The sequence below is a fragment of the Tachysurus vachellii genome, chromosome 11 (genome assembly GCF_030014155.1).
Source record: "Tachysurus vachellii isolate PV-2020 chromosome 11, HZAU_Pvac_v1, whole genome shotgun sequence".
NCBI classification, from domain to species: Eukaryota; Metazoa; Chordata; class Actinopteri; order Siluriformes; family Bagridae; genus Tachysurus; species Tachysurus vachellii.
The window spans coordinates 9770694-9914872 of record NC_083470.1 but is presented as its reverse complement, the minus strand read 5'-3'; the positions used below and the strand labels follow the sequence as shown (position 1 = coordinate 9914872).

The 144179-nt window shown below is 38.6% G+C and overlaps 6 protein-coding genes across 11 annotated transcripts in view; 2 read left to right on the top strand and 4 right to left on the bottom strand.

Moving 5' to 3' along the window:
• Nucleotides 1-21522, bottom strand: part of abl2 (c-abl oncogene 2, non-receptor tyrosine kinase) — a 29419-nt gene extending 7897 nt beyond the window's left edge. For 2 of the 3 annotated variants that reach the window (XM_060881128.1, XM_060881125.1), the window contains exons 1-6: nucleotides 20831-21522; nucleotides 1949-2113; nucleotides 969-1264; nucleotides 538-810; nucleotides 345-429; nucleotides 1-177 (exon numbers count right to left, since the gene is read on the bottom strand). The exon at nucleotides 1-177 is cut by the window's left edge and continues 1 nt beyond it. In XM_060881128.1, the coding sequence (XP_060737111.1) occupies nucleotides 1-177; nucleotides 345-429; nucleotides 538-810; nucleotides 969-1264; nucleotides 1949-2113; nucleotides 20831-21056 (1222 nt within the window). In that variant the 5' untranslated portion in view covers nucleotides 21057-21522. Of the gene's footprint in view, nucleotides 178-344; nucleotides 430-537; nucleotides 811-968; nucleotides 1265-1948; nucleotides 2114-2553; nucleotides 2738-20830 lie in introns of those variants that run through there. The other variant, XM_060881127.1, reaches the window with a different exon arrangement.
• A 13499-nt stretch (nucleotides 21523-35021) lies between these two features.
• Nucleotides 35022-49331, bottom strand: tmem51a (transmembrane protein 51a). The gene is made up of 3 exons (XM_060882025.1): nucleotides 49112-49331; nucleotides 38976-39496; nucleotides 35022-37661 (listed from the first exon to the last, which is right to left on the bottom strand). The coding sequence occupies exons 2-3, from the start codon at nucleotides 39308-39310 to the stop codon at nucleotides 37298-37300; spliced, it is 699 nt and encodes a 232-aa protein (XP_060738008.1). The 5' UTR covers nucleotides 39311-39496; nucleotides 49112-49331; the 3' UTR covers nucleotides 35022-37297.
• A 1127-nt stretch (nucleotides 49332-50458) lies between these two features.
• LOC132853337 (kazrin-A-like) lies at nucleotides 50459-57479 on the bottom strand. Of its 2 annotated transcripts, none has more exons than XM_060880993.1 (7): nucleotides 56392-57479; nucleotides 53440-53558; nucleotides 52974-53205; nucleotides 52791-52892; nucleotides 52337-52503; nucleotides 51502-51628; nucleotides 50459-51290 (listed from the first exon to the last, which is right to left on the bottom strand). In XM_060880993.1, the coding sequence occupies exons 1-7, from the start codon at nucleotides 56584-56586 to the stop codon at nucleotides 51168-51170; spliced, it is 1065 nt and encodes a 354-aa protein (XP_060736976.1). In that variant the 5' UTR covers nucleotides 56587-57479; the 3' UTR covers nucleotides 50459-51167. The 2 variants fall into 2 exon arrangements, with proteins under 2 accessions (XP_060736976.1, XP_060736977.1); XM_060880994.1 differs by having other exon boundaries at nucleotides 51190-51286.
• Nucleotides 57480-58230: 751 nt separating this feature from the next.
• Nucleotides 58231-98635, bottom strand: LOC132853336 (kazrin-A-like). Of its 3 annotated transcripts, XM_060880990.1 has the most exons (9): nucleotides 98287-98635; nucleotides 87608-87682; nucleotides 71236-71427; nucleotides 67260-67396; nucleotides 64580-64750; nucleotides 64096-64179; nucleotides 62545-62719; nucleotides 62012-62208; nucleotides 58231-59635 (listed from the first exon to the last, which is right to left on the bottom strand). In XM_060880990.1, the coding sequence occupies exons 1-9, from the start codon at nucleotides 98450-98452 to the stop codon at nucleotides 59465-59467; spliced, it is 1368 nt and encodes a 455-aa protein (XP_060736973.1). In that variant the 5' UTR covers nucleotides 98453-98635; the 3' UTR covers nucleotides 58231-59464. The 3 variants fall into 3 exon arrangements, with proteins under 3 accessions (XP_060736973.1, XP_060736974.1, XP_060736975.1); XM_060880991.1 differs by lacking the exon at nucleotides 64096-64179 and having other exon boundaries at nucleotides 98287-98616; XM_060880992.1 differs by lacking the exons at nucleotides 87608-87682; nucleotides 98287-98635 and adding an exon at nucleotides 81493-81738.
• Nucleotides 98636-116886: 18251 nt separating this feature from the next.
• si:ch211-156j16.1 (uncharacterized protein LOC564557 homolog) lies at nucleotides 116887-126438 on the top strand. The gene is made up of 5 exons (XM_060881909.1): nucleotides 116887-117003; nucleotides 117104-117220; nucleotides 123286-123840; nucleotides 123997-124102; nucleotides 125121-126438. Exons 2-5 carry the CDS (start codon nucleotides 117157-117159, stop codon nucleotides 125125-125127), a joined length of 732 nt encoding a protein of 243 aa, XP_060737892.1. The 5' UTR covers nucleotides 116887-117003; nucleotides 117104-117156; the 3' UTR covers nucleotides 125128-126438.
• Nucleotides 126439-134611: 8173 nt separating this feature from the next.
• Nucleotides 134612-143052, top strand: prdm2a (PR domain containing 2, with ZNF domain a). The gene is made up of 3 exons (XM_060881253.1): nucleotides 134612-134724; nucleotides 136067-136166; nucleotides 136366-143052. Exons 2-3 carry the CDS (start codon nucleotides 136148-136150, stop codon nucleotides 140952-140954), a joined length of 4608 nt encoding a protein of 1535 aa, XP_060737236.1. The 5' UTR covers nucleotides 134612-134724; nucleotides 136067-136147; the 3' UTR covers nucleotides 140955-143052.
• The last annotated feature ends 1127 nt before the right edge of the window (nucleotides 143053-144179 follow it).

Sequence of the window (144179 nt, the reverse complement as noted above, 5' to 3'; positions counted from 1 at the left end):
TATGAATAAAGTTCTTTTTTTCCAGGTATTCCATGGCAGAGGAAATCTGAGTGGCCATGTAGAGCAGCACGACAGCATTCACCTCCTCACGGTCACACTCACGGAGGTAGTCCAGGAGGTTGCCGTGAGGCATGTACTCCGTCACTATGTAGAAAGGAGGCTCCAGTGTGCATACACCTGAACAAATAGAATAATATCCACTCAGTATGTAGTCCCTTTGAATCTACTATATTACAGAAACATTGTTGGGCAAGATTCTAGTGTATTATTAAATGAGATCAATTTTGAAGTACAAAAATTGGACACTGAATTAGAATTGACATTTATGGCTGATAAATACTAACCAAGCAGCTGCACTAGATTGGGGTGTTTCACCTCTTTCATGACTGCAGCCTCTTTCAGAAACTCTTCCACTTCCATAGTGTCTTCCTGTAATGACCAATTGCTTAAAATTTAAAAGCTATATGTATATATAATCAGAAGTTATAGATTTTGAAGTTTCTGGATGCATGAGACCAAAACAAATGCAAGACAAACCTTGAGTGTTTTGACAGCAACCGTGAGGTTGTATTTCTTCCAGACACCCACATAGACCTCTCCATACTGGCCTCCTCCTAGCTTGTGCTTCATGGTGATATCAGTGCGCTCCATCTCCCACTTGTCGTGGATGGGCGAGACCCCGTAGACAGTGGGCTTGTTGCATTTCGGGGCTGGGTAGTGCAGCGTCGTCACCAGACCATCCGCTACAGTGGAATGATGATGGACCAGCTCGGCTAATGTGCTGAACCTGCTCTCTGAGGTTACATAGACCTGCAAGAAAGACCGATATTCCCGTCATCCTTTAAGAAACATTCCGTAGATGAGTCAGGATTATTGTAGGCAGTGTCCTATATGCTGCTTGTTTACAATTTGTTAGGTGACAAACGACAGAGTGGATAATTAAAGGACTGGAGCTTTGATGCTCTCACCTTGCCATCAGAGGCAGTGTTAATGCGGTAGTGGTAGACTCGGCCCTCGTAGCGCAGTGAAATAGAGAGCTGGCCCGGGCTGCTCTCACTCTCCCTCACAAGAAAGCTGCCGTTGATGAGGCTGCTGAGTAGATACTCGGCTGCGCTGCGAGACACGGGACCGTGATACCAGCTGTGCTTCTCCAGACTGTTCACAGGTGTGATGTAGTTACTGGGGACCCAGCCTTGACCGTTCTTAGAGCGAACTTCACTCCATTCGCCATTCTGGTTGTAGCCCAGCACCCTGAGCTTTTCTCCTGAGGCAGACAGTGAGATTTAGGAAAGTGGTTAAAACCTTACCCCAATGAAAACTGACTATTTGGAATTAATGCACATTCTCACAAGGCATTACCATCTCTTCGCTCCTTCTCTAGCTCTTCTATAGGACCAGAGAGCATCTCGCTTTGCTATTACACTAACATTGTCTTCTTCATGCACCATAATGGTAAATTACACCAAATGGATCCACTGAGCCATTTAAAACCCCAACCCCAGCAGACTAGCTCCTGTTTCTCCTTGTCAGGACCAGCCAGACAATATTGGCGCTCTGGCAGACTGTGCAATAGCACAGCAAATATACAGAGAGATTAAAATGCAGCCACTAAGCACTAACTCCCTCACTCTGATTACGCCAGTCTGTGTTTACCCACCTGCTATGGGGCCAACTGGGAGGATTACAAAATGCTCGGGCATTAGTGTCCACGAAGAGAGTCCACAGTGGCCGCTGTCTCACACTACAATTATTAATCCTATTTACAGCAGCTTGGTATGAGGAGGTGGTGTTAATGTGTAATTAAGAGGACAGGAATTTGTCTGGGTATTGCACTTGGTACAGTGGAAAAACAACAAGACACAATTGGAGAATATAATAAAGCACACCCACCCAAAGACAAGTGCAGAATTAAAATCATCTGTTTACAAGGCAATTGCTTTCATCATACCTTTTGTGATGCTCAGTGTGTTGTCACCACTGGCCACGAAGTCGTAAAGTGCGACAAACAGGTTTGGGTCACTCTCAGCAGCACCCAGCAGGTTCTCCTTTGAGCTCCAACGCACCGCCTCAGTCAGAGTGGACGAGTCCAATCCAAACGGCCTATGCAGGGCCTCTGTTCGAGAGAGAGAGCGGGAGAGAGAGAGAGGGAGGGAGAGAGAGAGGGAAGGACGTCAAACACCAAACCTTCAGGGAAGGGCTTAAAGATGACTGAGTCATAAAAGAGGCAAGAGGGAGTGAGGAGGAGGAAAACAGGATGATGAATGACTGACTGTGAAGATATGCTGTATAAAAATGAGAATTAGTATTAGAATTTTGTGAAAGATAAAGTAACAGGAAATATTTCATTTTGAATACTAACAGAATTCAATTCAAAACACTTGGACTAATCCAGATAACCTCACACATGGCGCAAACCAACAGACAATAGAGATCAACGACAATAAATACAGCTGAAATGAAACTCCAGTGTTGGCACGTATTTCTCTAGAGACTTCCAATATTCCCTTATTCTAGGCATAATCAGACCTGGACCAAACAGGAAAAAGAACGTACCTGGAAGATTGTAAAAATCCACGTCCTGCTGTCTGACAGCGATCAGTCTATTTCTCTCTTCCTCAAAGCTGCTGTGTGATATTAAAGTACGCAGTGGCATCGTCTTTTAAATACTTATTGTACAAAAATATATATTTATAAATCTATATATACACACACAAATCCAGTATGGAGCTGCCAAGTAAGAGACTATCTAGAGGAGGTTTTGCTCAGCCTGTCATTTATATATGTACACGCAGCTAAGAGTAGGTGGAGTCAGAGAGGCATTGTTGGAAAAACGGTGTAGTGGAGCTTTTTTTTTTCTTTCTAACGTTTGCCCTACCTCCACAGCTGTTTGCGAGCCAAACACGCATATGCAGACACACGCAGAAAGCATGCCTGGGCAGCTGCCCTGTAACCATCATCCCAGTGTATGTAAGAGGGAAAGTGCAGGGAGGGTAACAGGACAGCATGGAGGGGTAGAAGAGAATTAGCGGTGATCTGAATGGGTGTAAAAACAAGCTCTAGAGAAAACAGCTCAAGTTTGTTTTCAGAATTATATCAATCCTCCAATAAAAACTCAAAAATAAAAGCGCATTTTAAAACACCATGTTTAAAACACCATTCTTAAACACTTGAACGTTCGAACCCTAACAAAGCCATATAGCCATGTTATATTTACGAGAGTAACCATTTTTATATCATACTCAGAAACCGTCAGGATGTTCATATTACAGTCTCAGTATCACAGGTCATATCGCCCAAAGCAAATCTAACAGGTTATAATGGGGAAGCCACTTTATTCCTTAACACACACAGTTTAACAGACCCAAGGACCCTCCAGCCAGACATTAATTAAGATAATAATCCCAAAGTTCGCCTCAGCTGCAGCGAAAACTTTTTCCATGAGCTTTTTCAGAAAACTAGTAAATATGAGAAAGCGCATGCTAGTGCCACAAAGATCCGAGAGGAACATGCTCACACCAGAGCTCACCAAACCTTTGTTCCGAAGAAGCACACAATGAATTCCTTTCCCCTTCATCTGACTTAGCCACAGCTCCCAGTACATGGTCCCATTAAAGTCCAAAGCCACACGCACCAGGCTGTAATCCAGGAGGCTCGTAGCAGGCACAGACCCCTCTCAGACCCAGACTTCACTGAGCATTTTGAGCATCAACGCTGGTCTTTGATGTGGCCCAGACCTCAGAATTTCCAAGACAGCTTAAACCACTACGGACACAAGGTCTACATGGTGGCTGCTGCTGAGCAAACACGTGTGAGCGAGTCTGTTAGAAAAACGCTCATGAAAGTTCTTGCTGGAGAAAGTGTCTAAGGGGGGCAGTCAGTTTCACAACTGGTGGGGGCAAACACTTACCCGTGGCAGATGTCTACATTTCTCCAACCACACATCCACTTGTCAGGGGGAGGGAGGGAGGGAGAGAGAGAGAGAGAGAGAGAGAGCAAAAGAGTGCAAGAAAAGGAGAAATAAAGTGAGTGTGATGTGTGGAGCAAGAGAGAACTAGATGATCGTGATTAACCAAGAAGTTGATGGGTCTCCTTTTATTAAAGCCTGCATTTTCCTGTAATCTCCAGCTCTTAGAATATTAGCTGACGTTTACTAGAGCAGGATTCTCAATTATTAACACCGTCTGCACTTGGGCAACCTATAAGGACCTACCATATGGCAAAGAAAACCTCTGGAGGGATTCAAATGGAAAATAATTGAAGTGCTAACAGGGAAAAGATAAACATGCTCACAGCACAAAATACTAATGGACTATTTTATGATCAAAGTCAGGTGAATGACATCAGCATCACATACCAAAGGCCAAAGAGCTTAAAACACATTCCTTTACAGGCATTAGCCATTTCCAAAAGACTCATCCTTTCAGTTATTTGTCCTGCTAAGAGGACATGTCTTGAAGGGCTGATCTAAAACACTTGCCCTGCATGGGGACGAGGCACGACGTGTGCCAAGCGAGTGTGCTGGCCAGCACATGTCTTGTGTGTGCATAGCGTAGGAGATGCCACATGGGACAGCTGGGGCAGGAGCATGAGGGGAACGGGGGGATGTTGATCTGAATGAGGACATTGATCCCCTTCCTGATCTGAGCCCCAGGCACAGCTGCTGGGGTCAGGACAGCTGAAGCAGCACCTCTGTAAATCCTTCAGACACTGGCATGCCATCATCCATATGCCTAAACAAAGTATTAGGAGTGCAACAGTTTGAAAAATGCATGCTTACAGATAGTATAGCAACCCTTAACCCTCAATTGCTCAGATGTACAAATGTAAATCTAATTTCAAGGCAGTTTAGAGGTGTGGTAGCCTAGTGGTTAAGGTGTTGCACCACTTATCAGAAGGTTGAGTGTTTGAATCCAATTTCAACCAAGCTGTCACTGCAGGGCCCCTGAGCAAGACTCTTAACCCTCAATTGCTCATTTGTATACAATGAGCTAAAATGTAAGCCTCTGTGGATAAGGGCATCTGCCAAATGCAATAAGCAGGATTAATGGGACAACAATGGACTGTGATTTGAATTCATAGCCTTCCAAACATAAGCGTCAAACTGCCTTTTCCTGGGCCCTTGAGAAAGGTCCTTAATCCTCAACCGCTCAGTTGTATAAATGAGAAAAATATCTGTTCAAATGATTGCAGAGATTGTAGGTGGGTGGCATTTACAGATGACTGAACTGGGGTGAAAATGAAGAATTTACAAAACTTTCATTAACAGAATTTTCTCCAAATTCACATGCATATGTTGCTGAATGTCAATCACCTGTAAATTACTGGGTGTGTGCATCACACTGCAAAGCTTACACAGCTGAAATAATGAGCAAAAGGCAAAAATACATACATACATTCAGAGATGGAAAGAACAATCCTGACTTGTATCTATGACACCCTATTACCACTGCACCTTATTAATCTGTAGCTAAATAATAAAAAGGTGAATCAGATGTTGAATAAAGTGAAGTGAAAAAAAAAAAAATGCCCCCAGTCAAGAACATCATGCAGGCAAATGGCTATGTCTTTTTGTATCTTTCAATCCTTTTTTTTGCTTTCTGAGATCAGAAAGCCCTGACACCCTCCCTGTTGTCATATTAGAAAAGCAGACAATGTGTGACTACAGAAGCTTACTAGGGAGTATATGGTACATTTCAGCTTGAGACCCTTAGTACCCTTAGCTCATAAAAGAGCTACACACAATTAAAAAAAGATGCTTTGGCAAAACAAAACTGGTCCCCTATATAGACTTAAGGTACTGATTTATGTTGGCTTGTTTTCTTAATTTTGTTTATTTTTTAAATTTATATTTCATCAATGCCATTAATATGAAACGCTTGGGATTCACAAAACGTTAATCTATACATAAAGTGCAAAAACTCCTTAGAGGTTACATGATTTGAAGCTGATCAATTAAAATTAAATTGTTTCATCATTGTGTGTAAATTTAAAGACCCACATAGATAAGTAGGACACAAACATTTTTCAAAATTTACATTTACCGCATTTGTCAGACGCCAGAGTCCAGAACAACATTTTTCATCTCATTTTATACAGCTGAGCAATTGATCCAACTCCTTAGCCACTGTGCTTGATAAAGCTTAATAAACTTGCTAAGGATTTATAAACGAGGTCCTTTGTAGGATATCTAGGCACATTTATTTGAGCCTAGGCTAACAAATTAGCATCCTGAGGAATGCAATGCACTTCCTGTGTGATGGAATCATGCTTGATTGACTGTGTCATATACAACTTCCCAAACAGCTCACATACAAATACTTCTCTTATGATGATGATGATACTGAAACACAATCCGCTGGCTCTCATCTGTGCTAGAAACGTTAACTAGGGCAAGTATAGTGTGTCCCACACTAGTAAGTTTTGGGTTGTCACAAAGATGTTTCACAACACATCCGGGGGGCTTCATAACCGTGGGATAATCCTCAGTATTTCAACACTATGATTCACATCTGTAGCATAAGTGTCATGTAACGCCACAGTCTGGAAATGTGAACTGGCTTCAAAACACCAGGATAAACACGTCAACACTGTAGGTGATGGGTGTTTTTTCCTTATATAGCGATGGCTCTTTTGACGTTCAGATTTAACTAGACAACCCGAGGCTAAGGACTCTGACTCTCTGTTGGGACATGCATTCCATAAAACAGGTCTTTTTCACTCTCTTCCCAGTCTGATGCCCCATTGGGAGAACCACTAGCTTTTCTCAAACGTTTGGAAATTTGTTGTCCATGATCAAGGAATAGTCTGGTGGTACAGCTTTCTAATCATTTGTCCAAACTTTAGTTAAATGTTACTAGTATAAACCACAATTTTACTGTAATATTTCTACACATTTGACATACTGTAGATGTCTACAGAGTTGACGCTTTCTGCCTAGTGGCTGTTTCAAATTTCCAGTGGACCTGTATTGCCCTGGGAAGGTATTTAAAGCTCTCTTTTACAGACAACCCCAAGGCCCTCAGATTAGAGAAGTACATATGATTATTAAGATATTAAGAGTAAGCATCATGAGTTTAGTTGACCAAGGTACCATTCTGTTTGAAACTTTTCTTTACAGTTATAATTACAGTAGCACGTTTTAGTTTTGCTAGGTTCTGGACAATTGAGTGTGAAGCTCGAAGCATGATCATGAGAAAGAACGAGATGTTCAGGGGCGGAGTCATGGCTTGGGAGTTAATACCAAGTAAACAAGAAGTCCTAATATTAAGCTTTTAGAATATTAGCTGATGTTTACTAGAACTTCTATCCAGTGCATGCTACTTTTAATACATCACTTAATACAACAAGAATGTAAAGAACACACTGGTACACTGCGAGACACAAGATGTCCTCTTGTCTTCAACACATTGGCAGCTTCCCTGAAATAGAGCCACTTTTTTCAGGTTCTAGTGAAAAGCCTACGAAGTAGGGACCAGATCAGCAGATCAAGGTATTTTTTTGCATAGTCTATGCACCTCACTATGGCTTGGACTTAAGCCTTCTTATTTAATTTTGGTTAAACTCTGCACCCCTAGATGTATCCTAGAATGTGATAAATCTCCAGTAAGCGATTCTAACGATGCAGGAATTTGATTTTTCCTAAAAGGTGGATATGATGAAATGGTGTACACCCCAGCTTAAGCACTTTGAGCACATGTTGAGTCGTGCATTCTCTACCACTGAGTAGGCTCTCACATCTGCAGCTGAAAACGTTGTAACCGCAGTCATGATGATGACTTTATCCCAGACCAATCATCCTGTAAAGGCTGCCTGAAGTCTGTTGGGAAACTATGCTGCATGTGTGTTGTTTCATGTTCCACTAACTGATGTAGTGCTGATGTCTTTCACCATGTCTGAAGTTAGAACAGCCCCAGAATCCACTTCAGAGAGGGTCCCAGCTTGAATGAGTAAAAAAACTTTCAAATCAAATATGGAAAGACCACATAGGACAATGTAACTCACTCTCTCTCGCTCAGACACACTCGTGCACACACACGGTGAGGCATGGCAGCAACACGCATGAGAGAAAAAAAATCCTGCTTCTATAAGTTTTCCATATGGACCTTGCAGGATCCCAGCACTCTACAGTTCCTAAAACATCTCTCCAAGTGCATACACAACACAGCACTCAGTTCAGTCGCTCATCTGTTCAAATTCACAGAATCATTTATTTTCATTATCTTAAAATACATGGTCGACTTTCTGAGCAGGAACACCTAAAACAGAAATGGGAAATCAGCAAAATTCTGCTAGAGGTTACTTAAACATTTCTCACCATCACATCACAAAGCGTGTTTCTGCAGGCTAAACAGAAATGCTGAGTAAGACAGGAAAACAGAGGATTTGAGTATCAAGGGAAATACTTGGTGTTATCAGTAAATAAGTACAAGTTGAACCAACAATGTAGATTTTATGCGCTTCAACTCAACCGCAAAAAGTCTTTCAGTGACAACTTCCTACAAATTTAGCACAGCAACTCTCATACTCTGAGGTGAGAAAGGAGGATGTTATGCTATCAGAGCACTGAATGGATGCTGAAGTACGGCATGATGACAAGCAAACATCCTGTCCACATGTCTTTTTATCTAAACCTGTGCTTAGGGAACGAGCCAAACACGCAGCTTATGACCATCACAATGCAACAAAGTATTTTTAGCTTCAGGGTAATACAAAACAATCAGGCCTTAAATATCTTCTGAATGACCAGACTGCAGACACACAGAGGAAGCAGCAAACAATGATTCCCTCAGAGAATAGCAGTGGATGAAAAAGTGAACTGCGAAAGTACTTGAAGGGCCTTACGCATTTCTTATTAACAAAATAAATAAGTGAAAAGCCTGGTCCAAATTATGGGAAACTGCTAAGCCAGGCCATTGCAATTTGTAGCTGAGCTGGCTGATGACACGGCCTCAGGTATGTCTCTGTATCCACTGACAGGAGAACTGGCAAAATCGTGCGTAAAAATGTACATTAAACTTATACATATCTTATACAGTTCCTGGTTGAGCAAGTAACTGTATAAGATATGTATAAGTTTAATGTACATATGATACAAAAGGATATATGGAACTTTCCAAAAATGGCAACCCAAGCAAAGTGCAAACTAAAACGAGGAACAGCCGCATCTTCTTCTGTGCCCGGAAATACAACCAAATACAAACAAAATTCCAGATCAATTTCAAACTTTTCAGCTCCATAATATGCATGTTTTTAAGACAACGGCTTAAGCTATTTTTCTTCATCATCTCTTCATCGTTCGTATCAGTAAGGGATGAAACATTTTACATAGCACCTTATAGAAATCTCAGTAAAAGAGAGTTCACTGCTGCAGAACTCTAGCACCTTATTGTTCAATACTTAATTTGTGTAACAGGATTAACCAATACTCAAAAGCTGAACAAAACTGGATCGACACACCCCTAAGGCTGCCTACAGATTTTCAGTGGAAAAAACTGCTGTGTGCAGATGAAGCCATCGCCTCCCCACAGAGAGGCAGCACAGCCACTTTGCCTGCAGGCTACACAATCTTGGATTTCCATCCTTGGCAGCACTTAAATGCACACTCGAATTCACTTCTAACCCGGATTCCACCAACATATTCAAAGAGCAACCAAAAAGAGCCCTCGTACGTGATACAGCAAAGTAAAGTGACATTTTTCACATGACAAGTGAAAAAGACCTGTTATACTGTAGGAGCAAATAATTATTGGCGTGTCTCAATATTCAAAGATATCTTCTATAATCTATATTATCTTCCATACTTTGTGAATCTCAGCAAAGAAACAGGATTATAAGTCATGATTTAGATAAAACAAACTATGCTCCTTGAATAAAGTCTTGCAAAAAGCTTATCATCACGAAGACCCATAATACAATCACAAGAACGTGCTCTGAAAGACAACATTCTGGTGACAAAACCCTGAGGCACTAAAGTGCACTGCCTAAAGTGATGAGCATCTTTTGGTTTGCTAAGTGGATATACAGTCATAATGCTATTCAGTGCCCATCAATCTGACTAAGGAGACCAACTAGTTATGCACTGGGGTATAACGGGGAAAAGCACACAGCCATTTACCCAAGCCCTTCTCTCATAACAGCTGAATATTCCACATCATCAGGGGCACTAATGAGGTGTCCCACATGTTCACATTCTCAGCTTAATGGAACCCCGGATGAGCCACTCCTCTTTCCTGGCTTGCAATTACCATAAGCATCTTCCAATAGTTCCGTTATTGATCATTCACTTACAAATATAAACCCATTCAGTTCAGACAGTACTACGAGAACCTGATGTATCTTTCTACCAATAGACATTTCTTTTTTTGAGAACAGGCTATTCTTACTAAAACTCCTAATGGATCACCATATTCAATGACAAGTCAATCATCTTCTGCATAATAAGAGGTACATGGGACCAGATTGGGGTCACCAGTTGAGACACAGGGATGGCCTGTTTGGCCATGTGCTTTCCTCTTCAGAGCTTCTTTAAGCAGAAGGCCAAACAAAAGAGCCACTGTGATACAAAAGACAGATTGATTTGATGAGATTGATTTGCGCACACCCACTAGATTTTAGATTTTATTAGATTTTAGATGGTTCAGAGCCTGTCAGCAGGCAGAGCCTAAGACTGACTCTATTCCTATAACATAGGAGAAGATGCCATCAGTTCAACGTTAATCCTGGATGGCACTTCCTCACACATCTCGGGTGATGAACAGGAAAGGTGATCAGTCATTGGGCTACAGGGGATGTCCAAGCCAGGACTGTGTCCTCAGGATAGTCAGTGTTGAGACAGTTAACACAAAGCTTGTCCATCTTTGTCTACCAGGTGATGCCGGTACTGTTTGCACGGGTGTGGTTCTTGTAGCATGCAGATCACTTACTGCGACTATTGTGAGAGAATGGGGGACTATTACATTTAGGGAAAACTAATATATTCTATAACACAAAATTTATAATAGTGCACAGTATGGCAAGTGAAAAGGTTATTCAGACAGCAGGAGATACTGTGAAATGATAAAGCATAGGGAGATCCTGACCAGTCTGGAGCAACTGGAAACCTGTCTTAGTGTTAGTGTGAATCCAAAGTGTAGTGTGCAGCAGACTCTGCAGGTAAGGAAGAGCAAAATTATGAAAAAAACCTTATGAACCTGGATCCTAGCATCTAAAAAATAAAGAGGACAAAAATGATGTTAGTATGTCTTAATGTTTGGGGCTGGTTTGGTTTTCAGCTTTATGTATGTGGTAGCCTAGTGGTGAAGGTGTTAGAACTACTGATTGGATGGTTGTGAGTTCGAATACTAGGGCCACCAAGCTGCCACTGCTGGGCCCCTTTAGCAAGGCCCTTAACCCTCAATTTCTCACCTGTATAAATGAGATAAAATGTAAAAAGTCATTGTGGATAAGAGCGTCTGACAAAATGTAGTAAATATAAATGTAAATATCTATAATAAACGCGTTATTTATATGGAGTTCTAAGCCAGAGTGTGACATCACAATGCAGTCAAACAGGCGCAAACTATTTTTGGATAGCACAAAATGCACAAGCAACAGATAATTTAAATATGGCTAGATTTAAATAGGATTCGAGGGGAATTCTGGTTTAAAGCTTAAGTGTGACTTCACATAGACTTCTATTGAAACAGTGATTACCATAATAAATGACATTCATTTGGCTTAAAAACAATTGTATTAAACTTTACAGATAGGGTGCTTGCTGGCAACCCTTAAATAGGATGCTCTCGAAATACACAGATTTCCATCCAAGTCATTTCAGCCAATAAACTAACATTTTGCCCAATTGGCAAAACATTTCATATGCCGCTGTTTTAATGCCAAGCAAGGAGTAGTAGTGAAAAAAAGCGATCTATATTCTTGCTGTTCAAAATGTTCTACACCATCTATTTCAAGAACAAAGGACAGAATGATACATGGTTCCTAAGGGGAAGCATTGTAGTTGGATAGATCAGCATTATACTGTTGTTCCTCTTACTGCAATGACTCAACTCAAAGATGCTGGTCATGTGAGAAAAAGGAAACAAGGAGAAACAAGTGCGGGTCAGCAACTTTCAGGTGAAATTGCACTGCCCGATTTCTGGCACAATGGACAGAAATAGATCATCCATGGATTTCTGAGAAGCTGGTTCTTTGTAACTTTCATAGATATGCTGTTAATGTAAAAAGAAAGACCTATTGACTTGAATTGAATGAATTTCCCAGAACAATATAATTAGTGGCTGGATAAAAAAAACTACACTTCTGCATGCGAGTAACAAACATTTTAACTCAGAACAAGACAATCTTCAGTTAATGGAATTGAATTACCTGTCCAGAGAAAGAAAATCAGTGTTTTTTCTAAAGGTGTTGAAATTTCTCAGTCTCTCGACGTCTGTGCATTATGGGCAGGAGAACTGGCACAAACAACAGGCAATGTCGAAGCATATGATATCATAGCCACAAAGATTTTAACTATCGTGAGCATTTATGATCCTTGATGTTCGGGACAGCAGGATATTAAACGTCTGCTTACTTTTACTCACTCACTCCTTCCATCTATAGAACCAGCCAACATGAAAATAGAAAGCTTTTAGACTCAAACCTATCTGGCTCTCTCATACCTGCACAGTTGGTTGTCTTAAGTTTCCACATCTTCCAGAACCAATAATCACCACTCGCTCACATTGAACATGCAGTTGTCACCATGGGTGTGTTTAAAAGAGTAATCTATCCTGAACGATTTGCATATTAACCTTTATATTTAACGTGTGATCTCTGGCAATGACCAAAATCCGGTCAACTTTTCTACACCAAAATGTTCACTAAATCTCACTTCAGTCAATCATTTTCTACACATCCGCCTATGCTGATGATTTAGCCATTGTGTTACATCTCCTAAAGAGAGCAATGCTGTAGCAGCACGTCAGTCCTTTAGTCTGTCTAGCACTACCACCTCCTCATCTGTGAATTCTCCTCGAAAGGTTCCAAAGCATCTACATTCTTGTGAATCCTTATCGCAGCTCACTAGCCAGCCGAGGAGAACATCCCCCCCAATCTATGACATTTTCAGCAGGTTGTGAGATCACAAATTGAGAACTGGTACAAAGTCAGCTTTAATGATGAGGGCAAATATAATTTAATAGGGTCTTGTGGGAATCAACATATTCATCATGATAAAACCGGGGAAAGAAGTCATTGAAAGGTTAAGAAGAAAGTGTTGTGGATTGGGGATGTTTTCTGCAGCGAGAGTTGGGCCAATTCCTATACAACTACATGACAGGGTGAATGCAAATACGTCTCCGAACATCCTTCAGCAACGTGCAGTTCCTTCCCAGCGAGCGTCTCCAAATCAGTCTCCAATATGCATGCAAGATAACGCTCCCTGTCACACAGCAACATGGTAGAGTAGTTTCTTAATGCGAAGAACACTGAATTAATGAAATGGTTAATGCTGAATAATCTGCTATAATCCTGATCTAACCCTGCCCGAATATCTCTGGCAACAAAGACACTGCTAAAAAACACACACTACAGTTATCGCACCTTAGAAGACACTGTGTATGTGCATGTGTGTGCATATACATTCATACATAAATACGTACATACATACATGCTACATACTGTGTCTGTGTGCGTGTGTGTGTGTGTATAATATATGTATATATATAAAAAATTGTACTATACAGACACAGTATAGTATATACACAATACAGTACACACACACCCTCTAACATATTTACTTAGAAATCAATTTGGACCTTGGGTGTACATAAGTATTTAAAATGAGCCTAACAGTTTGGTTATGTTTATAAACTAATCTGTACTGATGGGGTCTCTGGAATTTTGTTTATAGCTAAAAGTAGTTCTGGGTTGCAAAAAGAAACCAATTTGACCACAAAGTCGATCACTCTTGCATCCGTTTCTGGAATTGGAGGGGAAAAAAAAAAAAAAAAAAACATTAATACTTTACTGCATCAATTACTGCGCTTTTAACAAGCAGAGGCTCGGTTCTTGGAAAGCCAACAAGTCAAGGAGACACTCAGGTCATGGTGATCTCAGGGAAGGGTAGGTTTTTATTGCATGCCGGCGTATTCATTATCTTACATAACACAACATGTTCAGGCTCAACCTAGTACACTACACAACAGTGATAATTACATTATATAAACATAGCCTGAAGGAGTGACATTTCACACCAACAACCAACTAACAACTTAGAAGTCTAGCTTAAATCCAAAACTCTACACCTGATGTTTATGGAATAAAAAAAAAACAAACACAGACAGACAGAGAGACAGAGAGATTTCCTGACAGAATCTCCTGTGCTTTGTATCTGCATTTTATGTAAACTAAAAGTGGCGTGAGACGCGTGAAACACATATGTATGGGATCTGGACAGTATGCTTGCAATTATACTAATGATTAGTATAGAAGCAGTGCAAACAATGAAGATTACTCAAGATAAAGTGTTGCACGTTCCCCCAAAGATCCGTTACAGTTATGTTCATCCAGCAGTCTGACAGTCATGGACTACTAACAAGTTGCTGCAAGAACATGGCTGATGAAATCTGAGAAGGTATGACTTTGTTTGTGCACGGTGTTTTGTCCGTTGTTAGGCGAGACGCAGAAAGAGAACAAACAATTATGAGGGTGCACTGAATAAGCAGTAAAACACATGCAAACAACGTCAACTGGTAGAAATGGACTAGTGGGGTTTAAGCCACCCTGTCTGTCAAAAATATATAACGATATCAATATGAGCTTTGGTTTTTTCTTCCATCCAAATCAGTGTATACGCTGTTAACAAATGTCTTACTTGTAAAGATAATTTATTTTGGATTGATGCCCACCCAAAAACATCACAAACTGTAATAAATAATTAGTTAAATAATTTCATAAATAAACTGACGGAATGATATGAGAAAGTAAGGCTTCAGATCATCAGTGACAGTCATGTCAGGTAATAACACAGTCAAAAGCCTCCTACATTTTAGCTCCATTCATGTTATGGTGGGGGGAAAAACGGTTATTGAGGAGACTCATTTTACATTTAAATCATATTTACATTTCCAGCATTTGGCAGAAGCCCTCATCCAGAGCGACATACAATAGTGCTTTAAGTCTCAAAGCTTTGAACTATATCAATAAATACATCAACACTGGTTCACTAGGTCATGGACTAAAGATACAATCAATCTAAACTCTGCTGGAATTATAGCACAGTTTTTTTAATAAATGAATAAAACAAACAAGAAAAATAAGTGCTAGTTTAAGTGTTTCAGGAAGAGGTAGGTCCTTGACAAGTCGTTTGTGTTTTAAAATTCAGTCGCATATGTTCAGAGGAAACACGGCATTAAGCCATTCAGGGTCAAGATGGAATACAAACATGAGAGACCAAAAAAAATCAAAAATTCAAAATACAGCCTTGTATGCCTTTAAGTGTTTCAGTTTCACTCACCCCTAATATTTCAGTCCATATTAGATTGTTACCCTGCCATCTAATCACAAGCAGCCATCACTGCATCAAATCCAATTTGACATGACCGACACATGGCCAGAAATCAGATTCTAATCCGATTTACAACAACATACACACGTAGCTTGTGTTCAACTGAAAAATGATTCGATTTTACTTTACGTTTGGTCGAGACTACAGTAAATTTTTTGTACTCTTATTGGATGTGACAAAAAATGTAAATAAATTAAAAATAAATAAATAAACAAACAGTATCTGAACATAGTCTAAATGTGCCGCCTCGTGACTGGAGGATGAGAGAAAGAAAAGGGAATTAGGCAGTTTTCTGATAATGGATCAAAGCACAAATTATTTATGCAAGGAAAATGATTCAATAAACAAATTGCCCGTCAGTTCCAGCAGTAGTGTAAATAATTACTGCCAGATGGAAAAGTGAGCTGTGCTTTAGTTACAGATAAAACAGATCCACCCACACAGAAGAGCTTGTTCACCATTTACACTTCAATACCATTTAACTTCAGTCCACAGACACTCTCTCAGACAAACCCTGATCATGTCTTCATTACTGTCTCTTACACAGAAACAGTCTCTCTTTAAAGCAGCTTTATAGGAAAAGGATTGATGGTTCCTACTACTAAACAGAGATGCAATTATTCTCTGGACCCCTGCTATTGTTTACAGGCAGAAGCAGGCTTACACAAAAACAGTGGTGTTCCCTCTATCTCCCCCACCCCCACCTGAGACAAAACTGTGTCGAGGGCAGATTGAGCGGAGCTGCCCCGGGGAGGACCAGAGGGGCACAATGAAGTAAGATTAAGGCAGACAACAGACAACAGCTATGCGTATTATTATTTATAATCACTCACTGATTAACTGTCCTGAATAATGTATGATGAAAAACAGTGAATAAAGCGTTAGGATTGTTTCGTAAACGTTCATTTAACCGGTGATGTGGCTCTCTCATGCCCCCTGCTGTCTTGTAGATCAGAGTTAACTCACAACTGCCCTTCAATCTTGGATATTCCATTGAAATTTTTATATTGTTCATCAAATCTTTTTTTTTTTTTTTTTATAGCTGCAGTTCATCTGCTCTGCTTATGCTTTGGACATCCTAAGGCACCCAAACTACCTGTGCTGCTAACTGGCTTCATAAGAATACATTACAGAGACATAAGGCTGGTTTATTATTATTACTATAAATAATGAAGCACATACCCAAAGCACACAAATCACAAACAATAAGAAACAGACAAAAAACCCACATACAAAAACAAACCATACATACTAATAGAGTTCATATTAAAATGCTAAACAAAAGTGCAATGGGGTAAAGAGCATTACTGAACTGAGATGAGATGAGACAGAGTTGATGAATAAGTAATGCTAGAGACAGCCCTGCTCGAGAAGTGACCAGGTGACCGGACAGGATGCTGTATGACTCCCAGTCTTCATGTCTGTAGCAGCCATGAAGATAAAGACTCTGCATTAAGAGCTCACTTCCTAACTCGCCGTGTGATGGAACACTGCAATATAAAATATCCATGTTGTTTCAGTATGCATTTATTAAAAGTCATCTTGTTGGTTTGTAAGCAGACTGCATCTTGTGGGGTGTTTATCCAGTAAATCAGGAAACACTGCAAAAAATAAACATTTCTTTTTTGTTTTGTTTTTTAATTTTACAGATTACTCAATTACTGTTTTGTAGTTCCTACACAATGCAATAGAAGAAAAAAAAACCCAGTGAATTAAACATTGTTTATTTAAACAGACTTTGAAAAAAAAAAAAAACAATAGATGTAAAAACAAAAAATCTAAATAAAAAAAAATAAATAAATAAATTAAAAAAAAATTTCTGACGAGATTGCACTATTTGCTACAGATGGTACTGTTACTATTTTGGCTGAATTTAAGGAGCGCTTCATTATTGACAAAGTAAATGATATGATCTTGTCATATGGAATGTCACTATGATACTGTATGTTACAGCTACAGCTGCATTCATCTCGAGGTCATGGCATGTAATTCCAAACCTCCAATCCGAAAAAGCCAAAAAAATCTCCCTGTCTAACTGAATTCTTACTCATCTTCTTGGGCTAATCCTCTCAACAGCTCGATCAACAGGCTGCTATGCGTTTTAAATCTTAAACACTGACTACACAGCTCGCTGTACATCACTCATCATAGTTCGCTGGTCAACTTTATGCTTAAAAAAAAAAAAAAAAAAAAAAAAAAAAAAAAATAGGAAAATGGAGACATCTTTTTTATATTCCCCACTACATCAGTCAAAAGTGGAAAACAACATCAATCCAGACAGCAAATTGATGAGAGCAAATTTCATGCCTTTCAATCTCATACCACTTCCATAATTCTGAAGTACCATTTATATTCCTTTCTTTTCTAAAAGATCCTTCCGCCGCAAAGTGTCTTTGTCTTTCTTTATAGTTTATTTCTCTCTTTTTAATTGCAGGTTTTTTTAAAATCTTTTTATTGGTTGAAAAAATAAACTGTAATGTAAACTGTATGTAAACATGTCCAATCACAATGGGAACGTTCTCATCCTCACGTTCAAACATTCATTCAAATGAATCGAGTTAATTGTGAGAATCATCCAGCACTTTTACCAACACACAGAACTCTGCTGTGCCTTTAAAGCACATACTGTTGCCCTGGGGGTAAAGAATGAACTGCACACACGTAAAGCACACACACTGGTTTTTTTTTTAATTACATATGTAGTTGTGTCTCTAATGACTTTATACCGTGTTCAGTAAATCCAGCTCAATATACAAATGTACAAATGTATATATTTGTGTTTTCTTCTACTTTTTTAACTTCATTTAAATTCCTTTCAGATGATTAAATGACCTGATTGCTGTCTAAAACATTTTATTGTATTGTTTACAACAACAAAGAATATTACACACAGTAATATTAGAACAAAAGGTTTTCTGAAACAGTTGCCGATTCGCCAGGAATTGGACCAATGAGCGCCAACACATGCGATGACTAAACGTGACCGAGCATCGATAGTTTTAGCCTTTCACCCTTGGTATGTTTACAGATAAAACGAGGCTGCTCCTACAAGGAAATGAAGCTGCACCAGACAGCTGCTGTAAAATATGAGAACTGTTCAAGGACTCGTGACAAATAATTTTTCCCCCTATTAATTCTGCTTACCACAGCTTCTTTTTCCTGAACAAAGCCTGCTTGCCTCAGCCAGGAGGTTAAAATGTCAACTTTCACCAAGATGGCGAGGCAAACATCCTCAGATATAATGACAGATTTTACAGAAATTCTGCATGACAATTCGGTCACAAATCTCCATACACACTTTTAATCCTGCTCACATATCGGAGCTTCGACCAAGCGGGCTGTAGAACTGCTCATGAAAAAATGCCACTTGAGATCAAAACTAACGAGCTGGACAACACTTTTGTTCGTCCTCCTTGTTATCAGTCATGACATCAAGCTTGGCTTTACACACAACACAGGTTGATTTCTCTCAACAGTAATGGATGTTGAGTCATAACTATTCAAAATGATTTTTAATGCAGCCATTACAGGACTGTGAGTAGTTCAAAAGGGGTCAAGATTGGACTTGTATTGAAGCTCTAGTGTGACCCAAGATTTAATCTGGAGGGGAAAAAAAACACTTAACAGGATCTAGGCTGACAAGATGCTGATATCAAGCCGTCTAATGTATCTAATATATACAGCAGACCAGCTGTCATTAGGAAAGTCCACCTTGGAAGCACAAATGCTACCGATCCCAGAAAGTTCCTTCCAAACGGAACGTTTGTGGGCAATATTTGTAGTGTTCCATAATAAGTTACTTGTATATTATTTATATAACCAATTGGCACATCTTCACATGTTTTTCCACTGCTTTCACTGACTGAAAGTGGATGGAGAAGGAAATAAACCTGCCTTTGTTATTAACTGTAACACAACATTTCATAATATTATACCAATAGATGATTTTAAGGATGTTCATTCACAGTCACAAAAGCCCTGCAGAATCACAAGGCCGTTATCCTGAAACACACTACAGAGAGGACACTTGACATTTCCGGGAATGAGAGTGTAAAAATAACAGATGTGATGCCCTTTGCAGGTCAGCTTTTCCAGCTCAAGGAGTTTATGGTTGAGATGCAAAATACCCTTCTATAATTCAGATGCAAGGGTGATAGATGCAAACACTCATCCAAGTGCCTATTCTCTTCCATCACAGTCACTTCTGATATCAGCCTGGACATTGATAGAAGCAGCCTCGGAGAGCTCCAGGGAAGCTGTGTGAGCTGCCATCACTGCCTTTAGGACACACATGACTTGACTATTGCGTAATCAGTAGGCACCCATGAATCCTTTCAGTTGGTGGTTATGGTTTTTTATCGTTGGTCTTTTTAGCACAACTGGAGCTAAACAACATGCACAACAAGCTGCAGCTTTGCTGCTGACAAGATTGTTTCCTTCCCTTTCAAAGAAACAGGATTTAAATACTGTCTTTTTCTATCATCAGACCCTGTAACATTAGTTGACTAATTGAGGGTGTTAAGTGAGAATAAAAGATGCTTTAGACATGAAACCAAGCAATCCATGTACATTGAAAGGAAAAAAGTCATGCTTTAGGGGAAATAAACACTGTGATCAATATTGTACAATATTTCGACAGCACCTCGAGTAGTTATGATGATCATAAGAATGAAAGAAGTAGTTCAGCATCTTAAATTTGAGGAAGCAGAGTAGATTCTGACACAATAAGGCTTACTGCTGTCAGTGCAGAAAGAATGAGATCTTGTCTCTGTTATAAGGAAGTATAAATGATGAGCATGTAGTATGGAGTCCGGCTCTGGATAAATGAAACCTTAAAATGGCATCAATCCTCCATCAAGTCATTAATACATTTTACATTCTAATATTGCCTTAAACAATCTCCAGAGCTCCATGGCAGGAAAACCATGCTTCCTCTGGCTATATCCAAATGGAGGAAGTCCCAGTCTGACTCCCACCGTCCGGCTAACAGCTAAGACCCACATGCATTATATATTATTAACACAAGTGCACCAGGAAGCGTTGGGTTTGCTGATATTCAACTTCAGACTTTTCTAGAAGGATTTGAGTACAGTGTGTGTTTTTTTACGATTTTAGTTTTCCCATTTTTCAGGCCACTACCAAACCGCTGTAACTCTGAGCAGCATTTCCGCTGTAGCTTTACTCATCTTTTGGAGAGCCTCATATTCATGGAATGACCTTGCACTGATTTGACAGCACAAAAACAAGCAGCTGCGGGCTGCCCGGTGGTGTTATGGGTTTATTTACCTGAATGCTGAGTGAATATGTTAATTCCAGGGTCGGAAGCGTTAGCGGTAACGGCGAGTCTACACGCTGGTGTCCCGGCGCTCGTCGCTTCCCGCGGTCTCCTCCCGGAGCTGCTCCCCCGGCTCCCTCTGCTTTGGTGCGGCTGCGGTTGCTGTGAGTGTCCGTGTGGTGGGCTTTGGAGTGCCGCCGAGGCCCCATCACCCACTCGCCCTACCTGCTGTCCCATTTCACCAGCGCGTTTACGTGTAAAGATCCGCCGGGGACCGGAGCAAGTAAACACTACCGTCCGCCTGGATCACATCCCCCCTTAAGAGAACAGCGGAGCGGCCTATTGACTGTGCTCTTCACCCCCACTTAGCGCTATAGCCTAGCCCGAGAGCTAGCGGTGTGTGTGTGTGTGTGTGTGTGTGTGTGTGTGTGTGTGTGTGTGTGTGTGTGTGTGTGTGTGTGTGTGTGTGTGTGAGATCCCACCCACCGCGCCTCTACTGTGTCACCAATCAGTTCAATTCACCTTAACGGCACCATTTAATATTTCATCGAGCCGGTAAATCTCATTCTGGTAATACCGAGGTTGTTCCTGCTAAAACAGACCCATAGAGGGTCGAGCTGCTTTGCTCAAACCACTACGCGCCCCCTCCGACGCCGCCATCTTTACCGCAGAATCAGTGGTGTGCAGTTTACGGGCCAATGGATCGGTGTGGACCGGGAAGGGGGAGGAGCCTATTTACGGGGCGGGGGGATTTAGCAGGGGAGGAGCCTATTTACCCAGATGTTTGAAGATAAGATGTACCGTTTCTTAAACATTTTATTTATTTATTTATTTATTTATTTTAGTAGTTCAGTATTAATTAACATTTTTTTAATAAATCAAATTGAAAATCTCAACTTACAGCCAATTAAATAAATAAATAATTAAATAATATGTGTTAAGTCAATTGTCCTTTTTACTGTTTGCCTTTTCCTGTTATTATTTTATCGTCTTGATGGATCCCAGGAACACTGGGTACAAGGTGGAGCATTATAGATGGGACACCAGTTCCACATGTTCATACACACATTCACACCTGGGGCAATTTAGAACAGATAAGCCACTTACCACTTAGTCCCAGTTGGGGCGACTAGGCATTGGCTTGGCTAATGTTGGTTGGTAATGTGTGTACACAGTTAATACATTTGCTGTAATGCATGTTAAACACACTATGCTGTGGTGGCCCTTAGTCCCACTCTTTGGCATTCAATCACTTTAAGGACGAACTGGTGGCAGTAATGGTGGTGTGTGTGTGTGCATAAATAAGGGAGCAGGATTTGGCAGGGTGTTTATAGTGGATAGGGAGTAGGATTTGGCATGGTGTGTACAGCAGATGAATAGGGGAGCAGGATTTGGCAGGGTGTGGATAGGGATCAGGATTTGGCAGCGTGTGGAGAGGGATCAGGATTTGGCAGGGTTAAGAGCAGGATTTGGCAGGGTGTGGATAGTGGATAGGAAGGAGTATTTGGCAGGGTGTGTAGAACAGATAAAAAGGGGAGCAGGATTTGGCAGGGTGTGGATAGGGATAGGGATCACACCCTGCCAAATACTGATCCCCTATTTATCCACACCCTGCCAAATACTGATCCCTATCCACACCCTGCCAAATACTGATCTCTATCCACACCCTGCCAAATACTGATCCCCTATTTATCCACACCCTGCCAAATACTGATCCCTATCCACACCCTGCCAAATACTGATCGCTATCCACACCCTGCCAAATACTGATCCCTATCCACACCCTGCCAAATATTGATCTCTATCCACACCCTGCCAAATATTGATCCCTATCCACACCCTGCCAAATACTGATCCCTATTTATCAGATAAAATACTGATTCCTATCCCTATCCACACCCTGCCAAATACTGATCCCTATCCACACCCTGCCAAATACTGATCCTTTATTTATCCACACCCTGCCAAATACTGATCCCTATTCCCTATCCACACCCTGCCAAATACTGATGCCTATTTATCCACACCCTGCCAAATACTTATCCGTATTTATTTACACCCTATTTATCCACACCCTGCCAAATACTGATCCCTATCCCTATCCACACCCTGCCAAATACTAATCCCTTTTTCCCCCACACCCTGCCAAATACTGATCCATATTTATCCACACACTGCCAAATACTGATCCTATCCACACCCTGCCAAATACTGATCCCTTTTTCCCACACCCTGCCAAATACTGATCCCCCCATCCACACCTTGCCAAATACTGATCCCCTATTTATTCACACCCTGCCAAATAGTGATCCTATCCCTATCCACACCCTGCCAAATACTGATCCCTATTTATCTACACCCTGCCAAACACTGATCCCTTTTTTCCCCACACCCTGCCTAATACTGATCCCTTATTTCCCACACCTTGCCAAATACTGACCCCCTATTTTTCCACACCCTGCCTAATACTGAGCCCTGTCCCTATCTACACCCTGCCAATTACTGATCCCTATTCATCCACACCCTGCCAAATACTGATCCATATTTATCCACACCCTGCCAAATACTGATCCCTATTTATCTACACCCTGCCAAATACTGATCCCTATTTATCTACACCCTGCCAAATACTGATCCCCTATTTTTCCACACCCTGCCAAATACTGTTCCCTTTTTCCCCACACCCTGCCTAATACTGATACCTTATTTCCCACACCCTGCCAAATACTGATCCTTTATTTATCTACATCCTATATATCCATAGCCTGCCAAATACTGATCCTTTATTTCTTCACACCCTGCCAAATACTGATCCCTATCCCTATCCACACCCTGCCAGATACTGATCCCTATTTATCTACACCCTGCAAAGTACTGATCCCTGTCCCTATCTACACCCTGCCAAATACTGATCCTTTATTTATCCACACCCTGCCAAATACTGATCCCTATTCCCTATCCATACCCTGCCAAATACTGATCCCTATTTATCCACACTCTGCCAAATACTTATCCGTATTTATTTACACCCTATTTATCCACACCCTGCCAAATACTGATCCCTATCTCTATCCACACCCTGCCAAATACTAATCCCTTTTCCCCCCACACCCTGCCAAATACTGATCCATATTTATCCACACACTGCCAAATACTGATCCCTATCCACACCCTGCCAAATACTGATCCCTTTTTTCCCACACCCTGCCAAATACTGATCCCCCCATCCACACCCTGCCAAATACTAATCCCTATCCACACCCTGCCAAATAGTGATCCCTTTTTCCCACACCCTGCCAAATACTGATCCCTATTTATCCACACGCTGCCAAATACTGATCGATATTTTTCCACACCCTGCCTAATACTGATCCCTTATTTTCCTCACCCTGCCAAATACTGATCCCTTATTTCCCTCACCCTGCCAAATACTGATCCTTTATTTATTCACACCCTGCCAAATACTGATCCCTATCCCTATCCACACCCTGCCAAATACTGATCCCTATTTATCTTTAAACAAAACGTCACTAGAGCAACTCACCATCGTAATCATACACTAGATTTAATAATATCACACAGAATAGATGTCACTGATATAGATATCATTCCTCAAAGTGATGACATCACAGACCATTACCTCATACTGTACACACTACCTGTAGAACAGACTAACTGTGTCTCACCACGTTATCGACTCGGTAGAACTATCATTTCAACCACTAAAGACAGATTCACAAATAACCTACCTGATCTGTCTGGACTTCTTACTGTACCCTTAAACACAGACAACCTAGATGAAATTACTAACAGCATAGGCGCTATATTCACTAGCACATTAGACACTGTTGCCCCAATCAGATTGAAGAAGGTTAAAGATAAAACGCTTGCACCATGGTATAATAGTCATACTCACACCCTCAAGAGAGAGACCCGTAACCTCGAGCGAAAGTGGAGAAAAACTAAATTAGAGGTTTTTAGAATTGCGTATAAGGAAAGTATGTCCAACTATAGACAGGCTCTAAAGGCTGCCAGGGTTGAGCACCTGAGCAAACTCATAGAAAATAAATAGAACAATCCCAGGTTTTTATTTAGCACAGTGGCTAGATTAACAAAACACCAGAAATCTGAACACACTATTCCATCACAGTTTAGTAGTGAGGATTTTTTGAGATTCTTCACTGATAAAATCGAAAGTATCAGGAATAAAATAGGCGACGCTCAACACATAAGAGCAACTAGCATCCCGGCCTCACCTAAGGTTCTAAACACACAACTACATTGCTTTACAAGTACAGGTCAGGAAGAGTTAGTTAAACCTATTACTACAGCTAAATCAACAACTTGTTCACTAGACCCCATTCCAACTAAACTACTGAAAGAAGTGTTACATAAAGCCGGTGAGCCTCTTCTTAATATTATTAACTCCTCGTTATCTTTAGGTCACGTCCCTAAATCCTTCAAGTTGGCAGTTATTAGGCCACTCATTAAGAAACCTAATTTAGACCTAAAAACCTAAAAAGATCCTAATGGACTTTCAAATTACAGACCGATTTCACACCTTCCGTTTATGTCTAAAATACTAGAAAAGGTTGTGTCTGTTCAACTGAGCTCCTTCTTACAGGAGAACAATATCCTCGAGGAGTTTCAGTCAGGTTTCAGGCCCCATCATAGCACAGAAACTGCACTTGTTAAAGTTACAAACGACTTGTTCTTAGCTTCGGACCAAGACTGTATGTCACTATTAGTTCTACTTGACCTTAGTGCTGCATTCGACACTATAGATCACAACATTCTCCTAGATCGCTTACAAAATTACACAGGTATTCATGGACAGGCTTTAAGTTGGTTTAGATCCTACCTTTCTGATCGATACCATTTTGTAGAATTAAATGGTGAATCCTCCAGCTTATTACCAGTTAATTATGGGGTCCCTCAAGGATCAGTTCTAGGACCTCTGCTTTTCTCGATATACATGCTTCCATTAGGGAACATTATTAGAAGACATGGGATTAGCTTCCATTGCTATGCCGACGACACACAGTTATACATCTCCTCAAAACCAGATGAAATAACTAAATTGTCGAAATTAACTCAATGCCTTAGAGAGATAAAAGACTGGATGAGCTGTAACTTTCTGTTGTTAAACTCTGATAAGACAGAAACACTACTTATAGGCCCAAAAACTAGTACACAGAAACTCTCACAACTTAATTTCCATTTAGAGGGATGTACTGTTACTAGTAGCTCGACAGTGAAAGACCTGGGTGTTATATTAGACAGTAACTTGTCTTTTGAAAATCACGTCGCGCAAACCACAAAAACAGCTTTCTTCCACCTCAGAAATATTGCCAAGCTGAGAAACATCCTGTCTGTATCTGATGCTGAGAAGCTAGTTCATGCTTTCATGACCTCTAGACTGGACTATTGTAATGCATTACTAGGTGGTTGTCCTGCATCTTTAATAAATAGGCTACAGTTAGTCCAAAATGCAGCAGCCAGAGTTCTCACTAGGACAAGAAAGTATGACCATATAACCCCAATTTTATCATCTCTACACTGGCTACCTGTTAAGTTTAGAATTGATTACAAACTGCTGCTACTTACGTACAAGGCTCTTAATGGTTTAGCTCCCATGTATCTAACTAGTCTTCTAACACGTTACAATCCTTCACGCTCTCTGAGATCACAAAACTCAGGACTTCTGGTAGTCCCCAGAATATCTAAGTCTACTAAAGGCGGAAGAGCGTTCTCTTATTTAGCTCCCAAACTTTGGAATAGTCTTCCTGATAGTGTTCGGGGCTCAGACACACTTTCACAGTTTAAATGTAGATTGAAAACTTATCTCTTTAGTCAGGCGTACACATAATACATCCCATAAATAAGTATTGTGCACCATCACACTAGACTTGCACATTCTTATGAACAGCAGATATGTTAATCCCTCTGCACTGCTCTTCTCTTCTCTTTTTCTACCCATGCCGAGACACCCATGCTAAGATCATCTTCCGTGCGTTGAAATTTCTGGACCTCCACTGAGACAAGGCTGACTCTGTGAGAACCCTGAGACATCTACAGATCTACCGGCCCCAGTTGGACTCTGTGATACTTGTATATTTGTAACCACACCATCTAGTGTCACCCATATGAGGATGGGTTCCCCTTGAGTCTGGTTCCTCTCAAGGTTTCTTCCTTTACCAATCTAAGGGAGTTTTTCCTTGCCACTGTTGCCTGAGCCCTCAGACTTGCTCATTGGGGACAAATACACATACACACATACATACATACATACACACTGTGAACTGTATATATCTTGAATTTTTATTATATTAATTCTTTATACTTCTCCTTATGTTTATCTTTTGTTTTATGTTTATGTTCTGTAAAGCTGCTTTGTGACAATGTCCATTGTAAAAAGCGCTATACAAATAAACTTGAATTGAATAAGGCTCTAGATACAAAACTACATTGTTTTACAAGCACAGGACAGGAAGAGTTAGTTAAGCTTATTACCACAGCTAAATCAACAACTTGTTCACTAGACCCCATTCCAACTAAACTACTGAAAGAAGTGTTAAATAAAGCTGGTGAGCCTCTTCTTAATATTATTAACTCCTCACTATCTTTAGGTCACGTCCCTAAGTCTTTCAAGTTTGCAGTTATTAGGCCACTCATCAAAAAACCCAATTTAGATCCAAATGAACTATCAAATTACAGACCTATTTCACACCTCCCATTTATGTCTAAAATACTTGAAAAGGTTGTGTCTGTTCAAATGAGCTCCTTCTTACAGGAGAACAATATCCTCGAAGAGTTTCAGTCATACTACTAGTAATACTACCATTTTGTAGAATTAGATGGTGAACCCTCCAGTTTACTACCAGTTAATTATGGGGTCCCTCAAGGATCAGTTCTAGGACCTCTGCTCTTCTCGATATACATGCTTCCATTAGGGAACATCATTAGAAGACATGGGATTAGTTTCCATTGTTATGCTGATGACACACAGTTAAATATCTCATCAAAACCAGATGAAATAGCTAAGCTATCCAAATTAACTCAGTGCCTTAGAGAGATAAAAGACTGGATGAGCTGTAACTTTCTGTTATTAAACTCTGATAAGACAGAAATACTAATTATAGGTCCAAAAACCAGTACACAGAAACTCTCACAATTTAACTTCCAATTAGAGGGATGTACTGTTGCTAGTAGCTCGACAGTGAAAGACCTGGGTGTTATATTAGACAGCAACTTGTCCTTTGAAAATCATGTCGCCCAAACCACAAAAACAGCCTTCTTTCACCTTAGAAATATTGCCAAGCTGAGAAACATTCTGTCTCTACCTGATGCTGAGAAACTAGTTCACGCTTTCATGACCTCTAGACTGGACTATTGTAATGCATTACTAGGTGGTTGTCCTGCATCTTTAATAAATAGGCTGCAGTTAGTCCAAAATGCAGCTGCCAGAGTTCTCACTAGGACAAGAAAGTATGACCATATAACCCCAATTTTATCATCTCTACACTGGCTACCTGTTAAGTTTAGAATTGATTACAAACTGCTGCTACTTACGTACAAGGCTCTTAATGGTTTAGCTCCCATGTATCTAACTAGTCTTCTAACACGTTACAATCCTTCACGCTCTCTGAGATCACAAAACTCAGGACTTCTGGTAGTTCCCAGAATATCTAAGTCTACTAAAGGTGGTAGAGCGTTTTCTTATTTAGCTCCCAAACTCTGGAATAGTCTTCCTGATAGTGTTCGGGGCTCAGACACACTTTCCCAGTTTAAATGTAGATTAAAAACTCATCTCTTTAGTCAGGCGTACACATAACACATCCCGTTATATTATATTGTGCACTATTACACTAGACCTGCACATTTTTATGAACAGCAGATATGTTAATCCCTCTGCACTGCTCTTCTCTTTTTCAACCCATGCCGAGACACCCAGACATTGTACCAGCTCCGATCGTCTTCCGTGCGATGAAGTTTTTGGTTTCCGCTTAGATGAGGCAGACTCTGTGAGAATCCTGAAGGAAACATCTACAGATCTACCAGCTACAGTTGGACTCCGTAATACTAAGAGGAGATCTGAACTCCATGTGATCCCTACACCAATACAACATTTGTCTGATTGTATATTGGAATCACACCATCTAGTGTCACCCATATGAGGATGGGTTCCCCTTTGAGTCTGGTTCCTCTCAAGGTTTCTTCCTTTACTAATCTAAGGGAGTTTTTCCTTGCCACTGCTGCCTGAGTCACCTCAGACTTGCTCATTGGGGATAAGCACATATACAAACACACGTACACACACACTGTGAACTAATATATATTTTGAATTTTGAACTTTTATTATATTAATTCTCTATATTACTCCTTATGCTTATCTTCTGTTCTATGTTTACGTTCTGTAAAGCTGCTTTGAGACAATGTCCATTGTAAAAAGCACTATACAAATAAACTTGAATTGAATTGAATTGAACACACCCTGCCAAATACTGATCCCTATTTATCCACACCCTGCCAAATACTGATCCCTATTTATCTACACCCTGCCAAATACTGATCCCTATTTATCCCCACCTTATTTATCCACACCCTGCCAAATACTGATCCCTATTTATTCACACCCTGCCAAATACTCATCCATATTTATCCACACCCTGCCAAATACTGACCCCTATTATCCACACCCTACCAAATCCTGCTCCCTATCCGCACCCTGCCAAATACTGATCCCTATCCACACCCTGCCAAATACTGATCCTATGCACACCCTGGAAAAAATACTGATCCCCTATTTATCCACACCCTGCCAAATACTGATCCCCTATTTATCCACACCCTGCCAAATACTGATCCCTATTTATCTACACCCTGCCAAATTCTGATCCTATTTATCTACACCATGCCAAATACTGATCCCTATTTATCCACACTCTGCCAAATACTGATCCCTATTTATCTACACCCTATATATCTATAGCCTGCCAAATACTGATCCTTTATTTATCCACACCCTGCCAAATACTGATCCCTATTTATATACACCCTGCCAAATACTGATCCCTATTTATATACACCCTGCCAAATACTGATCCCTATTGATCCACACCCTGCCAAATACTGATCCCTATCCACAGCCTATCAAATACCGATTCTTTATTTATCCACACCCTGCCAAATACTGATCCCTATCCACACCATGCCAATTTAGCAGTGTGTATACAGCAGATAATAGATAGGGGATCAGGATTTGGCAGGGTGTGGATAGCAGATAAATAGGGGAGCAGGATTTGGCAGGGTGTGTACAGCAGATAAATAGTGGAGCAGGATTTGGATAGCAGATAAATAGGGGAGCAGGATTTGGCAGGGTGTGTACAGCAGATAATGGCTAGAGGAGCAGGATTTGGCAGGGTGTGGATAATGAATAGGGAGCATTATGCATAATGGGTTATTGTGCATAATGCCTCAGCATAATGGGGTATCGTATGTATGCCACTCTTGCTTGGAAGGTGGTACTTGCACCATCAACAGTAGTTGTGTGTAACAGTGACTTGGGGAAGGGGGGGGTGCATGGCCGCCTTTCTTCCTCTTTAGGGATTTCCCTTGGGAATTTCCTTTTGAAGCAGATGTGTGATGCGGCTGTTAGACTTTTATTTATCCAAATGAAAGCCACTTATGGTCAAGTAATACACAAATCACACTAACTTTACTTAATTTCCAGATATCAAGGTTAAGTTATAGTGAGTAACTATAAGTAACTTATAGTAACTATAACTATAACTTAACCTTGATATCTGGACATTAAGTAAAGTTAGTGTGATTTGTGTATTTACTTAAAGGAGCAATTTTAATTAACGTGTTAAAACTTCTGTAAGTAGCTCTGTATATGGAATGAATATGTAAATGTAAATATAAAGATATCTTATATACCTTTTTGGGGTGCTTGGAAATTAGTTGACTCTTAGGCTTTTTATTAGACTAAAACTATCTCTAGGGAAGGGATTGTTTTCACAGTATGTGTGTGTTTTCTCAGAAGTAAGAGTAATTGCTTGGACCCCAGTGATTGCCACTAATGCCTATACACAGACTTTCTTCAACAATACCTCTCTATTCATTGTATAAACTACACTGTAACCAGTGGAGCATTGCCTTAAGAAGTGTCACATGGAAAAGTTCTGAGGAGAAGCATGACTAGTAAAAAGACAGAAGTACTTTATTTTTTTGCCTCACAAAACAATTCTTTTATCTAAAATTTGAAATAATTTTTATTTTTAATAGTAAAAAAAAAAAAAAGAAATGGAGAAATACAAACAAATAATTAAAACTTTCGGTAGTTTTGTGTGGATGGATGATTTAAGGATTTAATTATTTTTTTCTTAGTTTAGTTTTTATAAGTTTATATAATCTGTTGAAATGAAACAGTCAGTGTTCTGTAGATGTTTGGTTCTGTTTTTCCATTTAAATAACACACATTTCTATGCAAAAGTTTGTGTACCCCTTGCCAACATATTTTGTTTTGTTTTGATGTAAAAAGAAGTAAACACAACCTTCGCAGCAAACATAGCAAATGTTAGGAAAATGATGGGATGTGAAATTTTTGGACACCCTTCCATGTGACTGAGAGAGGATCTGGAAATGAATTTAATTGATGCCTACAAACCAACTGGAGGCTATAACAAAACATCAAGACATTTCCAGTTCAGCAAGGCAAGCTCAGACCAAGAAATCTTTCTGATGGAACTGCTAACATGCTAGTCCTGTCTGATTATGTAAGGCTGTCCAAATACTTTTCATCCATTAACATGATGGGACCACAAATTCCCTACACCATTCACCCAATATGAGTGTAAATACCAACCTTCACGTCAACACGTCAGTAGGATTTCATTTCATTCATAGAGTTTTGTTTCAATCTGGAGATATGCGAATACCAAGGAAGCCAGACACCTTGCTATCACTGCTAATCATATTATAGACTAAAAGAAGAGATGATAAGGGTGTAATATATAATTCCTGAGATGCTGTTACATTGTCTGATGGTAACAGCTAGCAGTTCAATGAAAAGTGCAAACTAATGGAGATGAGGATCCTTGTACTTCTAATTTTATAGTACTTACATCATGTATTATTAATATTAATGTATTCTTTAAAGGTTTAATGCACATTTGAATAATTTTATTTGGATGAAGAAAACCCCATCTTCTGTATCACGGTTGACCCTGTTTTCTGACCCAAACTTTCAAAGCTGGGATATATGAAGAAAGAATTTCACTGTGCTATAATGTAAATGTGACAAAAATAAAGGCAGAGGTTTCACTAAAGTGCAGTTCCTGAGCTGGTGTTTATAGGTTATTCAGGAATACAGGCTGTGTCGGCATCATTTGACAAGATTGTAAGAGAAGATCAATCCATCCATCCATATATCCATCCATATATCCATCCATCTATCTATCCATCCATCCATCCATCCATCCATCCATCCATCCATCCATCCATCCTTCCATTGTCTGTAGCAGTTATCCACCACAGGGTCACAGGGAACCTGGAGCTTATCTCATGGGAATAAAGGCACAGGGGGGGATGGCTCTGAATGTCTGTCCATCACAGCACATAATTGCATACACACTTGCACACTCATTCACACACTACAGACAATCTAGTCATGCCAATCAGCTTACAACACAATGGAAACTGGAGTACCAACATGCAAGAAGAGAATCAAATCCCCAAACCTAGAGATGTGATTTAAACAACTAAAACACTATTTTTGTTTTAGTAGTAACAGTAATTCGTATGAATAGAGTTATTTGTACAAAAAACTGAACAAGACAGCATATTAACGACAGTAAACAGATCTTTATTCCAAAAGCCTCCTTATCAGAAAAGATCTCTTCTGTCTATACATATATGTATACATATATATGTATATATATATGTATAGACAGAAGAGATATTTTCTGATAAGGAGGCTTTTGGAATAAAGATCTGTTTACTGTCGTTATATATATATATATATATATATATATATATATATATATATATATATATATATATATATATATATATATATATATATACATAACATACTTACACAATAACATAACAAAATACTTACACAATATTTACACAATATACAAAATCCTTATATGTAATAAAAATAAGTTAGACAGCTTCCCCTTAAATAAAGCATTGCATAAACATAAACAATATATAGACCAAACATACAAATGGTCATAAAAGAACTTTTATATTTGTTATACATCATACCTCCGTCAGAAATTTGGTGTGTCCTTGTTGTTTCAGTAAAGTGATGTTTCCATGACAGAATGTTCTGCTGGAGTCTGTAATGTTGATGTATTAATGATATTGAAGTTGTGTTTGATCAAACCTGAATTACTTATTAATCTAAAAGTGTGTGTGTGTGTGTGTGTGTGTGTGTGAGTGAGTGTGACAAAAATAAAAGCTGCAGATTTTTGTATGAAAAAAAGGACCATCAGAATATCCCCACAAGTTCAAAACTGTCAGTTGTTCCTATCCTTCTGGGGACATCTGGCTCCCACATTTAAGACATCCCCATGCACACAGGCCCACAGAGCATTTTCCTATTATTAGTCACATTTTCACAGATCCAAACTATTCCCTTATTTTCTGGCATTTCTACAGTGTGTCTGTGTGTGGGAAAACCACCCTGTAGGAATGGTTCTCGCAAGGAAAAAGCTTTTTAATACAAAAAATCTGTGGCTTTTATATAATAAATAGCCAATATGTTTATTTTTCTTACATCATAATCATACTATCCCATGTCACTCAGATGAAGATGGGTTCCCTGTTGAGTTTGGTTCCTCTCTTAGTTTCTTCCTCTTATCATAATAGGGAGTTTTTTCCTTAACACCTTTGCCTCTGGCTTGATCATTAGAAATAAGCATTCAAATTTATATAATGAATTTCTCTATTAATGTAAAGCTGCTTTGTGACATTGTCCATTGTTAAAATTGCTATACAAAAGAACACTGAATTTTCTTGTTTACTGAATATCAAATAAAACAATAGGGTGGATGCTTTTTGTAAAATACAAATTATACTAATGTTTTTGTAAAATATAAATACTTGCTGTCTTATTAAGGTATAATAGCTTGTTTGTTAAAGTCGTGGTGAATCCAGAGCTTATCTTTTGGTAACACTGAGTACAAGGTGTAACAATTCACCCAAGATGGCATCCCAATCCATCACAATATGCCTGGATGCATTTTTGTGCTCTGGATTGAACATGTAAAACTAAGACAGACAGTAACCCAAGATCAGGATCAGACCTGGGACCCTGGAGCTGTAAGAGTCCAATAGGACCTGCTGTTCCTCCATGACAGTCCACTGAATATCATGTAAGCTCTACACTGTTTAAAGCATATCTACAGTTCATTAGAATCATCATTTCAGCCCATGGTATTTTGTGCATTGACAACAATAAATACAGGGTAAACAAGTGAATATTAAAGGTGTTTATTTGGCATTGGCACTAATCATGAAGCATATGATGAATATAGAATGATGCTGTAAAGAATATGAACATGTTAAAGGGTTAATCCCTAATGTTGTGAAAGGTCAGAAGAACAGAGAAGCGAAAATAAGGAACTGTATATTAATTTGTGGCCACAGCTTATAATATTAACCAGCGCGTCACACAGATGGTTCCATAACAAGAAACAGAAAACTGGGTTGAAAGGTACGTATGAAGTCTAATATCCACTCAAAGCAACCACACACACACACACACACACACACATACACACACACACAGCACCCAAAACTAATTCTTCAAAATACAACTAACAAAATAAACTTGCATTATTGCATCAATACCTTTTAATAATTAAAATACAGCTACTGTAGAACAGGTCTTTCATCTTGCTCCTATTTTTATTCCTGACCTTTCCATGGACAGAACATTAAACATTACACCCATGCTGAACAAGGTCTTTATGTTTTTCAGTTACTGAGCTTTGGATTAAAGTGCCCTGTCTAACATGCTCAGTCCTGCAGTGTAACAAAATATAAAATAATCACAGAACCTTGCTTCCCGAATCCCACTTTCAGACCCACTGCTCTAGAACACACAGGGAAATCTAAATGATGTGTAAGAATGTAATTGTTCTGTGTAACTTATTTGGGGGGAAAAAGCAAAGTGAGGGGACGTTGTTTTATAAAAGTACTTTATTAACTAAAATGTAGGTTTATTTTGTTGTCATATATACTGTAGATATTAGTTAACTTTTAAGCCAAATGCTCTGATTGGTTGTTATTATTATTACATTTTACACACACTTCTGAAAACATTATACTGTTTAGTAGTGTCAAAATTCAACCTCAAAGTGTCTTCAGCATTCAGTACAAAATGATCAACACAACTCCGTCCACCAATTTTGTTTACAGTGAATGAGGTGCGAACAAGAACGGCCGAGAGTTTTTCCTCTGTACAGAAATAATGACACTGTCACCAAATATTACAGAAATCAAATTGCTTAATTTTAATTGCTTAATTGCTTTAATTTAATTTAGTTGCAAAAATGCTAGACCTAAAGTTTGTAAACTAAGGTGTGTGTGAGCAAAATGGAAAGTAAATCAGCCATAATCAATAAATAAGAATTACAAAATGTATTTTCAAATAATATGACAGCAAATTACATAATTACATGTGCATGAAAGAAAGTGCATTGCATGAGCTGTGGCTTGTCGGTTGTTCAGAAATACTTGCTGCACTGACACCACTAGATGGTAACAGTGTACATTTATATTGCTGGATGTTTTGTCTCAATAATATTACATCTCAAAGCCTGTTGGCAAAACTGCACGGGAATAAAACAGCATATCAACAAATCCTCACGCCACACTCCACATTTATTTTCTGAAAAGATTCAATTGTAAACAAAAAAGAAAAGCTAGTCACTTCTCAGAAACTGGCTGTAATATAATCACTTAGGAACATGTTACACTTGTAATAACGGGAGTGATCATGAACAAAATACTTAGTACAGAAATATGAGTGAGACTCCTCTTAAATACAGTATTACAAAAGTATGTAATGCAGACAAAATAAAAAAAATATAGGGAGCAAAAAAATGAAATGATCTTAAAATCCTTTAAAAACCATATATACAATATATTAGAAAAGAGTTAAACTGAGATGTTTGCTTGTTTGCATCAGGAATGCATTGTTTAGATGCTGGAATGTTCTGTGTATAAAGTCATTTCTACTTTTCCTCTGATATGGTAATGGTATTGCAGACTGCAAATGGGCTTGAGCAAGCTTTAATTACCCTTACAGTGTTTGTGTGTGTGTGTTGGGGAAGGTCGGAATAAAAGAATGCAAGATAAAGATCTATAAATAATGACTAGGAATAGAAAAATTTTCTTTCTCTAATGTGTATGTGTGTGTGTGTGTGGGGGGGGGGGGATGTTGTGTATATGGGGATATCTGAAATGTTTTACATTGTGATAACTTTTGGTTGGTCGAATAAACTGATTTTTTTAAATAAATAAATAAATAAATAAAAAATAAAAGAAATAAAATTATCCAGAGACAAAATATTTCCTTTTTGTTTAGTTTAGGTGTATGCACATTATTAATTAGATGCATTAATACTTATGTTAGTAGAGGGTCCTTACAAAGGTTTTAAGACAAACGTGTGTACACATTAGTAACTGTCAAAAAGCAAAGGCGAGTGTGTATGATATTACATGCAGCTGCAGAGTGAAAGAGTTTCCCCTGTCTCTTCTCCTAAGGAGACGCACAAATACACTTACCCATTCATGACTTCACTGCTTGTCACTATGGTAACAAGGGCTAGTCTCACACTCAATAAAGGGTACAAACACAGAGCCCAGATGAACATCAACGCTAACACAAACTGGAAAGTGCTAGCTAAACTCACTATTTAACTCTTTCATGTTAGTGTCTGGCTGTTATGTTATGCTCCATCTGTGTGTGGTATTGAACTTTAACAAGACGGTGCTCTGTGGCAGCAAATTCGTCTGAACATTACCAAACATGTGACATAATTCATGATGCTAGATTCATTATTTTTGAAGTGAAATACCGTTTCATCATTAATTTAACACGTCCAGTTGAAATGTTCTTTCTAGATGGATATGAAAGACGGAATACAAAATCAAGCTGAAAACTGACACTGATAAGTTTCTTGAGGCAAAGACCAAAAAGCTGGTTAGAGAAAAAACGCCTTTTATATTAACACAAATATTAAAAAGACTGATTCAGAGCACGTTGGCTCATGTCACCTGAGTGTGGTAATTACACTTCCAAACTATCCCCATGTTTCTGTTTCAAATCTGTCTCTCTGCTGTAAGCTCCAGCTCAGAACCACCCCTAACAATTACATCATAGTGTGATTCTTCCTTGTGCATTTTTAATGACCAGCACACACTTCCTGTTACAAGAGTTAGAGCTTCCGTGTTCATTGTGCTGCTGGTAAACGTTCTAGGGGATTTACTTCATACCCTGGTGGAGGAGTGAGGGGTTCGTTGCTGGAAACAATAACCTGTGGCAAGCTGCTCAAGCTGTTTCTCCCGGTTATTACTGAAAGCACTTTATGGTCAGAGCGATCGGTACTATGAGGGAGAATGTGCGTCGAGTTCAAATTGTCTTCTCCGTTCTTGTACGCAGGTAGAGCATAGCCCTCTACCTCCATCAGTTCATCGTAGGCTGGTAGCTGGGTGGTGCTGTTATGCCGTGGAGAGAACTGACTGATGGGGTACTGAGCATTCCCAACCACTTCCTCATAACTGGGTACCGTGTACTGCTCGGCTTCGTCTGATTGCCTACAAGCACAAATACAAACATCAACAATAATTTAAATGTCATCATCATCATTATCAGCATCATCTTTAACCGCTTTATCCTAGTTTGAATGACTACAAATGCAATTTCTTACTGTCTAACCTTTGATATTTGTAGTATTGTTTATTCATGACTTTTATGACAGCATTAAATAAAAACATGAGACAGAAGATTTTTTGATGACAAAGGTGGGGTGCACGATGTTTGAGAAATGCTTCAGGAAACTGAGTCGGCCCGACAAACAAAACAAACGTGTAGCCAATGAGCAGAAAGGGATGTGTCTTGTCAATATGCGGCAGAGAGAGTGTTCAGTGCGCATGTGTGACATTAGCCAAAAGCGATTGAAACATTCACATGGCAGATAAAAAAAGGACCCGTGTTAATATAGGATCAGCTTTCCAAAGCTGGAGAGAACTGAACGTCTTCAGTATGAAACGGAGCTAAACCTTTCATGGTACAACACACAGTACTACAAAAACACATTTGTATTACAATAGTATAACTCATTGAGTTCATTTATTGATAAGAATATCCCCTTGGTCAGCTGCCCCAGCAGGTTCTGTCATAATAGTTGCCTGGCTTACGTTTGTGTGGGCGGAGCTAAACCGGGGTGACGCCCATTTGGGTTGGGGCGTGTTTGTTTTGGTGATTTCTAATGTCAACAATTTCAAATGTCAACACTGGCTTTCAGAGATGGTGAAACTCGACTCGGTTTTCTGAAGCATTTTTCAAACACCCCACCTTTAAGAGGCATCACTGATGCATCTGCTAACAAAAAAAAAAAACAGTAAAAAAGACTAAAAATATGTTATGTTATTCCTAGAGGGATAAGTGCAAATAAGCATCCATGCCAAATACCATCTGTATTTCCCCTACATCCTACATTCATACTAGCAGTATAAGCTGATGTCTAAACCTGCACCAACAAATCGCAAGAAAAGCTAACAGGCAAATGATACACGTTACTTTGTAATTTACACCTATCAACATGTTCATTTTGTTACGATGTCTTTCAATATTGTAATAAAAACCAGAAATGCTAAATGAAAAGTAAACTAAGAAGGTCCCTGGAGTCATTCAGCTTAGTTAATGAAAGCTTATTTAATATTATTTCACCGCTAGTTTCCTAATTTGAAGTCAAAGTCAAACACTAAGTCACTGTTCACCCCAGGATGCTAAATAGTCTCAGGAAGACTATGTCACATCCCACCAATGTGGTCTTGAAGGTTTAAAGTTGTAAGAAAAATGTTTATCTGTCTACACTGCACTTTTCTTCCGTGTGTGTACATCCTCACCGCTCCACTTGCTGGCCTTGCTCTGTGTTAGCACTGCTGTTTGCCTGTCTCATTGCTCGGTATTTGTTCTGTATGCTGAGGAACAGTGAAAGCAGCAGCATGGACACTCCTATTCCCAGCAGCACAAAGCCCACTGACGACGTGTCTCTAACTTCCTCCACTACACCTTGTGAGTGGTTTACTCCTATGCCTACAGGCGCCAAGCTCCACAGGATCATCACGATGCCCAGCCCAAGCAGCCCCACGCCTAGCGATCCAGTAGCATACTGAGACGCCGAGCTGGAGATGATGTTGCTGCTTCTGGAGTCGGGGAAAGTCTGGCTGCTGAGCGACATGTCAAGTGCTGAACTGTGTTCCTCTACAATGGCCGCAGGCTCCGTCTGAAGCTTGCTCTGACGCTATATCCAACGTTCGCTCGAATTCTTCCACTGGCGCTTCAGATCTCACTTGAACGGGTTTCCACGTTGGCTCCTACTGTAGATACGTGTTTTTCACTTCCCCACACTGGCATGAAGTGAGGACTGGAAACAAGGAGAAAGAGAACAAAAACCGCTCTAAATCACCTGTGCACGAGGAAGCAGCAACAGTAACCAGTAACAATGCTCTTATTTAAACATAAACACACACGGTTTAATTCGTTGACTCTGAAACAAAAAACGCATAATTCACTTATTTTTACTGTAAACGCGATATTTACTGTCAGCGCCAGACTCATTTGGAAAAACGCTAGTTGTTCATAATTAACTTCAAGACACATTCAAAACACTGAAACAAGCTCTTTTCATGTCCCCTCGTGCACCTGGCATTACACCACGAGCACATAGACCTAGTGTTATTACACCAGGGGACAACATAGTGCAATAAAAATATGCTGATGATGCATAATAATTCATTAGCATGCTAAGCATTTAATGGTGTAACCAGGCTCTTTTTATCTACACATGACATAAGTGGCTGTTTAGGGCCTTGTGACCCACAAGAGAACAGTGATTTTTAAAAAAAAAAAAAAATACACATTTTTAAATGCAATTGCATGTGCATAAAAAAAAAGCTAACTACTATCATTTGGTTTATGTGGCACTTGTGTTGTAGAAGGAATATACACATGGATATATGTTACTAAATTTGGTAACGAATGGAAAACACCCACAAAGAAGAGTTGATCATTAAATCTTCCTTTCTAAAACATAAAAAGCAAAAAGCAGAAGAAAAGATGAAACGAACCCAAAAGACTGATAAGAAATGAATGCTAATTGGATTGTTAAGTTAGTGAGTAAATGAGTAAGTTGTTGCTTAGAGCCTTCAAATATTCAGAAATGGCCCTTGCTATAAATGTCTCATCCCATTCATTCATTCCTTCATTCATTTTCTACCGCTTATCCGAACTACCTTGGGTCACGGGGAGCCTGTGCCTATCTCAGACGTCATTGCGCATCAAGGCAGGATACACCCTGGACGGAGTGCCAACCCATCGCAGGGCACACACACACACAGAAAAATGTGGAGGAAACCGGAGCACCCGGAGGAAACGCCGAGGCACAGTGAGAACATGCAAACTCCACACACACAAGGTGGAGGCAGGAATCGAACCCCGACCCTGGAGGTGTGAGGTGAACGTGCTAACCACTAAGCCACCATGCCCCCTGTCTCATCCCAAAGAACCTAAATTTGTTTTGTAGATAATATACAGTACATCAGCATTAAGTTACAAAAAACTTTATAAATGAACACTAATTACTTTGTGGTTATTTATGCTAAAAGGTTTAAAGCTATGTATATAGTTGAGCTGATAAAAAAAAGGAAGAAGGAACTTTTTCTATATTATATAGCTTTTAGTTATAAGTTTTAATTTTTTAGGTTTAATATTTTAACCTTGCTGCCTTTAGCTGGAAACCTGAAAAAAGAAAAGAGAACATTGTAGGCAAAAAATCCTTCTCCACAGATTGACTATACGTTATTGGGAGCATACTGGAACAGAAGAGAAGTGGAGATGTCACCAATCTGATATCAAGGATCTGGAAAGTATTTACACATACAGTGACTTGACTGTTCTTGTCTATTGATTTAGCTATCATTGTGACGGCAAAGATAACAGATATTTTGCATATTGTATGCCCAGTATAGAGCTATGTATTTTACTGTGTTTTGACACACTAATTAGAAATTATTTTAAAGCTTAGAAGTTTTTAAAGAAATCAAACAACAATTAATATTATTAATATATTAGTACAATGCCATCTCTAATTGAGACGTACGTTCAATGAGCAAATCAGGATCTTTTATGATTCTTACTTTCCTTTCCCCAAAGTTAACATTTCTAATCTCTTTCCTTCTAACTTGTTTCCACTGCTTCCCAGTCCAAGTCCTTAGTTCCTAGCTATTCTGGTTTTTAGTGTGCATACTAGTATTTTTTGTTGCTTTCCCTAACAACTACATTTGGCTCCAAATTTACTGTGTAATAATTACAACGGTGGGAAAACAGTAAATCTAAATGGACCATCTTTTATTCTCACTCTTAACAGCTCTGAAAGTAAGTACACCATTGTTAAATTACTTTCGAACAAGTGTTTCACTTACTCTTACCCATGTGCAAGAATTCAGTTTGTATTCTGTCTTTCATGAATAGAGGCTCTTTTTCTCTTATTCCAGAAGGTAATGAAAAACTCAAAGCATCAGTAACTCATAGCCTCTTAGTGCCTGGAACTCTTTCTGCCAAGATCACAGATGAGTCACAGTCAGTCTGCATTAGGGCAAGGCACATAAAAAAAGGGTGTTAAGTGCCATTTATTTGAATGTGGATATATCTACTGTGTAACTGCACATAGTACATCATACTTACAGCAATACTGTCTACCAGCTTGGGAAAGTTGATGCTGAGATTCTGAACTAAGAAGAATAAAATCCTATATTTTTATGTGCATTTTCTGTGATCTATGTGAAAAGAACGTTAATTATGATGTAGGAATAAATCTGGCATCTGATATAGATTGCGAATAATCTGTCTTGCAGCTTGCATACACCAACCTCTGAGGTGATGTGTGGGCATGTTTCTGAGATAAGATCTTATCTTTTTAATCAGATATGAAATCTTTATTGGCAGAACAAGAGAAAGGATGCTTTTCCTTGTTCATATGGATGCCGTTTAGCCAAGAAAATGAAACTGTAGAAAAACTGCACAGCTCCAGGAAGGAAAAGTCGACAGTGAGACTATGTTTTCTCATAGTGCAGTCATGTTCTTAATCCCCTCTCGTTCAAGTAACAACTGTTTCCAGCAATAAATGCACATTCTTCCAGCTTTAACTTGTTCTGGGTTTAGTGTGACATTGCCACTGCCAGAAAAACATGGCCTATCCTAGGTATTTATAAATAGCAAAAGGAAAGTAAGAAGCCAGATATTGTTTAAGATTTCCCTGGCATGATGTTAAAACTTTCCATAAGTTTAACTACACGTCATTTAAACAGGTGGTAGGAACTGACATAAGTACTAAATTCCTTAAAATGAAATTTATTTTAATGATACAGATGTAACATAACTGAATGCACACAGAAAATTAAATAAAATTTATTGAGTCATTTATTGAGTCATTGAGCGCAGACAGCCATGAATTGTGCTTTATTCATATACACTCTTGGACTCCAGATATAAATATCGACTTTCATCCGCGGTTCATAGTACTCTGTACGTCTGTGTAAAATACAACTACAATGAATTTGTCAATAAGAGAAGAGAACATTCTGGATGGTTTGTACAGTCCGTTTAGTGCTTTGTGAACTCCACAGCCTTGGCAAAGAACAATCCAGAAACATAAACAAACAACCAGAGAATGCCAGGAATTTGCTCCACAGATTTCAGCAATATCACATGAGCAAAAATGCTTTTATACTGAATATCAGAATGGCTATGATTCAGGCACCTGTGAAATATCACAGTACCTGTTATTCTGATTTTATACAACAGTTCTTTAAACAAAAAATGAACATGGTGGTACTGACTTTTCACACCATATGCACACAACATGTCCAAATATTTTGATTATTTTTCCTCAGTCAACAAAATAGATCCGAAAGAAACCACAGACGGACTGAAGTAATAGCTTTAGTGTAATGAACTACTGCTGGAATTGAGTGTTTGTTTGGAGAACACACAGACAAGTGGAGTGATATGAAAAGTGAAATGAAGCAGCGTATGAAATGTCAGCACTCATGGAGCACTGCTTGTCCAATCAAATTAGAGGATTAAAACAAACTGTTGTATAATTAAAATTTTTCACACAAATAATATACACTAAATCCGCCAAGCGTATGAGGCTGCTTGTTTTATCCGACATCAGTCTTGGTGAATAATGTCTTTATGGATATTTTCTATGCAGTAAAAAAATGACTAAACAAAAGTAAACAAATATTTCATTTGAATTAGTGATTCAATCTTACAAGGCACTGAAAATAAAAATGACACTTTCTCCCACTTGTGTTGTTAATGATCTTGACATTAATGACACACTTTCTGTAAAAATGCCAAAAAAAGTTGTTGTTTTTTTGTAGTGCTGTTCATTTCTCAAAAATGAGAGATGATATAGACTCACTGTCCAATTTATTAGGAACACATGTTTTTTAATGCAGTTATCAAATTGGCCAATCATGCATCATGGGGTTCTACTTCTGACATCCAATAAAGTGGGCAGTTGATGAAAAAAGATCAGGGGACATCTTTTCAAGTGTCTGTAAGCTAGCGCTCACTGTAGCCTCGGATTCTTGTTTGTGGCTGACATAAGTGGGATCAAATCTGTTGATCTGATGTTAATGCTTTTCTGCTCAGCAAGGCTGTCAACAGTCGTTATTTGAGTAACCATAGGTGTCGTGTCAGCTCAAACCAGTCTGGTCATTCTTCTCTGACCTCTGTCATCAACAAGACGTTTCTGTTATTCTCACCGGATGTTTTTTGTACCATTTTATACAAACTCTAGAGAGTGTTTTGTGTAAAAATCCCAAGAGATCAGCAGTTTCTGAAATACTCAAACCAGTTTTTCTGGCACCAACATCCATGCCACAGTCAAAGTCACTGAGTACACATTTTTTCCAGTTCAAATGTTTGATGTGAACATTAACTAAAACCCTGCATTATTTTATGCATCGTGCTTCTGCCGCTTGATTGGCTGATTACATAATTACAGGAATGAACAGGTGTAGAGGTATTTCTGTGAATGTATTACAGAATGAATATCGCCAGCAGAATGGCTGCCGAGTTCCTCATTCATTGTATTCATTTTATAACTGTATGCAATGCTTTCAAATCATTTAATACTTGTACAGATTGTTAAACATTAACCTTTATTTTTTTACAGTTGGACATTCCTAGTATTATTTAAACCTTAACCTGTTAGGCTCAATGGGGTGTGTAGATTTTACTGCTCCTATGTTAATTATTCAGCTATGATGGCTTCCTCTGCTGGCACTGTCACATCAGCAACCACCAGATACTAATGTTTGAAATGAACTTGAGACAGTTTACCAGTTGAACTATTAGCACAATAATATTTAACAGAAAGACAGAGCATATGACTTTCCCCTTTTTATCTATCCTTGTTTACTTTTTATAGAACACGAAGTATAATTATGTGTTATTATATTTCAGTTATTATTCTCTTTGGTGGAACTCCTAGGGTAACAAAGCATTTACTATCACAATCCAAGCACAGTTAAATAAATTATTCACTTCCAAACAACACTGTTAAGATCTTGTTGTTTAGATGTTTGCCATATTTCCAGTGGGAATGTTCAAATCTTCACTGAGGATTTTTCGTGTCATGCTTTTCACATCCTGTCCGACAGAAACGACACCATTTACAGTACACATACTGTAAACAGAACACACCTACCTCTTACATCAGCACTGATGTGAAATCTGGACTATTGTCCTTGGGAAAAACGTTCTCTCGCTATATCTTTTTATATGGGGTTGAAATTACAGTTCATTTGCTTTTCTCTCTCAAACATACAGCCACTCATTCTGGCTTGTTCTGGCTAGAGGAACCCTTTTAGCATTAAACTTACTCTGTGTTCTTTAAGCTCCCTTAATACCACAGTACCACAGACTGCAGACTGATACACCACTATCACAGGTAGTTTCGAGAAGAAACCTGACAATCAGTATTATTACAAAAATGTGCAATCTGTTGCTTCCTTCTCAGATGCCTAGCAACATCTATCTCTTTATTTTTCATCTCATTAGAAACAGGTACAAATTATACTGTAGGTACTCTATATTGCCAAAGGTTTGTAGACAATTGTCTAATCACACCCATATGTAACTTTGGGGATTTGTGCTCATTGCAGGACGAGAAAGAATGGGGAAAGTCTTAGTTTAGTTCAACCCAAAGCTGTTTAGTGGGTGGTGGAGAAGGCGCTGTGCAGTACATTTGAATTCTATCATGCTGGAACAAGTTTAGGCCTCTTAGTTCCAGTGAAAGGTAATTCTTAATGCTACAGCGTACAAAGACATTGGAGACAACTCTTGAATAGGTTTTGGTAAACACTTATGGTTGTGATATTCCGGTGTCCACATATCTTTGTCCAGGCAGTGTAGGTAACGATAACAGCGTAACGATAAAATGTCATTCAGAATAATGTTGATACATCTGCATATTGAACAATACATTCAACAGACTGAATAATAAAGTATGCTAGTCAACAAAATACTGCTCTTCCTCTGACACAGCAGCTTCCTTTCTTCTTAATTTAGGTAAGTCTACGGATTTAAATATAAAAATAAATGTTTCCTCTAAACTGGATTCATCAGCCAACACTCGTAGGAACAGCGGGCAAGGGAGAAAACTGGAAGATTCCACACTGATGGCCAATGAGTTCTGGACCAAAATATGACAGTGTGTCGAATCTGCCAAGTATAAGAACAATACACAGGCGATTAGACCACAGACAGGTCTGACACTGTTTCTGAGACAACACAAAAGCATTAACACACTCACACACAATAAACTTTCTGCTACATTCAGGCAATTTGAATCCTAAAGCAGTTTGACTCCAAAAAAACACAGGATTCAAAAACACATCTAGGGAAACAGCGCACTGCTTGATTCTAACTAACAGCGGACTGCTAAAAGCCCAATGCTTCAGACATGCCTGCCTGTGAGACACACCAGTGTTTAGGCAGGTTTAATTCAGTTACATACAGACTTTTCTGACAAGTCTGACAATCAAAACTGTATCATTATTCAACTGTAGTTATTGCTCTTTTATTCAAATATTTAAGAAATGCTTCCTTTTGCTGTATTGTGACACAACTCTACTGTATCCTATCAATTTAGAATTTTGTTTAATGGCACACCTCTAATTGATGACCATAATGTGGATTAAATGTGCTGTGATGATATGGGTTTTAAACATGGTGTAAAAATGACACTGGTGCTGTGTAATTTATGAGCATTTGTTCATATCACAAAGTGATCAAAATAACATGTCGTCGCTGTCGGGCGGAAACCTCGTATGTCCAAATTTGGTCAATTTCATATTTTTTCACATATCGATACTATTGGTCAGTCCCCACGTGGGTCTGTTATTTTTACAAGTTATTAACCAATCTAAAGTCTTGAAAATAGCTTGAGCGCAAATCTCTTAACTCCATTGGACACTTCAACTGTCTGAGAAACCTCGTAACTCCACCTCTTCTTCACTCCACGGGAGAGCTGCGCGTCTTAAAGTGATATCTAAAATGATTTTCGTGGGGCTCAAAGAAAAAAAAATCTTGACCCCCACTAGTTCTGGTGCTCGTCTGAGGACAGGAATTTAGCGCAAGACAATCCACTGCAACGCGGACTAAACCCTGTGCACTGCAGATAAGATAGGATTGTATCTTACAATGTCAAGGCAAACCGTTATGTTCAACCGTCATGCTCATCACTTTAAGCAAGCTGGCTGGCTTTTTGCCTGGTTATTATACGCTTCCGGGTTGTCTGAATCTGCGCACGAAACACATTAACAAATCAGAAAACACATTAACAAATCAGAAAACACATTAACAAATCAGAAAACACAACGACATTTCAGACAACCCGGAAGCGGTTGTTATAGTTTGTGATTGGACAAGACACCTGTCACTCAAGGTATACATGAAGTTCAACAGTCTGCCGCAGGGAAAAGTTGGAATGGATGGATTACTGTGGATTAATTCTGTTATTTTCTTGAACTGAAAACTTTATTTAAATGGAGAACTTTACACATTACACATAGATTCCATACCTGTATATCTTGAGTGACAGGTGTCTTGTCCAATGATCGGTAAGTTTCCATTCAAAAACGATACACTACCGTTTCTGGGTTGTCTGACTTGTCGTTGTGTTTTCGGATTTGTTAATGTGTATTCTGATTTGTTAATTTGTTTTGGGATTTGTTAATTTGTTTTGGGATTTGTTAATTTGTTTTCTAATTTGTTAATGTGTTTTGGGATTTGTTAATTTGTTTTGGGATTTGTTAGTGTTTTCGGATTTGTTAATGTGTTTTGCACTTCCCGGCCACCGTAAAAAACCCCAAGGACAGAATAAAAACACAGGCATTCTGGACAGAGAAATCCAGGAAAGTAAACAGCATAAGCGACGCTACATCCAAAATGAAAGGATTATGATGACAAGATCAATGTTTTTTTTTTTTGTTTGTTTTTTTTTTTTTTTAAATCGCCATTGTGTATTTATAGTTTCATTTAATTTACTGCATAACATCCATTCATCTATTTTCTGTAGTGCTTGTCATAAGCGTGGTCACAGGAAGCCCTGAAGCCTCACCCTGGAAGAGGTGCAAACCCATCACAATCTTACATACACTTACACATCCATTCACACACTCTGGACAATTTAGAGATCCCAGTCAGCCTACAACACATGTCTTTGGACTGGGAGAGGAAACTGGAGTACCTGGAGAAAACAACTGAAGCATGGGGAAAACATACAAACTCTGTGCACACAGGGCAGAAGAGGGAATTAACCTCTCAACCATTAATTAGGATACGTGTAAAGAATTTTGCAATAGTGCTAAATATAAATGTGCCTTAATATGATTCAAGAGCTTTCTCTGTTCTCTAACAATTTAGACCAGAGCTTTGGTTTGCCATTCATGTGCCAGTTGTTACCTTCTCTTTGCAGAGTTGGCTGGAAGTGTCTCTTTCTGTAACTGACCTAAAGTGTAGGTGGCTACAGGTACATTGTTTTGCACCTGGGACAGACTGATGGTTTGTCACTGGGAGTCCACTAAAGCCAGATATGTCTGTGACTTGCCTATGCATGCAGGGACCGCATCAGGGGCCTTTAGCCAAGCCTACCCATGCCAAAGATCTTATTATATAGTATATTAATAAATGTATCAATCAGTCTGCACAAACTAATGTTATAACTGTGTGAGTGGGATGTAAAACAAACAAACACACACACACACACACACACACACACACACACACACACACACACTTCTACTTCAAGACGTATTACGAAGTGCTGGCATTTCTACTTTTCCCCAGTGTTTCCAAGTGAATTGTAGTAGGCTTCATGTTTAATTTATAAACAAACAAATTAACATACAACAGCCCCAGGTTGTAGTTTAAGCCACGCCCACTTTAGGTTTCACTTTAAATACAATTACAGATATGGATATTTAGGGCACTATATAGTTTCATTATTAAAAAATAATATACCGTCATATTTCACTTAAACGCATATTAACACGTAAACAACCTAATAATCTCTCAAGTCCATAATCACTTATATTTCTAAGTGGTTCTGAAAAAACAGTGGGAGGAGCCTAACGCAGAGAAACACACACACACACACACACACCACGGAAGCGTTACAACATTTCAGTACAACAGATATAAAGTTTAAAATGTATATATAGAACTATTACGGCTCATTCTTTACAGTAAAACAGCTTAATGTTCATAAAGTTCCTGTTTTACGCGATTCAGGTGACCGCCCTGACTCATTTCTCATCTAACGTGTAAAACGTTCACTACTGAATAACAAGTTCTGTTCAGTAGCTACACAAGAACACCAACACGAATATAAAGCTCTAAAAAGGACTTTGTAGGTTGTAAAAGCGTTGAAAAATGAAAAGCGTAACTTTGACGCGTCACTTACCCTGTAACTGTAAAGTATCTCAGTCATAGAGTTTAGTGAAGAAAAGTACTAATATTTCCACACACAATACTTTGTCCAACTTGATTCTAGATTGAAACGAGACAGGATACTTCAGAGGAAAACCAAAGCACAAAGAAAAAGGTGAATGTAGTTCTGTGTTAAGTTTCTTCCTGTCCTTCCTCAGTGAGACGGACGCACGGTTCCTGCGCCTCACAGTAAATACGCCCACTAACTCCCACTGATTACAGTTCACTTGTGATGTAGTCTGAAACGGAAGTGTTTCACTGACGTGTGTAGATTCCTAGATCTGGTGTAGATTTACCCCAGAAGGTCCCAAAACTTCAAATAATATAGGAAGTTAAACAGAATAACTGTTGTTTGGTGTCAAATGGATGGTTATACTGTTTTGGTTTCATAGCTGTGTGGGTTGTTTTTCTAGATTCTCAGATCTCCATCTGCTGTCCAAAAACATGCAGTTGGACAGACAGGTAGGCAATGCTGAAATGCCCCTTTGTGTGAATATGCCTGCGCTCCCTACAATGGACTGGCATCCTGTTCAGGGTGAATTCTTCCAGCGTGTGCCACTTCTACACAAAACCTTGGCCAGGATAAAGCCATTAAGGTTGAAAAAGCTCTGATTCATAATTCAGTCCGAATTCAGAATCAGTCCAAATATATATGATACACGAATTTGTCTGCATTAATTGCGTAGACGTAATGAATTGTAAAGGAGTAATAAACATCCGAGATGTGATTTGAAGTCAAAGCTGAGCTGTGGAGGCTTATAACAAGGATGGCACCCTTTGCCTAACTCAGTTCTTTCTTTCTTTCTTTCTTTCTTTCTTTCTTTCTTTCTTTCTTTCTTTCTTTCTTTCTTTCTATCTACTACCATATGACACTGATGATGCGTATGAAATTGTTCTTTATTGTGATATTAACCTTTGGGACAGTGACATTAATGAGCAATGTTTCTTTTTTGCTTTAACTATATACACCTGTGGTACACAAACACATTCACGTGATACCCGACACATGTGATACATACATTCATAATCTCCAAATACGCCACTGGAGTCTATTAATACAAATAATTTAAAATATTTACTTATATGTTTTTCCAAGCGTATCTTGCGATGTTTAACCAGCCTTTAATGAGCTGTCATGATGTCAGTGTGCAGGCAAGTTATTACCCAACTATATGGTACAATCTAAAGTACTATTTAAACTCCATGGTGAGATTACAGGACAGACGGACCTTGTTATATCTTCATCAACGGTTATTTGTTGTGGACAATTGTTGGAATGTCCTCATTGGTTAATACCAACCGTATAAATTAAAAAAAAAGAAAAAAGAAAAAAAAGAATGTGGATTTTATTACCTAAAGGGCTTAATCACAGAAAAGTGTGTCTTTGCTGTTTGAGAGAATTAAATTATTAGTCATGGAGGTTAGAGATAATGGGAGGTTTTTCCCAGGTTTAGATTCAGTGTTGTTGGTAGATTATCCAGAGTCCATGTAGGGTGAGACACGTCTATACAGGATAATGCAGTCTTGGTTTTGAATCCATCGGTTAAGTCTAGACCTTATATTTTCTACAGGGTCTCTTTTTTAATAGTGTTTTAAGTCTAAGACAAGGCTTAGCCTTCATCTGCAGAACTGGGTGAGTCATAGCCAATTACCTGGATATTATTTGCTGTTATTTGCAATAGAAAATAAATTAATAGAACAGAGCAAAGTTAGGTGTAATCAAGCGTATTTCCACAACATTAGACACATGGTAAAATTTACAATTATTACATGCTATTTAAAACGCTCCACATTTATTTATGCGACTTTATGAATTTGACAATACAAAACAAACATCAGTACTAGTGTTGTCAATACAAAACATACAGTTAATAACATTTTCATAAAAAATGTCCAGGGGAAAGGTTGAAACTGACAAGTATAAATTCATATAAATCTCTGCTTCATCAACAACATTTGATTACAGCTTAAAACCTTGAGATGGGTCTCATTATGGCTTTGGACCATGTCTCAGGATTTTAGAGCTAGGATTAGAGGTCAGCAGCAGAGAGGTTTCTGGCTGGGCTGTTTTCTGGCTGGGGTGTGACGTCCTCACAGCTAGCATTTAGAGACGTGGCTCCACCGTGACTCTTCAGATTGAAACTTACTTCTGGCTGAAAGAAGAAGTGTGACTTGAATTATTCACATATTTCCATTAAGACTCACTTACAGTACTCATGCAACCTCTTAAATGTGATCTCAAGCAAAAATGTAAAAATAAAATTCAGGTGTTAGGTTGCAATTTGAAAAATAATTCAAATGTATGTTCTTTACAGTCATTGCTAACTTTTGTTCCTGATTATAGTGAAGAAATAAATGTCTCACCCTGAGTTTGAGTTGTCTGAAGGAGTGTTGACCATCATGGTGGCTTATTGTCGCGCGTCCCAGAGAGCTCTGACGGGACATAGTGGGTGGAATTCCCATGGTCTCAACTTCTTGCTCAACATCTAGTCTGCACAGGTACAATGACAGCATTTAAAACTACTATAAAACAAGTTATAGGGCACTGCATACTACTATACTGACCTCTTATTCTACACTTGAAAGCCATAGTTGTGGGTTTGACTTGGACTAGCCTGTCTATGATTCAATACTCAACTTCCACTTGATAAATTTTGGAGTTTGATTTGGGCTTGAAAACCTTCAGGATGTTGCATTCACTGATATGTAAATAACTAATCAATCAACATTATGTAATTTTACATAATCTATGTTAATTAATTTCTTCTGTTCTTCCTGTTTGGGCTTATAGAGGCAACAGGCTGATAAGGTCAATTTACAAATTCCAGCTTCTTCTTCTGATGGTTTACCAGACTTTCCCAAGCCAAGGGTGAAATGTAATCTCTCCGGCGGGTTCTGGGTCTACCCAAGGGTCTCTGTTCGGTGGGATGTTCCTGACAGCAGTAGATCCCTCTTGTAATTCATTAAGGTGGCCAGGTTCCCTGTGTCTACTTGGACCACATTCAAGACTTGACTTGGATGTAGCTTAAGTAAAAGCTAACAGATTCACGACCTGACTTGGTTTTGAATTCAGAATACTTTAATGTATTCAGGTTACCCTATTATTACATGTAGTGGCATATTTATTATGCTTCCATGCAGTTTTGACTGGAGCCATATGTTTTTATAAGATAAGAAAATCTCTCTCCCTCTCTTTCACCTTGCAGTAGCAAGTAGGGCCTTCATTTCTTCACTCAGATGCTGACGGACCATGTGCTTGCTTGCAGAGATACCTAACGCTGTTGCCATGGAGTCTGTGTTAAATGAAGGATCAAGCACCATGACAGCACCATGAATACCACTGTTCTGTAGACTGCCAGCAAACTCCTGAAACAACACGCACAAAATGACAGCACTGTAACTTTCACTCTGTAACCGTACGTCTTCATTTGTAATCACTTTTTTATTCCATTTGCTGTTTTATTTCTTTCTATGAAGGTATATAATGTAATTAGGTTTGGCCCTCACAAATTAACATACTAGATATATTTGATCTCAATCAGTTTGTATTTACATTATTCACTAGCAATTTTATTTCCTCAATCAGTATTCCTCTCTAAGTGTGTGTGTGTTTGTGTGTGAGTGTAAGTGTGAGAGTGTGTGTGAGTGTGTACCTTCAGGTCGATGTCTCTGAGCCATTTAATAATGCGCTGGCAAGACCAGACCAGAGGGTCAGAGTTCTGGATCTCACAGTCTGCTCGCCTTGCTTGCAGAAGCTTCGGAAATATATGAAGTATTATATAATAAGGTTATTAGTGATACATTTGTATATGCATGCACGCTTGCATATGCTTTACCTCTTTGTTAAAATTAAGAATGTGTAGGAGCTGGATTCCCAGCAGCAGACTTGTCTGATGGGCTTTTTTGGACACATGCAGGTGCTTTTCCAGGTCAGCTCGTGTGAGCGTACTCAGAAGGCGTCCATCGACCAAGTGTGTGTGGAAGAACTGGGAATACTGCGGCAGACCTACGTCATTTAGCCATGCCTGCGCCACCCAGTGGTGGTCAAGATCCGCAGCATACGACAGTCTTACAGTACACACAGTCAAAAACAGATTAATTTGACTAGTTGCAATACACAGATTTGAAATATAGGTGATTGGTTGCTATAGCAACGTTTGTGTGCACAGTAGATACTATTGAGGCCAGACTGTTTACACTGCTGTTTAATTACTTTGCTGTTTGTTTTTGTCTTCTTTTGTCGCCGGCCTAGCGATAATGTGTACAAAGCAAAGCATGGAATTAGTTGACTGTGTGTCTCACCCATGTCCCGACTCAGCCTGTCTGTAATCCTCTATGGCCAGACGCAGTTTTCTGCGATGCATAGAGTTGCTGATCCCCAAACCAGCTTCCAGATCTGTGTCAGTTAAGGCTAACATCACCTAACAAATACATACACGACCATGAGTATAAGAGTGACCAATATTATGCTTACTATATAATAAGAGAAAGAGTGTTTTATTTAAAGTCTACTAAACAGCTACACCCGTGAATACAATCAGATTTAATTTTGATTAGCACTACGTGTCAAAGAGCCATAAGTTTGTTTAAAGCAGCACACAGAAACTAACAAACACAAAACATTTGTTACAATCTGGCAAAAAAAACAAACATACAAAATGATTTTAACAGAATTTGCAAACAAGTAAAAATAGCATTGACTACACAGTTTAGCTAAAATAACACCAGAAGTAGTTATTGATGTTTGCTAACACACTTGCTAGCACTAGGCTTTTATATTGTGTCAAATAATAAGTTTGCTAGCAATTTTCAGCCTCAGACTTCCAAATTGGTGGCTATTAAAAGGATGAGCAGCTTTAGTTCAAGGCCCAAGTTTACCCAAGTTAATTTATCAAAGGAAACCTTCACGGACATCATGAGAGAACAAATCTATGGCAATCAGCAATAACCCAAACAGCAAACGATGACTCAAAACACTCACTGTTAACCATAACCAAGCCCTGAGAAGTGTTATCATCTGATGAGTTCCTTTTCAACCCTGTTCCACAATTATATCTGGAGAAAACCAAAATGTGCTTTTAAAGATATGTCCAGAAAACATGTTATTATATTGCTCTCATGCTGGGTTCCTAATGTCATGTATAAATCTGCTGTGGGAGTTAACCACTCTGGCAAGTGCTGTGTTTTGTCCTTTTAAATGTCAAGAGATATGGGACCATTTTATAGGACCAGGTGCACCATATGGTGCCATACTTTTACCCTAAGGTGTGCTGATGTTGATAATGAAGATAATGTCTTGATATGATACGTATTGAACATCAGGATGCAGACAAACTGCCTTCCTTGCACAATTAGCATCTCAAAAGTTTACTGCAAAATGTAAAGTAAAATTTCCTCTATTTCTCAAAATACCAGATGTTTTTTCCTCAAAAATTAAAGGTGCTATTGGTCATTTTAAACACCAAGCCTTATAATAAGGAAAACTAGGAAAAACACTGATTTGCTTTGACCTTAAAACACACTTTTCAGACTATAATATGAAGCTAAAATAATGATGTTAAAGAAAAAGCATGCTAAAGTGCTTTTCATACATGAAATAGTTAATCATAGGGTCATTGTAAACCCAGAGTAAACATTTACACCGCTCATACTTAAACCAGAGTTAACTATTAATCCTGGCTATTTATTATCTGACTTAACACTGTACATTCCTAAACCCCTGACTTAACGTTCTCATTTGCATATTTCCAGTGTCAACAACCATTATTGTATAAATCCGGCGGCTTAAATAACATCTCCGTATCAGTGGGGAAAAATGGCACTAGGTAAATAATCCTTGACTGTACAAAGCACAAGATATGATTCATGACCTGCTCAATTTCTGATTCGTAAGCATCTAGCTAAGCATCAAAAAGCACTGCTAACCCTTCTCTGGATTAGGTTTTCATAACCCAGTGTAAAAAGTGTTGCGCCTAAATTTCAAGTAGGAAACATTCCTGTACCTGGAGTCGAGAGCAGCATTTAGGATGACAATAATTTGAGGTTAAGCACAGTGTAAAAAGATGGTCTGAAAATATTAAATACTAGATGAAGTCAATTCATCTAGCTACACAAGACTATTTTGGGAAAAGTCTTAATTTTCATGAAGATTTATCTGTTTTTTAATCCTACTCATTCAAAGGAGTGCTTTCATAGCCTCTGGTTGCACATCACTACCCAATCTAATGTAGCTAATTTAGAGTCAGATCAGCAGTGTGTGCCACCACTAAGAGGCTAACTGTAGTTGGGGCTGAACAGGATGGATGTACTCAGATCCACGGCTGACACCTTCATCCTTAGTTAAAACAATAAATTGCTTCAGAATCTGCAAATTCGGCTGAGCTGCTTAAACTCATCTACAGAGTGCGTTTTATAAAACTGGTACATAATTTGAAAATTTGACAAAAAGATGTTAATTTGAATATTTATTGCACTGATGGATTTACTTTTGTTGTTAACAGTACTGAAGCTGGAAATGTAATTTGATAATTTGTAACGAGAGCATGGGATGTGATTTGAATTTAATTGTAAGCACATTTTTAACTCCCTTCAACTTTCCGTAAGATTTTTCCCTTCCACTGAAAAACGTCTTCAGTCACAACTCCCATGATTTTGATCTAACATCATTCACCAGGTTTGGGGCAGTGGTGGCTCAAAAACATAAGGCTCAGAGTTGTTGACTGGAAAGTTGGGATTCAAACCCCAGCACCATCGAGTCCACACTGTTGAACCCTTTATTAAGGCCATTAACCCTCTCTCCTCCAGGGATTTGCTTTGACCCCAACTTCCTAACAAGCTGGGGTAGGTGAAATCATTTCAGTGTGCTGTAATCTGAGTGACCAATTAAAAAAAAGCTTCTAGATAAACTTGTGGCATTCCTTTGCTGATAATATCATTTGTAATGAATTAACATTTTGCAGTAAATTTATAAAGCTTGCAAAATAGGAGTATTTTCTTTAGTGGCCTCAAACAGGATACTGTTTGCATTTCAACTGAAATTAAGTTGGTTAAGAGAATAGTAAATATTATAAATGATATTCTAATATGGTATTGCATGTGTCTACTGTATAAATGTATCTATTTTTCACAGTGTATATATATAGGAATAGCATATTGTATAAAATAATATCTGCATTTCAATGACCAGGTTATCAGGTATCATATTTTACAGTGTATCTAATATGCATACAATTGCTGTGTCTAATATTTTCTGACCTTGCCACTCTTGATGTTGTCTGTACAAGCACGGATGTACATAGGCATGGCCATGATGACCTCGAGCCAGGCATGAACAGTGCCAGCTCGCCACCGGGACATGGGCACCGTCCTCGCCAGCTCCACCTGCTGCAGTTTGTCAAGCTGCTCCTCACCGTCCGACAGGCTCGCACTCAGACGGCCCGGGCTGGACATGCTATCCGAGTCTGAATCAGTGGATGAGGGGAAAAAGGCAGGGCTGTATGCAAAAGCCTTTTTTTTTAGGCAGCAGTGTTAATCTGCCTGCTCACACTTGTACTGAATCATGTGTAATTATAAAGATACATTATAAGGACTCGCTTAAGAAGGCAGAGAAGGCAAGAGAGAGTTGAGACAAATATAAATATTTTTGAGCAGCAGAACACTATTTAGAGCCAGAAACCAGTATACATGATAAAAGGAGTGCAGTCTTATTCGCAAAGGGCCCAGAGGAACCACACCTGACTTCACCTGTTTAATCAGTCGAGCTTCTCTCTCTCACCGCCCCTTACCGGATAAGACTGGGCACCCCTGAATTACAAACTCAGTGAGGGATCAGAGCTAGCGGGCATATGGTTAATAAACAGTCAGATCAGCCAGATGGACATGGAGTGTCACAATCTTAAAACCCTTAGAGTACTGACATTATTAGACACACTGCAGGATAAGACATGGTGTCACATGTAACAGGCTTATGGTTAAGATGTTCAAGCAAAACCCCACACATATACACATGGAATATGCTGATATTGCAATTTTTGGGATGTGTTTAATTATTTGAGATCTGATTGTATCACAGAGGATTACAATACAGACTAGTACCAGTAGATGGCGGTACATTGTGATCATTTCCTCAGTCCTAGTCTCGAATCCTCTCTAAAGGCTAAGGTGATGTCAGCTCACAAAGATATTCAAAGTGACCTAATGCACAGAACCATATTCCCTCCCTCATCTCTGCTTAGTCTCAAGACACAAATGCTCCAGAGACCTGGCTAAGCTGAAAACATCATGACAAATAAATATAAATGAACCAGGGAACGCTATTTTTATATGTATTATTATATTTACTCTTCTTCTTCTTCTTCTTGAATTCTATGCTGAATCATATTCTTGTTTCACTATTATTATTATTATTATTATTATTATTATTATTATTATTATTATTATTATTTTTATTATTATAGCTTCTGGGATTATACCTCAAGGTAAAATTGTGTTTCATTGTGCATTCTAGGATGTTAGTATCCCAAACAGTTACCACACACACACACATGTATGCTTTAGCAGACACATAAACAACATTTACAAAGCATGACTATCACTTAGTATATCAGTGCAAGTATTAGATGTGTTTAGAGGGCTAAAATGTATTGTTAATAAGGCTAACTCCCAAAAAATGGAAAGAACAAGGGGTGGGCAATAAAACAAAACAAAACACAATATTTAAAGGCATTGCTATATAGGTTTTATGAAGAAATTGACAGTAAAAGATTGATGTTGCATCCCCAAAAAGTGTGTGTGAATTCGGAAAAAAAGAAAAAAAAAAAGATGTTGAAATGTAAAAATGAGATTTACGTCTCCAGAATACAAATAACAGACATCAAATTAGCTTCTTTGAATTTCCATATAGTTTGTAATTATCAATAAATTAAAAAAATGATCAAAACATATGACGACAACGATGTAATGAAATCTGTATTATATTGTCATATTGCCCAGCCCTAAAGCTCTAACATCAAAGCGCACACACACACACACACACACACACACACACACACACACACACACACACACACACACAAATCTTCTCAGCCTTTACCATTTATGGCATTGGTTTTATTTCAAAATAGTTACTTCTATAATAGTTTTAACATTTGTTTCCATGCTATTTAGATTTCTATGATTCACACAGTCCCAGACATCCATGAAGAGGTTTTCTTTACTGTTAAAAGCTACTTTACTCCCTGACCGAGAGTTAATTCAGTATTCACATTTTCACAACATCAAGTTTTAGCCATGGAATGAAAAGAATGTTTTTAAACAAACAAAAAAAAAAGACAAAAAGGCAAGAAGTGAGTCATAAGCCTTGGATGATATGTCGGAAATCTGGGCTTTGTTAAATACACACAATCCTATTTCATCTGCAAGGAGCAATGACAGCTGTGGTTTCATGACATCCCTTTATACATTTGTTGGAGGAGGAGAAGGAGGAGCAGGAGGAGGAGGAGGAGGAGGAGGAAAGCTTTCCTTAAGTCACTGATCTTATGCCAGATCTGGATCTGATAAAATTAAAAATTAAAAAATAACAAACCCAAGGATTTGTGATTAATTGAGCATTCCAAATTGGTCATGGATCAGTGTTGAAGGGAAAGCCATATCCGGTGTGACAGATTATTAAGAGCATTCCTGTAGGAAAAGCAGGCAGACAGAATCAGCTTCAAAACATTTCCATATTATGTGATATCACGTAGGCCGGAGATGTGTGAGGATAACAACGAGACTCTTAGATTTCGATATGAATCATATGTGTTGTTGGTGTGTGTATTAACGAGTGTATTAACTCAGCCCAGGTTGATGTGCATGGTCTAAACCTGATCGGGGTCTAAACCTGAGCCTCTGAAACTTATCTGCTTGCCACTTCTGAGCAGGAAAACAAAGCAAACATGATCAAAGACACACACACGCACACACACACACACACGCTCACAGCAGACAAGGTTAAATTAAACGAAACGCATTTCGGACGAGACGATTACAAGCACAGGATGTACTACAATGCATTTTGTTATTTACAAATCCAGCAGGTCCTTTCAAGTTTCCAGAGAAAGTACAGCAAGATTCAGTGTAGATGAAGGATGAAAAGGTTAGGAGATGTTGAGCAGGCGTGCTGCAGGACTGATCCGAGTTTGTGCTTCTAAACTTGTGCTTTTGTAGTCAGCAGCAATGCGAGGACACACACAGACACACACACCTCATACGGTCATAATGACACTATCTCACTTGCACACACAAACACACACAGACACACAGAGGTCAGAGAGGCTGTGTGGCTGGATCACCAGTCAGCGTCCTCCTCTATGTAGTACTCAGGTGTGTTGGTACCGTCGAAAAGGCCAGGGTCGAGAGACTTCCTCTGTTTTCCTCGGGCAAACACACGTGACAGAGAGCTCAGACCCATCTTCTCCTTCTTCTTTCTCCTTTTCTGGTCCTCTAGATCTTCTAAGGACTGCAGGAATCAAAACATATTCATTTTTATTGCATGTTTTAAACCTAATTCAAGTTTTTAGCAGTTGAGTTCAGGTTACCTACAGGACTTTCCTATGGAAAAATAAACAAAACCAATATGTGTCATGTTTTCTAATATTCACATGCCTGAGGGTGTTATGGAAAGAGTGAACGCACTGATCTTCTTCTTCTTCTTTCGGCTTTTCCCTTCAGGGGTCGCCACAGCGAATCATCTCTCTCCACCTATCCCTATCTTCTGCATCCTCAACACTTGCACCCACTAGCTTCAAATCCTCATTAATTACATCCATATACCTCCTCTTTGGCCTTCCTCTTTGCCTCCTGCCTGGCAGCTCCATGTCCAACATTCTCCTACCAATATACTCACTCTCCCTCCTCTGAACATGTCCAAACCATCTTAATCTTGCCTCCCTAACTTTGTCCCCCAAAGGTCCAACATGGGCTGTCCCTCTGATGTACTCGTTCTAATCCTGTCCAATCTTGTCACACCCAAAGAGAACCTCAACATCTTCAGTTCGGCTACCTCAAGCTCTGACTCCTGTCTCTTCTTCAGTGACACTGTCTCTAAACCATACAGCATGACTGGTCTCACCACTGTCCTGTACACCTTCCCCTTGATTCTTGCTGATATTTTCCTATCACACAGAACTCCTGACACCTTTCTCCACCCACTCCAACCTGCCTGCACTCGCTTCTTTACTTCTATTCACCTCTTCACCCTGTAACCTTACTGTTCCACCTCCCTCACTTTCATTCACACACATGTACTCAGTCTTACTATGACTGACTTTCATTCCTCTTCTCTCCAGCGCAAACCTCCACCTCTCCAGGTTTTCCTCCACCTGCTCCCTGCTCTCACTACAGATCACAATGTCATCTGCAAACATCATCGTCCAAGGAGACTCCTGTCTGACCTCCTCTGACAACTGGTCCATCACTATAGCAAACAGGAAGGGGCTCAGAGCCGATCCCTGATGTAGTCCCACCTCCACTGTGAACTCCTCTGTCTGACCTACAGCACACCTCACCACTGTCCTGCTCCTCTCATACATGTCCTGCACCATTCTGACATACTTCTCTGCTACTCCTGACTTCCTCATACAGTACCACAGCTCTTCTCTTGGCACCCTGTCATACGCTTTCTCTAAGTCTACAAACACACAGTGCAACTCCCTCTGACCATCCCTATACTTCTCCATCAACATTCTCAGAGCAAAAATTGCATCTGTTGTGCTCTTTCTGGGCATGAAGTCATACTGCTGCTCACAAATTTCCACCACCTTCCTTAACCTAGCTTCCACTACTCTTTCCCACAACTTCATTGTATGGCTCATCAACTTTATCCCCCTATAGTTGCTGCAGCTCTGCACGTCACCCTTATTCTTAAAGATCGGCACTAACACACCTCTTCTCCACTCCTCAGGCATCCTCTCACTTTCTAAAACCCTGTTGAACAAACTAGTTAAAAATTCCACTGCTGCCTCTCCTAGACACTTCCAGACCTCTACCGGGATGTCGTCAGGACCAACTGCCTTTCCACTTTTCATCCTCTTCAAAGCCTTCCTGACTTCATCCTTTCTAATCTTATCTACTTCCTGTTCCACAGAGTTCACCCCTTCTACTCTTTTTTCCCTCTCATTTTCCTCCTCAAAGTATTCCTTCCATCTCCTCTGTACACTCTCCTCACTTGTGAGCACCCTTCCATCTCTATCCTTAATAATTCTAACTTGCTGCACATCCTTCCCATCTCGATCCCTCTGTCTAGCTAACCTGTACAAGTCCTTCTCTCCTTCTCTAGTGTCTAACCTAGTGTACAACTCGTCATATGCCTTCTGCTTGGCCTTAGACACCTCCCTCTTCACTCTCACTCTTCACTCAGTGAACGCACTGATATGAGGGTAAATAAGAGATGAAGATGTTTCTTTATACAGTATGCATTTCAAAATAATAATTTATTAGATAATAACATTCATAACTATTTGATAATTACAAAAATGAAAAATTAGTTTTCCTGACTTTTAAATTGGTTAAACACCCTGAGGAACTTTCAGGAACTTTTTATTGTTAGCAACACTTCACCTTTAATCAGTCATTTTACCCTGAACAGGAAAAAAACATTGTATGAAAATGTATAGACTGTGAGTAAATAATTTTTTTTATTATTATAGATATTTTCTACATATTTTTATTTTTGTAGTGACAGAGAGCATCATTCAACAGAAAGAATGACGAATTGAGAAGAATATAAAAAAGCCATGTGTTTCCGAGTGACTATTTGTACAAGTGTGTGTTCAGATGTTTGATAGAGACTGTGTTTGATGTGAGTGAGTGTGTGTGTGTGTGTGTGTGCTCTCACGTTGCAGAGAGAGTGTGTTCTGTGTCGTGGGGAGTTGAGCTCAGACGGCGTGGATGATCGCTCGCCCTCCATTGCAGAGGCGTCTGACATCATTGACGTTTGCCGTGAGTGACAGGGACTGAGGCGGAGGCTGCCGGAGGCGTGCGCCATACACACTCCTTCAACATCACACACACACTGTGGTATGGCCTTTAACACTGAATAACACACACACACACACACACACACACACACACACACACACACACGCACACACAGTTGATTATGAGAGAAGAAAAGAGAATTCTGCTTATATTCACTTCCTATAAATTACAAAGGTGTGCCTGAGTTTTATTTTAATTTATTTTTTTTGTAATAAATTTTGATTTTATCTGTTTTCATTTGAAGTTTATTTTTTATTGTTTTGTGTGTTTTAATTTTAATATTTATTATCATTTTCTCATTACAATATATATTCCTGTGTGACAGTTACAGTGAGTGTATGACCTGAGCTTTATTAACTGCAATGTGTGTGTGTATGTGCATGTGTGTACCATGTCTGTCGAGAGTGTGGTAAAGGCTGTGTTGACTCTGACGGATGGCTGCAGTAAGAGGCATCTCCGCATGCATCACCCACTCCTGGTTGCCATTGACGACAGCCTCTGTGGGCATGGCCAGAGAGTGGCGCTTAGGAACGTCCTTAGTGAGCGTTGCCAAAGACTGCTTAGCCTGCAACAAAACACACGCACACAAACAAATGTATTTTATCAGAGGAGTGTTCAGGTGTCTGTAAAGAACATGAAGCCATCCACAGAGTGCCAACACTCCCATCAGTGTGTTCAGGTGCAGGTGTTTGTGTAGAAGTGGTTATGCGTGGTTTGGGGTGGATGTAGTTTAAAGTCATAATATTAAACCCAAACATAAACCACTTTTGCCACTGAGTTTCATCACCAGGACTTAAATTACAAGTGCAATGTACTCCCAGACTCACACTATTAAATATTTGTGAAAAAATAGAAATGTTTCCAACTCCACACAGTTTTGCACTAGACAGATGCTTTGAATTAGGTAATGTGTAAGAATTATATCACTGGGTGTGTTTACTGCACTTGTACTTTAAACATTTTAGTCTACAGTCAGGCCAGGCAGCAGGCATCAAACAACTACATACAGAAATACAGAGATTCCCAGTGCCATCATCTGTAATCTCACACACACACACACACACACACACAAACAAGGCATGTGCCATCTTCATGTCGTCATGAATTTTCCTATTTCCTACTGCGCTCCTAATTATTTGCAAACCACACGGCTGCACAGAGAAACCCATGCCAATCATTGTGTTGAACCGTGTTGTGTTTTATTATTTAGCTAGCCTTGGAATGTGCCCAATCATTATAAGAGCAATGTTTATTATTTTATTAGATTTTTCTCATTATCTACACAGAGATGGAATGGCTTGCATGTTGTGGTGTCTGTGAGAACAAAATATCCAAACACCGCCCCAGGAAGGCTGGGACTGGCACTGACCGCACCCATTCTGGTGAAATGACCCGAGCATACCGACAGCCTCGCTTGTGTTCGCCTAGCCAATTTTTTGTGTGTGTATATTGATAGTAAGGATTAAAGCTACACAGAGTGCTGAATTCACTGCTTGCTTCTTATTAAATTTAATGTGAAATATGCAAGGATGGTTTAGATAAACTCTTGATGTAAAACACAGGCTGTGGTGCTCTCACAAACCTAATATGTTCTGTACACTGCATGTTTGTCCACAATGTATGTCTTAAGCAAGAGAAGATTATAGTAATAGTGAGGTACAGCAGGAATCTGGATAGGAACACATGTCTAACACACACACACACACACACACACACACACAATAACCACATGCCTCCAGCCACATACCGTATTAACAAATACAAAGAAAACAGATTTGTTCTACTGTATGTTGGCGGATTTTAAGGGTTTATAAAACAGACGTGCAGCCAATCAGGTCACAGATTCGCTAACTTAGAACTACACACAGCAGAGGGGGTGGGGTCACTGCGGGCCAATCAGAGAGGGATTCTGCTTGGACTGGCAGGCCTGGCTGGTCTTACCGACATGTTTCTGGGGGAGACTGGCTTTTCGGGAGCTCGAACAAACAGCTGACACTCGAGTTTCTGGGCCACATAGTTACTCATCTGTTAAAGAGGCACACACACTCACACCAGCACTCAAAACTCGAAACATGCTGATCTCTGTACTTAAGAGCTACACACATACTAATCCAGCAACACATTAAACAAACACTTTAATTTACAGTGATGCATATTTTTGTGATTTGACTTGTAGGATTTTCCTGTGAGTTTCTTTTGGCTCACGGTGTAGTGAATCTGAATGAAAGAATAAGTAAAACACTTGCTGATTTTTTTTATAACCTTAAATCGTTTGTATATAATACAAAAGTGATCCTTGTTGCATTCCACCATATCATTATTTTAATGGTAACTAAATAACAAAGCAAGACATGGCGTGTGTTCTGAATTAAGTGGTGTGTCAATCAAAATCATTTATCCGTGTGTGTGTCTGTGTGTGCCTCACCATAGAAAGTTCTGCCTCCAGCTCTTTGATTCTGTTCTCTTTCAGCTCCTGTGCGGATCTTAGTGCAACCGCGAGTTCGGTGGCTTCTTTAGTTTGACGCCGCAGATCCCACTTCTCCCTCTCCAGCAGGTCCTTCTCTTTAGCCAACACTTTCACTGCATCCTCACTCTCCTGCAACACACACACAAACACAAACACAGCTCTGAGTTGGCAGTCAATTCATCAGTATAGCAAATTAACCAATAACTCATTAGGGATGCAATCGATTACAAATACATCATTTGAATTGTGCAGATAATGAGTTCTAAATGAATACAAACGTTGTTTGTCAATACAAACCTTTTTTGTCAGAAATCTGGCAGGGTATCTGGTTGAGACTAGAGGCATGGGCATAATTTTGAATGGAGTAAGCCTGAAGCTCACGAGAGACACACAGGTCTCTGCTGGTAAATATTAATTACGTTCAGTGTCGTCGATGGGAAAGAACATTATTTATCAGTTTGATCCAAGAGTGAATTTTTTTACTTTGCTTTTACGCGTGTGCGTTGTAGTCTTTCAAAGTATGTCATCCGCTGTCTGCTTTATTTGATCAGAGAAGCACAGAGTCAGTCAGAGCTGGAGGCTTTTATCTATAACGTTAATCGGCGGAAAGCCGCAAAGTCGGTTATAGAAGGTATTTTATAAGTTTTTACCTTGTTAGCCTGCCTTGCAGCAGTGCTTTCAGTGTTATCAAAGTCTACCAAAATTAATTTTGGTTAATCATATACACTCTCACTCACTCACTCATTTTCTACCGCTTATCCGAACTATCTCGGGTCACGGGGAGCCTGTGCCTATCTCAGGCGTCATCGGGCATCAAGGCAGGATACACCCTGGACGGAGTGCCAACCCATCGCAGGGCACACACACACTCTCATTCACTCACGCACTCACACACTACGGACTATTTTTCCAGAGATGCCAATCAACCTACCATGCATGTCTTTGGACCGGGGGAGGAAACCGGAGTACCCCGAGGAAACCCCCGAGGCACGGGGAGAACATGCAAACTCCACACACACAAGGTGGAGGCGGGAATCGAACCCCCAACCCTGGAGGTGTGAGGCGAACGTGCTAACCACTAAGCCACCGTGCCCCCTTAATCATATACAGTAATTCATAATTCGATACGCTAGTTTGCTTATTCTTTGCAAACTGAAGCAATTGAGTATATCGACTGTCACAAATGAAACATTTCTAACTCAAGATTGTAATGTTTACATTTGGAAAATTCTAACTAATGCTCACACTTACAAATTTAGTATAGCACACACACAAATCAGTCAAATGACATTCAAGGACATGCTTGTTTTTATAGATGGATATACAACTTTTTTTTAAAACGTTGAAGAATGGGGAGGAAAGAAAGGTGGAGAAAGTGTTAAAGACACTGAGGGAGGCAGAATGTGCCTTTTGGCTTACTATGCAGTCATATAATATATAATATAAGACTCTTCTTGTTTTAAATTCTCACTGAGGGCTAAACCCCCCAAAGATGAAATCCTAGAACCGCCCCTTAGATGAAGGTTTCATTTCCTGAACCTTACATTCAGATGGGTTAAAAACTTTGAACATGGCACCTTTCCATATTCAGTATATTTCGTTATGAGTGATGTTCCAAAAATATTGGAACAACCAAGTAAGCATCAAAAGCACTGAATATTTGGTTCTGTATCCCTTGCTTCAATAACAGCGTTACACCTCTGACTCACTTGACATCAACAAACTGTTGGTTTCTGCATTTGTGATGCTTTTCCAGGCTTGTACCACAGCTTCTTTCAGCTGGTCATTGCTTTGGAGGAGATTTTTTCTTCAGTCTCCTCTTCAGAAGGTGAAATGCTGCTCATTTGGTTTAAAGTCTGGCTGCATGATGAAGTTCCTCCTAATTAGACTGGATGCATTTCTCCATCTTTTAATCGCAAATTCTTCAGTGTATAGACTTTCTGTTCCAATACTTATGGATTGTGTCAATGCGTTATGTGCATGTATGTGTATGTAGGCACTTAATTGAGTCATTGAAGCTTTACACACACACACACACACACACACACACACTTTTCAGGGATAAAATAAAATATTACTCATGCTAAAATGAGCAAGACAGTCTTATTTTTATTTACTTTGAACTTCTGTACTTAAAGCAGAAAGACAAATAGTTTAACTGGCAGATTCTCTACATCATCAGATACTGGGCTCGGTTTGTTGCACACTTCAACCGGAGTAATGTGCACCTTTACTGGTTTTGGATACAAGAACTGATGAATACAATTAAAAATGCAATGTTCTTTTCTTATAAAACCTCCCAAAGGTTCCAACTCCTTGTCTTGCACTGAATCCACACTGATCTAACACATGAATGAGCTTTGTGGATAGAAAATACCAGTCATGTCCATGTAATTCAATGCAATTCATTCAACCTGCCTCACACCACATAGCCTTTCTAAAATGAGGACAGGTGACGCCTGAAACTTTGAACCTTTTTCGCAAACAGTTCAGAGTTGGCATGACTAGTGATTACCTGTTGCTGTTTTCCATCACAGCTAAGAATTGGTTGCGATTGTGTTTCTGACATTACGATACGCCTCATAGTGCAACACTGAGTCAAGATATTGATTTATGTTAATGAATGTGTGTGTGTTACTTTGCGGTGCTGCTCGTAATTGCGGATGAAGTCTCGGAGCTGTTCTTCCCGGCTCTCCAGCGTTGCATACAGCTGCTGCATCTGATTCACCAGCTCGGCTTTCTCCATCTTCAACCGCTTCCGGTCCGCCTTCATCGCTGAGTATGAGAGAAAGAGTATGACTGAGAGGTAATTGTTTAACATATTGTTATGCCTACAACCTAGTGAAAAGGTGCATAAAAACATCTCTGCACCTTTATCCTACGTACTGTATTAAAAACAAATGAACATCCACATGGGATTTTCTGCAACATACCAGGTCATCTTGCCGTTTTAAACAGTCTAGCATTTCTATGCAAGCAGACGATCGATCTGCTAGTAAATTAGCTCGCATTTGTCACAGATGTATATGAGTCGTGTTAAGCCCATCAACCTGTCAGCAGGGTTTTAGTCCTTTAGTCTGTCCAGTGCCCTTAACCTCCTCATCTGTACACTCCACTCAAACAGATCAGGTTCCAAAGATTCCCCTTTCACACTAATAGCACCATCAATAACACTGTGGCTCGAACAGCATGAGTGAGAAAAGAAGCTCTTATTCTTTTGTGTCTCGGAGCAAATCCTGACCGTTATCTGTTGAAAAGATGGATAAATGTTCTTCTATTAAACACCGTTGTAACCGCACCAGCAATAGCTTACTGTGGCATTGGCATGTCACATAACCACCATAACATCTCACAGAAATATCAGCTGAATCGCTTAGCATGTCAGAAATATTTTAATATAAACATCTTCACTGTATTTCAGAGGGAGATTCCCTTTAACGGATCTCCTGAGCAAGGCTACATGAATCGTTTGTTTACAGAAATGCTGACACAGTCTGTGTCAATAAAGAAAAACAAATTCAACTGCTAAAAAAAAAACTTTAGCAGGTTTTGGGTTTAGGTGTACTTTAAATAAATAAAAAAACACCTCAGCACTGTATTTATTTTTAAATCTCTATCTCTCTGGTTTATAGCTTATAGTCAGTGAGGTTATATCTAATCTGACTTGCAAATTATGTGCAACTTTTACTTTGGACAATCTGTCTGCTTTTCCCAAATAAAGACTCATTATGTAGAAGTGAAATGCTAGCCAAAATTCTACAAAGACCCTCTCTCTCTCTCTCTCTCACACACACACACACACACACACACACACACATACACACACGAGCACCTGACGGAAGAAGTGGAGGCATGGGTTAGCCCTGACCATCTGATCAGCTTTCAGATACAAGTGAAACACTCTTATCAGTGTGAATATTGTATACATACCTACATACATACATACATACATACATACATACATACATACATACATACATACATATATATACATATGTATATATATATATATATATATATATAAATATATATATATGTGTGTGTGTGTTTGTGTGTGTGTGTTTGTGTGTTTTGTTTGTTTGTGTCATGAATAAAGGACAGTGTATTCTAATATATTAATTAAAAACACTAAAATAAAAACTAATTACAAATGGTCATCAGAAAGTCAATGCATGTGTCTAGGAACCAAGGCTCATTTCTAAGAGGGCTTTGAGTAGGTCTTTGCTTTTTTTTTCTCCTCAAAACTAAGGTTAAAAACAAAAAATAAAGGAATCATTCCAGAACACTGCATTTTAACAGCCGCAACCAGCCAGAGAAAAACACAAAATAAATAAACACCAAAGAGTCACTGATTTGACAGGCCGGGAGGAGAGAGAGCAAATGACTCATTATGAGAACGGAACATTGCTTTATTTATACTAGTGAGCGGAAATGAACTCCTGCATGCAAGCAACATGGGAAATGAAAGCTGCAGAGCAACACACTGATACACAGATAAAAGAGGAGACAACACGCACAACATTCTACTGGTTGAAGGTAACCATATCCATTCATCCGTTTCCAAATACAGCTTAATAAAGCATTCTTTAAAGCATTTTTTTTGTCTTATGTATAAATAATGACATGGATGAGTGAGGTCAAGACTATGATTTTTTAAATGAGACAGATATTATGTTCAGAGGGATGGCACAAGCCTGTGGTCTTTTTCCCTGTTAGATAGAATGTGAGAGTGACTCCTAGTGCTAAGACACTTTAGAGTATTTAAGCACATCCGCATGCCTCAGATTTGGCCTTCGACAAAAGGCTGCAACAACGGTTTTATAAACAAGCATTTAAAATCAAGTAACTGATATTTCAGACACAATATGGACAAACACATCCAAAGGAAGCCACAGCTAGATAGAGCACACTGAAGGTGTGTAGTTTGTACACACAAAGCTTGTAGTAAGTGTAGTAAAGGTTGTGATGTAATGAGCTATTGCTAAAAAAGGAATATTTAGTTGATATAAACACTGCAGTGTACCAGTGCTGTAATATTAATGATCAGCCCTCTGGAACCTCTAATCAGATCAGTGAACTGGAAGAATAAGTTGTGTATTTTTTTTTAGAGTAAAAAACAAAAAACAAAAGTCAAATATTGAAGTACAGATTATACATAAAGAGAGAGAGAGAGAGAGAGAGAGAGAGAGAGAGAGAGAGAGAGAGAGAGAGAGAGAGAGAAACAAAAGTCAGCAACAGCTAATATAGCTAATATAGCTAGTTAGAAGCTAACAAGGAAATCTAAACAACTAATAAATAAACCCTAGCATTTTCCTAACTGTGTTACGCTGCATGAGTAGGAAAAAATGTATCATGTATCCATGAAGGAAGCACATGCTAGACTACAGCCTCGCTTTTCGGTAGCTGTATAAGAATAGAAGAAAGTTAAGTGGATGGGAGAATGAAGGAGGGAGAGGATACTCTCTGTTAATCTGAGTGAGACTAACCAATCATGAGAATCTACAAGGTTTAAACGACAAGGTTGTCTGGATTCATGCGTCCCAGAGGGAGCACATACTATCTGCACTGAAAAGTGAGAGCTGTCTGGTGAAAAGGAATTGGCCAAGACCAAAATAAAGGAGTAAAATGAGGTAAAATGTCAAAAGTGTCCACTAATTAATAATAAACGGCATTCCCCTTTTAAAAAGGGGAATGCCGTCCAAACAGACTACAGTTCTCTGTTGCCTCACAAGACTGAAGGACGATTCACAAGACTTGGCACGGAGTGAAAGGAATGACTACCAGGCAAATGCCTTTCATGTAATGTGCCTTTAAGTGAATAGCTTTTCCACCAGTTCATTGTAGTCATGTTTGTTCTGACTGCTGCTGTTTTTTAAAAAAAAAACCTGTGTAGTTTTTGGGTGTGTCCTGTATCATCAGAGAAAGGGGCCAAACATCAGAAATGCCATGGCTGCAGTGTAAATGTTGGCAACTTTGTCACTGCATGATGTGGCTTTGTTTAATCAGTTTAATAAGGGGTAATAGGGTCGGGATTACGGTCAGAGTTAATTATAGTGTATTGTCTTGAGCAGGATGTAAAATGGTCACGTTTGCAGTGACCTGGTTAAAAGATATGTAGAAGAAATAGAGCGGCATTAAAGAGAAAAAAAAATGAATAAAAAAAATCCAGAAAGTACAAAAACTGGATAATCTGAGCCATGTATAGTTTTGTCTTTTGCTTGCAAGTCATTCATTTGTTCATTGTCAGTAAACAGTTTATCAGGGTCATGGTCATGGTGGATCTGAAGTCTATACCAGGAATGCTAGACAGAAGATATGAATTCACCCTGGATGAGGTACCATGCCATTGCATGGAACCTACCTGTAATTTATCAACACTGGAAAACCCGGTAGAAATCCAATGCACAAATGAGACAGAACAGCCAAAACTCTGTCCAATTCTGTACCATAAACACAAAGCTTTTCTGAAAAGGTTCTATATAACTATTGTAATAAGTGACTGTTTGTATTCATGTGATAGAGTAATGATCTGGAAACAGCTTTGGAGTCTGGCTTGGGTTGAGTGTGAGGGTCCCTGGCCGAGTCTACTGATTGTGGACTGGTTGTGGACTCACCCTGCAGAGCCTCGCTGGCACGGTCCAGGTCTCGCTCTCGGTGGGAGAGCTGCACTCGAAGTTCAGCGGCAGAGAGCAGCTCAGCAGAACAACCACCCCCACACTCCTCCAGCTCCTTATTCAGCATCTCCTTCATCCGCTTCAGCTCAGCCACCTCCTCCTGCAGAGCCAGCACCTCCTCACGCAGCAGCACTGCCCACAGAAAGAATAAAACTACAAGCTCAATACTATTTCACGATGATGTACTGTCAACTTTATAGCACTGTACTCCGTAACTCCTATTTGTTCCTTGAACCGATTAAATGGCAATTAAGTGCTGGTCAGAGAGCATCACTGCTGATTACATTAGGGTCTGGGTTAGGATTATTTAACACTGTGCTGGGGTGTGTTCTGGATTTGGCTCAGGACTGACCGTGTGTGAGTGTGTGTAAGGTCCATTAAAGGCTTTTGTGATGGCTGTTTAGAGATGAAAGAGATGGCGATTATGACTAATGATTACTGAAAGCCAGCTACTTAATGCAAATTGCTTCAGTCTGCTGAGAACTAGAATGTGTGAATACATTAACAATGTCTCGGGCTGCCCTGCGCACCATCAGTTATTTCAATGCGTTTCAACGTAGACTAGCTTTTTTCCCCTCACCTCATGCAAAACAATCTTTTAAAAACATATTTTTCATAGCACAGAACTTTCAGGAAGATTAAAGGTTAAGAATTGAAGCTAAGACGTTTCTTGCATGTATGAATGTTAACAGGGCTTCGGAGAAGTGCTCTTTGCTTCAGTGACATCTCGGTGATTTAGCTCAGGAGAATTTTACTATTGATCTATCTCTCTTGCTTTTGCTTTCTAATGCATTCTTCCACTTACAAGCGCATGTGTGTGTATGTGAGTGTGTGTGTGTGTGTGTGTTTGACCTCTGAAAAGAGATAAAAAAGAAAATCTATGCTAAATATAGAAAAGTAAGCAAGTCAGCAAGCAGAAAATAAAAAAAATAAAAAAAAAGAAAGAAAGAAAGAAAAAGAAAGAGAAATTCTTTATTTTTTTTTTTTAATCTGCAGACTTGTATCCTGTATTATTTCTCAGATAGTGATTGTTCTGTTACTTGTTGCCCTATCTGGTTTCACAAATACACAAACATAACAAAACTTATTCTGGTGTCAAATGACTCACCTTATAATTGGAAAACAGACCCTACATCCATTTCACATAACTGTGAATATCTATGAAACTGTCAGAAGACTTTAAAAAAAAAAATAAATAAAAAAAATATTGCTAGGAGTGTTATCTCCATAGATAAACACTGGCAGTAGAAATGGTCATACTCGAGAGCTCAGTGACTTTAATCGTGGCATTGTCACAGGATGCCATTGTAAAAAAGTCACAAGAAAAATTCTGCCTGGAAAAATATGCCCAGTCACCTGTAAGTGCTATTAACATGTCTAGGAGCAACAACAGCATCAGACCGTACGAAGTCACAGAGCGTATTCACAGAGTGTTGAAGAATTTAGAATCCTGCTATCACCTGCTGTATCAGTCACTACAGATCTGCCTCTGGAAGCAACATCAATACAAGAACTGTGCACTGGGAGTGTCAGGTAATGTGTTTATTTCTACGGCTGAGAAGCTGCAGAGGAGTCTAAGCTCACTGTGCGCAGTGCCAAGTGTCGGCTGGAGCGGCGTAAAACTACACTGCCGTAGAACACTGGTTGAAACTCTGCAGTGATGAATCATGCTTCAGTATCTGGCAGTTCGTTGGATGAATCTGGGTTTGGTGGATGCCAGGAGAACATTACTTACCTGACAGCATAATGCCAACAGTAAAGTATCGTGAAGCAGTGATAACCTAACTGGATGTGTTTTTCTGGGAATTAACCTAACTAAGTGTTAATGCTAACCATACATATACACTGGGCTATTATATGCTTTAAGTTTTGTGGCAACAGTGTATGGAAAGCTTTGTCTCTCTCAGAAAAGGCTTCCTGTCTCTCTTCCACTTATGGGTAGTTAATTCCACTCCACTGCAGTGACAATCCTGACTAAAATGACATCATGTTAATAACTGCACAATGATTTAAGTGAAAGTACGTTATAATGGCAGAGGTTGGTGGACACCTGACCATCACACTCATTTTGTTCGCTAAAATTTTGCCACAAATTTGGAACCACACAATCGTATAGGATATCTTTGTATACTGCATATAGCATTACATTTATTCCCTTTAGTGTCAAGGATCTCCTGTGGCTTACACAGAGCTCTGAGTTTATGAACACCAATGAACACCTTTGGAACAAACTGGAATGTTGATTGTGGGCCAAATTTCATCCAACATCAGTGCCTGACCTCACAAATGTTCTTTTGTCCGAATGATTCCAAATTTCAACACACACACACACACTTCAAAATATTGTAGAAAGCCTTCCCTAGAAGGGTGGAGGTTGTTACAGCTGCAATGAGGGACCAAGTCCATGTTAATATAGGTGTTCGCATATTTTTGGCCATTTAGTGTATACAACTCAAAGAAAGTGCCTCAAAGCATGTGAAGCAGTGTTTGGTGGTGTTCATGTGGGTATAAGGGATGTGGTAGCCTAGTGGTTAAGGTGCTGGTCTACTGATCAGAAGGTCATGAGTTTGAATCCCATCCACCAAGATGCCAATGCAAGGCCCTTAACCCTTAATTGCTTAGTTGTATAAATTGAAATAAAACTGTAGGTCACTCTGGATAAGGGTGTCTGCTAAATGAGAGAAATGTATTAGAAAGTAAATTCGTCCATCAGGAAGAGAAAAAAACCCTAACAAAGTTTGCAATAATTAGTTAGCCAACATAGCTGCATGACAGAGGATGAAGACATATGTAGTGAAGTGTGTTAGGGCAATCAATTATCAGTATAAATAAAAATAATCATTTTATATAATCATATTCAAAAACAATAACACTGATGCTGTCAGTTCCCTCTAAACGCCAGCAATTATAGAGTGTGATGTCCCACGAACTTCCCTGAAATACTCCATGCTCTGTATCTGTGTGAATGTAAGAACTCACAAATATGGAGTGTGATCATCCAAATCAGTTATTCAGTAATGTGTAACATGTTTCTTAATATTATTCTGGAGAAAAAAAACTCTTGTAACAGTTGGAACTTAGAAACTGTGGGGGGCAAAAGGATGAAATTACAAAACAAAGAACTTAAAAAAAAATACCATTTTGTAGCTAAGGCTACACTAATGAGCCAAAAACACAGCATGAAGCTTCAGATAAGAGTCGATTTGTTTTTCTGTGTTCTCTACTGGCTCATTTTTTTCCTTCAAAAGTGCAGACAGACCCTATTACCAATAACAGTGGCATGTCACAACCATTTACGTTTTTTTTGTAATACAGGAAATAAATCTAGAAGCGTTCCCTGCTTTACACTGCGTGCTGTTAATATGCAGAGGCCAAGGACTTAAACGGCGACAAAAAGGCCAAAGAATGCCTCACAAGCATAAAATATGGTTTGACAAGTGAAATGGTCTGAAATAACTGCTTCACCTTGGATCCTGACTCTCTGAGGCTCCATGACAAATCAGGCTGAATGTGGTTTACTGCACTGGCTAGCCACGCTGATTCATGACGCTACAAACCTTTCCTGAAAGCCAGAGCGACGTGGGAATTGTTATTATGAGACCTTGACAGCTCAACACTGACAAAGACAAAATGTACAAGTAGCATAAATCTGATCAGCTGTACAGCACTGCCAACCTGCCAAAACATGATTCTCTTATCTTACACATGTGTGTGTGTGTGTGTGTGTGTGTGTGTAATTGTGTGAGTGCACGTATGTTTTAGAGAGGTGCTTTGTTGCTCTGGTGACATCTCAGCAATTTAGCTCTGGAGAAAACTATTTCACTATTGATCTTTCTGTTGCTCTCTCCCTCTGTCTCTCTCTCTCCCTTTGTCTGTCCGTCTGTCTCTCTCTCTCTCTCTGTGACTCGCTTTCTGTTGCATGCACACTTATAAACTATCCCTTCAGCCTTTAATGGGCTGTGTGTAATATGAGGATCACTACTTACACGAGCAGAGGACAGAATGGCTCCAGTCATGTTTACATAAGAAGATGGTGCTTTTCTCAAGTAAATATAGACCCTCAAAATCAGTAAATTTACAGCAAAATCAACTTGACTCAAGACTAAGTCAAGACTAAGTCTACTTGCGTATCCATTAATAATAGGTGGAACAATTAGGGCATATGACTGATTTGTTTCATTTTGGATCCTGTCATTTGAAAGCCTACCCTGGCCATCATGTGCCTTCCTCCAAAGAGCATGTGGCATCTCTCAAGATAGAATCTATCAGTGCATCCTGGCATTCTATGTCATTTTGTAGTATAAATAGTGTGAGTAATGTGTTCCCACTTAAAATTCCAACAAGAAGAAGTGCACTTCAAGTACCTGGATGATGCACTTATTCAAGTGAAGAAACAAAGTGTGGAATGTTGGACACTTCATGCACTCAACACTCACAGCTTTGCTTACATAGTGGAAGAGCCGCAGGGCTACCAGGTGCTGATGCTGGGTGAAAACATTTTCAAGATGGCAGATGACACTCTGGACAGGACATTTTAGAAAGCCCACAAATAACATTTTCAAGGTTCACGGAGTTTTGCTAAAGCTAGTGGAGTTGCATTACATGCACTAATGTGCATGTAATCCATTTCAGATGATACTATCCTTCTAACTAAAATTCATCGAAGAGATTGAGCACACACAGTTGAATGTTGAATTATAGTATTATATCCCTTCATATAATATGGAAAAAAAATGGTGTGTGCGTGTCTGTGTGTGTGTGTGTGTGTGTGTGTGAGAGAGAGAGAGAGAGAGAGAGAGAGAGAGAGAGAGAAAACAAAAGAAAGAAAGAAAGAAAGAAAGAAAGAAAGAAAGAAAGAAAGAAAGAAAGAAAGAAAGAAAGAACAAAGAAACAAAGAATCAAACATAAATGTAAATCAAGATCAAAAAGTTGAGTATCCATTAATAAAAAAAACAGAATGTATTGGGATATACAATATACTGGTATCATTTCATTTGTCTTTTGAACCTCCCCAAACAAACAACAGCCACTATTTCAGTACCACATGTCCTTCTCCAAAGAGTATGAAGCATCTCTTATGATAGCAAGCCTAAAGAAAGAAAGAAAACTTCCTGAGCTGAAAGGCCAGAATCACTATAGTGTAAAAAGACTATAAACCTTCATGTGCACGTGACATCTTTTTGAATGCCACCCACACATCATTACTGAACAGATTGGTGTGTCTGGAGGAGAGCGTTAACTGCTTGGCTTTGTTTATGTGACCTAGCAGACAACAGATTGGCAGTAATGCTCCATCACTGGAGACTAAAGAACTCTGCCAACTATTCTCTCGTAATCCCTAAGATACTGGCATTACGTGCTTCAAGACTTTAACTGTAGAACTGCACAAAATATTCGTAATGGGTTGTTTTATTTGGTATGCCATTTTATCAAGGGTAAGAGAGGACGTATAGGATTGGTAACATTAATGACAACTAAAAATAGCCTAAAAGCTTTAAAAAATAAAAAATAACAGCATAAATATTATAACATCTTTAACTGAATCTTAATGCTTGTCATTTAACATTTGCAAATACTGGATTACTATTTCATTCACCTTCAGTAACTGCTGTATCTTGATCTGGCTTGTAGTCCATCCTGCACACACATTCACACCTGGGGTAATTTATCTTAACCAATCCACCTACTGGCATGATTGTGGTTGAGCACAAGGTCAGCAGCTGAGAGGGTTAATGGCCTTGCTCAACGGCCCAAAAGTGGCAGCTTGGCGATGCTGGACTTGAACCTCCAACCTACTGGTCATTGACCCAAAACCTTAGTCATTAAAACTCCACTGCTCACAACAACAATAACAACAGTTCAAGATTAAACCAGGTTACTGTGAGGTGCCACTGCCTCTGCACCACAGTACAGACTGTACTAACAGTATTATTTCATTATTAAGTTTTGTTTGGAAGCAAAATTATCCAGTGAATGGTTTTAGCATCTGACGTTGCTTACATAGCCAAGCTTGCTTTACCCTTTAAGACATTTTATTTGAGCCGGACAGAAGGCCACATGCATCCAATTACTCACCAACAAAACTAAACATAACCAATCCCATTGAATAAGGGAAACCACTTTGTGACTATGTGTGGAAAAACATGACTCCAGGCTTTCTAGAAGCTGACCATGGTGGCAGGCCTTGATTCATGCAATCATGCATTTAATGCCACCTCCGTGTTAAGAGACTGCACAGTGAGATTCAAAAAGTAGGTCAACATACTTAAGCTAGTCACATTAGTCTCATGAAATGAACTCTGTTAAAGAGCTGCCATGACAGCACAGATGGATTTGGTCATGGACTTCCTGTTGGAAAAAAAACGAGGAATGAGCAATCAGTGTCACTGTGAGCGTTGAATCATGGGTAAGTTACACTGCTGTAGTACATTTATACATAGTGTTACAGCTTTTCTCCTAGTCCTGAGTTGCCTGTGACAACTAGTGTGTTAGTGTTAGGGGTTTCGTCCACTTACTAACTGGGATAACTGGAAAGAGTCTGAAATGCTCAGTGTTATTAGTGGCTGTGTACAGTAAACAAAAAAAAGGAAATATGTGGTCAGTCACAGTTAAGAGAACATATTACGTCCTGTTTACATATGAATATTATGTTTCTCGTCAAAACGTGATTTCATTGCATTCTACTAAACTTTATTTAAACAAGTTTCTAATTACTAGATTAAATTATGTAGATTGTGCCTGATTGATTCACGTACTGTTAAAGTAAACCAATTATGTTATGAAATCTTGCAAGGCACTGAAAGTAAATCACTATAGTATTTACAATAACATTAACAATAATGTGGCTGCTACGGAACGCAAAAAGAAATCATTCTGGGTGTACAAAAACAAACTGTGCTAATGTAACTCGATTCAATCACATGGAACCGATGTAGACATATGAATTAAGTAAATTCAGAAAGCCTTTTTTCCCCCCAGTGTACCATACATGCTGTTTAAACGATTTGTGGGAGCTGGTGTAATCTATGGCGGGTTTTGAAAGCGTTTTATCAGAGGCTTTGTGTATACTGAAATCCTAAACCCGTTCATAAGGATGTACAGAAACTGTCATACTCTGAAACATGCACTGTAATAACAAAAGAGTGGAGAGGGTTAAAAAAGATAACAAAGCAGTATATAAACACAAGTTTCAGGCCAGCTGGCAAAAGTAACAAGTTGTGAATCAAACTTGTACACAAAATGGATAAATGACCTTAGTTTGCATCGTATACAATAGAATGAGGTTTACCATCTGCTTTCACAAAATGTCTGCATTACTTGAATGTCATTATGCTTAATGCAACTGCTTAATGGCAAATTGAGCCACAGGCCTATAATTACAGAACCTAGAAAATAATAGGTTTTATACCACAGCGCTGTTGAATTCCTGAAACTGATTGGTCAGAAGGTGATTAATGTTCTATAACAGCAGCTCTCACAACAATGCTGGATGCAAATCATAGGTTTATATTGTAATGTGCTTCTTATAATGCAACTTACATTGCAGCCACTTACATAGTGTAAGTTTAATAGTAAGCAGATAAAATAACGTTGTAGTTTGGATTAAGATTAAGATTCCTTTGAGGAGGCATTTGTTTAACATTTATGGGCTTTGTAACAGAGACCAGAGCTGTTCTAAAGATGGAGGACCTTGTACTTTCTCAGTAAGATGACATTTTTCTTGCTTCAGTTGCTTCGATAAAAAGAGAGCGAGAGAGCGAGAGAGAGAGAGAGAGAGAGAGAGAGAGAGAGAGAGAGAAAGGTAAAGAGCCTGCTGATGGAAAATCTGCACTAATCAATGACAGGAACTTTTAGTGGATGTTACACAACATAAAATATAAAACTATAAACTAAAAAATTGTAATCTTGTCCAGATTCTTAGAGTATGAGAGTTACAGGAAAATATAGACCAACCCCCACCCCACCCCTCAATGATGTCACTTGTGTCATTTGTATTCGAGTCAATTTGGTCAGAGCAAATACCTTCTCTTGATTAACTATGAACTATTAAACCACTACTAGCAAATTAAGAAAAAAGAATTTACATTATGTGTGTTTTGCTTTTTTAATCAATTTATGAAGCTACTGTAAATTTAAACAAGTAAATTACAATATACAATTTAGCAATCTAATTCAAAAACAGTACATTGTAATTTGCTTGTATTTCAATCACCAACATAATAACTGAAATCAGTTTCTGAGACGAGTAAGCATTCAATTTCAACTAATTTATCATCAACTACAGATGTTGCATCCACTGATTTCATCTTGTTTTCTTACTGACACACCATCAACCCTGAAATTCAGAGCTCACAGAAAATCCAGAGTTTGTGGTGGCGTTCACGTGCACTCAACTTGAAAACAGAATACAATCTAAGAAAAAAGAACAAACCTGAACTGCACTGGATTTGTGTGGTGAACTTAATGAACTTATTTAAATAAACTCTTTTATTTTGATCATATCAGATTTAAAAGTTCCAGTATATTGACTTTACATTAGACTTTGTTACACTTATTTATAATCATGTGTCAACTAACCATAAAATTAGGCTTCTTTGGTTGAGCTAATAAATTTGCTCATTAGCTGGTGAGAAAGCAGCAAAAAAACGTGCTACACTTACACATTTATACCATTGACTAGGTTTATAGAAGGCAATGATACAGATGAGAAAATGGCAGAAAACCATCAATGGGTTAAGATTTTTAAAACAGCACAAACTGCTGCATTCACCCATGAGGATCCAGTCTGTATGTATCTCAGATGTATTTGTTCATTTTTGCGTATTCCATAGCAAACAATCTTTGTTTCCCTGAACGCACGTCATGCAAAAGAAATACACTTTGGGGAATGAATGCTGCACACACAATGCTGCATAAAAGGACAACTCATTATTGCTGTGGCTGGTTTACTGCTTGACTAACATCTAACATCAAATCAGGGCTTTGCTGGAGACCTTCTTTCATTGGTTATGGTGCTAAGCTTGAATAAAAGGATTTTGATGATCATTTCGAAGCTTAGTATTGTCGCACGATATATCAAGGCACCCATCTTGTTCCTCCCAAATAATATTTAATTAGAGTTCAGGTTCAGTAGGGAGGTTTGGTTTCAGCATATATGAATATTAATAATGTGTTAAATTTATATACTGCCTTTCTAACACTTTACTGAGGTTCTGTTTTCTAAGCATCTGAGGTCCTTCTTCACGTTTCTAGCTTCGACTATTTAGAATATGGAAGGCTGCAATCAAACTGGCTCCATGCACTTCCTTTTCTACACACTTCTGTGTGCTAATATCAGTACTAGAACAAATGTCTGAGAATTATCACAGAATCCTGTCTTTAAAAGTTGACATGAGATTCAAGCAATGTAGAATTTTTTTGAGGATAGTCTTGATTATGTTTGTCAGCAGGGCATGGGAAAGATCTGCCTTTGGTCATCTTCCATGTCAGTAAAATTGCCTCATTCGCTGAAAGCAGTCAGTTCTTGGCCATATTTATTGACAAAACATTCCAGACCCACTAGGAATGTCTCTTCTACGAGGCCAGTTATTTAAGCAGAAAAAAGAACCGGACCACAACAGGCGATGAATAAGCACAAATGAGCCACAAGAGAGTATAAAATCCCAGAGCGATTTGAGGAGGAGATGAAAACATGAAGTTTTAGCTAAAGCCAAGACAGTTTATGGTGTGGTGTACAGAAAGTGATCACAAAGCTGTGAATCTTAGGAGCTCAGAATGTAAATCAACTAAAATCACACTTTATTTTTCAAAAACTACATCCAAAGCCCTAAACGTTTGTAACATGTGAACATGTGAGTGCACACAATTCATTATCACAGACAATCCCTGTATAGGTTGATTCTGAATCTCCTTATTGTTCTCTTATCACTACCTGAGTGTGAATGGAAACGGGTTTTGAATATAAACAGTATTTGCTTTAGAAGTGTCTGATACCACAGTTTAAAAGTAAACAGGTCCAAAGATCGAAACAGTTTTGATGTCTCTGTGCCTTCAGGCACCACCCACCTCCAGTCTCATTCACCTCACACAGAGTGTAATCATTCATTCAGATCGTTTAAACCCACCTCATATGTAATCGAGACCAATGAACATTTCAGCCCTCTCTCAGGACAAATGGCTATAACGGCAGCTACTCACCGGTTTTCCTCTCCTCTCTGACCGACTTCATTTCACACTTTCTTCACAGCACTTTTCCAACATCGGCTACTGGCAATCCATTTTTAACAATTACAACACCAAAGCGTCATCGGACCTGTGACCACCAACAGAGAACCAATCATTAAACTGTGTTCTTCTCTGTCTGTTGGCTTTTCTCTCTGTCTGTCTCTCTGTATTGAGAGCAGCAACCACTAGAGTTTCTTCACTCCTCCCCACACACCCTCCCTGGCCCTCTCTTTCAGACTAACTGGGAGGGACATCATGGAAATAATGCCGTAAAGTCCAACACACACACAGGTGAGGGAAGGGGTGGAGCTGGAAACATGGTGTAGAATTACAAGCAGGTGCATTCATTCTCTTCTCTGCTTCTCTTCTCTTTCTTTATTTCAATAGATACAGAAAAAAAACATTCAACCTGACTGTGAAAGTTCATATTTATTGTTTTAATATTTTTAAATAACATAAAACAGATGTTAGAGCAACCGGGGGGAAAAAACAAAAAAATTGTGGTTGTGTCTTTCCTTTAAGTCTTTAATCCTCAGATTGGAAAACAGTGAAAACCAAAACTCAACACTTAGCAAATAAGAACATATAATCTACTTCTGGAAAAACAAAACAAAACAAAACAAAACAATATAATGAGACCAGAATGGATAAAATTAGAATCTGAGAACGAGTGAGTCACTGTCTGACTCACTGACTCACTGACTCACGGAGTCACTCACTGTCTGACTCACTGACTCACTCACTCACCCACGCACCCACCCAGTCACTCACCCACTTACTCACTCTCACCCACTCACCCACTTACTCACCCACTCACACACTCACCAAAGTCACTCACTCTCACCCACTCACTCTCACCCACTCACTCAATCACTCACTCACCCACTCACTCACTCACCCACTCACCCACCCACCCACTCACCCACCCACTCACTCAGGATCTGGAGACCATCCCAGCAGCAGTGGCTATGTCGCAATCTTTCTTAGCTAATCCACCTACTTACATGTTTTCTGGGAGGTGCAAGGAAACTGGAAAACTTTGAGGAAACTGACTGCGACACAGATAGATCATGCACAGATACTTCACACAAACTGTAACCCGAGCTCAAGATCAAACTTGGGACCCTGGAGCCGTGAGAAGGCCTGTTTAACCTCATTCCTTTAGAACTGGTTTTGTAATCTGTAATATCTGTTAAATTGTTTTCTATAGCCACCTTTGTGTAGAGTTTAAACCACTTGATACCTTAATAAAATAATTGTGTGGGTAGTTGTGTAGGATTACTGTAGATAGAGATTTTCTTGTATTAGGAGGAGTTCTAACCACAGCGGCGAAGCTAATGAAGCTTGTTGAATGAACTAAAGCCAGTTCTACATGACAAGCAATAAAGTATACAATGAATACTCACAAAATGGGGTCTGTGACTCTGTTATTTTGTTATCTATTTTTATTATTCAGTTACAGTGATGGGAAATACAACCTATCATTATTATAGCTATTACATTTATTAATGAGTTATTATACCCAATAACATGTTTGACTGGTCTGTTACATTGGATGGGTTTATGCTATACCTCAATTACTCAAAAACAAGTAAGCATATAGAAAAAAATAACTCTGTCAGTAGAAAGCTCAGGAATAAAAAGCTGTACTGCTCTAAAAAATAGACAATATATTCTTACATAACATCTTTTGTATGTAAGAAAGATAATAACAGTACTGAAGGGGTCTGAGGCATTTACATTAAATTACAGTTAATAGGGTCCCTGGTTACAAGAAATGTGAGAACCTGTGATATCCAGGATAGGTTTGTGTGAATGTCCTGCAGATTTACAAGGTTATGTGAATGGATTATGTGAATGACAGATAAGGTGAAGGTTTATCTGTAATCTGTGTCCAATCTGTGTTCTCACGTTTTTTTTAAAAATCTCAAAAGACTGTAACACTATTTGCATTTCTTATTTTATAACAGTAAAATATTGACCAAAAATTATGTGATACTGCATAAATATATACCATGTTTTCTTTCTGTGCTTAGAAGCAGAGGTCTCCGAGACCACTCCGGTATGTAGAATAACATTTCTATTAAGTGAACACTGCTACATATAAGATAATTCATTGCAGGAAAATACCAGCATAATAAGTGGTTTCTCAATGAGCTGCCTCACTGTGTGAGTTGCCATGACTGCAAGGACTGCAGATGTGTACGAGTAAAATTTCCTTTCATTTTGCACTGGGTTTTCTGCCACTGTATATGCTATACAAGAATATAATAAATCAAAGCGCAGTCTGAAAACCTACCATAAGACAGAGATGGTGGTGTGATTGTCAAGTTTCTGCAGTGTTCCATCTTGCTGATTGACAATGTAATTTAGCTGTGAAACATTTACGATTTCATGTACACATATACACACATAAAGATACACACCAACTGAATTGCGGGAAAAAAAATGAAGGAAAGCTGTACCCATATACAGCTTAGGCTGAATGTTTATATACAGTACACATAAGCTAAACATGTTCAATCTCAGTTTCTCGCCACTCCACACATTTCATGTTGCAATACAATTCTTTTGGCAAGTCAATCTGTGCATCTTCTGTGTTCACATAGGTAATAAGGTAATAAGATATACTTGGGCTTTTGGTTCACAGAATTCTAGCTTGCTGTGTCTTTAAACTGTCTGGAAGATTCCAGAAATTGATGTAATGACAAGCTTCTAATTGGCCGATTATCGTAAGTAGGTTAGTTAATTCGGAGTCACTATAAAAGGGCTTAAGAAGTCTTATTCACCATTTGAAAATCCATGCAACTCACCCAAGGACTCTGACCTTCACAAGTCTGGTTCCTCCACAGAAGCATACTGAATGTACCATTGTTAAAACAACTATATGCAAATGTAAAAATCTTCAGACTAAGCAGACAGAAAATATTTAAGAAGACAGAAAATAAGTACAAAAGAAGAATGAATTTTGAAGTTCTATATCACCATGACCTGAAAGGCTGTTTAGCAAGGAAGAGGCCCCTTCTAAAGACAGGAATAAAAAGGCCAGACTAAAGATTGCAGATGATCTCCAGCCTGTGGGTGTGTGTAAGAAAAAGTGTAAGGCTTTTAACACTAGAACACTATCCAAACTGTGAAGCATGGGGGTGGTGTCATCATGCTTTGGGGTGTTCTGCTGGTAAATGCACTTTAGCACACTATATAGCATTATTTAAGAAATGACATTATGAGGAAGGAGTCTCAAAATACTGAAACAAATCTTCCAGACATCAGACAGAAAGTTAAAAAAAAATGTTCACTGAACTCTAAAAGCATATCTGAGTGTCAGACCACCTCTGTCAGTAGGAGGGGAAAATTTCTGTAATGTATTGTGAGAAACTTGTGGAAGGATACCCCATGATTTTGATTTCAGTTCAAGGAATTAAAAGGCAATGGCTACAAATACTGTACTAGCAAAGCATATGTATGTATGTATGCATGTAGGTATGTATGCATGTAGGTATGTATGCATGCATGCATGTATGTATGTATGTATGCATGCATGTAGGTATGTATGCATGTAGGTATGTATGCATGCATGTATGTATGTATGTATGCATGTAGGTATGTATGCATGCAGGTATGTATGCATGTATGTATGTATGTATGTATGAATGTATACATGTAGGTATGTAGGTATGCACGTCTGTATGTCTGCAGGTATGCATGTATACATGTATGTATGTATGTATGCATGTATGTATGTGACCCAGTTAAAACCTTATATAGTTAATACAAGCTCTTAGCTATTATTTTGAGATGCCCCTATGTGTTACCACAGGAAATGTATAATGAGAAAAGTGTGGAGTTTCAAATTAAGTGTGAATATCTGTAGCTTAAGTGTATGTAAACGTAAATATTTGCCCTTAACTGTACTTTAGTGCTGTCATTTTTTTTAGTTATTCGGTAATTAAAACGATAAAAGCAGCAGATAAAAATGGCAGTGAGTACCACAGGAGGTGGGGAGAAACTTCTTGCTGTCGTAGGAGGAAAACAAACACTAAAGCTTCATACTGTTTTGCTGCCCATGTGATATGAGTATGTACACATAATAAATATTGCTAATATTATAAGACACCATGCTGGACTAGAGAAGTCATAGATGATGATGAAATGAAAAGATACAGCAATTCACCAGCCAATGTGAACAGATATACTTAGCCTTTTTTTGCAATTACAGGTGGGACATAAATTAATGTACTAATGTATTACTGTTTTGGACATTGTATTATCTTGTCTCAGTTCTTAGTAAGATCTTACTTCTGTGATAAGTACCAGCCATGTATTGAAATAAATACACTCAAGTCTGAAGGAAAAAAAAAATCTAACGCTCTCTGTTGTTATTTTCCTCTTTGTAATAACAGTTTTCTTTGCAGTCCTGCAGCTGTGCAGGTGAGCAAAAGAACAAATGTATAGCTACTTACACAGAGCCAGTAAATGACTGTTACAGGTAGGGAAGTGGCAGTGTTTACTGATTGGAAGGACTACTAATTACTAATCAGAAGGTGGTAAGTTCAAATCCCAGTACCACCAAGCTGCCACTTCTGAGCCCTTAAAGCAAAGTCCTCAACTCTAAACTTCTGGAAAAGGATGTCTGACAAATGCTGTAAAAAGTGAGATTGCTGACACTCCATACATATAACCATATAACCATTTGATGAAGTTGGGTTTCGCAAACTGGAATATTGTGTGCTTCATCCAGACATACAACTTTAAAAGTCCCAAAACATGCCAATACACTGGCAATAACTATTGTGTTATTATTCAGTTATTTATTTTAAAGTAACTACAGAGAAAATAAGGGGTTAACCTCTTTAGATTTCAGTCTGTGTTCCCACATTAAGCTGAGTTTAAGGGATTTTTTCTGTGGATATGATAGAATGTTAAGTGGCAACCTGAGTGCAATAGACCTCATAAAGAATACAACAAAAAATGCAAGGTTACAACACAAAAGACTCAACCACTTTGCTTTGGAAAGGTACAAACAGTATTCAATACAGTATTATGCTTATTTTTATAGGTTGACAGGGTACTGGCTAGTTTGTTTTTTTTTATTACACAAATTTTATGTGTCAAATAACTTTTTTCATTATTTTTTTTTTAAATGCTTCAATCACAATTTATTCAATCTGCTTCTGAATCGACTTTTTTAGCAGCTTAGCAAAAGAAAACAAAGTTTTGGGTATTGAATTGTTGCTGTAAGTAAAATATAGTAGAATTTAGCTGAATTTGCCTTTGGGTTTATTTTTCTTTTATGCTTTTAATTCTGCCGGTGTGCATTTCATTCACCACTGCAGTATTTAGATTGTCTCTGTTGTACTATTACCCCCTGTAATCCCCCTGAATACCTGCTGTACATGTACTTTGTCTATAGGGCAAGAGGATCATGACAAAACCTATAGTCAAAATATTTACCTCATGGTCTTGCTATATATTTTGGCTCATTCACTTGTCACAGGATTTTTGTCTATACTATGTAATATATCGTTGTCTTAGATAGATTAGATTAGATAGATAGATAGATAGATAGATAGATAGATAGATAGATAGATAGATCAATTGTAAATCAGCACGTTTCCATTCTAAAACCATGAGGGATGGAAAAAAAACAGAATTTCACTAATACATTTATACCTAATACATTTACGATGTGTTCAAGTACCAAAGTACAACAAATCTTCTAGCACCTTTTATAAAAACCCTCAAATTAAACTTCTCACATTTTCCATCACTATGGAGTGAACATGATTCATACGCGTAATCGCCTCGATAGTTAAGCTGTCGCATTACAGCAGTTTCTGAAGTGTGTTAGAGACACCCATAACAAATCTTCAATTACTACTGAGTAATTGCTTTCTGCTTTATATCTGTAATCTGAATATTCCTGCTAAAATCTGATGCACAGGCTCATTAGAACCTCTATGCTACTTCTCAATCCTATAAGTGTGTTCAAGTTTTTAGGCAAATTAAAAGATTAAACCCTGAGTGAGCTACACATACTTACACAAATCCATGGGTTTGTTTTTGTAAGAAATGGAGGTATTTTTACCTTTATCCAGTGTTGTATCGTGGGTGCTGAGGTTTGCCAAGTTGCTGACCTCAGTGCCTCTCTGTCTGACAGCGTCTGTGTGTGTGTGTGTGTGAGAGAGAGAGAGAGAGAGAGAGAGAGAGAGAGAGAGAGAGAGAGAGAGAGAGAGAGAGAGAGGCACAACGTTAATACATGAAGACAAATCCTGAAAAACAATAATTACTGCAGTGCAGGATGTGTTCAGAGCAGCTGTGGGGAAAAAGCAAAGAAGACATTTCTTTATCAGCTGCCTGTTTGACTACAGAACCTCTCAGAGGATGATGTGAGAGTCAGCTGGATGATAGAGTGAAATGATAGCAGTCACAGCACACTGACTGATCAATGACCCACCAACACACACACTCACTTATGGACACATTGATGCTTTTTGGATAAGTGGCAATCACGACTTCACGTTACCAGTAGACCAAAAGCTGTTGTGCTTTTTTTTTTTTTTGAATAACACAGTAGGACGACAATTTGGCTTGAATCCAGGGTGAGAGCTTTGCTTAGAGCTGTTCTAACAGGATGTGCTTTGGAGAAGAAAACAAAACCAAAAAAAAAATAAAAAAATCACAGAATGATGTCACATCTGTAGCATATCTTATGCCTCCAGTCAGAACAACACCCACACAGCAACTATATTATAGTTCCACCAAGTAACAGACATGTCTCATAACATAATTATCCAAGGAGCAGAATATTCTACCTGTGCACATAAACAGGTATGTATGAGCTGATCTAATTTCATCCAATAATTTATTGAAAGCTTATTTTCCCTTTCTGTTAGTGGCTGTGGTCTTATATTCTTTACATGTCAAATTCCTACTGCACATGCATTTACTGCTATTTATAACTTTGCACAATTTGCAATTTTGTTCATCTTCACTGCAGAATGTTCCTTAGTACACACTCATAATTTTCCTAAAGACCTGTGTAGTAGTGTGAACTGTATTGTATGCGGAATTGGTTCCATTATAGTGTGAGCTGCCTCTATAGTAGCGTACTGCACTGCACGTATGTAGTGACGCTTGCTCTAATATCGTTGTGTGTTGCAACACAGTCATAAACAAACCACACTTTATTCAACTGCATATACAAAATCCAATAAAACTACTGATTTATTGGTTAATAAATCAGATTTTAAGGAATAATCATTACAGAAAATAATTATAATGTTTAATTTAAACAATTAAGTAAATTATCTCTCTTTAACTAATAAAAATGTATCTTAAAAATAACTTTTTCAAAATTATTGCCGCCTAGGTTGCCTTTGCCAGGAGGTTAAGACAGTTAAAGCTTTCAACAAGATAATGAGAAAACATTCAGTACATTTAAATGCTTAATGTTGGAAGTTAACAAATTAACATGCACAGGTATCACAAAGCCATTACACCAGATACACCCTTGGGGGAGCAGATCATTCTGAATCTAGTGATTTATTATTGAAAAACATTGCACATACTATAGCTACACTATATGACCTGACCATCACAACAATAGACCTGTAGACCTCCAAAAAGTTGAAAACATGCATTTTATTGAATGTCTTTGTTTGCTGTAGCATTAACATTTCCCTGGAACTAAGTGCCCCAATACTTGTTCCAGCATGACAATGCACTTGTGTACAAAGTTTGGGTGATAAAGACATAGTTTGACAAAGTCTTGATGTCAACCCTTTGAAATTAGTTGGGGCGAACTGGAACACCAACTGCATCCCAGACCTCCTCAGTCAACATCACTGCCTGACATCACGAATGTCCTTGTGGCTGAATGAGCACAAATCCCCACAGCCACGCTCCACAATCTACTAGAATCTACTTTTTCGAAAAACATATTATAAGAGCAAAGGGGGACTTAGTCTGCAATGGCATGTTCAACACGTGCACAGGTATGGGTGTGATGCTCAAGACTACAGGACTTGACATAATACACTTGCAGTCACTGTCAGTTACTGTTGTTAAATGTCATTCACTGTTGTTTCGCTTGTTTGTTTAACAGAACCAATCAGTCTGAGTGTTTCCTGTCTGTTAGACGACTCTCGGATTAACATCGACGCCCTGACCTGAGCTGATAAAATGCGCCTAAAGTTTCCACACCTCCTGAATAAGACATGGCCTGCATTGTTGCAGCAGGTGGCATTGTTGATGCCTTGTAGTGTCAGTTGATGCTGAGCTCTGGTTGCTGCATGTTTGTGCAAATAAATCAAGCACATACACGTGGGTTTCCTTCAGGTATTCCAGTTTGATCTGACCTCCAAAAATAAGCCAGTAAGCATAGTGGATACTTTCGTGTGACCAAAAAGGTGAATACAAATAGTAGATGAAAACTGATCCATAACTGATCTACACAAACCTTTTGAGTAATGGAAGAGATAGATGCCAAAAACATCAGTCTTTTCTTTAAGAAATGTTCGGCAGTCATTGATCTCTAGTTTCACGAGGAAATGAACAGCATCCATCTCACTCAAATCGAAAGCCATGCCAGTGGTATGGCTGGATTTTGGGGTTTAAAATTTGACAATAAACAATGCTTTTTTCATTTGTAATAGTCTTAATCCATCAAGAGAGGCATGTCTCTTGAAAACAGCCAGAAGTACATCAAAGCCCAGTTTATGCCAACCATTAAAGCACATTTAACCCTAAATTATTCCAGACAGAAGCTGAATCTGCTCAACAACCCCGCACTGCATAAACGCCGAGTGAAATAAACATCCTGTAACCCCCTTTTCATGCGTGTGGTCATATGAAATTGCAGCAGGTAGTGTGTTTGATAACCCAATCCAGATAATATTAGAGAACAGCACTGAAATAAAAAAGACAGAAATAATGGGAGAGAAAATAACAGAGCAGCTGGAATATTGAGATACAATTCGGTGTCAGTATGTAAGTGCATGTGTTTTTATAACAAGCTAGTGTATTTCTATACACTAAATTTTTTGTCTGCGGTAACCCTAGACAACTTAAAAAACTAATACTGACACTTTATATTATTCTCTGCATGCATTAACAGATCAATCAGCAAAGAGTCTACCACATGACCACACACACACACACACACACACATACATACACAACACCCAGCCTACCTAAAGTGCTGACAGTAAAAAGTCTGAGAGGATCACAGATTCCTGTATGAAAACACTGATGCATTGCTGTATGGCTTAATGCCCAAACATTAACGGATTACAACCTGACATAACACGCACTTGCACTCAACACGCGTCAAGAATTAGGCATGCTGCAGCCAAACCCACTGCTCCCAAGTACAGGTGTCTATAAAAAGCTGTGCTAATTTCAAATGCATGAAACAGATACCAGCATTACTGCACTACCCCTCTCTCTCTCTCTCTCTCTCTCTCTCTCTCTCTCTCTCTCTCTCTCTCTGAGCCCCCACCCCACCCCCACCCCAATGCCCAAAACACCCACCCCCCAAACACACGCTCAAATACACACAGCTAGGCTACTCAGACAAATAAGCTTTTTGGCATCACCACTTACATAAAGATAAAAGAAGTCACTTATTAATATAAATGACGTCATCAGAAAAGCTCAGAGAATAGTTTATTCAGAACATGCTGCTTTCAAATCAACACATTCACACATGTCCAGGTATAACCAATGCTTTAATGGTCAGATAACAAGACATGGCTCTTAGGTGGTGAGGGAAGGAAAAGAGAGAAAATAAAGCGGTGTGATGCTGCAGAGTGACATTTCAATGTGAGTTGGAGGCGACGTTACACTTGAGAGCAACATCTCTGTCAAGCCTCTAGAAAGACTCATACAGATGATGGCCTTCAGCTCGAGAAGTGACTCAGAATAGCATCTACGCTGCACACTGCCATTTGAAATCTTTCCTAACAGTGAGTAGCAGTCAGTTTCTATAGGTCATGCCATTAAATATAAGAGGACCTCAGACAGGAAATTATGTGCAACATTTACTCTTACTTAGCTAGCCTGTTAAATAAGCTGTAATATTTTCACATGATTGAAAGTATATATTTTTTCTAGAAAATATAACATAAAACATATGCACTGCTAAATTAAGTCTCACACATTAGCTATGTTCCCTTAGATGTGCTTTACTGAAGCAGGCAAAGCAGCACAGAACAGTGTGTGACATCTGGATTGAGCATGGACAGCATTTTAACTCACTCACCTGATCACTAACACACCTGTTTGCTATTTTCAGTCATTTTCTCAGTGCATTTAAGCAGGTAATTTTCTTTGCAATGTTCTTAATTTGTCTGATGATGGATTTCACACTTCTATCCACCTCATTTGAAATTTCTAACAAAAAAAAGTCAAGTCTGGTCCCACTTCTTATACCCCACTTTTCTGGACACATCCATCCAAAGACTGCGCATCCTAGAAACTGCCGTGACTTACAACAGGACGTGATTTACTCCAAATTTTGCAAATATGCTGACGGTCGACTATACTGACTATAATATGCATGACTAACCCTAAATATGTCTACCCACTTCTCCTAGATAACCGGTGTTGCATGTCCAGCATTTGCATTCGGAACATCCTTTCATTATCTTCAGTAACTGCTTTATACTGGACAGTTTAAAGGTGCTTAAGAGTCCATCCTGGGAACTCATTCTGGGCATGAGGTGAGAATAAACCATGAATGGGGTGCTAGTACTGTACATCACAACACACACACACACACACACACACACACACACACACATTCAAACCTAGGGTAATTTCTTATAACCATTCCACCAATCCAGTTTGAAGGAAACCAGGGGAACGTGAAGGAAACCCAAATGAACATGCTGTATGTTTACAAAACTCCTTATACAAATGATTACAAATCCTGTTATTTGTTAATGGTCGATACTGACTGTAAGTTGGTTGGCACTATTTTATATATCGGTCCTGTAGTATACTATATTGTCTGTCTGCACTCTTTGGACTAGGTTGCACACTATGCACTTTATTTGGCTTAGACAACTTAATTTTTAGTCCTTAGCTCAGTGTTGTTTTATGTTGTTTTATGTAGTTTTATGTTTATGTCTCCAGGATTATGTAGATCCTGGAGAAATGTTGTTTCATTTAGCTTCAATTTTCATGTACTGTGTCAGCTAGATATGGTTGACATGACAATAATAGCTTCTTGACTTGAGAGAACATGTAAAATACCATTGGGACAGTAACTCGCACGGCTACCCATCTGCACCACAGAGCAGTTTTGGAACACTATTATATGAAATTATATAACAATTTATATATAATTATAATAATTATTCAGGGCTAATCATAGAAAGCTGCCATCACACTCAATTACACTGTGCTTCTGCAATTAAATGATGCACTGGATTGGCCATATTGTCCTCATATAATACAGAGCATGATAAGAAATTCTGAAATACTGTTAATGTGCAGTAACAGAATAGAGTTTAAGTTTTAAAAAACAATTGAAAACATTTTGTTTAGTATAAACAACTAAACAACTTAACGTTCTTCAGTATGTTTTGTTAAACGATTTATAATATATGATTAATGCATGATTGTACGATCATCATAAAATATCACCAGAATACCCATAGGCTTCGGAGAAACCCTGACTTATTAATAGAGATTCTCACAAAACCATTTAGCCCAAGTTGTAAAATCCTTAATGGCATTTAGACTTGCTGGAGTCCCTGCTTGCACAACCATTACATGACAATAAGTATACATAATATTCTCTCTCTCTCTCTCTCTCTCTCTCTCTCTCTCTCTCTCTCTCTCTCACTCTCTCTCTCAGCTCCCAGAGATCTTGACCACTTTCTGCTCTCTGGACCCCACAGTGGCTTTGAACTGCTGTTGCCATGGTAGGTTCATTGAACATTTGATGTCTTTGGCAGGAAGGAATTTATGTAAACTCTTTAATCAATTCAGATAAAACTTCATGCTGATGCTCATGCATGAAGTTGCTTAAAAGCTACTGGTTACACAATGTCACTTGACTATATAAAGTTATAGAAAGGAAACGATTTATAATTTCACTCTCTGGTGTCACCCAGATGAGGATGGGTTCCCTTTTGAGTTTGAATCCTCATAAGTTTTCTTCCTCATGTTGTCTTAGAGAGTTTTCCTTGCCACTGTTGCCTGTGGCTTGCTCATTAAGGACAAATTTACATTTTTAAAATGTATAGCCTGAATTTATAGAGTTCTGTTAAGCTGCTTTGTGTCAATGTTCATTGTTAAAAGCAACATACACAAAAAACTGTATTGAAGTGAAGCGTTTTTGCCTCCTAACACAATGCATAATAGTCAAACATGTTCTTGACGTGTGATTATTTAAATGAATGCAAATGTGTCACAGTGCCTGGGTTTTTTCCAGTAGTCTAACGACACAATTCAATCAATCTGATGACCTTTAAATCAAGATTCAGATGCCTTTCAAGTTAAATGAGACTCTACCTCTATTTGGCTGTAACATCATACTAACGAATACCATGCACTTTTAAACACACACACACACACACACACACACACACACACACACACACACACACACACACACACACAGTGACCACTATTACCATCTTGTCATTCCTTTGCCATACTGTAAATAGATATTAACCCCCTCTCCACATCTGTGTTTAACATCATGACACACTGCCGCAAACACACTCACACCCACACAAACAATCTGTGACAGTGTATATTTTCTAACCTGAACATTACCACAAACATCATTTCACCACTCTCCAGACGTGACAGCCCTTAAGCCTGATTACATATGATTACCACTGACATTTCAACATGCTCTCAATAAATACACGTTAATTAAACTGCAGACGCCAGGCCACTGAACCTCCGAGAAGCTGAGAGTAGAGAGGGGACAGAAAATGCTAATGAAACATAATGGCATGGAATAAACTGATAACATAAAAAAGCACAAACGAGGAAAAAAAATGAAGATAAAGAAACAGTGCACAAATGTGAAACGTGAAAATATTATGAATGTGATTATAAAGCATGTTTAATAACTCAACACTGCTCAATATTTACAATGCGACTCGAACATATTTATATTAGCTACTTACACAGTACAAACACAGACATGCTAGATTAACATTCATCTACTCACCTCACTTCTTTCCCTCGTCAGAGCAAAAAGCATTTATTCCCAATTGGGGAGAGAAAGACAGAGATGAACAGACAGAGAGAGGTTGCTGTCTTGTCAGGCCCTCTAAATCCTCTATTCTGACTCTGGATATGCAATCTGACACATACTGTGTGTGTGTGTGTGTGTGTGTGTGTTTATGTGTGTGTGTGTGAGAGAGAGAGACAGCAAAATATAGACTCTATATATATGTTCTCTAATTTAAAATCCCAATAGACCAGCTGATTATTAAAAATAAGAGTACTGAACTACAGACTACTACAGACTATCATGTAGTGAATAAAACATGATGGGGCATGCTGTTTAAAAAAAATAATCATCTGCAAGGTTTATTATTAGTATTATAAGGCTTACTTTATGTGACTGTCTGCCATTCTAGTCTCTCTAAGTAAGCTGTCATTAATTCAGTTGTTGCTATAGACACGAGGATGCATTACAACAACTGCATTAATATAAACGTGTGATTTGCCTTGTAGCCAAAAACCAATGCCGAAGCAGTACCTCCCAACCAGTTTGTATGTCAGTGCTTCAAGTTCTCACTATAAAAATAGCACAAAGTTATTCAATAAAAAACATTTTTGGTCATTCATTCATTCATCTTCAGCTTTATCCTGGTCAGGGACCGCAGGACACCATGCACACATCCACTCGCACACAGCGTCAACTTATAGTCACCAGTCCACCTCCTGACATGTTTCTGAGAGGTGGGAACAAACAAGAATACCCACAGAAACCTGACATAGACATATCAGCAAAAGTACACAGCCAGTAACCCAAACTCAGGAAGCCCTGAGGCTGCATGCAATCTATTTCTATGTATATTAGCATTTGAATAAATTAACACACACAACATAAAGGCCTATTAAGGAGTCAGCAGTCACTGGGTTTTTCTGTAATATAGTTCATAGAGGCCAGTGACAAGCCTGAGGCCACTCGAGTGAAACGCAAATGAAGGCGTGACGGACGCCAACAGCTCAGAAACTTCAACTACCGAAATGCACTTAAAGGCCTGCATCAAAATTCTCAGCTACATGACGAGGAGAAATCTGTTGACTGTGGCGTGGGACAGTTGAGAACAAAGGCTGAATGAGAAGTAAGCACATTCTCAAAATACTGACATCAACAGGAAAAAGCTGACGTTCTAGGCTGCAGTTATGCATTACATTTCAGTGCAGACCTTAAGTTGAACATTGGAAATCTTCCAGAATGCCTCCTAATACAGCTCTCATTCATTCCCCTGTTTGTGGTGGGAAGTCATCTGGCTAAATGGGAAATTAATTAACTTATCCCAGTAAACATGGCTAAGTGGATACAGGCTCCTTGCTTGTCATCATCAGTTTCAATTTGGACCTTTATCATCAATTGTCATAGAGGACGATGTACTTCAATTGAGCCGAGAAAACAGTCATGTCTTCAAAAAACCAAGAAAGGTTATGAAACAAAACAAATTCGCTAGCACTGCTGATTAGACCTTCAGTGACACTAAATGACAAACCCTCCCATTAATTTACAATCTCTTTTCCTTTCATCCTTCCTTCCTTCCTCCTTTCTCTCTCTCTCCCTCTCTCTCTCTCTTGCTGTCAGCCAACGCTTCTTTTTTGGCAAAACTGGCCAAGATGAACAAACAGCCCATTGAAGCGATGAAAGATCCCTGGCCAATGCAGAAGCTTTCTTTCAGATCTAACACACAAACAGTGAATCAGCTGATTGATTCACAAAGTGTAAATAATGCAACAGCGAGTGCCATAACAAAAATCTTCTCGTTCCAGAATATCAGTCTCTCTATTCCTTTTTTCACACAGAGAAGGTTATAAGGCTTGTAGGGACTTGCATTGACTAAAGTGACACTGCAATAATAACCATCCCATTGAGCACCAAGATACAGTGGTCAAGATTGGACATCCATGAAAGGAAGTATATATTGGCATCAGATCATGGAGGACCATTACTGACTCATGGTGACAAGCACATTTAAATGAACGTTCCAGAATCGTCAAAAAATTTGGACATATTTCCCTATAATAAGGAAAGATCCATAAGTACACTGAGTCAAAACGCACTCATAATGGAAGCTTAAGGGCACTTGTTCTGATGACTACTTAATGTTCATGGAAAACATACACTACTTCTGTAAAACACTCATAAATTCATTGTTAAAGTATTCAGATTGAAGAATGTGTAGATGGGTAGACCTAATGGTGCATAAATACAGCAGAAAACATGCATAACCAGAATATATTGAAGTTTGATAAAAAAATAAAAAATAAAAAAAAAACACACATTATTAGAAAAATGCTAAATATCAACTCTTTTACTGATCTTTGATTTTTCCCATAAGGTTTTTTTTAACAGAAATCTACAACCAACATCTCTATCAGATCAGTATTCCAAGTAGAACCACCTCAGGAAGCAAAGAACCTTTCTACGTTAAAACCATACGAAGAACTTTTCTTTAAACAAAGATTGTACTTAAGAACAGCATCAGTAAAACCTTCTTTTATCGGTCTCATCCTTACATCAGATTGTAATGGTTGCAGTTCCAGAATCTGCATTATATAGTCACTTATACTGCATGGTTCATGAATACTAGATTCTGACAGGTCAGAAGGTGTTCGTTACATTTTCTATAAGAACTGCACTGACAGAAGCTCTGTCTGTGATGTAAATCATAAATTTATGTTAATGCATTCATTCTAATACCTTATTGCTTCTATGGAAACCACTTATTCACAGGGCTTTTATGCTCCACTTAATCTAAGCCTAATAATAAACAGATTAAACCAACATTCATGTTTCTGTGTATAATCACAAGCTGCATTTTTTTTCTTTATTTTAACTTCCCTAAGACAGAAAGAATAGACACTTTTGAAGAACTGTTTAACTTAACTTATAGACCTGCTAAAAGGTTAAGAACACAAATCACTGATGTGGTATAAGAGAAATAAAACACTCTGTGGTGGTGATGGATTCACACCATCACGTTATTGACTATTTTCCCAGAACAGCACGTGCTGTCATTGTTTATTCCTGCTTTAATATATACACACAAGCCAGCAGTTTACCTCTGGGTTCTGTTAGTAAGAATTGAGTAAACACACTTTTGTTTCTTAGTACAGAAATGTTAGAAATCAGACAGGAAGAATGTCTGGAGTTTAACTTCAGGCACTTACTAGCATCCATACATGAACATGTGTAGAAGCCACCTTGCGTCTTTTAAAACAGATGTATACAGATGTGTACAGATGTAAACTCCTTTAACCACTGATTTTGTAACGCACATGAAAAAATGTATCATTTCTTATTACAGACATTTTTTCCGCATGCAATCTGCACTCATTCTGGCACGTGAGGAGTTACACTTTGCCTCCAATTTAGTGTTGACGTCGTTTGTTTTTTTTTCAGCAAATTGTTAACTTATGTGAGACACTTTCCTTGTGCGTTCGTGATGACATGCGGGACATTGTGAGGTCCTGAAAGATAACTGCGTTCATTCGCGTCGGAAGAGGAAGGTGGAGATGAAGATGCGTTCTTACCGTGGCAGCTGCGTGGATGTCTCCGCTCCACCGTGGCCGTGTCTCGCACTCCCGCTTCTGCCGTTTCGTCACGCGCCACCGGTTCCGGGCGCAGCTCCGTCTGCTCCTGACTCGCGCGACCGATAGTGGCGTCTCCGCGGCGCGCGAGCTGCTCTCCGTCCTCCATCCTTACAAAGATCTCAACCGCTGCCGCACATCAGAAACACGTCTCTTTTATCTAAACGCTACAGCCAGCTTTACTGCAGCGGAATGAAGGTCTTTTTAATTCCATGATGACGTTAATCTAACTGGAGAGAAAGAGAGAGAGAGAGAGAGAGAGAGAGAGAGAGAGAGAAATAACACGCAGGAAAAGAGGATGTGCTCTGGTGCTGCTTTCACGGACACAACAGCGCGCTGAAGGATGACGAACAGCTCCTTAACGGACCGTACCATCTGCGGGGGGGGACAGAAGGGCACATTACATGCGGTAGTTACACAATTTTAACGCAAACTGAAGACGTGTACTTTACTATTATTACTATTATAGATATATCATATTCGGCGACATTTGTGAGAACAAATTATTATACGGTTTTCCAGGAATCTTATAGGATTAGAGTAGTATAATCTTTGTTACAATGACACACAAACTACACGGTGTACACGCGCGCGCGCACACACACACACACGCGCGCGCGCGCGGGCGCTCATACATCATCGCAGGTAATAACTGTGCTTGTGCCTTAGGGAAGCATAAAGCCCTCCAGAGATCTGATAAAAGTCCTGAACCTCAACACAAGCAGTTTAGAGTGAAAACAATTGCGTTTATACAGACCCGCATGCTGGACACAAACACACAGACACACACACACACACAACCTTTGTAATACTACCCTTATGGGGGTTTACCCTTCATCGCTGTGGGCTGTGATCTTGCTGAATATGACTATTTCTAATCATATCATAATACATAATCCCAAGGAAACGTTTTTGGGACTGCAAATTGCCTTCACAATACATTTTCAGGGTTTTACATAATTTAGATTAATTTGTCAACTCACCCATTCAAGGGTCTATTAGGACTGTACATAATGGAAGGACATTATGGTGATTTCATCGTTTTACATTATTTCTTTTGTTTCCTCCAAACTCCTCTCAGGCAAGATGGTTTGCAATAGATTTGCAATAGCTGTTTTTTCATAGGGTAAATTCCTGCCCCACGGTCATGACTCAGGATCCAGATCCACAACAACACTGACCAATATAAAACAGTTACTAAGATGCATAGCCTCCATGATTATGACCAGCATTTTAAAACATCCGATTAAATAATCAACAATGACAACAAATATAATGTTCATTATAATGTAATTCAAGCAAATATCCATAACTGAGCAACCTCTTATTTCCTACTGCTTGTGAGTAAGAATTGGCTCTGTGCTATTCATTGTGGTGAGGGTTAGAATTTAAAATTCAGCACAAACACCTGTAGCCAGCATTTCAAAGAAACATCTGATGTCTGGCAAAATGTTCTTCACAAACAGCTCCACAGCTGTTCCTCCTTTAGAGAAGTAAGTGAACTTTATATAAATATTAAAATCACTATAAACTGAGAATTTTCATTACATCCTGAACATTCTCTATTTGTTGCCAATGCTAGCTAAATAGATTATTGGAGATGTGTTCATTAGCAACCGTGCCAGTTGATTGACATAAGGGAATTAGCTAGCAAGTTAAGTGTGAAAAACGTAGCTAGTACTTTACTGCTTAACTCAAACAGGAATATGCTGTTAATGGGCTATTAGGATTAGCTGTCATTCATGCATTTAAGTACCTAAACAGTGTTCAAAATGTCAGCCTTATTCATTACTGAATATAATGACACAGTTGTTAATTAAATATTAGTTTGTGACAAACAGAAATCTAAAAAAAAGTGAATGCATACAGTATGTATGTATGTGTGTGTGTGTGTGTGTGTGAGAGAGAGAGAGAGACAGAGAGAGAGAGAGAGATAGAGAGAGAAAGAGAGTTTGTGTGTGTGTGTGAGAGAGAGAGAAAGAGAGAGAGAGAGAGTTTGTGTGTGTGTGTGAGAGAGAGAGAGAGAGAGAGAGAGAAACAGAGAGCAATTGCACAGCTGTCCACTGAACAATGCAGGGTCATTTATTCTAATTTAGCATTTATCTGCCAAAGTAGGTGAGTTATCAGTAAGGAGTAAATGGAAAAACAGCCAAGTGTGACGAAAGGAGTGTGTGTGCGAGGGAGTAAGGATGAAAGAAAGAACCACTGAGAGAGAGAGCGAGAGAGAGAGAGAGAGAGAGAGAGAGAGAGAGAGAGATGATGATGACGACGATGATGATGATGATGATGATGATGGCGATGATGATGGTGGTGATGGGTTATGATGGAACATTATAGAATAAAACCTCCAGTCCGTTATCATAATTAAAGCTGCTGAAAATAGTTTTGTTTATCGGGGGGAACGGCCATATTCACAGTCTCCTCCATCTTCAGGAGGAGCCTCTGAAAACTCCCCGTGTCTCAGTGCACTCTGTTTGCTGCACTGAAACCTCTGTGATGGATGGAAACACTTCCTGTGTGTATGAGAATGAAGTGTTGAGGGCATGCTGCCTTCAAATCAAAAGGTCTAAACCTATTGCTGTATCACCATTTAATAGCTCTATATCATCATTCCATTAGCTTTATTTCTAGACTTCAGATGTTTCATATACAGTATTTTATGTCCACTAACATTCCTGACCGCTGATCAATATCAGACATTTTGTGCTCTAATTCAACTCAGAGCATCTGATCATTAGCAGACTCACTGGGAACCAATACTGCCAGTGCTAGAGAACCACAGAAAGGCTATAGAGTACATAACATACAGAGTTAATGAACATTATACCACAGTGCTGCTGAATTCTCTAATCTGATTGGTCAGAAGGTGTTGGCAAAACAAATCACAGGATTACATTGATTTCCCTTTTTTATGCTTATATACCGGACAGTTGCAAAAAGCATTTCACTGAATGTCTTACCCTGTATGTATGTGTATGTGACAAATAAAATTTGATTTGATTTGATTTGATTTAATCTACTATTGTTTCTATAGTAGCTGCTTGGTCTGGATTCAAAGGGTGGATTCTACACATTACCTAGAGCTACTGATAATAATAATAATCATAATAATAATAGTATTAATAATAATAATAATTATTATTATTATTATTATTATTATTATATGAAGGAGAAAAAGAAGAAAAAAGAAAGGACAGGAATTTTTTTATGTTTAGGTTTCACTGTAACATAAGAAACCATTTCTATTTATTTATTTATACAACATATTTATTTATTTATGCATCAACTACACAACCCAGTGTGTTACACAGCCTACAAAAAATGCCTATGGACTACAACACCCAGCACCACCACATCTTATTGCTGTTCACCATCTTACTGATTACACACATGCACAGAGTTACGGACCACATATACAAACATTCCATTTCACACTCACCTCGTTAAGTAAATGCACAGAGCTTCTATGCCTGAATTTACCATATTGTTTGTCACTCATAATTGTTGTCATTACTTCACCCATGGCTGTATTTTAAGTTTGATTGTGCCTGAAGTTTTGGGTTTCTCTCACTTTGCCCTTATTAACAGCCATTTGTGACAGTTTTAAAGATGTTCCACAACATTAATTGTAACTAGAATTGAATTAATGTCATTCCTAATTATTAAACTTACAACTGTAATCACTAATCAAAACGTTTTCAGTTATGGGAAAACTGCTTCAGGATTGCGCCATTAAATCAGATTCGCAGCATGATGTAACACACCACCTCATCATTCCTTTAGACACATTTTTGTTTTCCATATTGAATTTTACTTTATTTGCATTTGTTTATAGAATAAACATCTGGGATGTAAATTTATATTTAGATCTGATACTGAGCAAGCCAGAGATGACAGTGGCAAGAAAATCATTACTCCATTTATATACTATAAATACAAATAGTACTTTTATCTTGTTTCAGACGTGTTCAGTATGAGTCTCACAGTCTTTATGATCACAGCAGCAGTTCTTAGATACAAGTCACCAATACCAAGGTGAGATTTTCCACTGATGAAAAAAGATATGACTTGGACATAATCTGTACTCATGTGAAACCACTGACAGCAATCAGTTATAATTAAGTTTTGAGTTACTGAGCTCTTCGTTCTTTTGACAATTCTTGTCTTTAAATAATTGCACAAATTAGGTTGAAAAATGCTGGTGTATTCATTCAGATCATGAAACAATTTTACAACAGCAAAGTCTGCCTGAAGAAGAGTAGCAGAGTGAGAGAAGTGTGTGTTTGTTCAATTCAATTCAATTCAATTCAAGTTTATTTGTATAGCGCTTTTTACAATGGACATTGTCACAAAGCAGCTTTACAGAACATAAACATAAAACAAAAGATAAACATAAGGAGAAGTATAAAGAATTAATATAATAAAAATTCAAGATATATACAGTTCACAGTGTGTATGTATGTATGTATGTGTGTATGTGTATTTGTCCCCAATGAGCAAGTCTGAGGGCTCAGGCAACAGTGGCAAGGAAAAACTCCCTTAGATTGGTAAAGGAAGAAACCTTGAGAGGAACCAGACTCAAGGGGAACCCATCCTCATATGGGTGACACTAGATGGTGTGGTTACAAATATACAAGTATCACAGAGTCCAACTGGAGCCGGTAGATCTGTAGATGTCTCAGGGTTCTCACAGAGTCAGCCTTGTCTCAGTGGAGGTCCAGAAATTTCAACGCACGGAAGACGATCTTAGCATGGGTGTCTCGGCATGGGTAGAAAAAGAGAAGAGAAGAGCAGTGCAGAGGGATTAACATATCTGCTGTTCATAAGAATGTGCAAGTCTAGTGTGATGGTGCACAATATTTATTTATGGGATGTATTATGTGTACGCCTGACTAAAGAGATGAGTTTTCAATCTACATTTAAACTGTGAAAGTGTGTCTGAGCCCCGAACACTATCAGGAAGACTATTCCAAAGTTTGGGAGCTAAATAAGAGAACGCTCTTCCGCCTTTAGTAGACTTAGATATTCTGGGGACTACCAGAAGTCCTGAGTTTTGTGATCTCAGAGAGCGTGAAGGATTGTAACGTGTTAGAAGACTAGTTAGATACATGGGAGCTAAACCATTAAGAGCCTTGTACGTAAGTAGCAGCAGTTTGTAATCAATTCTAAACTTAACAGGTAGCCAGTGTAGAGATGATAAAATTGGGGTTATATGGTCAGACTTTCTTGTCCTAGTGAGAACTCTGGCTGCTGCATTTTGGACTAACTGTAGCCTATTTATTAAAGATGCAGGACAACCACCTAGTAATGCATTACAATAGTCCAGTCTAGAGGTCATGAAAGCGTGAACTAGCTTCTCAGCATCAGATACAGACAGGATGTTTCTCAGCTTGGCAATATTTCTGAGGTGGAAGAAAGCTGTTTTTGTGGTTTGCGCGACGTGTTTGTGTGTGTGTGTGTGTGTGTGTGTGTGCGTGCGTGAGAGAGAGAGAGAAAAAATAGGATTTTTAGACTGCTGTGGTTACATTTCCTGTGATGAAGCCTATTCATCCTCTTCTAGCTCCAAAGAAATCAGACAGTCCAATTTTTTGCTAAAAAAGCACAATCCTCTCCAGACATTTATTCCATTTCTGGCAAGCATTTATCCTTAGTGGAAACATTAAATAAACTTGGAGGTGTTCAACAATGTGTGAATCTACGGTCTTGCACTGTTTCATTAAAAGCCTGTTCAGGATTTCCCCATTTTTTTCCCTTCCGCTAAATTTGAGCTAATGCTTGTATTGTGTAGTTCAGGTTTAATACGGACTGAACCATCTGCAGAGATGCTTTTAAATATGTCAGAGTAGTGTGTGACCTAGCCTTCCTCTAGGGTCAGGATTAGTCTACAGTTGTTTCCTTTATCTCATATCTCTTCCTTTCACAGACAACACACGCACACACACACACACACACACACACACACACACACACACACACACACACACACACACACACACACACACACACACGCATATATATATATTCTTTCTAATCCCATAAACACTGTCACATATAAACTATATTTCCACTTAAGTACAGCCTTAAAAATCGGGCCTGAGATTTTCCTCATCACTATGGTAACGGCCTGGTCGTCTGGTGTCAGTCAGATGTTTCCGTGGTAACTGCTGGGTTATGACTGGCCAGAGGTCTTCTGGGATATGAGGGGCAGATGGCATTATGGGATATGTTAGTCATCCGTGACATCCGCCCTCTGAGAACCAGCTGAGCCTTATAGAGTGACCAAAGAGGATGAATGTATATAAATGCATGTGTGTGTGTGTGTGTGTGCGTGTGTGTGTGTGTACATGCATAATGTCCAACTGAGCTTGACAAGGAGTACCTAATTGAGTCTGCCAGTCCTTTTCCCCAAGGGCTCGCTGATGAAAAGCTGCTCATTTGGTGTGCATATGTGTTTGTGTGTGTGTGTGTGTGTGTCACCCAAATTGACAATTGCTTTATACTGTGCATCAAAAATTTTCTGACATTTAATTAACTTTTTGGGACATTCATGCATGTGTGTGTGTGTATGTGTGTGTCACAGGGGGAAACATCCATTATGACTTGTAGAATAATTTTTTACTACAAGGCTGAAGGAAGCTGCTCAGCATGACACATCGTCTAAAGACAGATGGAAAGTGTCACATACACACACACACACACACACACACACACACACACACACATGCACACACACACACACACACACACACACACACAGAGGGTAAAAACCATTAACCTAACTGACACAGCCATTCATTATAAATCATACTCTCTTAGTCAGCTGGGCAGTTCCTTTTATGTAAAGAGAATTCTGGGATATTTTAGAAAGACCTTTGTATTCCTATTACTTGATTTAAACATCTAAACACATTGAACTCATTTAACAATTCTACTGGAAGAATTCCATAATTCAAGCATCATAAGCCATAAGGCTTTGTTCACTCAGCACTACAATTTAACTGATATTTTTAACATATATAGAGATCAAATCTAGATTTAGATAGACAGACAGACAGATAGATAGATAGATAGATAGATAGATAGATAGATAGATAGATAGATAGATAGATAGATAGATAGATAGAGTAAAACAGACTGACTAACAAGGCTGTCACTAGTGGGGTGAAAGGTCAAAAAAATCTTAGAGGCCCATGTCTGCAGGGGTCATTATGATGTCTGATCATTTGACATAAAAAAAACAATGTGAACAATGTTTTCAATCCAGCAATATTCTTTCAGCAAAGTCTTATATATATCTTTTGATAACAACTTAAAATTGTATGAGTATGCCATAGGTCACTATAGCTAAAAAAAAAAGCCATTGCACTTGAATGAAACAGTGTCAGTGAAAGGGAATTTTGTTCTGCGCCCCTGCAAATAATAGCTCATAAAACATATTTTGCTGTAGAACACAGTGCCCAGTCATGTAACACCTATTTTCAGGGGTGAGGGTAAAAGTGACTACATTTGTGGGAAATCAATCGGAGAACAGCACAAGCATCCAATCAATCTGGTCGAATCGAGTGAGAATCCAACACTATTGAACCAGTGTAACGCTCTCACTGTGTCTTATCTTTCTCTCTCTAAAGCACAGGCTGAAACCCAGTTTGCAAATATGCTGTAGCAACACACTTCATTTACCAGGAGTTTCAGTTTAAGCTGCTGCAACCAATATCTCTCAGCATATTTTGCTGTATAATACAGTGCCTGAGAGTTTAACACATAAATCGAGCACAAACGCTGAATCACTTAGTTTGTAGGTTTGAGGAATAAAAAGAACTTCATTTTGCTTTATTCAAGTCTGATTCCAAGAATTTTTTCAAAAACAGTTTGCAGAAAATCTTTGTGTCACAAATTGTATGTGTTTTTAATCATAGCCTGAAAATGAAACTAACCCACACTGTTGACTGTGTGTGAATGAGTGTGTTTGTGTGTTTACACCTCTGAGTACTGTATTATTTACAGCTGACTTATGAGTCCATGTGAACTTCACACATACTCTCAGTTTCAGTTCACAGTTGTGTTGTGAAGTGTATCTGCAGGTAGGTGTGTGTAACAGTGAGACTTGTTCTCTTTGGAGAATATGTTTAAAGGCAAGCTGTAGATGATTTTCACGTATTTTTTTAGACCTTCCATATGATTTGTTTCATACTCTTTTTTTTTTTTACATGGAAAGCATGTATTTACATTTTTATGTGTGTTTTTTCCATGACTTATTTATTTTCCATATGATTTTTACAAGATTAATTTATTTTTCATGTATGGTTTCTATACATAACTCATTTCATATTACATTTGTTTTTTAAATGATTTAATTATTTTCACGTGATTTATTCCATGATTCATTTGATGGTATTCGTATTTTCATGATTTAATTATTTTCACTTCTGAAAGAATTTCATCTTGATGATAAATTTGTGATGAATGTATTTCCATGTGATTTGTTTTTGCACGATTCAGTTACTTTCATATGTTATATTTTCATGATTATATAATTTCCACGTGATTTTTGACTGAAAGTGAAGAGACGGTATGATGTGGAGTGTATGGAGTGTAGTGTGTGTGCAAGAATGATGGGAAGATGGGAAGTGTGTACTGTATGATATAAGTGTGCAGGTGTGCCCTCTAGTCTCACTACGTGTTGTGCACTTGTCATCCTGTCAGATCCTGATTTCTCTGCAGTTGTATCTCTTCATCCTCCGGAGTCCTTCTTTTGACAAACTGCACTGCTGACACGATGAAGCTTGCACACAGCATGAGGTAAGCAAAATCGACTGTGCTGCTGGGAAGGAGATTACATACACACATGCAAAACAATATCACTAAGGCATCATTTTCATATAATTGTCTTTCCCCAGCATGAAGAGCAATATCTAAGCCTAGAAGCATATCAGTGAGAGCAGCAGGTTAGGAGACTAAAGCATTAGCTCATGTTAAATAGTTAATGTAGCTATTACTGAGTTACATCACTCTGTCTCTTCCTGCTATCACTCATTACCCCACGGATATATAATATTCATACAGCAAAATCTAATACGATGTTTTTCATATCCATCAAAATCACCTGCTCTGACTTGGAAACAGGGGCACATACCTAATGTCTGTAATGTCTTTTAAAGTGATACTGATAGACAGGGTGTGTCTGCTCTTAATATCTCCTCCTGTCTGACAAAACACACACACACACACACACACACACACACACACACGCACACACACACATTTGATCCAATTGTTTTCAAATAAATTGAGCAGAGCAGTTCCCTTTCTTGCATATATGTTGTGCTCTAAAAAATAATATGCTGTTCATTCAGCCTTTCTCCAGCCTCGCTGTGACACTTACTGCTTTTACAGCCAAGCGAATGTCAGGCCAGACCCGCCCCCACCCTGAAAGGTCAGAGTTCCTGTTTTCCATTATGCTGTTGGTTGAATTTGCAATCAATCCAGTTGGGAGTACTTGTGCCTCAGCTGCCCTGCTAAGATCCCGACTCATGCTGAAGGATGTTTGTGAAAATTAGGCTATTTATCTCTAGGTATAATCATGGCTTTTGTATTGGGCTGTAATTATGTTCATACAGGTACAGGCTGATATCCTTCATCTGTTAAAAAAAACAGATGAATTTCACTAACAACTGTGTGTGTGTGTGTGTGTGTGTGTGTGTGTGTGTGTGTGTGTGACCTTCCAACACATTTATGATGATGTATAGTGCAGTATTTGCAATAAGCTATTTTTTCTATTATGTAGCTATTTCTTCCTTTCTGGAACACCATCTATGGCAGCAATCTGTTTAAAAGCTTGTGACTATAGTTATATCTGTAACCTGTGCTCCAGTGCTCCAATCAAAGCCTTATTATCTCCTGTCTTCTCTTTTACCACAGTGATGTATTTTTCTTACATTAAAATACCTTTAGGCAACTCTGTAACACTTTTAACTTCACTCATCACACTATAAGCAAGTTTGCTCTGTATTATTTGCTCAGTAGCAACACCCATGTCTCATTCTTCCACTGGGACTGGTTCTCCATTTTTTTTTGCATCCCCCGCTCTCTAGTTGACAAATGGGACTCTGCAGATGTACCGCTTAACATGGTTGGGTTGGTCTCCCTTGCCGTGCTGCAAGGCTTCTTCTAAGACTACTAAGTTAACATGGACTTGCTTATGTGCATACTGGAACAGGATTTGGGCTCTCACTGTTCTAACCTCTTTTCTTTTAGTGTCAGGTCCTACCTTAGTGTTATGGGATTAGAGCCGTTTTCCCTCACTGTACTGCTGATCCTGCTGCATTAGCTTTACTAGCTGCAGCCATTGTGGTGTCAGGTTTGCCATATTCATCCCTCATTCTTTCCACTGTGTTGAGTCCTCCCTCTGTGGTTTTCTCCACATGACTAGGTACGAATGGACTAGCGTCACTAGCATGACCCTGTGCAGCGTGTACAACTAAGACTGCTACGTTAGCCAGATCGGAATAATTTTCCCACTACTCAGCCATCATTCTCCACACCAGTTTTCTTTCCAGTTTTCCATATCCCTCCTGTGTAACCACCTAGCGTGACTGTTACATAGTGTACTGCTGGCAGGGGTTCTCAACAACATTACACAAACTATACTAGGTTCAGCAGTGTGAAGTCATCATGTATGCTCAGGAGAGTTTTAACACACAAGCCAGGTCCTGTGCCTCTGGGTTTAGCCCTTCAAAATGAATTGCCAGCTGATGACTTGCCACTGTCTAGCGTTGCCTTAGAGTCCTTGAAGAAAAGTTATGACTTTGGGGATTGTGTAGTGCACCATTTCTGGAACAGACTTCACCTAAGGACATATAATTGCAATGTCCTAGGGGCCCTTGCATTCACTCCTACACTAAAGGTGCATGTGGCAATCAATGAAATGCATCATAGCACCATGGATAGGTTCTGCTTGGGGATACATAAACATTTTGAAAAGGGTGAGGTCACTTTTTTGAGGTCTGTGATGCCCTGGGAGCTTGGCATGATATCTGTAAGGATCCTTATAAGCCTATGCAAGATGAGAAGCTGACATTGGTGTTTTTACATAAATGGCGTTTTTTGTTCTATTTCCATTACACCAGCACCAAACAATATTCAATTAAATTCATTTCCATTTCTTTGTATAGCGCTTTTAACAAGTCACATAGTTTCGAAGCAGCTTTACAGAGGTATAGAAACATATCATAAAAATTTTACAGTTTAAAATTAAGTTACTTTTTTATCTCTAACAACTATCCCTAATGAGCAAGCCAGAGGCGACGGTGGCAAGGAAAATCTCCCTGAGATAAAATGATGAAGAAACCTTGAGAGGAACCAGACTCAGAAGGGAACCCATTCTCAGATGACTCTAGTGTGACCTTGTGAATGAACCTGGGGTTTATTTCTATTGATCTTGCCGCATTCTATGAAGGTGAGCCAGGTACTGGCCATGCAATCCTATTTACACCAAACAGTGACTATTCATCCTTAGATCTATTCATTTGTTACAGAATAAGGGCATGTAAGTTCCTTTGTCTAAACAGAAAAATTTCCAGGGAAAGATGGCATGGCATAGCATAGTAAGACATAGTGTGACCATGTATTTCAACATAAAAAGCATTATTTGTGCACACCAGTTTGTGACTTGCTTGTAAGATCTAGGTGACTCTCACAACCAGAAATACATACATATCTGTTGAACTGTAAAAGGACTTTGTGCATACGCTATGCAAGTAGAGAGAAATGCAGATTTGCACACTTCTTCAATTTTAAGGTGCATAGGGTAAAGTTTCTATATAAAAATTGTGAATGTACACAACTTCTAAGCTTGTCAGCTAGTTACGTTCCTTGTGTATCATTGTGTAATTGTTGTGTGTATTTATTTGTGTAGGCTAGGACTTATGTAATGTAAACTCATTATCTGTAGTTGAATCTGTATATGTTTAGTCTAAATATTATATTTGTATCTGTTTTTGTATACAGATGTTATATAGAAATGGGTGTGTGCTGCGCCACTAAGGGTGTAAACACCGGAAACACTGGATTTTTTTCCCATTTACAAATCATAACAACAAATTTGCAATTTGCAGAAAATATCTTTAATGAACTGATGCACCAGATGGCCAAAACTGGAATCTGGAAGGAATCTTGCCAGGAAGAGGTGAAATTGGTCTGCAACAATGCATAGGTGGGTGGTATGTGTCAAAATAATCTACATGTAAGCCATTACCCAAGGCTTTCCAGCAGAATATTGCTCAGCGCATCGTATAAGCTTGTTCCCTAGTGCTTCTTATAAGCAACACACGCTTCTCAGACACATTTATCAGCCCAGGCCACTTTCTTCCACTGCTCCATGCTCCATTTCTGATGCTCACATGCTCTTGGGTTAGCATGGCTGATCTGTGTATTCAAGACACTGACCAAATTATCCATCCCAGTGTTAGCTGTCTGTTTTTTGCTCCTATCCACTGAAGAAACTTCAGCATAGCCTACTGAGCAAGAGTGCTGGACAACAGATAATTGGGGAATACTGACACCTGGTGTACAGAATGATAATCATTTCTGATTTACAGGGCGGTGCCATAGGTCCCAAAATCTGGTCCTAGTACCCACTATTCTGCATGTTGGAGTGTTTTTGTTTGCTCTAACACACCCAATCAACATGACATGTAGTACTCCAGGATCCGGGTTGGTAACTGTTTTTACATGTTCTTCTCACGTTTCAATAAATGGTTCTTTAAGAGTTTGTGGGATAATTAATGGATCTTAGACTCTATAATGCAGATGTCTGGGTTGCTGACTCTAGCCTTCCCTGGGGAAGAGAGAGAGAGAGAGAGAGAGAGAGAGAGAGAGAGGTGTATCATTTCCTTTTATTGTACTGTGAGCAGGATAGGAAGATGAATAGTGAAGATGAAGAGAGAGAGAATTTATTATTATTATTATTATTTTTACTTCCTAGTCTTCCTGGTTTTATAGCAACTCTTGCAAATTTTGTGAACATGACCTAAAACCTGATCTCTTATATTGATCATGTCTGAATTTAGACACAGCTTTTTCTAAATGACAGACTTTCAAAAAAAAAAAATGCATAAAAATAAAAAATGCATCACCATTCTTGTCTATAAATATAATTTATAATATATACCACAAAGATGTGATAAGTAAATATGCATGATACAAATACATTCAACTAATGGTACCTTTTACTATATCACCTTTTACTATATTATGTTCTAATTTTCATACTGTAGACTCATGCTATATAGAGTAGGTGATTATAATTAACTTTCCAAGCAGACCATTTAACTAGTTTTTTGTCTTCATTAGAATAAGTATATGTCAGCAAGTGACAGGTGCTTAGAGATGCTAATATCTGATCAGAGTGTGAGTGGTTCATTGTATTGTATCTCAACTTCCAAGCACAATAACAGCCTACAATGGTGATATACAAATGACCATCCAAATGCCTTCTGTTTTCTGTTCCCCTTATTAGTCACAGACATTTGTATGATAAGAATCGTCTTTTTTTCTAGCAGAATAACTATGGAAAATAAACATGAATTAGTTTGCCATTAAAATCACAGGGGAAGTGAATGACTTTGAGGCTGTCCTGAAAGAAATGGCTGTGGTTTCACAAAGCAGCTACGAAACATTACACCCGCCACATAAAGAAACACCTCATAAACCGTGTTACCAGAAGCCAGTGCTGAAGTGTCACAGTTCAGTGAGTGTTTTTCTACCTCTACCACAATTGATTTAGTTCAAGAAGAATTTGTTGGCTAGCTGACTCACCAAAGGCAAGAATTTACTACATTCACCACAAAACAAAAGACAACAGGTTTACTAGAAACCCATTTATAACAGAAGTCAACAACTATAATGGATTTTTTGAACTTAACATCTATATGACATTTATATCAAACCACTTTGATAATAATGGATATTATTATTATACTTAGAATGAGAAAGGCATGTGAGAATAAAAACAATATTCTAGTTATGGTTTTCCGTATTCATATACCTATGTTGGCAATTCATTTTTCCCCGTTGAAAAACGTTCCATTGCTGAAGGGATAATGTATACCGATCTAGATCTATACACCATGTATAATGTATACAGCTTAATCTATACACCACTTTGAATAATTAATGAAAGATCATCTCACACACTTTCAGTAACCGATTTATTTGAATGCATACACACAAATTCCCAGTTTATTAAATTTTAAAACTTTGCTTTGTGACCATTTCTATACACATAGAATTAATTGTTAAGTGCTTAACCATTAATGAATGTACACTATAATATTTGTTTTCTCTTAAATGTGTACTGATAATCCAAATAGCAGCTCATAGTAAATTTTAAGTGAGGCTCAGTTAATTCTCAGTGGGAAAATTTTCATTAATTTACAATTAAGGTTTTTGACAGATGCCCTTATCTGTAGTAGCTTATATTTGTCTCATTTATACAGCTGAGCAGTTGAGAGTTAAGGGCCTTGCTTAAGGGCCCAGCATGGTGTTCGTGGGTCTGTAGTCCTCCCACTTAACCTTAACTATTGGGCTATCCCCACCCATCAATCCATTCATTCATTCAATCATTCATTCATTCTTTCATTCATTCATTCATTTATTCATTCGTTAATTTTTTCTGCTGCTTTTCCTGCTGAGGGGATTCAATGGAAATAGTATAAGGTAAGCCAAGATGTCTCTATACCCAGTTACAAATTCAGACTCCTCCAGAGGGATCCCCAGAGCCTTCCAAAGCAACTAGCATATATGACCTCTTTTGCAAGTCCTGGGTTTGCCCCAGGGTCTCCTCCAGTGGGACATGCGCCATACGGCTCTCATGAGATTGGGCATAAATTTAAGGTGTCCAAATCATCACCTTAACTGGCTCCACTCTGTTTGGAGTAGCAGTGCCTAGTGGCAGTGGTAGATAGAAATGAAGTTGAAACATTCCTGTGACTCATATCCTAGTCAGTTCAGTTCTGCTTTTGATTATTCCACATGAACCTTTAATACAACAGCATAATGCCTTAAAGAAACAGCATGTTTAACATAGACATAGGAACGCATCCAGTCATATAATGTGTGTGTATATATATATATATATATATATATATATATATATATATATATATATATATATATATATATGAGAGAGCAAAAGAGAGAGAGAGAGACAGAGAGAGAGAGAGAGAGAGAGAGAGAGAGAGAGAGAGAGAGAGAGAGAGAGAGAGAGAGAGAGAGAGAGAATAATGGAAAAGGAATATTGATGAAAAACTACAAAACATCTTATTATGTCTCTGAGGCCGTTCATTTCCCCCTGGCTTTTTCGTGACAGTATTTTCATTTGAATTGGACTTCTAGTTTCAAAGAGATTTACAGAGCAGCTGTTACTGAAACGCTTCAGGAAAATGTGAAGAACGCTACAGAGCAATCAAGTGCAGTCATATACTGTAAGTCATCCCCATATGAAATAAAAATGTACAATTATGTGCAATACATAAATTTCACTGTAGTTCTGGATTTCTGTAGTTCTGTACTGAGTATTCATTTGCAGTTTCTGGTTACAAATAAAAAGTACTTTTCTATGATGAGTTTTGTACTATTAGGTGTTTTGATATTGACATTTCATTTACACATACAGTAGATTTGCACTCACTCAGGATAAAGCCAGATGACACCAAGTGTAAAAGATAGCAAAATCCATATCTGTAATATGGTAGAACTCTCTGCAGTACTTGGTATGATTAGATACAAAATTATACTATATGGACAAATGTTTATGGAAACCTGACCATCACATTGCTTAATATCCCTTTCCAGATTCCCCCTCTGCTGCTGTTATAACCTCCACTCTTCAGGGAAGGCTACCACTGGATTTTGTAGAGTGGCTGTGGGGATTTTTGTTCATTCAGTAATGAGAGTATTAGGAGGAGCCCTGGTGCACAGTCAGCATTTCAGTTTATCACAGAAGTGTTGTTTTGGTTGAGGTCAGGGCTCTGTCTAGGACACAGAGTTCTTCCAGGGCTTTGCAAACCATGTCTTTATGGACATGCTTTGTGTACAGGAGCACTGTTGGCTCCAACTTGTACTTGGTATTAGATTACATGCCGAAACAAAACTGAGCAGCATCTGACACCCCTGAGATAATAACTGAATTTGAGAAAATGTGTAATATAATGTTAGTAGCAGTTATGAGAGTGAAACTGCACTTCAAAAAAACCTTACAGTAATGTATATTGAATACAGGTTCTCATACATTGTAATCAGTTTGTATTTATTTTTTTTTTACTTTTTATTGCATATTTTTAATTTGTACTTAATTTTGATTGTAATTATAATGTTTCATGCCCTTCTACGGTCTGTTCTCAGGAGGTAAAACCAAAATATTAATTTCACTGTACCTAGATGCATATGACAATAAAAATCTTGAATCTTGAATCTATATTTAACATTTTGCTTTGATTGTCTAAAAATGTTTTTACAGATAATATTTGACATAGCTATTAGACAGGGTTGAAGACTTCATGCAGTGTTCTCTTCACATTTGCTGCAATTTGTTCTTGGCTTGCACTGAAGCAGTTCCAAACCAGATAGATTTGAGATGACAGTAAAATTGACTTAATAATGGCTGCAAAGACCATTCAAGAGAAGTCGTTCAGTTCTTGGTGACACAAAACTGTTTTTCATAGTAATGCACTTTTCAAAAACATATTTTATCTAGATTAGATATAAATATAGTGTGAACAGTAATGTCCTGATATATATGAACATTATATGCATATAGTATACACACATACACACAAAATGCTAGCATACACTTTTTTGATTGACTGTAATAGATTAAAGTGTCAGTAGTTGCGCAACATACAATAGTTGAAAGATTTTGATACTTTTTCTTTTTTGTTTTTCATCCTGATTAGTTCAAAATGGGGGGGCACGGTGGCTTAGTGGTTAGCACGTTTGCCTCACACCTCCAGGGTCGGGGTTCGATTCCCGCCTCCGCCTTGTGTGTGTGGAGTTTGCATGTTCTCCCCGTGCCTCGGGGGTTTCCTCCAGGTACTCCGGTTTCCTCCCCCAGTCCAAGACATGCATGGTAGGTTGATTGGCATCTCTGGAAAATTGTCCGTAGTGTGTGATTGCGTGAGTGAATGAGTGTGTGTGTGTGCCCTGCGATGGGTTGGCACTCCGTCCAGGGTGTATCCTGCCTTGATGCCCGATGACACCTGAGATAGGCACAGGCTCCCCGTGACCCGAGGTAGTTCGGATAAGCGGTAGAAAATGAGTGAGTGAGTGAGTGAGTAGTTCAAAATGCACATTATTTTCATTATAATTTTACTAAAAACAGTCCAGTCATATTATAATGTAGATATCTGTTCACAATGAGTGAATGGGGTCATGGGTTTTTTAAGGAGAATAGACCAGAAATTCTATGTTTATTCTTCATTCAAACAAAGTCACAAAGCCCCCCTGTAGGTCAGATGGATTTAAATAGGTGAAGATGAATGAGGAAATGAGGCAATGGCCCATGAACACTTCATCTGAATAACACTGGAAGTGAACTGTGATGTCATACTGTGACAAATGGCCTTTTCTGTGTGTTTTGTTTGCCCCTGGAAGAGACCTTTCCTATATAATATCCTTCTAGTTGCCTACATCTGGAATCACAGCCAAGACATTTGTTCACCTTTCATTTTCTTATTAAATTATCAGACGTAAAATTTCTGCCGCACTGTAAATCGAACGCATTTAGTTACTTGTAGGAACATGTGCCTTTATGAGGTCTGTAACATCAGATTAAATCAGATTAATCTGTGTGTGTGTGTGTGTGTGTGTGTGTGTGTGTGTGTTCATGATTTTAGTACTTGATGGACACCAAATTCCTAACCTAAATTGACAAGAGTATTTGACAATTAAAAGTCAAATCTAATCTAAATGTAGCATTGCATGTATTGGTTGTGTTAAGAATTCTATTAGTAGATGTAACAGATAAGATTACAGATCAGATCAAATTATTTTTTGTTGAGTTCACTGAACCTGAGTGAACATTACAATATTACAGTGGATGACCAGTAGGTGGCACCATCAATGCTCTGTTGTCTTTAACCCTATCTAAAACACACACACACACACACACACACACACACACACACACACACACACACACACACACACACACACACACACACACACACACAAACTCTAAAGTGTGGGGTTTTAATATGAGGGTTAATAAAGAGTGGGGTTCTAATATGAGTATTAATATCCTATCTATCCATGTATGTATGTATGTATCTATCTATCTATCTATCTATCTATCTATCTATCTATCTATCTATCTATCTATCTATCTATCTATCTATCTATCTATCTATCCAATTATATATGTATTTGTTAATCTATAAGACTGCATCTAGATTCACGGTTTGTCCTGGTCACTGTGTGAATATGGTGTGAACTGAGAGTTAAGGGAGTGTGAGAGCGTCTCACTTACTGAGTTAAAGAAGGCACAAGGGGCAGGACCACCTAACACGTGTGCCCAACCCCCATTTCCATCCTCTAAACACACACACTGTTCCTCACACACCCTCTTTCTCTTTGACTTTTTTCCAGTGTCTCTCAGAACTCTAGGTGCTGCTACTGCTTCCCCTCTCTCTCGTCTCTTTCTCACACTCTCTCTATTCATCTCCATTCTGTGTAAGATAACATCTGCCTCTGACACTTCCAGCAGATTCAGGAGTTCCAAGAGATTCAGCAAGTTTCATTCAGAAATCTGAAGACATCATGAAGTTGGAACTGCTGCTGCTGTTTGCCCTGGCTGGGTCTTTTTGTACCATCACGCATGCAAGTAAGTCAACACACACACACACACACACACACACACACACACACACACACACACACACACACACACACACACACACAGTACACTTTCTATCATTAATTCCTTAACCTTTATGCCATATGCTTTTTTTCATGTTCTGCCTGCCTATGCACACACACACACACACACACACACACACACACACACACACACACACACACACACACACACACACACACACTCAGACCTGTTACTCCTGAATGTAAAAGTTTCTTCTTCTTCTTCTTCTTCTTCTTCTTCTTCTTCTTCTTCTTCTTCTTCTTCTTCTTTCAAGAAGAGGTATTCCATTCAGAAACCTCCAGCTCTTTTTCTTTGACTCAACCATTCTCTGCACATCCCACAATATTGGCCTGTTCAGTAGTTAAAAGTTTAAAAACATTATTACTTTTGTAATCCCCTAAACAATAATGAAAGTTTCCTTTAATGAAACTACGTTACTTGTTAGAAGTGATAAAGCCACAGATTATGTCATGTGCCTTTACTCTCTCTCTCTCTCTCTCTCTCTCTCTCTCTCTCTCTCTCTCTCTCTCTCTCTCTCTCTCTCACTCTCTCTCTCTTTCTCTCTCTTTTGAGGCACTTTTAAGTATATGATGTAATGGTGCTATGCATCTTGGCTCAGTTTTTACAGGGAGATCTCTCTTTATTTTTTCTCTGTCTGGGCAGGGTCATGTGAGTATATTAATAGATGTGGCACTATATTTAAGAATAGCATTTGGTGTTCAGTGAACAGGCTGGTCAGACTTTTCGTCTCGAGTTCTGAAAGCCTGTGTGTGTGTGTGTGTGTGTGTGTGTGTGTGTGTGTGTGTGTGTGTGTGTGTGTGTGTGTGTGTGTGTGAGAGAGAGAGAGAGAGAGAGAGAGAGAGAGAGAGAGAGAGATACTCAAATTATGCCCATGCAGGGCGGGTACCCCTGCCTTATGTTTCTTACTCCACTCCTACATGTCACCATCTTTGGCAGGGTATCAAGCTCTCACCCCCACAGGGTCTTGTGTGTACGTGTTATTTTTAAAATGCGTGCAACCATTAATGACATGTCAAGTGCCTGTTACAATCTTAATAACCTAGCATGACAAACAAACTCGTACTAAAAAGATGTCTTACAGCTTTCTCTACTTCTGCACACATTTTGTGTTAACAAAGCTGTCAGACTTATCAATAATCATTTGTACTTATCTACAATTATCTGCTGTAAAAGTGCCAATAAAGACCTTAATGATGCTCAGCTGTAATATTATAACCATTCCATTCCTATTCATTGGAGTTTGTAATGAGAGAGAAAAATCTCTTGGATCTATAATTTATACTAATAATGTTTAATGAATATTAAGTAGATATGAAAGAGCTATTTGAAAGTAGGTATAGGTATTAAATTTGGGAAAAAAGTAATTGAATGTAAAGTGAATTATTGTTTATGTGTAGACACATCATAACTGTGGCCAATGATCACTAATATTAAGCTTTTAGCACTGATTATTTAGTATAATTGTGGGCACAAATATTTGCACCAGTTTCACTAGTTAGCATTTTTCTTGTTTCTCAGAATAAAATACTGTAAAGATACATTTATGTTGTCTAATATATAGTGTAAATGTGCTTTGAAACAGTTATGCACCTCATCATGGTTTCAGTACAACTAAAAGCAGAAAGCGTACCTCTGAGAACACGTACTTGGTACCTTAAAGTCTCAAGTTCCTTGCCTAGTCTTTTCTTTTCAATATAAATACAGAAAAAATACAGTCAGTGTTTATATATTCAGTACATTAATCTGAACATGGCGAAAAAAAGTGGTGTAGTTTAACAGCAAATGTGTGCAGTCATTAATGTGTTTCCTGATCTCATAAGAACTTCTCTCAACAGATGAGAGCTGATATGTGGTTGATAAAAAAAATAAATTAGAAGAAAAGATAGAAACACTAACCATCCCTAATCCTAAACTTATCCCTGACTATTCATAGGCACTGAGTCATGTAAATTGTTATACATTTATTGAGCTAAATGTACAAGTCTGAATAACAAATAAATGTGGTATATTGTTGCATGTCATACAAATACTTTATATAATAGCTTAGTTTTTAATTTTTAGTTTTTAATGTAAGAGTTTAATTTTTGACTGACATTATTAGTGAGCTCTCTCTCTCTCTCTCTCTCTCTCTCTCTCTCTCTCTCTCTCTCTCTCTCTCTACCACTTTCTGAACTTTTCTGTGTATATAGAGCAGAAAGATGCTGAATTAATTCATACTTCCATAGATCTGCATATGTTATAACATCCAGATGATGAATTGTTGCACCATTGGACCTGATGGAGTACTTGTGTATTAAGAACAACTTTCACACCACTGTAACATCTTTTGGCTGTCTTCACTCTAATATGATGTGTGTGTGTGTGTGTGTGTGTGTGGGAGTATGTACAGTTTTATGAGAGTTTCTGTGCCTCCCCAACACAAAAACACATTCCAGGTTTACATTTCCCTCATGCACACAGCTCAGATTGAGAAGACATGATCTTAACCCCTAACACACACACACAATCATTACAAATTTGCAGTGCCCTCTGATTGTGATGTTGATGGATGTGATTCTCTCTCTCTCTCTCTCTCTCTCTCTCTCTCTCTCTCTCTCTCTCTCTCTCTCTCTCTCTCTCCATCCCTCCCCTCTGTGTAGTCTCTATTTTCCCTTTTATGGTACTTTTTCTTTTAGCTGTAGGGAAATTTTCAGTCTTGGTCATGGTTACTCATTTTGTAGGTTGGGCATGCTGATTTTTTATCTCACACACACACACCCACTCTCCATCATCTCATACAACCGTTGCCATGTGATATTCTGTGGCTTGAGGCCATAAATGAACCCTATACCCTTTTAACACTGTTACACATCCCTGCTATTTCTACAGTCTGCCTGCCTTGTGTACCAGTACTACGCTGTCTCCTCTGTGTCTCTGCTTCTTACCACCTTACCACTCATACTCCTTAAGCTGCTTCTGCTGTCCATGTCCTACAGCTGTGCTGCCACGCCTAGAACACAACTCACTAAGGCTGTGTGTAAGAGATTATGTGTGTGCGTAAGAGAGAGAGAGAGAGAGAGAGAGAGAGAGAGAAGGAAGGGAGGGTTAGTACGATACATTTTAATTATACACCACATTTAAAGTTTCACGTTCATTGACCAAAGTGCACAAATTGGTTTGGTTTTCAATTATTTAACACACACCCATGCAAAAACTATTATACGCTGACAGCTCATTCAAATTTATACAAGAGCTCATGGATATGTGCTTTTTCTTTTATTTTAAAGGTTTTGATCACAAACACAAAAAGAAAAGGGCACAACTAACGTCACATAGACTTGATTGCGAAAGCATGATTGAGAGCGAGAGAACAGATTACTCTCTTTTGCTTCACTCCTTGCCACTTTTCTCTGAGTCTGTATTTGTGTATGTGTGTACAATCATGGCTGTGTGTGTAGATGTTGTTGCAGTGGTAGGAAACTATACTCAAGGCTAATTGTTGGAGTCCACGACGTAATGAGGCAATTGTTAAGAATGTCTGTTAGGCATAAAGCACACACACACACACACACACTATGACACACTAACAACATATCCCTACCATCTCTCTCTCTCTCTCTCTCTCTCTCTCTCTCGCTCTCTCTCCCCCTCTCACTCTGAACAAACAGGACACAAAGTTCTTTACTCATGGTCCATCCCTCCTAGTCAAGTCTGTGTGTGTTTTTGTACCAGTCTGCTGCTAATGGTGGTTTTGACTAAATGCCTGCGTTGCCTGCAGTGATAAAGATAGAATAAATGCCTTCTCCTGCACAAATGCCTTGGCAGAACAATAGAATACTCCTGAAGAAAAGGGCATTTAGAACAAAAAAATGACATCATGTTCGAGAGCAGTGTGATGTTAAAATTGGTTTTGTGCATTTAGGTTACTACACTGTATTATCTGAGACTAAAAAAAAACACATTTACTGTAAATGCCTAAAAAAATCTATAATTATAACCTACTATGATATATATAACACTCATTGGGAGATGACACACTGTTACATAAAAATAGTTTGTGCATACTAAACATCATACTGTTGCCTTACCTTTGGTTGCTGACATGATATCCTTTGTTGATTGATTATGATTGATTCAGATGCAATTAAGTACTAAGTGTCTGTTCAGTGCATTAGGACATCCACTGGTAAAGACTCCAATGAATTCTATTACAATTTAGTAGATCTATTACATCCACTTACACCAAAGCTAAATAGGTCCATGTTTTTAAAAAAGGAGAAGTTCTTGAAATCAAATAAAATATATGCTAACCAATTACAGTTCATGGAAACTGAGCTGAGCTATCTGAATGAGCACTATCTCTTACGCTTATCATGTGAAAGTAATCATAGCTGAAAAGGCCACTACAAAAAATCTTTCTGCAGTTCTGGGTTTTTCCTTGGGACAGGGCAGCACAAACAATCCTACTATCTACAAAACACACATACACACACACACACACACACACACACACACACACACCACACCCCCAGTGAGCTTATTCAAGTGTTGATACCGATATCTTAGTAAACTATTTATAAAGCCTGCACATTTGCAGAGACAGAAGTATAAATCAGCCCAAAGCAGCACCACAGCCATTTTGACATATACACTATATAAACTATATAAATTTTTATACATTCATTAGCAGCATAAAGTGTAGCTCTTGTTCAACTGCAACTTTGTGGATAAAATTCTATACCTCTAGCTTAAAGCAATGGTCTTGGTGATCACTAGTCAGGGATGTTATTGTAAAGGGTGGTTCCCTCACACATATGGGCTCCAGCTGGGTTTTTAATGCTAAGAACTGTGATAGTAAAAGATACTGGGAATACACTTGCGGTGCAGTTCAGTTTAAAGGGTGAGAGGTTTTAATTATGAATCTGAAATTATTTCCTCCCAAGGAACTTGTGCTTCTTCCCAGCTCCATCTAAAGGAAGTGAGGTGACATGTTTGGTATGAGTGATGACGCATGCGGGATATGAGCTTGTCAGGGAGGGGTTTAGGAGGGACTTTGCCTTGGAGGTGTGGATAGGAGATTCTGTGTGTGTGTGCCTGTGTGTATGTGCTTTGTGTTATTTTAACAGAGACAGTTTGTGTCCGAAAATATTGACTCATCAGTCTACCACTCCAACTACCAGAGCAAGAGCAGGCACATATGTGCCTGTGTGTGAGGCACACAAAAATAAGATCTACAGCTGAACACAGGCAGAGATGTAGCACTGTATAACACATTAACCCTTGTATGATGTTCGTATTTTTGTTAGTCAGCCAGTGTTCGTGGGTCTGGTGGACCCGCTGCATTTTTGGGTTTTTAATTCAACACAATCAAAAATTTTATGTTAAAATACTCTACAGATGTTTACTTCATCCCAATTACAAGCAAATTAAACAGCATATATGGTTAATATTTGTCCTTTACCTTTATTACATCACATTTTTAATTAAAGTGCTACTCGTTTTTTGTTGTTTTTTAATAAAATATAATAATAAAAAAAAGAAAATCAAATTGAATCAAGTTATGAGTGGGAAAAAAATCAACAAATTTACAAGGAAGCAAAGTTTTTCAAAACTATTGATGTTTATGAATATGGGTCCCACAGACCCGACAACATACAAGGGTTAAGTCACCCAAAAACCTGTTCATAAGTCCATAAATAGCTTTCTGTATTGGATAATAAACTGCCTGATATGGTAGTTTGGAAAAACCAAAACAAACAAACAAATAAACTCATCTAATATGCAAATTAAAAACATACATAATATGTGTCTACCTCTTTATATCTTCATGATTCTTGGTCTTCATTTGCATACTGAAACATCTATGAACTCACACTCAAAACAATGAAGGAAAAAAGCATGACAAAGTAAAAGATATAATCATAAAAACACCATTTTTAACACATTCAATTGAGAATCCATTGATTCATTTTTTAAAATGCTGTATAAGCCATAACATTTCTACATTTGTTGGCTTTCCTTTCAAACAGGTACTCTTGTGGTACCTTCAGAAGTGTACCTGCAAACGACGACAGGGGATACTGTGTCCACCAAGGCTACAGACACAATAAGTGAGGGGAAAGATGCTTTAGATGCAGCTGTCACCGAAGCATTACCATCAGAAGAAGCACCAGCTGATACTGAAGTTGCTGTACAGAAAACAGAGGCACCATCACCTCATAGTGAAGTTCCTGAGAAGAGCACAGAGGCATCAAGTCATAATGAAGGTCTTGTAACTGAAACAGTGGGACCATCATTTCCTAATGAAGCTACAGTGGAGCAAACAGAAGCGACATTAGCTCATACTGAAACTTCTGCAGAAAAGCCAGAAACAACAGCAGGAGTTACAGAAAGTCCAGCAGAAAACACGATGGCAGAGGAGACTGCAGAAACAGAAAGTACACCTGAAATGGAACCTGAGGCAACTAAAAAATCTGAAGTTTCTGAAACAACGCTGATAGACACAGCTGTTGAGCCAGGATTAAAAACTGACCCCCATGTGATTGAAACAGAGAAAGATGAGGTGGAAGTGGAGGACTCAGATGGTAAGATATTTACATAGACTTACATCATCTGACAGATGCTATTATGTTACGCCATCATGCTATTATGTTACGTTTGTGCTTTATTATCTCTCATACACATGTGTACTAACATTAGTTACTCTTTTTACAAATCTATATTTTTCTTTCTCTCTGTAGGTATGAGCACTGGTCAAGTGGTGGGCATTGTGTTTGGTGCACTGGTTTCTGTGGTCATCATCATTGCAGTGATTGTCGTGGTGGTCAGGAGGATGGGACAATACTCGTAAGTGCACCAGCTACATCATGGTTTTGTGGAAACACATGTAATTGCTGTCCTACCATTTTTGAATTTCCAAGTGGTGCAATGGTTATATTTGTTCATCAATTATCTGGGGATTGTAGGCATATATAACCCTGATCTCAGGGTGGTAGGGGCTTATATTTCTATTTACATTTATGGAATGTATCCTTTGTCCAAAAGAACTTCTAGAAATGCTTCGTCAAAACATAGCCTCATGCTAGTACAAATAAGCTACAGAGCACACTAAGCTAAAGAACAAATTAGTACACAAAAGAAAACAGAAGAACAAGTTAAATTTTACCCCTAACAGACAGAAAGACATTAGCCAGTTGAAGCATATACACAGTCACTATACATTTTTATAAGCCACAGTATGTCGAGGAGGAAGCATGTGTTAACTTTTCCCTTCTGATGCTGGTAGCTGTCATTTTATATGGGCGAGCTGAATGAATAGTTTGGGGGAAATGGGGTGAACATCCAAAAACTAAGAAATGGAAACATTTGCATGCTATGTGCTAGTAGGCTAAATGAGGAGCTTCATTCATTAGCCATTACCATCACCTGCGTAACAAATGGGTCCTCATAACTGTAAACACTTGAACAGCAGACATATTGTGTTCCCTAAAGTACTTTGCTTAGAACATAATTATGCACCAAACTGCAGCCATTAGCCTGTGCACATGGAGCAGCAACATAACTTGTACAAGACATTTGTGTTACTAACACTAATTGAACTTTAATGTGGATGTAATGGCAATAATTTTGGGGTAATATTGATAACAAAACATTAATAAGCATAAATGAGTTATGATTATTAAGATGCATATTCAATCTTTTTTTTTTTTCCTTTGATTCATTTTAAATTCTTGTCTAATTCTGACAAGGTAAGGGGAAGTATGAAAGATAATTTGTGTGAACATGAGTGTGTGTGTTTCTGTTTATGGTATGTGTACCTCATTTACTCAAACTAATGTTCTTCACATTTTGTTGCTCTTTTTAGCCCATGAAAAGGAAGGCAGTATGACAGGAAGAAAAGAAGAAGAAGTTCTGGAAATTCTGAACTACTGAACTGATGTAATTTCCTGTCATTAAATAAGCAAGCTAGGAGCACTCAACAATTCTAACAATCAAGAACTATTAGGACAGCATCCTGCCTACTCCCAACCTTAGCCATTTGGACACTCTGCCCTTCCCCCATCACTGTACACCATACCCCACCTGCCCCACCCAAATTACCTATAACTCCCAACACTGCCAAAGATTAAGACAGGGAATAAAGAAGGAAGAATTGGAGTGTGCCAAATATAGGGTTAACACATCTGGGTTTTATGAGGACTTAATTAACAAACACATTAACAACCAACAAATACAAAAAAAAACACTAAAATTTCTTTTTAAATAATGGCGAGGGATGAGGTAAAGTATGGAAATGCGAAACAGTACAATGTGTAAATAACACATAAATTGTCATAACTCAACAGCCTTAACCTTCTCTCTTTTTTTATTCATTCTATGTTTCTAAAGCATTCATGCACACACACTAGCAGTCCTTGAATCTGTATGCACATTTAGTTTCTTGTAGCATGACAACATTAACATCCTGCAGTAGTATGACGCATAAAAGACAACTTATAACCAGATTATAGACAGATTATAAATGAACTGTAACCTGTTGTAAGATGTCCCAAGCAGATTCTGTCAGGACAAATTGGTCTTTTATGCTATCTTTTATGCATATAAAACCTTGACAGAACATTAACAGAAAGGCTAGCAGCTCTCATCATTTTCTATGTCCAACTCTTTCAGTTCATTAATGTGAATTTGAATTGACGTGGCTGCTCTTAACAGACTCCCTTTTAGCAGTAATCACATCATATTTACTTTGCTTTACAGTATAAGGCCAGTGTGAATGCTGCTCAAAGTTTTAAAACCAGAGTAATTCTTGGAAATTTTGTTCAATCTGGAAAACATTTAGGAACCTTAGAGACACTCGGTCTCATCAGCCTTTTACATCATGTGGTCTGGCTACCAGACTTGTGTGTTAACCTCAGGTTCACTGGACTAGAAGTGGCTCTTTTTGCTGTGTAATTAAGGGGTGTGTGATTTGCTGTGCTTGCTTTAATATGTGCACTGACTGACAAACAATGTTCAATGTAAAAGGGTTTGAGACACTGCAACTATTTGCAACGATGCCTTTTTTATGCTTAGCCTATATGCCAGATCCTCACTTTACAGTCTGCTGTCTGTCATTTTATTTAATTGCAGTGTTTTTTCCTTTTTGAATGTTCATACTGTTTCAATAAAAAAGTGAAAATTGATATTTTGTCATTACATATGTTACTAAAAGCTGTCTGTTATGTGAGCTTGAGCAATTTTCTAATGAAGTTTTTCTATATAAATAAATATAGTGAAAGTTGTCAGGTAACAGTGTAAATACATGTATTAATAACACGCTACTGTTATTACTGTTATTCTGCTAATTATCACTGGTATCACATCATAACCAGGTCTTTCATTTTGTTGTCCCCGTCTTTCTGTACCTACGTGGTGTATAATTGGTCAGTCAAGTAATGTGAGGCACATAACGCTGGCACTTGTGTGTGCGTTTCCATGTGGTTTTAGGCGGCAGCCCAGCTCGCCTCTCTCTGGCTGTGAACAATGGGGCTCTTATAGCACTGAGTCTCAGTCAGACCCTTAGCTTCTGTGTATAGGTGCCATGAAGAAATTCTGTTCTGTATTCAGACGGGTGGGACACTTCCTGCTCGTGCACTATAACACACATGATGACAAGAGATGGGAAAACAAAGAGCAATTTATGCACATAGATCAGAGATCATAAAGTTAGAGATAGGGCATAGTATAATGTATCAGTAACACTGAAGTAATCAGTTTACACATTAATCCAGGCTGATATTTTATGTTGAAAAGATATATTTATATTTATTTATATCTGTATGGGAGAACTGGTGAACTTGTTCTCTCTCTTCAATCTCTTCTACACACACACATTCAAATACTTACAGATAAACTTGACACAGACTCCCTTTGAACTACTTGTATATTAATCTTTGAATGCAGAGTCACTATGGTCAGGTTAACTGCAGAGTCTAAAACAAAGAAAGATCGAAAACTACCTCCCTTCCTTTGTATACATTGACACACACACACACAGGCACAGGTTGAAGATGCAGCTCGAGATGGATCATGACTGACTGGAGTGAAGAATAGTTTGGAATCAGGATGAATCAGGTGACAAATGAGTTCAACTCCTGCCTTTAATGACTGAACCTGGGCAAACATTACATAGACACTGATGAGGGGTTTTAATTCACCAGACAAAAGTGATCAGAAAGAAATTGTGAGAACATTGAGGCAAGAAAAAATCATATGCTATTCACGTGATTTTGTAATTAATATAGGATTATGTAAAAAAAAAAAAGTGAAGGTTCAATGTTAGGATGTTAAGCCTTAAAATAGCAATTTGGACATGTGACCTCACAAGTAAACATAAGTAACCTCATATTAATAATAAAAATTGCACTGACAGCATTATGTTCATTTATATAATTCCTATTACTCTGTATTGATTTATAAAAGTGAACTCAAACTACACCAACAAAAGATCTCTCACAAAATAACACAACCAGTGTTTTTCCTTTAATTTGCATTCCATCTGTATATAATACTTGATTAAGGCCTTAATGTAGGTCTGAAGAGTTCATGTCTAAACACACACACACTCCAAAAAAATAAAATAAATAAATCACGCACGGCTACAGTATGTCTTTCCAACTGCCATTAGGATCACATTCATATTGAAAGAACCTGTTGTTAGGGTATCTAAACTCAGCACAGAAACTGTAGTGACTACTGATTGGAGCTTGAAGATGCCAAAAAGACAATTTTCACATTGAGGAGTTAAGAGCTCAGACACACTGGAACAGGCTAAACAGGATATCTTGTTGCTCCGCTGACATTATGAATTCAATGAGTGCACTGTATGTTGGAAGGTAACAGTATGTCTAGGTTTGAAACAGATGCAGACTTTTTTTTTTCCACCAGTAAACACAAGGCATGATTATCAAAAGGAAAAGAAAATTCATCAGAGCTGTATACGGTAGACAGAAATGAAACTTCTGTACTGTTACAATGCTTGATCAAAGATCTCAGTCAAGATTTTCGGAAGCAGAGATGAAATGCAAACAAGCCAAATTGTCACCAGTTGTGGACAAATGCATGGGGCATGTACTGGGGTGTCAAGCCTTTTACCCAGTACTGTGGTTATGTGTTATATAGACAAGTGATGCTGGGATTTTATATTATGCAGTTATTAAAACTAAATTTTATGGCATACAATGTTTTTTCATCCAATTAGCAAACTTAGCAAAGTTACTTGTTCTTATCCCTTGTGTTCTGTTCACTACTTAGCAATGTACTGTTCGTGAGTTATGTTGACTTGGGCAGTTGAGACAGGTACAGCTATGTTTTTGGAAAAGACATAAACAGTTTTGTTTTGGTAAAGACATAGAAAACAACTTATCATTCCTAGGGATGCTCCTACTCTGTCTTATTTTCAGGTTAAATTGCCCAATCATAATCTGTGTAATATAAAATTTCTTTATTTAAAGTATGGTGTTATAGAGCGAATTTGGTTGAAAAGACTATTATAGTGATCGCTTGCAAATGATGCAACCCATATAAAGACAAATTGTCAAAAAGACTCAAGATATTGAGGACTGTTTGTCAGCTCTGGTTTGGTTTTAAACTTCAGATTATCACCTCCATCTGGTTCTATTTACCCGAAACAGAATTAATACGTCAGTAAACTCTTGATGCCAGTTCTTTTCTTTTTATGGCGCAGTACTGTGTTGTGCTTGGTTGTTGTTTCACTTTTTGTTGGTTCTTAATTTGCTTATTTTACTTGTTGTTTAATCTGTACATGTTGGTATGCTCATTATTATTGTTCGCTAACAGTGTGAACACATCAGACCGTTGAACATAATGTGCTCTAAAGCGTTATAAATACAGATACAAGTATTAGATACGAATATGAAGCACATTATTAATTTTTGTCGTTATTAAGTTTGTCAGATTCAGATCTGGTTGTGTTTTTTAGGTGTGCTCTGCTAAGGTGCATTGTTTTGTTTTGTCTTGCTCACAAGACAAAGACCAAAAAAATAAAAAAATATTTGATCGTTCTACTTGTTTTGTTTCAAAAGCATGTCTACCCATTAATTGAAATATGCTTTATAATATCAGCCAAATAAAGTAAACTCATTCTTGCACCATTGGCTTTCTACTGCTACCTGAGAAATGATATCTGATTGTAAAGAATGTCTGAGTAGTCTGTGAATGTGTATATGGCTATGTGAATCTCTCTCTCTCGCTGCTTCTCACTTTAATGGTAAGTGCTGCATTGTGGGATGCGGCTGGATCGTGTGTGCCTTCGTACATTAACACTGATCAGAGACTTGTGTGTACGTATATGTGTGTGCATGTATAATGTAGCCTTGTGTGTCATATTCACACTTTGTACTCTAGCTTATATCAAGGCCTGACAATATCCTTTGGCCGACATCAGCACACATTAATCTGATAGTGTTAGAAATGCCCACATCACTGTGGTTAGAACGATTTGTTTAAGTTATATCAGAAGACTTTATATATTAATATTGCACTACCTTCCTCTAACTGTCCAGGCAAAGCTCGTGCATGTGCTTTGGGTTGTGGCTTTGGATGGCGCACTGAAGGGTGGAGTTGTATTTATTTGAATTTTAAAATTCACAGAGGGTGCTGTTGCAAAACTCCACACAGACAGCAACCCAAGCTCAGGATCCAACCAAGAATCCTGGTGTTGTGAAGCATGTTGTCCCTGCATCTCTGTGAGGTGTCTTTCACAAATAAAATGAAAAAATGAATGAATGAAGAGCTTCACAACATCTAGAATCACTGTCTGCTCAGTTTAATTAGATTTTTCCTTCTAATTGTAGTTCAATTTGCATAAAATTGGCATCTGCTAAATAAACAATGTTAAATGTAAATATAGTGAGATGTGATTAAAAATCGGACTAGTGTTTCTGTTATTTGTAAAACATCATAAAGCGCATTAAACGAAATATTGTCTTATTATTTTAGGTATGATACCCTAAACGATGTTATCTACAGTTTACCTATTAAATGTAATATTCCATTAAGGGATATTTTAAATTCTAGCATTTATAAACGTACAAAAAGTCTTTTTCTTAGTGGAGTTGAGGGTTTGATGTCTGCCTCTGCCCTGTGTGTGTGGAGTTTGCATATTTTCCCTGTGCACTGGGAGTTTCCTCCAGAGACTCTGGTTTCCTCCAGTCCAATGACACACATTCAGGGTGTACCTCACTGGCGGTAGTAAATAAAAAGAACCAAAAACAACGATATAATCGATAATGTGAAAAACTGATGTCAATTATATGCAATAACAACTAATATTTTTAGTTTGATAGTTTTTCTTCATTATTTTAGCCATGTAGTGTATATACAAATTAATATATAAATATATTAAGTTCATCAAAATATAAATTTTTCCATCTTTCATTTTTAATAGCTGCTTAAACCATCTTATAGCAATGCATTTCAAAAATGCACCAGACATCTAGATAAGATTATTAGATAAGGTTAAATGGAAACACTACTGCACTTTACACTGAACAGGCTGTGGTTACAGACATGTGCCTGGTTCACCTCATGTTGCATCTCTATAAACTGTGTGCCTGTTTCTTACTCTTCATCGTGTTGATAACCATTATTCAATATATGATGTCTAAAGTAGGTTTTCTGAGATTCTGCTAGTGTTTTCAAAGTACAGTATGGACTTAACTGCCTCTGAGTTGACCCCAGTTGTAGTGTGGTTTTGGACATATGTCTGCTTTTCCTTCTCTATATAATAAAGTGACTCCACACATATGTACTGCCACGTCCCAATTGTTACAACACAACTAAAATTGTATAAAATTATGGTGTCTAGTGCACATATTCTGTGTTTTTCTCTGGTAAAACCACAGTGAAACTGTTGTTTGTTATGCACAGGATGTCAGAACTGGCTTAGGTACACTCAGATACACTTGTAAAAACACAACATGATACAACACAATACACACCATAACAGAAAACCTCCAAATAATGAGCTGTGCTATTGTATTATATTGTGGAAGCATCATGAATGTATCACCAGAGATACATTATTACATGCAGGATTTAAACTTATGTCAGTAGGGGTTTAAGTGGTTAAAGCTTTGGGTTGTTGATCGGAGGATCGGGGACCAAGCCCCAGCACTGCCGGCTGCCACCGTTGGGCCATTGAGCAAGGCCCCCAGCCCTTAATGCTCTGCTCTGACCCTTCACTGTGCTGTGATGTATATGTGACAAAATAAAGGCTTCTTTGGGTGCTACCCTCATGAGAATTAATATCTATAAACATATTGTGTGTATTTAGATATACAGTATATATGTACACACCAGAGCTCAGCTCCGCTTCATATTGACATAAACCAAAAGTAAGGAAATTCTTCTCTCTTGAGCCACACTCTAGAAAATCAATGATAATATTCAGTTCACATAATATACAGACACAAAAAAACACATACCAGATGAATGCAATTCCATTTATTTGTATAGCACTTACATAAATCTAAATGTAGATTCAGATCCATAATGAGCAAGCCAGTGGCAAAGAAATGTCCTCTTTTGGGTGACTGCTCTCTAAATAATTGCTCTTCTGCAACTGCATACTAGAAGGTCAAAAAGTGCTATGAATGTTAATATGGATATTGGAGTATAAACAGGACAGTCTTTATGATTATAACAGTTTAACAGTTGAAGAAGTGTGTATAATTGGTGCTGTCACACACATGCACATGCTTACACAGACAGACGTGGTTCTGCAAACACGTCAGATCAACGGTGCACAATATGTACATTCCACTGAGAGAGAGAGAGAGAGAGAGAGAGAGAGAGAGAGAGAGAGAGAGAGAGAGAGAGAGAGAGATTTATCTAAACATGTTAATTGATTCTTCTTTAGATGTATAGATGTGCTGAATACAATGTTTAAACAACACACACTCACACACAAACATGCATGCATAATTATATTACAGTCACAATTGAATTTAAATCCCATGAGACATTACATGCCAGTATTAAATGCACATTCCACAGTCAGTTTTGTCAGCAATACTCATGCCAGGCAGACCCAACACCAGCTTTATAATCCTTTTCTTCTCTGCGTTGTTCATAAATCAAGCAGTAATAATGATAAATGCTTCTTGACTTGACTTGACTTGACTTGACTTGACTTGACTTGATGTGATGTGATGTGGGCTACAAATCTATAAAATCTACAAACTATAACTTATAACATATTTATCAGTGATAAATCAAAGATAACATAGACTTGAAGTAATGGCAAATATATGTGCATCAGAATAAAGGTGAACAGAAGACAATATTCTAGAAGAAAAGCAAACACTTCACTTATGTCAACAGATCAACACTCAACACATCAATACTGGCTTTACCAAAAAAGCCTCATATAATTACCTCATAAAACATAAGACAAGCAGCAGATGAACATCCAAAATAAATTTTAGGCGTTCTCCCCTATGTAATAAATAACTAAACTGCTGCTGTGCCATCCAGATACTTCCTCAACTATGTGTAGAATGTGTGTAGCAACTACGATAATAACAGGGTTGCATATTTCATATACTATAACAAATTACGTAAATTGCTAAATATTTATTCGATCTAAAAATTTGAAAAAGTAATTCATGATGAAAATTCGACACAGATCCAAGTTTCAGTTTATATATTTAAATTGAGATATTTAAGAAGCTGCAGGATTTGACTGTTTCAACAGGAAGTCTATAAATATGGTTTTGAAGGACCTTACATATACCTAAACATTCTTTATGATCATACAGATAAACAAACAAACAAACAAACAACAGACACCCATCAGCCAATGAGAAATTAAACTTTTATGTGTCCATCGTATAAACGTCTAGTTCAGGCATGAAACTGTACTTTCATGCTGATTGCTTCACTGCAGCCTGTCCACTGTGTCTCCCTATCTACGTAACACTTTATTATCCCAACTAAACTCCTGGCCTTGCCCTTAATGCATGCCAAGAGATTTTCCTCCTCCCATCTTCCTCTACAGCTCCACCTGTTTAGATCTAGGGTTCCTCCTGCCTTATCTTGCAGCAGCAGCTGCATATCTCTCTGTGTAACCTCAGCAGCAGCAGGGTACCAGATCTAAACAGCCAAGACCAAACCTACCTAAATTCCCTTCCCCTCAATAAAAGTTTATTACCTTCACTCTGAGAGTTGTCATGACTGAAATGGTATTGTCATGCATCTTGGCTGATCTAAAAATCATATACAATATCATTCAAGTATCAGTGAATAATCCATTCTTAATGATTTTTGGTACAGGAAAATAATAGTTTTCAGTACTTTGGAAGCTAAAGCTGAAGACTGTGAAGGATTCAGTACATGCTGAAATCCTTCAGAAATGAGCTTTTATGACAAAGACCCATTAAAGAACTGAAAGACTGACCTCCAGTGGTCATTTGTAATAATTACAAAACTAAAAGTGTCAGAATTTATTTAAGTTCCACACCCTAGACAATTACACCAGCCTCAAATGGCAGATCCCTCACTTTAGTCAGATAAGATGGATAACACATACAGGATTTTATAGTAGAAAATTATAGGAATAAATTAACTAATGGCAGTATGGTATTGCAGCATGTATTTATTGCCATCTCACAGCTCCAAGGTAGCTGGTTTGTCTGTGTGAATTTGTACATGTGCATTTTTTTGTCCATCTTCCCAAAAATATGTGAGTAAGTGGACTGTCTACATTAAACTGCCCTTGTTGTGAGTGTGGATATGTGCACAAGGTGCCTTGTGATGCACTGGTGACTTCCAAGCTTTGAGGTACTAAATCAAGTTTGACCTACTGAGGTTGGCAATCCTCTGAGGAGTTGAATTAAGTATGACCTAAATCTAGTCAGTAATTGATGAGCTGAATCGGGGCCCAATCACACACTAGGGACAACTTTCCAGAGATGCCAGTCAACCTAACATGCATGTCTTTGGACCGGGGAGGAAACCGGAGTACCCGGAGGAAACTTTAGTTTTTTATTATTATGGTACCTTATAAAACAGACAGCTTTTTTATATGTATTGGATCCCATAGAGTTGGACCTAGAAAGGGATTTATACTCATAATAAAGTTCAAATTACAATTCCCTTAAATTTCTTAGATGAGCATATATTAGCAGTTTTCCATGAGCAGAAAATGTCATTTTCTCTTCTGCTGTACTAAATAGAGTGTAAAAATGATAGGCAAATGCTTATATAGACTATTTAGTACAGTAGTACGCAGCATGGATATGAATGGATCAGTATGAGAATGAGCGCTTGCGCATGCGCATTTCTCTGCGTGCGCTCTGCTGCAGTGACAAAGTATATCAGCGTTTAGCTTTTAGCCACCGGGCCTCGTACTGCAGCACCGTTCAGGCCAAATCCAGCCCACATGTCACCAGATACCAACAAAGCCGGTAAGAAATGCACAGGTGTGCGATTCCTGACCTATTATAAAGCTTTTAATAAAAAAATAGACCAGTCTCGCCAACCGCCATAAGCTAATATAATAAATAACATGTTTATAGCACACGACGATGACATTTAACTCGTGACCAGCTGACGCTTTTCAGATCATCTTGCGTAATATATTATATAGCCACAATTGAAAACGTTTGCTGTGTTTTCGATGATTTTGCAGGACGTGAAACAGCAGATAATCCTGCCTGTGTGTCTGACCGTGACCTTCCAGACTGCGGTGCAAGAGCCGCGTTTATTTAAAGGAGCTGTGTCTAAAACGCACTTATACATATGTGCGCGCGCGCGTGTATGTATGTATGTATACGTGTGTGTACATATATATATATATATATATATGTGTACACACACACGTATATGTATACGTGTATATATATATATACACACACACACACACACACACAAGCGCGCGCGCACACAAACAACACCGCAACATGTGGACTTTACCTGCAGCGCATGAATAAATCCATCGTCTGTTCTCATGAACGACGCATCTTTCAGCTGTTAACTCGTTTTCGTGTAAGACTGGATCACTTACATTTGTAAGCATTTAATTAATAAGCTAGCCTTCGCATTTTGTGATTGCATTGTCAATGTCATGCCATATAAACAAACCCATAGTCTGATTGGTCAAATTCGTATCCATTCGGATATATTGAAGTGTACAATGCTTGAAGGTGCTGGTGTTTGGCCATACTGTCATACCCTTGTGATAATATGGCGTACCTCACTCTTTGTTTTTGTTTTTTTGCAGAATTATGAGCAGACGTCTTCACACTTTGCTTGTTATAATAGATATAGATTATAAAACGCAGATTAAAAACTCCTTCAACGACAAAGTGCATCTACGCTGTTTAACACCTTCTCCGTTTATCATATTGTGTTACATCTTAATGTCCTCTATTATCATTATTTGAGTTTTGGTTGAGTTTTAAGTGGTGGGAGTCTGTACAGATGTTCATTTCAATGTGGATATAAAACCATACAGCTGGTTTGTACAGAAATGATAGATCAGCACAAAAAAGGATTTAATCTCAAAGTGGTGCAGGAGTATTTTATAAAGATTGGAAGATATAGAAGGGTGTGACTATTAATTGGTCAAATCCCTCGATGGTGGTTTCACACATTAACTAATTGGGATGATCTTGTGTGTAATGACTGTATATAGCTTACTTTGTCTGTCAATGAGAGTCATACACAACTAAATTCTAATACACTGTCTTTTGCAGGAAAGATTTAAATTATGAAATGAGATGTTAATGTAATTATTTTATCTCCCAGGCAACTGGATCTCAATAAATACCGAAAGGAGGTGGAAAAGCCAGTAAAACAGGTGGTTGCCAACAGCAATCACAGGAAGACATGGGTGATTCTGAGAATGGTAAATATTTATATTGATTTCAGCAATAATGGAATACCATATAGCGAACAAAAACATATAAACAATATAAATCAAAATGGTACAATTTAACTGCTGCAAGAAATAAGCCTAAATATGTTCTCAGAATATTTGTTTATTAGACACTATTAATAAACATTTTGGATAGGAGCTGATGTGCATTTTTAATCTGTTGTATTAGTGAAAGCAGAGGAGCTGCTTGTTTCATCAGAAGAGCAGCAACAATATATAATTCTGCACTGCCCCACAGATAGTCATCAGCATTCTCTGACTGGGGAATCTCCCCCTCATCATGACTCATTGAAGGAGAAAGAGAGTGAGGCAGAGGGCGGGACTGATGAAATGATTGAGCAGTCTAAGGAGGACCAAAACATCTTGCCAGCACAGACGACTGATAGGCCAACCATGGAGCCAGTGCCCTTGCAAACCAGTGGCATAACAAATCAAAATATACCCTGTACGACAGAACTTTTGGAAACTTTCAAGTTCAAACAGGACAATAAATCAGATATTCCCTCGTGTGAAGCAGATGCTGACCTGGACCCTGAATATGACCTTAAGATCAGACCTGATGGCCATCACCAGGGTTCATGCATGTTCTTCTGTCAACACTGTCAAAGACGGTTTAACACCAAGCAAAGCCTTGAACGGCACATGCATGCCTTGTCATCCTGCAACACACAGATATTTAAATGCCGCTACTGCCGAAAGTGCTTCAGTACACAGTTCCTTCGACGACGGCATGAGAAAAGACATAACACTCATAGAAGGACAGGCGGGCTCATAATTAGCCCTGCTCCACAGGTTGTTGGAGAGACTCAGGGAATGGTCTCTTCACAAGAGGAAGATCAGCTTGCCCTAATTTCCCAGCCAGTCAGCAACTCTCCTGTGCCTGATTTGGAGGGAAGGGGTAACTCAGATGAATTTGGAAAGACTAAGTGCTCTTTTGCCTGCAAGTACTGCAAGAAAGCATTTGGAACTCAGACCAGCTTGCGAAGACATGAGCGCAGGATACACGAGCGTCGTCTGTTACCCAGAGGTGTCCGTCAGAAAGTTGCAAACATAAATGGGGTACAGGTTCAGCGTTCCATTGGTGCCCCAGAAACCTCTTCCAATACACATCACAGTGATGAGGTCAGGCAAGAAGAGGAGTATATGGTTGACATTTCCAGCAACATCTCTGAGAACCTCAGCTTCTACATTGATGGGAAAATAATCTCCACCAGTGCTGTCAGTAATTGCGAAGTGATGGAGCTGAATTCTGCTGCTGCTGTGATTGGTCTGGATGCCTTTATTGTCAACCCATCTCAAATTACACAGACCCTGAAAATAGAGTCTAATGATGGAAACATGACCTCTGACCTCAGTGGTCAGTCCTCTGGCAGACGGAGGACATCTACCCCACCTTTACTGCCACAAATCAAAACTGAACTGGAGTCTGAATCAATCTTAACAACACCTTCCTCTGCCTCAGAAGGTACATTGATTAGCTCTGTTTTCCCCCAGACTTTAGAGACAATTGTTTTACAAAAAGAAAAAACTATCTATCTGTCCCCCAAGCTAAAGCAGCTCCTACAGAACCAGGATGGCAGTAAATCATCATTTTCTCAGATCAGTGAAGGACAAAAACTTTGCCCACCTTTATCATTAACACTTTTACCAGCAGCAAGTAGCAGGTTTAAGAGAAGGACAACATCTCCTCCTAATGCTACACAGCAGAGCAGTGCATCAATGCCGAAATGTACCATTGTACAGGAAACTGATTCTTCTGCACCTAAAGTGCAAAAGTTAGACAGTCACTGCGCATCTGCTGTGATGAGCTTATCTAAAAAAGAAGAAATGGAAACTGTCAATTCAGCTACATACAGTACTGAAACCATTCAGGAAGTTTTGCCATTGGACTGCTCTGCATCAGGAACTGGTGGCAGATCATGCAATCAGCAGCCTCTAGATCTTTCTAGTGCTGTGGGAAAGCGAGACAGTGAGGTCTTAGCTGATTGTGTTCTGGATCTGAGCATGAGCAGAAAGGGTATAGAGTCTGACCCAAATGGATGTTTAGCCTTCCAGACATCAGTTAGAAAGACCAAACCCAACTCAAGCATGTTGGAGAAAGTACTGCTAAGCCAGTATGATGTATTGGATGTTCCGACACAAGCAGCTGAAGTTCATTTACCAACAGTGGCTGTGTCTGAGCCAGTTCCTGCTAACCCTGAAATTGGTAGCATTGAGCTGCCTCCACCCTCTCCTCCTGCACTGAATGCAACCCCATCTCTGCCAAATGATGCAGCATTGCACACTGCCTCTGTAGCCCAACCCCTTTCAGCTTCTTCTGAGTCCACAGAGATATTCCTACCAGCTGCGCAAACATCCTTAACCAATCAAGATCTTCACCCTATCTGCTCCACTGCTCAGTCCTGCAGTCCTGTAGCACTCAACACTCCTGTGGAGCTTTCTGTTGGAAATCCTTTGGCAGCTTTTAATGTGTCTCTTCCCAATTGGCTGAATTCTGCCCCTGGAAGTGTGACCCATGCACTCATCCCCACAACCCCAACTCTAAGTTTACAAGGTCCTCAGTTTCTTACCGATGCCCAACTAGCACAAAGGACCTTGGTGATTGATTCTGTCTTGTCACCTGAAGCACATCTAATTTCTCCTGTGTTGGTAAACCAGTCAAACATCAGTTCCCTGAGCTTTTCTCCAAATGTGGTTGTTATTGAGTACACTGTTGCACTGGAGTCCTCTAATGCCACCCCTGTACCCCAAACTAATGCTGTTCACTCTCTTTTTGATAAAACACCACCAGATCACACAGAGGCACAAGAGCTCCAGCCTTCATCTCAACTACAGACTGCCAACATCGAACCATCAGTTCCAGAACTGCCAGAGGCTGGCACTGTTGAGGCTCAAGATCACGGATTGGACTCATCCTCTACTGGAGAATCATTAGAGCATTCAGTAGGTGCAGTAATGTCATCAACTGTTCCCAGTGTTTCAGAAAAAGCAGAGACAACAGTGGAGGCCACAGAAAATTCATCCTTCACGGATAATCTCAAAGTGGAAACCTCAGACATTTCCATACAACCCAAACCTATGAGTGAGGAGCAATCATCCTTGTCTCCTCTATGCAAGCGTTTTATGTGTAATGCCTGTAATGAGCTCTTCCAGTCCATGAAGGGTCTGGCTCAGCATATTGGTGAACACTCAGACACGTGGCCATATAAGTGTGAATTTTGTGTGCAGCTGTTTGAGAGTGATACTGGTTTATTTCAGCACCGATCCAGTTATCATGGCATTGGTAAAATCTATGTCTGCAGAATATGCTCCAAAGAATTTGCCTTTCTTTGCAACCTAGAGCAACATCATCAAGATCTTCATCCTGGTCAGGAATGCTCACACACCGAAGTAGAAAATGGTAAGTTAAGACCTGAAAACCATAACAGTCCATTAAGAGCTGGTACTGTTACCACAGAGTGTCCCACAAAAGACAAATATGGCAAGTCTTGCCAAACAGCTCCAAAACAAGAAGTGGACAATAACTGTGAAAACACTACTGAGGAGTTATACACAACTATTAAGATTATGGCATCTGAAGGTGTCAAACCCAAAGTTACAGATGTGCGGCTTGGCATTAACCAGCATTACCCTAGTTTTAAGCCACCTCCGTTTCCATATCACAACCAAACACCAGTCAGCCCAACCACCACCACAGCCACTAACTTCACCACTCATAATATCCCTCAGACATTCAGTACTACAGTTCACTGCACCAAGTGTGGCAGAGGCTTTGACAACATGCCTGAACTGCACAAGCACATATTAGCCTGTGCTAATGCTAGTGACAAAAAACGCTACACTCCAAAAAAGAACCCTATTCCACTAAAGCAGTTTGCAAAAGTGCAAAATGGAGTGCTGTTGCCTGCTAGAGGAGTCAACCTTAGACAAAATGTCTCTCAAAAACTTGGACACCCAAAAAAGCTCCATTGCCATGAGTCAGAAGCTAAGACAAAGCTGAGCACTCAGAGTAAGAGGAAATCCATGTGGGTACAGAGAGGCAGGCCAGTAGGACGAAAGAGTTCAGATGAGATGGAGGTTTATGTTTGTCCTCACTGTAGCAGAGAGTTCACTTACCATGCCAGCTTAAAGAAACATATGGCTTTCAGCTGCCCGATGAAACCTATTTGCAGGAAACCTCCAAAAAGGAAAAGTAGCATTGCGCCAACACAAGAAAACCACGGACGTATCCGTACACGTGTATCAGATGTAATAATAAAACCACAAAGGTTAAATCAAGGACAGAAATCCTTGGCAAAAACACATACCAATGGATCTGGTTCAGCCAGCAATGTAAATCTACCAGTCAAGGCTCAAATTGGTAAAGGGAAAATTACTGTGCGTAATTTTAGGCCTAAAACATCTGATATACTTTCAAGCTCAGCAGTTCACATTAGTAAAAAAAGTAGACTCATTCTAATGGAAGCAATTCAGTCACCATTGGCAACTAAGTCTTTAGTAACTCTAGGGAAATCACAGCACCAGTGCAATGAGGTAAATGGTATAGAGAGGAAAATAAAGCAGTTGAAGCCCAGCACAGAGGAACAGTTCTCTCTGCGAGTGAGAGGTCCCATTACTCGCAGTGTACAGCAGTCTACATCTAATGTTGTATCTAATACTAACAAAAATGCTAACCCGGTTAATCCAGCCAAATTCTCAGTCCAGACAGATGATCAGGATGTCTCTACACATCAAGCAGTTGCAGAATCAAAGAAATAAATTCAAAATAAAAAAAAGACCAAATGACCAATCAATTAATAATGAAACTTATCTTGACCTATGGCAAGGTTATCTGTAAATATTATCCACTGAAGGTTATACGTTTATAATATAAAATTTGAACACCCTGAATGAGAATGATTGTGAACTAGATTTCTTAACTGTGTTCAAAACTGCAGTGTCCTTTTAACATGGGCACTAGTTTATAGTGAAATAACACTACTTCTAATAACTTCTGTGGCATACATATATACATAAATATCACCTCAAATGGTTTAAACCTGTTTTCATATTCTTAGTCCTAAAATACCCAGCGGTTTTCCTGTCTTATTAGCATGCACATATGGCGAGAGGAGGACAGAAACAAAAAAAAAATACAAGAAGAAACTGGGCTACAATTAGGACACACTTTTGTATATTGACAAGCTCTTGATATATCAATACATCCTAGCAAATTGTCTATATAGTTTACTAATATTATAATGAAATTTACATAACTACTTGCATAGTACTTATGCCAAATAGGTAGTTAATAGAATTTAATTCATTATCAAACTTATGCCACTAAGGCAGGTTGAAAATGTGTGTGCACTAATAACGAGGGCCTCCGATGTTTCATTTAGAACATTACATTACAGAACATTATACATTGTAGATATGTAATGTTCATCTGTCCTTTACAATGTCTATTAATCCTAATATCCCTTATCTAAATGCACTTATTTTGTATTTTGTACAGTTTATCCATATCAGCTTTCAATGTGTTTCCATATCTAAACCAATAATATGATCAGTGCAGCAGCTACAGTCTGGGCTATTACTCATTCTCATTATTCATGTACTAAATTAACTAAAACTCATTTTTTTTTAGTTTCTATACGCACTTTATCATAATCGTTTGTGTAAAACTGCAATAATTGGCTATTGGAAGACCATAGTGAATTACTGAAAAATTAATGTCAGTTCAAACAAGAATACATATACACCTCATTTTGCAGAGTATATTAATTTTATTTATTAATGCACCATATATATGATATTTATTTTCATACATGTTAATATGATGACAGGTAGATTTGATTTGCTGCCCATTTAAAGGCACACTACCTTATGGGCTAGCTTGCATGGTATAGTATTAATCAAAATAAAACAGTAAGTAAAACTGGGTCAGCATGTCACTTTCACAATGTGTTTTATCCCTGTAAATGGGCCAACACCTGAGAAAGGAAACATGCAGTCTTTTCTGTTACTACTAAGCACATATGATGAGCCCTGTGTAGCATTTGTTGTGTTAATTATATTGGTGTCCTTGTATGTGTATGTTTTAAAAAAACAATTGTTCTGTGATTTGCACAATCCATGTTTATAAACATATAATGTATTGATTTTTTTGGGAAAAGTACCATCAATACCATTTGGGGAAAACCTATAGAAAGCCTTAAAGGTTTCTGGTGAGAATGTAGCTTTGCTGAGGCAAGCTGCTTTAATGATAAATTATATATTGCTCTGGCACTGATGGATTGGTGTTAGATTAGGACTTGTCAAATATCTTCTTTTTTGTTGTTGTTAAATTATAATAGAGAAAATAAACGGGAATAAGGGTTTATGGGTAGAAGTTTACATTATAGCCCATTACATAAAAATGGCCTGTTGATTAGCTGACAAAATGAGTTACCTTTTGTATATAATCAAAAGTTAGTAAAAAGTACATAAGCATGGCCGTATAGTCTCAAACTTAAACAGTAGTATTAATCAGATTCTGGTCTGAGACAATCCTTAAATTGCAATTAAAATAACCTGATTCATTGCACAAATACTAGGTTTTAATTTAAAACTCATTTTTGCACCTTGTAAATCAGCACCTACCATGAAGCTGAAATATCTGCTCTCGTACTACAAAACTACAATCACGACATGTACTTAACCTGATGGAGAAGCTGTGAATAAAGGGATCTGGAAATCCTAATTTACTTGTGATATGTCTGTGGAAAACTGATGTTAACATCCAAAGCATGTCTGTTTGAGCCACAGTGCTTTTAAAATGCTGTTATGTATATTGAAATAAACTGCTGTGTGATAAATGCACAGGGAGACCAGAGTATGTTTATATGGCTTTTTCTGCATTCTTGGAACAGAACATAAGATTAATCAAACGATTGTAACATAAAATACAATTTATAGTTCTTGACCAACACGACCAACCTGGCACCATTTCCTAAACATCTGATGAATGCTGTGAAGAATTTAACATTTAAGATATCTTACCTTACCATTTTTTGCCAGCAGGTGGCGTGGTATATTGCTTTAATATACAGGCGCTCAAACCACTTTCATCCATTTTCTGATATACATCTGAGCCAACATTACAGCACTGTATCTGGCTTAGTTACACACGTACATTTATTCATATGTTTTTAACCAAAGTGACCTCTAAAATTCAGTTCGAGGATGATGGTTAAAAGGAGTTCAGAGTGATTCAAATGATGCACAACTAAGACTCCACCATCAAGAAAGTTGCAGCAGCAGCAAATCCACTGTTATCCAAAGCCATTACGCAAACACTAGCCACAAAGTATTTAAATAATAAAAGATAAAGTCATGCAAGTAAAAGAAAGCTAACTTGCGATCACAAAAACAATACTCAGTAATAATATTGAGATACATTTAGCTGTGGCATGCATGTCTTCAATCAAGTCAACAGGCAGCATCATGGAAAGACAGACCACATGAAGATAGCAATAGTTTGTTGTTAATTTAGTACTAATTACTAGTATTTAGGATTTTGTATTATATTAACCTAGCTTGCGTTATGGTCTCTGTGGGGTTTTGCATGTTTGCCTGTGTACCTGGGATCTCCAGTTTTCTCCAAAAAAAGTTGGCTATGCTAAATTGTCTCGTGTTGGACTGAATGTGTGAATGTTGTGTGCACGGTGCCTTGTCATGGACTATTATTCCCAGGATGCGTTCCTTCATTATGCACTGGACAAGGTTTGGCTCCACCATCAAACTCAGAAGGTTAAATTGATTACTGAAGATGACTGGAGGAATTAGCAACATTTTTTGCATAACCAGCAAGGTGTGATTCTACCACACATAGTCAGCCCTAAGGATTTTCATAGACTTTATACGAAGAAACTGAAAGTCTTAACAATTGGATTTGCAATCATTTTGAATAGGAAATGTCTGGATTAAAACTACTTGAGTGGAACAATTTCAACATAGATA

Coding starts and splice junctions, on each gene's coding strand:
- LOC132853337 (XM_060880993.1), bottom strand. CDS start 56,586: ATGTCCAGCCCGGGCCGTCTGAGTGCGAGCCTGTCGGACGGTGAGGAG. Junction 53,559..56,391: donor ACAACATCAAGAGTGGCAAG/GTCAGAAAATAT, acceptor TGTATTTGTTAG/GTGATGTTAGCCTTAACTGA. Junction 53,206..53,439: donor CAGGCTGAGTCGGGACATGG/GTGAGACACACA, acceptor GTGTACTGTAAG/ACTGTCGTATGCTGCGGATC.
- LOC132853336 (XM_060880990.1), bottom strand. CDS start 98,452: ATGGAGGACGGAGAGCAGCTCGCGCGCCGCGGAGACGCCACTATCGGT. Junction 64,180..64,579: donor TGGAGGCAGAACTTTCTATG/GTGAGGCACACA, acceptor CCTCTTTAACAG/ATGAGTAACTATGTGGCCCA. Junction 59,636..62,011: donor GAACACACTCTCTCTGCAAC/GTGAGAGCACAC, acceptor TGATTCCTGCAG/TCCTTAGAAGATCTAGAGGA.
- tmem51a (XM_060882025.1), bottom strand. CDS start 39,310: ATGTCGCTCAGCAGCCAGACTTTCCCCGACTCCAGAAGCAGCAACATC. Junction 37,662..38,975: donor CAAGGCCAGCAAGTGGAGCG/GTGAGGATGTAC, acceptor TTGTGCTTGTAG/GCAATCAGACGAAGCCGAGC.
- si:ch211-156j16.1 (XM_060881909.1), top strand. CDS start 117,157: ATGAAGTTGGAACTGCTGCTGCTGTTTGCCCTGGCTGGGTCTTTTTGT. Junction 117,221..123,285: donor TTGTACCATCACGCATGCAA/GTAAGTCAACAC, acceptor CCTTTCAAACAG/GTACTCTTGTGGTACCTTCA. Junction 123,841..123,996: donor GGAAGTGGAGGACTCAGATG/GTAAGATATTTA, acceptor TTCTCTCTGTAG/GTATGAGCACTGGTCAAGTG.